We start from the raw sequence: 143,780 nt of genomic DNA on the forward strand, positions 1-143,780 counted from the left end.
GGAGAATAGGTTGACCCCCTCTTTTGGGGGCAGCCCCTGAGATATTGGCAATAGTGACAAGTGTGAGAACCAGCTGGAAGTCACTGTTTCCAATCCCATGGAAGTTTGAACGGTCACTAAACGAATGCTTGTAATTGAAGGACTGCCTATATCATTAAAAAGGTGTCAGGGTTCCAAGTAACCTACCCGTAGCAAACAAAACTCCGTGGCAAGTATATTCCTCAAAGAATAAGTTTATTGGCTATGTCATATTGGCACAGTTCTGGTGAAAACCGACACTGAATATTCCCACGGTTTTCACCTAATTAAAAGTTTTTCGCTTTCTCAAAACAATCAGTCACATGGTCCAATCAGGGAGTTGTCCAGTTGCTAGGTGATGCCAGTCCCCTCCTTCCGAGCGCCTGCAGGAATGTCCTTGGTTCCCAAGAGAAAGTATTTTGTTTTGGCTAGAACACCCAAACTACAGTATCTTTATTTGCAACAGCACGTAGACTTATATAGTGCTTCACAGTGCTTTTACAGCCCCTCTCTAAGCGGTTTAGAGTCAGCCTCTTGCCCCCAACAATCTGGGTCATTTCATCCACCTTGGAAGGATGGAAGGCTGAGTCTAACCTTGATTGGTCAGGATCAAACTCCTAACAGTGGGCAGAGTTAGCCTTCAATAGCAATAGCACATACACTTATATACCGCTTCACAGTGCTTTAAAGCCCCTGTCTAAGCAGTTCACAGAGTCAGCCTCTTGCCCCAACAATCTGGGTCATTTCATCCACCTTGGAAGGATGGAAGGCTGAGTCTAACCTTGATTGGTCAGGATCAAACTCCTAACAGTGGGCAGAGTTAGCCTTCAATAGCAATAGCACATACACTTATATACCGCTTCACAGTGCTTTACAGCCCCTGTCTAAGCAGTTTACAGAGTCAGCCTCTTGCCCCAACAATCTGGGTCCTCCTTTTACCAACCTCGGAGGGATGGAAGGCCAAGTCAACCTTGAGCCTGGTCGGATTTGAACTCCCGAATTGCAGACAGCCTGCAGTCCTGCACTCTAACCACTGCTCCTATTCCCCTCTCCCTGACCCTCTTCTTCAGTGTATCAGCCCCGAAGTTTCAATCAGGGTTGACAAAATGATTGATGGATAAGATACTTTTGCAATGCGGTGTGAGCTCAGGAAATATTTCCAGTTCTTTGCTGGAGTCCAGTCATCCAGCCAGCTTGCTTTCCCCCCGCCCGCCCCCCCCGGCACCAGGGGTTACAAAACACACCAGAAAATGTCCTGACGTGAACCAAGGATAGGTTACAACCCTCCCTGTGGATTTGTGCTGCACCTATGGGAAGTAAGAGCCTTCGGACCGGTCTGGCAACTACCCAGGGATTGTGTAGGATCAACAGGCGATTCAAAACACCCCACCCTGGGGCTGTTTGCAAGTTTCTCCTGCTTTTCTCTCCCCCCCTCCTTGTGGGTTTTACAAGCTGCAGCTTCCTGGGGGCAGGTGAGCACAGGTGTGCAGGCCATGATATTCTGCAGCTTTCACCTGGAGGCGTGGCTGACGTGGCCCCCGTTGCTGGAGGGTGAAAGGAAATATTCCCACCCTTATTTGGGAAGGTTTTGGTGCCGCTCAACCAGGGGTGAAATCCAGCAGGTTCTGACCGGTTCTGGAGAACCAGTAGCGGAAACGTTGAGTAGTTTGGAGAACCGGTAAATACCACCTCTGGCTGGCCCCAGAGTGGGGTGGGAATGGGGATTTTGCAGTATCCTTCCCCTGCCATGCCCACCAAGCCACGCCCACAGACCCGGTAGTAAAAAAAATTGGATTTCCCCGCCGCGCTCAAATCCTGCTCTTTGGCAAGGATATGCAAAATGCGGACTGCTGAATCAAGGTTGAGGGGGAGGATGTGGCTCCATACTGTGAAGGTCGTTAGTTCCGGATGCTTTTTCCCCCCATAATTAAAGAAATGCAATTCCAGAGGTATATCTATATCTCTACTCCAGGGAAATCCAAACCTGGCCAAGTTAAGACTGTATACCGCTACAAAATGTAATGCTTTATAACTACAATGTATATGTAAATCTTAGAAGTTGAAAGACTATGATGATGTATATCTAAACAGTATTACTATTGTTACTAGTATTTTGTATAAAGTAAATTAAGCCAGACAATGTACTGTTCGCTAAATACTTATATATGTTGAAAGAAGAAAAAAACTGGCTTAGGAATTCTGGGAGTTGAAGTCCACACATCTTAAAGTGGCCAAGTTTGGAAATTTCTCTAACAAAGAGAAGAACTAGGAGTGATACGATAGCAGTATTTGAGGGGCTGCCACAAAGAAAGTGGGGGGGGGCGGTCAACCTATTCTCCAAAGTACATGAAGGCAGGACAAGAAACAATGGATGGAAACCGATCAAGGACAGAAACAACCTAGAATGAAGGAGAAACTTCCTGACAGTGAGAACAATTAACCAGTGGAACGACTTGCCTCCAGAAGTTGTGGGTGTTTCGTCATGTGGAATTCATGGCTTAAAAGTGGTGGGGAGATCAATGTCACTCAACCTCAACCATGGAAAGTAGTATGGACTAAAACAGGGATCCCCAAGCCCGATTGTGTACAGCCACTTGATGGGTCTCCTGCTTGAGCAGGGGGTAGGACTAGAAGACCTCCAAGGTCCCTCCCAGTTCTATTCAGACTGAAGCAGAAGCAGAAGCTTGGAGTGGAAGACCTCCAGAGTCACTTCTGATCAGTTACTCTGTTGGTTCTGGTACTTCTTCTTTTAGATAAGGGGTGTGTGTGAAATATGTCTGTTCGATCCCGTCCAACTCTTGTTATTCTGTTACTTAATCAGTGGAACGGCTTGCCTTCAGAGGCTTTCAAAAAGAGACTGGACAGCCATTTCTCTGGGATGGTTTGGGCTAGGGTCTCCTGCTTGAGCAGGGGGTTGGACTAGAAGACCTGCAAGGTCCTTTCCAACTTCGTTATTCTGCTAATGTGGAAAGTTAACATAACATAACAACAGAGTTGGAAGGGACCTCGGAGGCCTTCTAGTCCAACCCCCTACCCAGGCAGGAAACCCTACACCATCTCAGTCAGATGGTTATCCAACATTTTCTTAAAAATTTCCAATGTTGGGGCATTTACAACTTCTGCAGGCAAGTCGTTCCACTTATTAATTGTTCTAACTGTCAGGAAATTTCTCCTTAGTTCTAAGTTGCTTCTTTCTTTGATCAGTTTCCACCCATTGCTTCTTGTTCTACCCTTAGGTGCTTTGGAGAACAGCCCGACTCCCTCTTCTTTGTGGCAACCCCTGAAATATTGGAACACAGCTATCATGTCTCCCCTAGTCCTTTTCATTAAACTAGGCATACCCAGTTCCTGCAACCGTTCTTCATGTTTTAGCCTCCAGTCCCCTAATCATCTTTGTTGCTCTTCTCTGCACTCTTTCTAGAGCCTCAACATCTTATTTACATCGTGGCGACCAAAACTGAATGCAGGATTCCAAGTGTGGCCTTACCAAGGCATTATAAAGTGGTACTAGCACTTCACGTGATCTTGATTCTATCCCTCTGTTTATGCAGCCCAGAACTGTGTTGGCTTTTTTAACAGCTGCTGCACACTGCTGGCTCATATCTAAATGGTTATCCACTAGGACTCCAAGATCCCTCTCACAGGTAAGTCTTGCCTTCAGAAGTTGTGGATGCTCATCACTGGAGGCTTTCAAGAAGAGATTGGACAGCCAATTTTTCTGAAATGGTAGTCTCCAACTTGAGCAGGGGGTTGGATTAGAAGACCTCCAAGGTCCTTTCCAACTCTCGTTATTCTCTACTCTGCATTCTGAATTAACTCAGCCAAGGAGATGGATCTCCACCTCAAGAGGAAAGAAGAACGAAGGGGGTCAACCAGGTTTTCTGGGATTTAATGTCCACGCATCTTGAAGTTGTTGAGCTTGAAAAACGCTGGTCTAGAGAATTGCACAGTATGTGCTTATTGTGTGGATGTGTCATACAAGCCCAGAAAATGAGTTAGGGAAGTAATCATTATTACAATTAGCCCAATAAGCATTCATGCAAATGCAACCTCAGACAGTTAAGTCAGCAGTCAACCAGACGTTCCTGGTCTTAGTTAGATTTCCATCTTCCCAACCCAAAACATCTTAAGAGAAGATCTCCCTCAGATGGATTAGATGCCCTGGACCAGAAGAACCAAACTTCTAACTTGACAGCAAGATGTTTGCTAGATCCAGATTTGTTCTCCTGCCTTGTCCTCCGGCCAAAGTGGCTTCTTGCTACCTTCTTTTGACTCCCCCATCTCATCATCTTGACTACTTCCTGCTGGTGACTCATTGTGGGCCTTGAATACTGTAGAGCTGTTCACCAAATGCTCATTATATAACAAGCAGCCTTCCTGGTGATTGCGTAATTTGAGTTTTGTTCAATCATGTATGTAAAGCACAGGGCAGGGCCCACTGCTGGAGCAGGTGTGGGGGGGGAGGGGGGGATTATGTAAACCATGGCTGACTCTGGAAAGAGATACCTGAACCTGTCTGAGGGCCAAAAAGGGAGGCAGGAATGAATAGCAGTGCAGAGTCTACATGAATATCAGAATGGTGTCTACAGCAGAGGTCTTCAAACTTGGCAACTTTTAAGATTTGTGGACTTCAACTCCCAGAATTCTCCAGCCAGCAAAGCTGGCTGAGAATTCTGGTGGGTTGAAGTCCACAAATCTTAAAGTTGCCAAGTTTGGAGACCCAAGGTCTACAGCAATGTTTCTCAACTTTAGCTGTGTGGATTTCAACAGAGGCCGTGTGGACGTCAACACAAAGAACTGAAGTTGGGTGGACTCCAACTCCCAGAACGGAACCCCAACTCCCAATTGTGTAGACTTCAACTCCCAGAGTTGTGGTGGATTTCGACTCCCAGAAGCTGTGTGGACTTCAACATCCAGAATTAAAGCTGTGTGGACCAACGCTGAGTTGTGTGGACTTCAATTCCCAGAGGAAATTTGGTGGACTTCAGCTCCTAGAATTGAAGCTGTGTGGACTTCAAACACCCAAATTGAAGCTGTCTGGGGAATTCTGGAAGTTGAAATCCACAAGTCTTAAAAGCTGCCAGGTTTGGAGACCCTTGGTCTACAGCAATGTTTCTCAACTGTAGCTGTGTGGACTTCAACTTACAGAAGCTGTGTGGACTTCAACACAGAGAACTGAGGAATTCTGGGAGTTGAAGTCCACAAATCTTAAAGTTGCCAAGTTTGGAGACCCCTGGTCTTCAACACAGAGAATTGAAGTTGGGTGGACTTCAACTCCCAGAACTGAACCTGTGTGGACCAACTCCCAATTGTGTAGACTTCAACTCCCAGAGAAAATTTGGTGGACTTCAGCCAGGGGTGAAATGCTCCCGGATCGGAGGGGATCGCGCGATCTGGTAGCGATGGCAGCTGCTGGTTCGGAGGGCCGGTAGCAAAAATCCCTGTTCCCGCCCCCCTGCCTCTGCTGAGCCGCACCATCTGCAGAGGTGGTTTTTTTTTTACTTTTAAAAGCCGGTTTTGCTTCAGCCGAAACTGGTCTTTAAAAGTAAAAAACAGCAGAACCTTACTTGTACTCTTACTTGTAGAAAACATGTTTTCTACAAGTAAGAGTAGAGATTCTAAGGCACTTACCTGATTTCTGATGAATGCATGGCTCTCTTTGCAGCCGGAAAGCAGTTTCAGCCAGACAGATTCAATCAATTGCTTAGCTAATCTATTTCCTCGGTGATCAACTGGCTGGCTTTGCTGGCTGAGGAACTCTGGGATTTGAAGTCCACAATAAAATAAAATAAAATAAAATATTTGTGCAGCTTTCTGAGATTTGGTGTGTTTCTGTAGTGTTTCACTCTAACTACACACACACACACACAATCTCAGAAAGCTGTATTGTGTGTGTGTGTGTTAGTTGTGTGTGTGTAAAGTGTGAAAGTTGGTTTTTGAGCTTTTTCTGGCTGTGTGAAGTGTGAAGTGCAGCTGCTTTTACATTGTGTGTGAGTCAGTTGTGGTGTGTGTGTGTAAAGTGTGAAAGTTGGTTTTTGGTACCTCTTATTGTTTTTTTATACTTTATTATTTTTATTATTTATTGCTATTGGCCACGCCCACCAAGCCACGCCCACCAATTAAGCCACGCCCACAGAACCGGTAGGGAAAATTTTTTAGATTTCACCCCTGACTTCAGCTCCTAGAATTGAAGCTGTGTGGACTTTAACACCCAAATTAAAGCTGTCTGAGGAATTCTGGGATTTGAAGTCCACCCGTCTTGAAGTTGCTGAGATTGAGAAACAATGGCCTCCGGTGTTGCAGTTGGAGACCTGGCTATGGAGACTTCTCCAACCAACACACCTGAAAGATTGTGATGTTGAGCTCAGACCCATGGGTATCCTATTTATTTATTCCTAGAAAACCCACGAGCCCTTGGGTCATCGTTTCAGAGGTATTTCCTTAACAGATTCTCCATGGGCCCCTTTTGTCAAAACCTAAAAATGTGGGGTTTGAGCAAAACCATCATAAAACATGGTCGCGGAACTGCAAGAGACAGAACAGCCATAAATGGCGGCTGCCAGGAGATTCCTGTTCTCAGCCCTCACCAGATTTCACTCAAGCCTTGCTTCTTGCATCCAATCCTCCTCCAACATTTCAGAGTTGGCTGAGATGGCAAAACTGACCACTTGGCTCAAAGAAAAGAACATAAGTACTTTCGTCTCCACGTGGAAACCGCTGCTGGACTTCCTGCTTGATGTGGAAAAGAATCAAACTCTTGATTCTGGGTTTTAAAGATTAGACTGATAGATTCTTGTAGAAATGACTGGTTTATACGATTATGGTAAAACAAAAAGCTGTTAATTGATAATTAAAATTGTTGTTAATGACCTATCCTACTGTAACAGATAAGAATCGGAAGTCAATGCTTCTCTTTCTTTTTCTTTCCTTACCCTTCCTCGCTTTTCTTTGCCCCTTCCCCTTCACTCTCCCTGTCCTCTTATTTGCTTCCAGTATTTTGTATTTTATAACCCTTTATAACCTAATAAAACCTATTCTGGAAAAAAACCCGAAATCAATCCCGCTCTCTTTCCTCTTCTACAGTAATGGCCAAAATTCTGGAAAACCTTTTGGGGAAAGTGTATTTTTGAGGTTTGATGGCTAATAACACCACTTTTTTTTTTTTTTGAGTTTCAAGATAATCCTATTCCACTGCTGAAATGGCCTGGGAATAGCCCAGACCTTAACCGAGGGGTGAAGTGCTCCCAGTTCGGACCGGATTGCCCGATCCGGTAGCGATGGCGGTGGGTGGTTCAGAGAACTGGTAGCAAAAATCCCTGCCCCCCCCCCATGCCCAGCTGAGCTGCGCGATCATCAGTTGTTGTTTTTTTAACTTTTAAAAGCATTTTTTCTTCGGCTTTTAAAAGTGAAAAAAAAAGAAAATCTATGGAGCCGACTAAAGACACTTGTTAGTCAGAAGTGACCCAGCAATAAAACCCAGTTAATAGAAGCCATCATTCATTGTAACAGCTACAGAACTAAAAGACTTGGTTCACTCCATAGGAAGACGCTGTTAGGCCGTAATTCATGCTAAAGGTTACCCAGCTAAGGATTAACTGACATGGTGAAGATTTTGGTATATCTCCTTTTTTCTACCCGTTTCACTTTTCTTCTTTATACTGTAACTGCTATTCTAATAGCAAATCTTTCATAAAAGTGATTGCATTACATTCTTCGATTAAATTATCTTTCCGTTGATATATAATTTTATGGTACTACTCCTCCCAAAAAGTGGTGTTATTAGCTGGTTTTACAAAATACACTTTTCCCAAAAGGTTTCCACAATTTGGCCACTACTGTAATCTTTATTTCCTTTCCAGCAAGGGAGAGGAAGCGAAGCGATGCTTGATTTGAATAGAATAAAATAACAAGAGTTGGAAAGGACCTTGGAGGTCTTCTAGTCCAGGGGTCTCTTGGCAACTTTAAACCTGATGGACTTCAACTCCCAGAATCCCCCAGCAAAGCTGGCTGGGGAGTTCTGGGAGTTGAAGTCCACCAGGCTTAAAGTTGCCAAGGTTGGAGACTCCTGTTCTAGTCCATTTGATTTCAACTCAATGAACGAAGAGACGTTTTCCAAGGTTTCTTTAACCAGAAGGCAAAAAGATTGAATAAAGTCCTTTATCAGGCTCATCTGAATTGAATGCATCTTTTTGGAAGGAGACTAGAGTGGAATGAGCTTTCAATCACAATGTAATAAAGAAAATCTATGGAGCCGACTAAAGACACTTGTTAGGCAGAAGTGACCCAGCAATAAAACCCAGTTAATAGAAGCAATCATTCATTGTAACAGCTACAGAACTAAAAGACTTGGTTCACTCCATAGGAAGACGTTGTAAGGCCGTAATTCATGCTAAAGGTTATCCAGCTAAGGATTAACTGACATGGTGAAGATTTTTGTATATCTCCTTTTTTCTACCCATTTCACTTTTCTTCTTTATACTGTAACTGCTATTCTAATAGCAAATCCTTCATAAAAGTGATTGCATTACATTCTTTGATTAAATTATCTTTCCGTTGATATATAATTTTATGGTACTACTCCTCCCAAAAAGTGGTGTTATTAACTGGTTTTACAAAATACACTTTTCCCAAAAGGTTTCCACAATTTGGCCACTACTGTAATCTTTATTTCCTTTCCAGCAAGGGAGAGGAAGCGAAGCGATGCTTGATTTGAATAGAATAAAATAACAAGAGTTGGAAAGGACCTTGGAGGTCTTCTAGTCCAGGGGTCTCCAACCTTGGCAACTTTAAACCTGATGGACTTCAACTCCCAGAATCCCCCAGCCAGCAAAGCTGGCTGGGGGATTCTGGGAGTTGAAGTCCACCAGGCTTAAAGTTGCCAAGGTTGGAGACTCCTGTTCTAGTCCATTTGATTTCAACTCAATGAACGAAGAGACATTTTCCAAGGTTTCTTTAACCAGAAGGCAAAAAGATTGAATAAAGTCCTTTATCAGGCTCATCTGAATTGAATGCATCTTTTTGGAAGGAGACTAGAGTGGAATGAGCTTTCAATCACAATGTAATAAAAAAAAATCTAGGAAAAAAATCTAAAGGAAAAAAAATAGAGTTACGGGTGAGACGAACCCCACCCTCAACATTTTCAAATCCAAGGAGGACTCCAGGTGGCAAAGCTGGCTGAGGGACTCTGGGATTTGAAGTCCACAAGTCTTAAAGGGACCAAGGTTGGAGACCCCTGTTCTAGATGGACCATTTCTCTGTCCGAGCTTCCAACGTTTTGACCAGGCCTTCCCCCAAGATCTTGAAGTCTTCCAAAATAGCCTCCACGTTTGGAACGACGGTTGGCTGAGAACCTGCTCTGGATATCATCCGTCCTTTTATGTTTGATACCTGGTGGAATGGAGAGAAGTACATTAAATGATTGCCAATAACCAATCTGTTGTGTCTGCGCCCCCCAAGCCGGGCCTCCTGCCAGAAAGTGACTTGGAAAGTGAGGGGGAAGGGCCGTCAGGACTTATCTCGGGAGCACCGGCTTCCCTGGCTCAGCTCCAGGAGCCAGAGGCAGGCCAGGTGGAGGAGATAACGAGGCCTCCGTCCCCTGACTCTTTCCCCACCCCCCAGGCCATGCCTCCAGACCCAGCTGATGGCAATCAGGCTTAGTTGGACCCTAGGTTTCGTAGGCAGGAGTGGCGGGAACAACAGAAGCAGGGGTGGGGCAGGCCTAGGAAGTGCTGAGTCATGGAGCCACACCCCACAGGATATAAAGGCAGCAAAAGCTGCTGGGCCTCTTCATAGCAGGCAAATTAACTACTTAACTAAGAGCTGAAGTTTGTTCCTGGGTGACTCATCGGTGTCGAGGGAGATAACAGAGACACTTGGCAGACGCTTGCTAGTTTGCTGCCAGAGCTGATAGTGCCGGCTAATTAAGCCATCGCTCAGACGGAGGCAAAGGGGGACAGAACACAATCAATTTACACATGGGTTACATCCTTGGTGCTTGATTTTTGTCATCACCAGCATTTTTCATGGCATTTTGGTTATAGAAACTAAGAATCTGCTTATCCATAGGGTTTATCCGCATAGACAGAGAGCCCTCGACTTACAAAAAATTCATTGAGCTTGAAGTTACAGCGGCACTGATAAAAGTGACAGGACCGCTTTTCGCAGTTACAAGCTTTGCGGCCTCCCCCTGGTCACACAGGATCCAAATATGGATGCCTGGCTCATATTTACGACGGTTGCAGTGTCCCCGGGGTCACGCGATCCCCTTTTGCGACCTTCTGACAAGCCAAGTCAAAGGGGGAAGCCGGATTCACTTAACAACGGTGTTGCTAACTTAACAGCTGCAAGTGATTCACTTAACAGCGGTGGCAGGGAAGGTCGTAAAAATGGGGTAAAATCCAATGAACAAATGTCTCACTTAGCAACAGAAATGTCGCGCTCATCTGCAGTCGTATACAGGAGATAAGCATACTTTAAAAATTACCGTATATATACTGTACTTGCAGATAAGCCTATCCACAGATGTAGCCAATTTTGGAGGTATCTTTTTAGCACCTAAAATTCTTGGCTTATCTTCGAGAATAGAATAGAATAAAATAGAAGGAATAGAATAGAATAGAATAGAATAGAATAGAATAGAATAGAATAGAATAGAATAGATGGAAGGAATAGAATAGAATAGAATAGAATAGAATAGAATAGAATAGAATAGAATAGAATAGAATAGAATAGAATAGAATAGAATAGAATTCTTTTTTGGCCAAGTGTGAATGGACACACAAGGAATTTATCTTGGTGCATAAGCTCTCAGTGTACATAAAAGAAAAGATACCTTCATCAAGAATTCTAAGATGCAACACTTAATGATAGTCATAGGTTACAAATAAGCAATCAGGAAATAATCAATATCAATATAAATCGTAAGGATACAAGGAGCAAAGTTACAGTCATACGGTCATAAGTGGAAGGAGATGGGTGATGGGAACAATGAGAAGAGTAATAATAGTGCAGACTGAATTGTGGAAACCTTTTGGAAAAGTGTATTTTCTAAAACTAGCTAATACCAACACTTTTTGGGGGGAGTAGTACCATAAAAATTACATATCACTGGAAAGATAATTTAATCAAAGAATGTAATGCAATAACTTTTATGAAGGATTTGCTATTAGAATAGCAGTTACAGTATAAAGAAAAGTGAAACAGGTAGAAAAAATGAGATATACAAAAATGATCACCATAGAAAAAACGAGATATACAAAAATGATCACCATGTCAGTTAATCCTTAGTTTGATAACCTTTAGCATGAATTACGGCTTTACATCTTCCCATGGAGTGAACCAAGTCTTTTAGTTCTGCAGCTGTTATCATGTGAAACCAAGATTGAATGATGGCTTCTATTAACTGGGTTTTAATTGCTGGGTCCATTCTGACGAACAAGTTTCTTTAGTTGGCTCCATAGATTTTCACTTGGGTGAAGGTCTGGGCTATTCCCAGGCCATTCCAGCAGTGGAATAGGATTATCTCGAAATTCCAAAAAAAAAAAGTGATGTTATTAGCCATCAAACCTCAAAAATACACTTTTCCCAAAAGGTTTCCACAATTTTGGCCACTGCTGTATGAAGTAGCTATTTAACATAGGTACACAACAATTTCTCTTTTTTTTCTACAAAATGAGGAAGAACACCAAACTTCCCCAAGAGTTAGTTAAAGTTAAAAAGTTGTTTGCCAACAGTAGAAACTGGGGACAATGAGTCAAATCGCAAGAGTTGAGGGCTCACCTTGAAGGGCTGGGGCTCGAAGGCCGAGGGCTTCCAGAGGACCCCAATAACTTCTCCTCCAAATTTGTCGTAGAAGAACAGGGCAAAGTCACTGAAGGCTTCCTGCAACGAGAAAGGGTCCATTAAAGGGAAACGCCAACATCTGCAAGTCTACTCAATCTTCATGATTCCAAGCTCGCAACTGCCATCTTGACTTTACACACACACATACACACACACACACACACACAGGGTGACCCTGGCTGGAATTGTTTCAGCTTGCAACAGGGACAACTGAAGTCTACCTTAAGTTGGAGGTGTCTCTTTTAACTCCTAGAACGGAAGCGATTGGCCATGGCTTTCTTCTAGAGCCTTTGACGCTAAAGGTCAACTCTTTCCTTGCTGCAGATGTTTTATGAACCAGCTGGGGAACATCATCAGGACTAGAAGGAAGTGGGGTTGGTTCTGTTTACATACAGTGGCTTGCCCTATGAGCGACGGTGAAAGTTGGTAGGAAGATGGTAGGAGCTTGGGAGTTCCTTAATTAGGCTGTGGGATGGATAAATGGATGGATGAAAGGAAGAAGAAGAAGAAGAGGAGGAGGAGGAGGAGGAGGAGGAGGAGGAGGAGGAGGAGGAGGAGGAGGAAAATATTTGGAGTCAGGGTTGAACTGCCTGCTCCTTAATGCTCCCTGAGCTTGGTGGTTTTCTTGCAGATGTTTCATGACCCAACTAGGTAACATCATCAGTGCTAGAAGGGAGGGGGGTTTGGAGGTAGGAGGAGGAGGAGGAAGAGGAGGAGGAGGAGGACTGGGACTGTGGGGTCCTTGGTGTTGTCTTAAGCTTTTTCTTGCAGACATTTCATGACCCAACTAGGTAACATCATCAGTGCTAGAAAGGAGGAGAGTTGGTTATCTATTTATCTACAGTGGTTTGGGTCTGTTTTTTTCTATCTGGGTGGTTCTAGGAATTCTGGATCTTGATGTCCACCTGTCTTAAATTTGCCAAGGTTGAGAAACGCAAAAGGGAGACCACCAGGAAACCTACAAGCTGTTACCTGAAATGGGAAACTGATCTCTCTACTCACGAGGCGCTAAGTTCAGCCCCAGGGGCACTTGTGGTACTCAGAAGAAAGCCATAAATCAGGGTTGAAGAGTTTTTTCAGCAACCAGCTGAAGCAAGTATCTTACTAACTGGGTTTAGCTGGGATATGTTGGGTTCACTCCTGGTTATTTCTGAGGGCATTAAAAACAACAACCAGGCAGGGCTGCCATCTTGACATGGAATGAACATACCACGGATAGGTAATCCTCGATTTACAGCCGTTCCTTTAGTGACTGTTCGAAGTTACAATGGCACTAAAGTAAGTGACTTATGACCGCTTTTCACATTTACGACCGTTCCAGGACTGCTGTGGTCGCATGATCAAAATTCAGAGGCTTGGCAACTGGCATGTACTTATGACGGTTTCAGTGTCCCGTGGCTACGTTTTGCGACCTTCTGACCAGCAAAGTCCAGGGGGAAGCCGGCTTAGTTTTTTAGATTTTAAATTTAGAGGGGTTTTTAAATTGATTTTAATATCTATATTTTTTACTTTTAATTAATTGGGCAGTAGAATAAGTTTTTTAATGATTGTTTTAATTTGTATATTGATGTTTTTATATGCCTGTGAACCGCCCTGAGTCCTTTGGGAGATAGGGCGGTATATAAATTCAAACAATAAATAAATAAATAAATAAATAAAAATAAATTCGCTTTAACAACTGAAGTGATTTGCTTAACAGCGATGGTTGTTAAATGGGGCGAAATTCACTTAACAAACTGTCCGGCTTAGCAAGGGAAATTTGTGGTCGTAAGTTGAGAATTGCCTCCTTCTTATAAGCTTCTTGTTTTTAGGATATTTTTTTGACTTTTCCTACAAGATTCGATGTATGTTTTACCAATCATGGGGAACTCCTCGGGCGAAGGAGTCCTGTCGGGGCACACCCATCCAACCTGGGTGGTATCTTTTGTCAATTCTTTTAAAATGATTAAAAAAGAAAATGAAGATCCTGAAAGCATTCGGCGAGAAGCGTTCACGCCTAGCCAACATCACTGGAGGGCAACCATCAATGCCATGGATGAAACATGCTCGATTCGGCAGCTGAATTAACCCCGTTTTGGGATTAACTGTCCAAGGGGCATGGTTTTGGCACGAAAAGCGAAAACGGTTTCCACTAGCCTAGATCTGTTTTTGAGAGTTGCTGATCAGGAAAGAAAATATCTATCTATCTATCTATCTATCTATCTATCTATCTATCTATCTATCTATCTATCTATCTATCATAGTTCCCATCACCCATCTCTTTCCACTTATGACTGTATGACTGTAACTTTGTTGCTGGCAATCCTTATGATTTATATTGATATATTGACCATCAATTGTGTTGTAAATGTTGTACCTTGATGAACGTATCTTTTCTTTTATGTACACTGAGAGCATCTGCACCAAGACAAATTCCTTGTGTGTCCAATCACACTTGGCCAATAAAAAATTCTATTCTATTCTATTCTATTCTATTCTTTACACTGAGAGCATATGCACCAAGACAAATTCCTTGTGTGTCCAATCACACTTGGCCAATAAAATTCTATTCTATTCTATTCTATTCTATTCTATCTATCTAATAATAATAATAACAACAACAACAACAACAACAACAGAGTTGGAAGGGACCTTGGAGGCCTTCTAGTCCAACCCCCTGCCGAGGCAGGAAACCCTACACCATTTCAGACAAATGGTTATCCAACATTTTCTTAAAAATTTCCAGTGTTGGAGCATTTACAACTTCTGGAGGCAAGCTGTTCCACTGATTAATTGTTCTAACTGTCAGGAAATTTCTCCTTTTTTCTAGGTTGCTTCTCTCCTTGATTAGTTTCCACCCATTGCTTCTTGTTCTTCCCTCAGGTGCTTTGGAGAATAGTTTGACTCCCTCTTCTTTGTGGCAACCCCTGAGATATTGGAACACTGCTATCTATCTATCTATCTATCTATCTATCTATCTATCTATCTATCTATCTATCTATCTATCCATCCATCCATCCCATCTGTATTATTTTTATTTTTAGAAATAAGGCAGCAAACATATTAAGAAAGAAAATCTCCAAACTAATAATCTACCATTATCTATCCATCCGTCCATCCATCCATTTATCCCACCTTTATTATTTTTACAAATAAGGCAGCAATCATATCCAACACATATCCTCCTCCTATTTTCCCCATAACAACCCAGTGAGGTGGGATGGGGCTGAGAAAGAGCGTGATTGGCCTCAAATCACACAGCTGGCTTTCGTGCCTAAGACAGGACTAGAACTCACCATCTCCTGGTGATTGGTCCAAAGTCACCCCAGCTAGCTTTCATGGCCAAGGCAGGACTAGAACTCACCGTCTCTCCTGGAGATTGGCCCAAAATTGCCCAGTGGGCTTTCATGCCTAAGGGGGAACTATGAAAATTGACTGGGTAACTTCCTTTCAGTTCCTTTCTTTCAGCTCAATCCACCTCGCAGGGTTGGTTTTTGTAGGGAAAACCGGGGAGAAAATTGAAGTATGTTTGCTGCCTTGAGTTATTCATACAAATAACGAAGGCAGGTTGTAGATAAATATAAATATCGGGACACCTAAATGAAAAAACGGAGTGCGTGTGTCTCAATCTCCCCGCCTGTCAAAAATGATTTGTATTTTTTTTTTAAAAAAATCATCTATTTTTTTTTTGTTTATGGAGAGTCCAACCCAGGGAGAAAGTTCCTTTGGTGTCAAAATGTGTTTGAGTGAGTTGTAGGTTGCTCAATCCAAACCACACACACACACACAATTGCCTCAGAGACGTTGCCATCACAAACCCAGGCGCAAGGGATTGATTAAGGCCCGAGAAGCCAGTGACATGCAAAAGGGTTGTTGCGTCTCTCTTACAAAAGATGGAGAAGTCTGCAAGAACGGGATAAAACAGGTTCGATCCCGATCTGTTTCCTTCTCGGGAGGAGAGTTTCTCGCGCATGGCTTTCCCGCATTTCTTCAAACCTTCTGCACTGGGTTGCCTCAATAGCTTCTGAATCACCCAGTGGCTTTCATGAGGGTGATTAAGAAAGTGTCATCGGACTAGGTGCAGAGCACAGCAAACAAACCAACAAACCAACCACCTTTAGGAAAATGTGGGTTATTTCGCAAGGCTGTGAAAAGGCTGGGGAGAAAACGGACTTTCATCCTGAGATGGAGGTAAAATGGCAAAAATGTTGCTTGCGCTTACAATGTCTACGCCGGGGATGTCAAACTCAAGGCCCGCGGGCCAGATCCGGCGCCTGGGGGGGGGTGCTTAAATCGGCCGGTGATGGGTTTCAGATTATAACTGGTTTGCCCCCCGCGCACACCATTCGCTTCATGCACGTGGGTTCGGTTCGTGTGCGCACCTGCCTTCTGCACATGCGCTTGATTGGCCCCTCGCATAAGGCTTAAAACAGACCAGCAATGGCGTTTGGGCTTTGCCAGAAAACAACATTGAAGGCCCGGATGAGGGCTCTGCATCGGAGGCAGAGTTGGGGCCGTGCCATGTGCGGACTCTGGAGCATCTAGATGCTGATAGTAGTGAGGCAGAGGAACAGGAGGAGCCTGTTCCTAATGCACGCATGAGAAGAGCTGCCAGAAAACAAGAGCAGCTAAAACAAAGAGGACGACTCAGGAGTAAGGCCAAGAGATGATTGGCCCCTCCCATAAGGCTTAAAAGACCAGCAACGGCATTTGGGCTCTTTGCCGGAAAACAACATTGATAGCTTCGTCTTGTTGCATTTATTTTTGTATCGGTGTCTTCTGAACGTTTGCCAAGAAAGGCCTTTGGCAGTTTGCCTAATTGGACCAAGGTTTGCGACAGGACTGAGGAATCTGTGTTGGGAGGAATTTGCTTTAATTTGAGTTGAACGACGCTGGGAATGAAGTAATTCTCAGCTGTTCGAATAAAGTTTGTTTGTTTTTTCATGGACTGAGTTTCCTACTACCCACTTGGGCCTGGGTCACAACAGAATGGTCACTAAATGAAACTGTTGTAAGCCGAGGCCCTCCTTTATTGTTTTTTAACTTTATATACTGCCCATCTCGCTATCCAGAGCGTTGTTAAGATGGCTTAACAACGCAATCATAGATTGCTGAATAAACCACAATTGGAAGGGTGCGTGCAGCACACTAAGTATAAAATGGAGGGGGGGGGGAAACTCACTTAACAACTGTCTCGCTTAGTGAGAGAAATTGTGGGCTCAATTGCGGTCATAAGCCGAGGACTACCTATACAATGTTAGGATTGCAGCTGAACTACCCCAGCTGAGCGGTCAGGTGTCCGCCAGCAAGAGACTTACTCGGAGCTCCTGCAGGTAGCACTGCACGGGGTCGTAATCCACCACTGGGAAAGAAATGGTTTTTGTAGTACCGCTGCTCTTCAACATCCCCCGGTAGTACGACATGATGGGCCGGTCCACGGCTTCCAGCTGCCTGGGAACCTGCTTTGGGTTCAAGTGGATGAGGACATCATAGAGGTCCAAGGGAGGCCGGAAGGCCATCTGCAAGAGAGAAGCCACGGTTTTATGGTCAGCAGATAAGAATCACACAGCTGGGAGGAACCTCAGAGGTCTTCCAGCCCAACCCCCCCGCCCACTGGAGTACTGTTTGCTTCTTGATTGTGGGCCTGATGAGTCATCTTGGTGTTAAATCTCTGTTTCTCTGGGTTTTGACTGCTGGTGCTGGTCTTTTCTAAGTGACCATCCTGGGCCAAGCCAAGTTGGGCCTCTGTGGCTCAGGCTGCTAATGCAGTCTGTTATTAACAGCAGCTGCCTGCAATTACTGCAGGTTCTAGTCCCACCAGGCCCAAGGTTGACTCAGCCTTCCATCCTTTATAAGGTAGGTAAAATGAGGACCCAGATTGTTGGGGGCAATAAGTTGACTCTGTATATAAATATACAAATAGAATGAAGACTATTGCTAACATAGTGTAAGCCGCCCTGAGTCTTTGGAGAAGGGCGGGATATAAATGCAAATTAAAAAAATGTTTAAAAAAAGTTCAAAACTGCTAGAGAATTCCTGGAAGCCCGGCACTCCGAGAAATGGGCCATCAACAGACCCACAGACATAAACAACATCTACATGCTGTGCAAGAGAGACAATCAACAAGCCAAAAAGGTAACAGGCATATTTATTTATTTATTTATTTATTCATATTTTTATACCTCCCTTCTCCGAAGACTCAGGGCGGTGTACAGCCAATAAAACGACAAGAATCCTAACAAATTAAAATACAATATCAAGTTTAAAAAACTGATTCAATCGCTGTAACTTAAAATATTAGCTAAAATTTATCAAAACTAAAACCTTGGTAAAATCCTATTTAAAACCCACTAAAACCCCCATACTAAAATCAATCAGGCCAGCCCCGCTTGGTGAAAAAAGAAAGTCTTGAGCTCGCGCTTAAAGGTCCGGAGATCAGGGAGGAGACGGAGTCCCACCGGCAGCTCATTCCATAAAGCCGGGGCCCCCACAGAGAACGCCCTTCCCCTGGGGGCCGCCAGCCGACATTGGCTAGCCGACGGCACCCTAAGAAGACCCTCCCTGTGGGCGCGCACTGGACGTACCGGACAATGGGAGGTAACTGTCGGCAGCAGGCGGTCCCGTAAATATCCCGGTCCAATGCCATGGAGCGGTTTAAAGGTGATAACCAACACCTTGAAGCGCACCCGGAAGACCACCGGCAACCAATGCAGCCTGCGCAGGAGAGGAGCTCCCTCAATCCCCCGCGCGGCCGCATTCTGCACCCGTTGGAGCCTCCGGGTGCTCCTCAAGGGGAGCCCCATGTAGAGAGCATTGCAGTAATCCAGGCGGGAAGTGACGAGGGCATGAGTGACCGTGCATAACGCGTCCCGGTCCAGGAAAGGGTGCAATTGGCGAATCAGGCGAACCTGATGAAAAGCTCCCCTGGCGACGGCTGTCAAATATACCCCCAATCAAGGAACTGCCAAAGAAGCTAGAAGTAAACAGCCCAAACGAAGACCCTCCAAGACCACACCCGCCAACACTGACAGAGCGAGTATAAATTGAGTGCAAACCCTCACTCCCTACTAATACTGATGATGTTACCTAGTTAGGTCATGAAACGTCTGCAAGAAAACAACCAAGCTCAGAGACCAACAAGGACCCCACAGTTCAACCCTGAGCTACATAGATTCTCCTTTATATGAACATCCTAAGATTGCAGTGACAACAGCCAGATATATAACTATGGCTATTAAAAAAGAAAAGACTTTTAGGAACAAATCAACGTGTTGTGGTTTTAATGCAGGTTGTCTTCAGCTTATGACTGCAATGGAGACCAGAGCAAGACAGTTATTAAGTGAGTTTTGCTCTATTGTTAACGGTTGTTAAGCGAATCACTGCAGTTCTTAAGGTAGTCACACACGGTTGTTAAGTGAATCTGGTTTCCCCCTAGACTTTGCTCATCAGAAGGTCACAAAAGCGGATTTTTATTTATTTATTTATTTATTCAAATTTTTATACCGCCCTATCTCCCGAAGGACTCAGGGCGGTTTACAGCCCGATAAAAATACAAATATAATACAAGATAAAACACTAAATTAAAAAACTTATTTAAATAGGCCAAAATTTAAAATTACAATTAAAATGATAAAAACCCCATTAAAATTAAATTTAAAATTAAAATTCTAGTCCAGTCCTGCACAGATAAATAGATGTGTTTTAAGCTCGCGGCGTGGGTCACGTGCCCCCAGGCGCTGCGACCGTCATAAATATGAGTATGTGTGCCAAGGCTCTGAATTTTGATTATGTGACCAAGGGGATGCCACGATGGCCCTAAGGGTGAAAAACGGTCGCAAGTCACATTTTTCAAGGCTGTGGTAACTGTGAATGGTCACTAAATGAAACTGTTGTAAGTCGAGGAATATATATATAGAGAGAGAGAGAGAGAAAGAGAGAGAGAGAGAAATGCTAAATTTCACGTGTGGTTTTAAAGGGCCTGAATACTTATGCCGAACGTGATATTTCCAGTTTTTTCTTTTTAATAAATTCACAGACATTTCTAACGTTCTGTTTTTGCTGTGTCGTTAAGGAGTACGGAATGTAGATTAATGAGAGATGGGGGAAAAAAATGAAAGATAAACAACTGTTGAAATAAGGCTCCAAGTTACAAATCCGCCCGTATTTCCAACATTCACGGTCACAGACTTTTAACCACGAGCTGCTCTTTTTCTCGTGCCAAATTCAACTCTGGCCGTTGATGGATTTCGGAGGAACAAGCCATAAGAACACAACGCAAGGAAAACAACGTCATGCGCCAGCCTTTAACAACAATGAGATTAAAGATTGCAAGGGGGGGTTATCAAAAGGACCAGATCTGAAAAGCTTAAGGCCTTAAATAAACATACATTTACCCTGGTGCGGACAGCCCTTTCCGACAGCCACTGACTGGCAAACACCTCCTCTCTTGGGGATATGCCACCATGCTCGGGGTCATCACACACAAAAAATTATCATCGTGGAACCATATGGCTGGAAGGGACCTTGGAGGTCTTCTAGTCCAACCCCCTGCTCAGGTAGGCAACCCTATACCCGTGCTGGCGAACCTATGGCAAGCGTGCGCGCCCCAGCTGGTGTTCGGGCCTCCGGTGCGCATGAGCGCAATTCAGGAGACCCAGTTGGTCTTCGGAGCAGATGGTGCGATTGTATGCACGGCGCACGGGGGGGGGAGCCGCGCAAAAAGCTGCGCGCATGAGCAGATTGAGTGATTGCACATGCAGCGCACGGCGGGCACACAGGCATGTGAAAGTTGTGCACATGCGCAGGTGGTGTGGTTGTGCGTGCAGTGCACGGGGGAGGAGCCGCATGTTTGTGCAGATAGCACACGGGCGCGAAGTACATAGCTGTTCAGCACTCAATGGTTTAAGGGTTCGCCACCGCTGCCCTGTACCAGGGGTCTCCAACCTTGGTCCCTTTAAGACTTGTGGACTTCAACTCCCAGAGTCCCCCAGCTGGCTGAGGGACTCTGGGAGTTGAAGTCCACAAGTCTTAAAGGGACCAAGGTTGCAGACCCCTGCCCTATACTATATCGCACAAATGGTTGTCCAATCTCTTCTTCAAAACTTCCAGTGTTGGAGCGAGCATTTACACCTTCTGGAGGCAAGTAGTTCCACTGGTTAATTGTCCTCACTGTCCGGAAATTTCTCCTTAGTTCTAAGTTGCTTCTCTCCTTGATTACTTTCCATCCGTTGCTTCTTGTCCGGCCTTGGAGAATAAGTGGACCCCACTCTTTTTTGTGGCAGCCCCTCATATATTGAAAGACTGCTGTCATACCACCCCTAGGTCCTTCTATTCGTTAAATTAGACATAACCAATTCCTGCAACCGTTCTTCATATGACTTGTCCTCCTAAACTCTGCAGACACCACTCCCTTCTAGCACTGATGGGATTTCCTAGACTGGTCATGAAACATCTGTAAGAAAATAACCCAGCTCAGAGAGTACAAGGACTCCACATTTCAACCCCGAGAACGAAGGCTCCCTTCAACCCCGAGAACGAAGGCTCCCTTCTATCCAAACCACTCGTATGTGAACAGAGAATAAACCACGCTTCCTTCAAGTACTGATGAAATTAGCTAGCTGGGTCATGAAACGTCTGCAAGAAGACAACCAAGCTCAGAGAGCACCAAGGATCTCATAATTCAACACCGCCCCGCTACAAAATGTTCTTTTCTTACTATACATCTGGAAATTCAAGATTGGCCACCTCCAGTTCAGAGTAACCACAATTTACAGCTTGAATGCTGCAGTCGCCCAAGGCACAAGGGAGAATCAAAAGCTGCCCATGATACAACTTTTATCAAAGTCCCGAGCCCCGTAAAAGTTGTCATCAAATTGTGATTTGTAACACGCCAGAAAGCAAAAAAAAAAATGATTACACAAATAATAGGCGAGATGAAAGAATTAGACCTAATAATAATTTCACCCCGCTTTAATCAGGCTTAATTTTTGTTTTAACACCTCCACATGCACACACAGACACAAAAATAGGCTACGTACATCCGATTTCTCCCAAAAAGAACATCACACAAGATGCTGAACTCACTGAATGTGGGCAGAAGGGTAGTAGTACCTGTGAGAGGGATCTTGGAGTCCTAGTGGACAACCATTTAGATATGAGCCAGCCGTGTGCAGCTGCTGCTAAAAAAGCCAACACAGTTCTGGGCTGCATAAACAGAGGGATAGAATCAAGATCACGTGAAGTGTTAATACCACTTTATAAGGCCTTGGTAAGGCCACACTTGGAATACTGCATCCAGTTTTGGTCGCCACGATATAAAAAGGATGTTGAGACTCTAGAAAGAGTGCAGAGAAGAGCAACAAAGATGATGAAGGGACTGGAGGCTAAAACATATGAAGAACGGTTGCAGGAACTGGTAGGTCTAGTTTGATGAAAAGAAGGACTAGGGGAGACATGATAGCAGTCTTCCAATATCTCAGGGGTTGCCACAAAGAAGAGGGAGTCAAACTATTCTCCAAAGTACCTGAGGGCAGGACAAGAAGCAATGGGTGGAAACTGATCAAGGAAAGAAGCAACTTAGAACTAAGGAGAAATTTCCTGACAGTTAGAACTATTAACCAGTGGAACGACTTTCCTGCAGAAGTTGTGAATGCTCCAACACTGGAAAAGGGGAGAGGAACCTTTTGCCGTGGGCAAACTTCAGATCCAACCGAAGAGAGTATCTGCAGCTCAGGATTGAACGTGGAGTCCTTGGTGCTCTCTGTGTTTGGTTGTTTCCTTGCATACGTTTCATGACCCAACTAGGTAACATCATCAGTGCAACGAAGGGTGCTTAGATAGAGTAGCTTTTGGTGGAGGCAAGTTCTTCTCCTTCATAATTCCTTGATCAGGGTGCTGTGTTCTGCCTGATTGTTTTCCTGGTATCGATCCCAGAGAAGATCTGGGATTTGAAATGATGGGTCCTTGGTACTCCCTGAGCTTGGTTGTTTTCTTGACAGACGTTTCATGGCCCAACTAGGGAATATCATCAGTTTAGAAGGGAGAGGGGTTTATTGAGAGGAGGAGGAGGATTATTGTGGGGTCTTTGCTGTTCTCTGAGCCTTGGTGTTTTCTTGCAGACATTTCATGACCCAGCTAGGGAACATCATCAGTGCTAGGAGGAAGTGGGGTTTGTGGAAAAGGAGGAGGAGGAGAATGACTGTAGGGTCCTTGGTGCTCTCTAAGTTTCCTTGTTTATTTGCAGACGTTTCATGACCCAGCTAAGGAACATCATCAGTTCTAGAAGGGCGTGGAGATTCACTCTAACCCTAAACCTTCCAGCACTGATGACGTTCCCTAGTTTGGTAACGAAACTTCTGCAAGGAAATTATCAAGCTCAGCGAGCACCAAGGACCCCACAGTCCTCCTCCTCCTCCTCTCCACAAACCCAGCTCCCTTCTAGCACTGATGACGTTCCCTAGTTTGATAATGAAACATCTGCAAGAAAACTACCAGGCTCAGAAAGCATTAAGAACCCCACATTATTCTTCCTTCTCCTCCGCCTTTCCACAAACCCAACTCCCTTCTAGCATTGATGACGTTCCCTAGTTGGGTAATGAAAAGTCTGGGGAAAAAACAACAACACACCAACCAAACTCAGACAGCACCCGGGGCCCCACAGTCTTCCTCCTCTTCTTCTTCCTCTCCACAAACCCTTCTAACATTGATGGCGTTCCCTAGTTGGGTAATTAAAGGTCTGCTAAAAAAAAACCAACCAAGCTCAGAGAGTACCAAGGACTCCCGAACTTGAGAGCAATACAAAAACCAGCCAGGTTCCCTCTGCTTTTTTTTTTTAATTATACAAAAAAAAATTATTTTTTATCCATCTGATAAAATGTGGATAAAATGTCTTATTTCCTTAGGTTTCAAAATTTGGAAGAAGTGGACCAAGAAGACTTGAGAGATGTTGTGACTAAATTGTTGGGAGAATTTCTTGGGAGAGGTGTTGATTTCATGAATTGGGATGTGGATCGAGTTTATAGAGTTAATTCGCAATATGCACGCACGCATGCAGTTCCTAGAGAGGTTCATGTCAAATTTGTGAGAAGAGAGACGAGAGATGAAATTCTTAGAAAACATAGGAGTGGGGCACTGATTTACAGGGGCAGGGAGATAGCCATTCTGAGGCAGATTCCCAGACAGGTACGTGAAAAAAGAAAGAAATATTATTTTTTGTCAAGCAAATTGTACCAGAAGGGAGTGGGCTTCAGATGGCTGATGCCAGAGGGATTGATGATTTTCCGGGAGGGCATTACGAAAAAAATCAGTACAATTGCGGAGGCTACGGCCTATGTGGAGGAACACAAAGCCCTCCTGGAATCAGATGACCCAGGAATTGAAGAAGGGGAGGTTATAGATCATGGGGAGGAAGCGGCTGCCGCTGTTGCGGCCCTGGAGTTGGGTCAGGCTGAACCCAGAGTTCTGAGATCTAAAACTAGGAAGTGATAAAGATATTTGGGATTGTGTTGGTTTTCCTTACTCTCCTTTGTACGATATTCTGTTTATTCTTGACTCTTCTTTATTACGTATTTAAAATTTGTAAACTTAGCTACTTCGTGTCACCTGCTTGCCATATGGCTGTTGTATGTGTTAAAAAATTTGAGTAAAATTCTTATTTTAGATAAGAAAAATGAAAATTTACCATACCTGAAATGTATTTGTATAAACCTTTTTTGACTAATAAAAACTTTTTGAATATAAAAAAAAAAAAAAAAAAAATTATTTTTTTTTAAGACAAAACACATAAACATGAAAACATTTTCAATCCCAATATTGTGTTATCAGCGGAGTGATTACAAATCTCTTGTGCCTTCACAATTTACAAATATCCTTAATTTATCTAAATTTGTATCGTCACCATCTTGTATCCAGAACTTTAAATTAACCAATGGCTATAACCTTTATTTTTCTCATTCCATATGCTTAGCCGCTAATGAATATTTTATCTGGTAAACATCATTAATTCTATCGTTCTACACCATTCATTTTAATATTTCAATTAATAGTATTCTTTCTCCAATCTTTACTAACATACCTTACCTTCTAGCCATTGATAAAATATATCCCATGTCTTATAATATTGCTTTTCTTCCTGTTCTCTTATTTCAAATGTCAATTTACTCATTTCAGCATGATGGGGCTGGCAATTTCCCCTCAAACACCCCCCCCCACAAGCTTTTAAGGATTAATTTTGCTTAATCGACATCGGGCAGAAGAAAAAAAAACAACCCAACCCCTCCCAATCGCTATTAAGCAATTCTCCTGGGAAACAAAGAAAAAAAAAATCAAATATGAGACCAGCTCATCAATGACCACAAATCGCATCTGCACACAAACTCAAAGGCTGAGTCACACACACACACGGCTGGGTGTTCAGCAAGTTCAGACATGGCCCCCCTCGCCCCCCCCCCGGAGCGACCCGCTGCGTAATTTTCTCGGGCTCCCGATTCAGCTGCAAAGAGTTTGGGGGGAAAAAGAAGGGTGCGAAAGATTTCCTGGTGAAGAACAGAAAGAGGAAGCAGCTGTCGGGTTTAATCCGGCTTTAAATAAAATTAAGCCTGGCTCAAAAGATTTAAAAAAAAATATATCACAAAAATCACACAATTTTATTGATTATTTTATATTATTTTAAATGTTATATTATTTCATATTTATTTTGCATTTTAGATTATTTCGTATTTTATATTTATTTTACGTTTTACGTTTTATATTATGTTACATTATTTCATATTCCATATTTTACATTTTACATTATATATTTTATATTTATTTTACATTTTATATTTTATATTATTTTGTATTATTTCATGTTTTATATTTATTTCATATTTATATTATTTATAAATTATATTGATATAAAATATTTTATATAAATTACTTATAGTAGTAGTATTTTATATTATTTTATATTTGATTTTATTATGCTACTGATTCCTGACTATCTGAAATGAGTATTGCGCACCGAGCAAATTCAATGCAGGTAGTCCTCGACTTACGGCGGTTCGCTTAGTGACCGTTTGAAGTTACAATGGCACTGAAAAAGGTGACTTAGGGCTGTTTTTCACAGCTACCTTTGCAGCATCCCCGCAGTCACGTGATCAAAATTCAGATGCTTGGCGACTGACTCCTACTTATGACGGTTGCTGCGTCCCAGGGTCACGTGATCCCCTTTTGCGACCTTCTGGCAAGCAAAGTCAATGGGGGAGCCGGATTTGCTTAACAACCGGGTTGCCAACTCCCAGAGCATCACTTGAAAGAGCCAAGTTTGCAGACCCCTGACATAGGCTATCTTTGGTTTGTGTGGCACCTGGAGGGGGGGGGGTGTCTTTGTGTGTGTGTGTTTTTGTGTAAATGTTCCCCAAACAGAAGGGCTGGAACGCAAAAAGCAAACACACAGCAATGGCAAACCAGCCTTGATTTGATTTAATTTAAAGTTAATTAAAGTCAGATTACATGATGACGGTGTTTTATTTATTTTTCCGCTGACATATGAAATAGTAATCTGGGATTGATGCTTTTTATAGATTCTCTTCTGGAAACCCAAACTCTACCTTCTTGCCATGCCAACCCGCCAGTGATACTAACCATAATCCCTGCTTGCCATCTCGGTTAAGGTGGCTATTTTTCGTGGCTTAATTTCCTGACAGTTAGAACAATTAATCAGTGGAACGACTTGCCTTCAGAAGTTGTGAATGCTCCAACACTGGAAATTTTTAAGAAAATGTTGGATAACCATCTGACTGAGATGGTGTAGGGTTTCCTGCCTGGGCAGGGGGTTGGACTAGAAGGCCTCCAAGGTCCCTTCCAACTCTGTTGTTATATTATATTAATTACATCTCGGAAGGGGCTGTTTTTCTTTCCTATTGTACAGTAAGTCCGTCTCAGGTGTTGGCATAAAGATTTAGGATCGGAATCTGGAAGGCACCTTGGAGGTCTTCTAGTCCAACCCCCTGCTCGAGCAGGAGACCCATATACCGTTTGAGACAAGTGGTTGTTGGTGTCTCTTCTCAAAAATTTTAAATCCCGGGGACCACTAATATGATCTACATAATGACCATCTGGGTGGCCATGGCTAGGTGGTCATGTGACTGGGTGGGTGTGGCCAACTCAGTGTCACTCACATCGACGGGCACCTCACCAGCTTCTACTCACCCCTCTCTTCCCAGCCACTCCTCGCCTTCTCACCCGGGCTCCTTAGGGCCCCAGCAAGAAGCCGTTATTGGAGCTAAGCAGCCACCATGAGAAAGAGTTGGCAAAACAGCTCAGTTCAAATTGGATCTGACCGAGAAGAAGGCTCAGCAGAAGCACCTCACTGAGGACTAGGAGCATAGGCTTTCCAAGCAGAGGGAAAACCTGCGAGAGTACAAGGCCAGGTACCAGCGCCTGGAGGCTCCGTGGGCTGAGATGGTCAGCCAGTTCCAGGCCATGATGCAGTCCCACTGGAATGAGGCCCTCCGGTTCTTCGCCACCAGTGACACTTCCCTCCAGCCTTGGCCCAAAGCCCCACACCAGGAGGCTGAAGGAGACCTCAAGTCAGAATTTCTGCCCCCCTCCGACCCACACAAATAGACCCCAAAGGGGGAAGACTCTCTGCAGCAACACAAACATTCATTGCACGTATCTGTCCCAGGGTCCGTAGTTTGAGGACCCCTGATTTAATACAATATAAAAAAATGCAAATAATTTTTCTGCGGTCCACCAAAATTTTCTCACGGACCACCAGTGGTCCACAGACTACCAGTCGGGGACCACTGATCATGAGGATCGTGCCTTGGTCATAAGTGTGAAAAACGGTCGTAAGTCATTTTTTTGTCGGTTGTAACTTTGAACCATCACTAAACAAACTGTTCTAATTCAAGGGCTACCTGCAGGATTTTTGGGCAGCTGCAGCACTGCTATCTCGTATTTAAGTGATTGTGATCTAAGCTATCTAATAAAACGGAATTCACTAGTGAAAAAAGTAAGTACCATCTATTTGGTTTTTCTGGCCTAAGTGTAGAACCTTGCTTTTTTTCACCAATAAACCGCATTTTATTCGATTATTCAGCCCAATGCTCAGGCCTGTCAAAAACCTTTTGAGTCTTGAGTCGATCTTCTGAAGGATCTCCCCCAGGTCTAGGACAATTTGCCAACTCCCCATGGCCAACAGACGTGGACAACCTGACACGGCCAACTCACTGCAGGACAAGAATTACACTAATATCCGTGAAACGGTGGAACAGAATCATTAAAGAACAGAGGCAAAAGGAGGGAAAGAATGAAAGGTGAATGACAAAAATGAAAAAATGATTTTTTGTTTATTTTAAATAATTAAATTGAATTCTTCAATTGTCCTGTGGGGAGTTGGCTGTGGGGAGTTGGCCATGGTGAATTGGCCTTGGTGAGTTGGCTGTGGAGAGTTGGCCATGGGGAGTTGACCGTGGGGAGTTGATTGTGGGGAGTTGACCAGGGTGAGTTGACTGTGGAGAGTTGACCTTGGTGAATTGGCTATCGTGAGTTGGCCATGGGGAGTTAACTATGGGTAGTTGACTATGGGGAGTTGACCTTGGTGAATTGGCTATGGTGAGTTGACCTTGGTGAATTGGCTATGGTGAGTTGACCATGGTGAGTTGACCATGGTGAGTTGACCTTGGTGAGTTGGCCTTGGTGAGTTGACTGTGGTGAGTTGACCATGGGGAGTTGACCTTGGTGAATTGGCTATGGTGAGTTGGCCTTGGTGAGTTGACTGTGGTGAGTTGACCACGGGGAGTTGACCTTGGTGAACTGGTTATGGTGAGTTGGCCATGGGGAGTTGACCATGGGAAATTGGCCGTGGGGAGTTGACCATGGGGAGTTGACCGTGGTGAATTGACCATGGGGAGTTGACCATGGTGAACTGACCATGGTGAGCTGGCTGTTGTGAGTTGGCCATGGCGAGTTGCCCCATTCCAGTTTCCCCCAGCTTGAATGATAAGAATGGAATTCAAAGTAGGACATGACCACCTTGGGGTGGGCCACCTCTGGTGGAAAGGACCTCTGGTCTTCTCTTGAAGAACTCACCTTCACATCCTGGGTTCCCAGAGGGTCCATCAGCTGCTTGTCCAACACCTGAAGGGCCTCTTGAGCCAGTACAAGGAGGCGCTGAAGGATCTGAGGAAGGGAAGAGGAAGAGCTCTTAAGGAGAGGTCAACCAGGCAGGGCGAGTAGAAACTCCTCCACAAAATCCTCTCCCTTCTAGCACTGAGGATGTTACCTAGTTGGGTCATGAAAGGTCTACAAAAAAACCCACCCAGTTGAGAGACCACCAAGGATCCCACAAGGCTGAGTGGGCAATGAGTTCACCAGTTCTCTTGCAAACAAGTGAGAACAACAGACTTGCCCGACAGACTTTGGCCGCATGAAGGACTGGCCTTCAAACTGGACCTTTCGTTCATCAGTGCCAACAGAAATGTCCAGCAGCTCATTCCGCAATGAGAAGTAGAGAAGGGAAGACACTGCTCAGGTAAGGTGGTGTTGTGACCCAGGCCCAAGGAGGCAGTAGTAAACTCAGTCAGTTCAAAAACAGACTTTATTAGAACAGCTGAGAATTAACTCATTCTCAGCGTCATCCAAACTAAATCAAAGCAAATTCTTCATAACACAATTCTTCAGTCTTATCACCAACCTCAGCCTAATTAGGCAAACTGACAAAGGCTTTTCTTGGCAAAAGTTCAAAAACAGAAGATGCTGACAAGAAATAAATGCAGTAAGACAAGGAGAAAGTCTATCAACGTTGTTTTCCGGCAAAGAGCCCAAATGCCATTGCTGGTCTTTTAAGCCTTATGGGAGGGACCAATCATCTCTCGGCCTTACTCTCGAGTCATCCTCTTTGCTTTAGCTGCTCTTGCCTTCTGGCAGCTCTTCTCATGCGTGCATTAGGAACAGGTTCCTCCTGTTCCTCTGCCTCACTACTATCAGCCTCTGGAGGCTCTGGAGTCCACACCTCACTCCCAGATGGCCCTGGCCCCACTTCAGCCTTTGACGCAGAGCCCTCATCTGGGCCTTCCCCCCCTCCAGGACTGGCCCATGTTCTTCCTCAGCCTCATCGCTGTCCGACTCCGTTGCCAGCTCCGCAGGCTGCTGGCAGACCACAACAGGTGGTCAAAGCTGAACTTACCTGTTCTGTCCTCCTTCGCCTCTGTTCGAGTGATGGCTTAATTAGCCGGCATTATCAGCTCTGGCAGCAAACTAGCGAGCGTCTGCCAAGTGTCTCTGTTATCTCCCTCTACGCAGATGAGTCACCCAGGAACGAACAATACTTTTCAGCTCTTAGTTAAGCAGTTAATTTGCCTGCTACGAAGAGGCACAGCAGCTCTTGCTGCCTTTATATCCTGTTGGATGTGACTCCATGAGGCACACTTCCTAGGCCTGCCCCACCCCTACTTCTGTTGTTCCCTCCTCTCCTGCCTACGAAACCTAGGGTCCAGCCAGGCCTGATTGTCATCAGCTGGGTCTGGAGGCGTGGCCTTGGGGGGAACGAGTCAGGGGACGGAGGCCTCGTTATCTCTTCTACCTGGCCTGCTTCTGGCTCCTGGAGCTGAGCCAGTGAAGCCGGTGCTCCCGAGGTTAAGTCCTGACGGCCCTTCCCCCTCACTTTCCAAGTCACTTTCTGGCAGGAGGCCCGGCTCGGGGGGCGCAGACACAACAGTACCTGAGGTGATGGCTTCTCTCTGGTCCACAGTGATAATTTCTGGTCTTTCGGGGTAGCGATGAACATGGCCGGGAGATGAGGCCGAGCTTCCATGAAGTGGTTTCTGATGGCTACATAATCTGCCTCTGGATGAAAAAAACCCAAAATGTCACCATGTCAGAAGATAGTTGCCCATTCCTGAATTGCTTTTGTATTGAAACATTTATTCACAATCATACATTTAGGAAAATTCAAAGGGAGAGAGAGACCATTTGGTTTAGTGCAGGGGTGTCAAACTTGCATTGTCACGTGACGTATCGGGACTTTCCCCCCCCTTGCCAAACCAGGGGTGGGTGGGGCCAGCATGTGACGCATTCGGCCCGCGGGCCATGAGTTTAACACCCCTGGTCTAGTGGTTAAGGCACCAAGCTAGAAAGAGGGAGGTGGTGAGTTCTAGTCCTGTCTTAGGCACGAAAGTTGGCTGGGTGACTTTGGACCAATCACCAGGAGACAGTGAATTCTAGTCCCACCTTAGGCACAAAAGAGGGCTGGGTGACTTTGGGCCAATCACCAGGAGACGGTGAGTTCTAGTCCCGTCTTAGGTACGAAAGATGGCTGGATGACTTTGGGCCAATCACCAGGAGACGGTGAATTCTAGTTCCACCTTAGCTATGAAAGATGGTTGGGTGACTTTGGGCCAATCACCAGGAGGCGGTGAGTTCTAGTCCCACCTTAGCTATGAAAGACGGTTGGGTGACTTTGGGCCAATCACCAGGAGACGGTGAATTCTAGTTCCACCTTAGCTATGAAAGACGGTTGGGTGACTTTGGGCCAATCACCAGGAGACGTTGAGTTCTAGTCCCACCTTAGCTATGAAAGACGGTTGGGTGACTTTGGGCCAATCACCAGGAGACGGTGAATTCTAGTCCCGCCTTAGCTATGAAAGACGGTTGGGTGACTTTGGGCCAATCACCAGGAGATGGTGAATTCTAGTCCCGCCTTACCTATGAAAGACGGTTGGGTGACTTTGGGCCAATCACCAGGAGACGGTGAGTTCTCGTCCCGTCTTAGGCATGAAAGACAGTTGGGTGACTTTGGGCCAATCACCAGGAGACAGTGAATTCTAGTCCCGCCTTAGCTATGAAAGACGGTTGGGTGACTTTGGGCCAATCACCAGGAGACAGTGAATTCTAGTCCCACCTTAGGCACGAAAGCCGGCTGGGTGACTTTGGGCCAATCACCAGGAGACGGTGAATTCTAGTCCCGCCTTAGCTATGAAAGACGGTTGGGTGACTTTGGGCCAATCACCAGGAGACGTTGAGTTCTAGTCCCACTTTAGCTATGAAAGACGGTTGGGTGACTTTGGGCCAATCACACTGCTGCCGCCTCGTCTATGTTTGTCTGTTACAATATACTACACTAATTAAAAACAGAAAATGAGAAGGCAAACGTGTTGGGCGGGGAAAATCCCCCTCCAAAGGATAGAAAGGAAGGATAGAAAGGAAACAGGTTTTTCTGGCATAAATTTTGCATTTCAAGGCAGCAAAACGTACTGGGGCGATTTAATCAAAGGGCCTGCATTTTGTTAAGAGCCGAGCTGACCCAGCCTAGATCTGGCTTTGATGTATCCCTCACGTAGACGCATCAGGAAGATTTTCATACATCCGTCTAGGAGGGCAGCTTTTCTTAACTTGACTGCTCGGGTTCCAAAACTGATTATCACATTTAGCTGAGTTTTAATCAGGCCTCCTGACTGAGCCTCTGGGCTCTCTGGGCCCCGAGAAATAATGCCAAGGAGGCGGAATCATCATGAGAGAGATCTTTGGCAAGGGGCACAAGGCGGGCTGCTTTTGTTACGGATTACTCATTTATAACAATAGAGGAGAATATTTGTAGCTCAGGGTTGAACGGTGGGGTCCTTGGTGCCCTGTGAGCTGGGTGGTTTTGTTGCAGACGTTTCATGACCCAACTAGGAAACATCATCAGTGCTAGAAAGGAGTGAGGTTGGAGGAAGGGGGCGGGGGGGAGAAAAGGACGGTGAGGTAATGAACTTATATACAAGTTGCTTGCCCTGTCAATGTTACTGTGAATGTTCTTGGTGGTTCTTTAGTTTTTGACCTTCCGACCTAGCATTAATTTAGATAGGTAGGTAGGTAGGTAGGTAGGTAGGTAGATAGATAAATAGATAGATAGATAATGGATGGATGGACATATGGACAGATAGACAGATAATGGATGGATGGATAGATAGATAGATAGATAATGGATGGATGGATATATGGACAGATAAACAGATGATGGATGGATGGATGGATGGATGGATGGATGGATAGGCAGACAGATAATGGATGGATGGATGGATGGATAGATAGATAATGGATGGATGGACATATGGACAGATAGACAGACAGATAATGGATGGATGGATGGATGGATAGATAGATAATGGATGGATGGACATATGGACAGATAGACAGACAGATAATGGATGGATGGATAGAGATAGATAGATACATAGAGATAGATAGATAGATAGATAGATAGATAGATAGATAGATAGATAGATAGATAGATAATGGATGGATGGACATATGGACAGATAGACAGACAGATAATAGATAGATAGATAGATAGATAGATAGATAGATAGATAGATAGATAGATAGATAATGGATGGATATATGGACAGATAGACAGACAGATAATGGAAGGATGGATAGATCGATAGATCGATAGATAGATAGATAGATAGATAGATAGATAGATAGATAGATAGATAGATAGATAGATAATGGATGGATGGATGGACATATGGACAGATAATGGATGGATGGATAGATAGACAGACAGACAGATGATAAGAGATAGATGAGAGAGAGAGAGAGAGAGAGAGAGATAGGTGATAGATAGATAGATGATAGATAGATAGACAGACAGACAGACAGACAGACAGACAGAGATAGGTGCTAGATAGACAGACAGAGACAGACAAATAGATGATAAACAGACAGACAGACACCAAAGAGAAGAATATTTGTACTGCAGGGTTGAAATATGAAGTCCTTGGTGTTCTCTGAGTTTGCTTGTTTTCTTACAGACGTTTCATGACCCCACTAACTAACGTCATCAGCACTAGAAGAGAGTGGGCTTTGCCCATGCTAAACCCAACATTTCTAGCACTGAAGATGCTACGCAATGGGATAACAAAAATACCCGAGCTCAGAGGATACCAAAGACCCCACCGTCCTCCTCCTCTTCCATTCTACAATCCCCCCTTCCTTCTAGAACTGATGATGTTCCTTCTGAAAGGAAAACAACCAAGCCCAGAGACCCTTAGCTACAAATATTCTCCTTTATTTGTACTGTATTTTGCACCAGCTGAAGCCCCTGAAACAGTCTCCAAGGGCAGCCCCCGCGTGGACCTCTTCAAAATGTCCTAATTTTGATATAATCTCCTGGTCAGAAGATAACCCGCTTGGGTTGGGGGTCCCTTAGCCCATTAACCTTCTTTTCTTCCAGCGTAAAATCCTGTTTTTCACATGATTTGATACTGCAAAGAAAGCTGTTTAAGCTCGAAATTGAATCTGGTTAAATTTTCTCGGCCAAGATTTATTTTCTTTGTCCTGCAAAGCAAGTGGCCAAACAGGATTTTGAGCAGAGGTGGGCATCACATACTGTAACAACCGGTTTGCCCAGCACCGGAAAATGTGACACGTGTGTAGCATCAAAAAAAACACGGCAATTTGCTCGCGCGCACCGTCCACACATGCATGCGGCATCAAAAAGACAGCGATATAGGGCGGGATTGCGCCGGGTGGGCGGGGCCATCCCACCAGCCGGTTGCAACTACCGGTTTGCCCAAATCGGTCCAAGCCAGCAACAGCTCATCACCACTCAAAATCAGTGCCCATCAAAAGGAAATGGGGGAGGGGGGGGGAAACTCTCTTAGTCAAAAGTATACAACTAGGATGGAGTTGCCAGAAATGGCAAAACTGAGTGCTTTTAATGAGAGAAAGAAGAAATGGAGGTAGTGACAGATTTTATTTTCCTGGGCTCCAAAATACCGCAGATGGGGACTGCAGCCAAGAAATTAAAAGACGCTTGCTCCTGGGGAGGAAAGCTATGGCAAATCTGGACAGCGTACTAAAAAGCAGAGACATCACTCTGCCAACCAAAGTGAGTATAGTCAAAGCTATGGTTTTCCCAGTTGCAATGGATGGCTGTGAAAGTTGGACCATATAAGGAAGGCTGAGCGCCAAAGAATTGAGGCCTTTGAACTCTGGTGCTGGAGAAGACTCCTGCGAGTCCCTTGGACTGCAAGGCGAACAAACAAGTCAGTTCTAGAGGAGATCAACCCTGACTGCTCTTTAGAAGGCCAGATCCTGAAGGAGAAACTCAAATACTTTGGCCACCTAATGAGAAAGAAGGACTCACTGGAGAAGAGCCGAATGCTGGGAAAGATTGAGGGCAAAAGAAGAAGGGGACGGCAGAGAACGAGGTGGCTGGATGGAGTCACTGAAGCAGTCGGCGTGAGCTTCAATGGACTCCAGAGGATGGTAGAGGACAGGAAGGCCTGGAGGAACGTTGTCCATGGGGTCGCAATGGGTCAGACACGACTTTGCAACTAACAACAACAATGAGAGAAAAGAAGAGATCCGGTTTTGTTTCAGCTTCTGCTCGTCTCCAGAAACAGGAAAAAAAATAAACGAACTTTTTGAGTTGTTGTTTTTTATTTGCATTTATATCCCGCCCTTCTCTGAAGACTCAGGGAGGCTTACACTGTGTCAAGCAATAGTCTTCATCCACTTGTATATTATATACAAAGTCAACTTTATTGCCCCCCAACAATCTGGGTCCTCATTTTACCTACCTTATAAAGGATGGAAGGCTGAGTCAACCTTGGGCCTGGTGGGACTTGAACCTGCAGTAACTGCAAGCAGCTGCTGTTAATAAGACTGTCTTAGCAGTCTGAGCCACCAGAGGCCCAGAGTCTTGGTTTGATCGCTTCGCCAAAAGGTAGTCCTTGACTTACGACCACAACTGAGCGCAAAATTTCCGTTGCCGAGCCAAGACAGTTGTTAAGTGAATTTTGTCCCATTTTACGACCTTTCTTGGCGCAGTTGTTAAGTGAATCACTGCAGTGGTTAAAACGAGTCACATGGTTGTTCAGGAAATCTGCCTTCCCTTGTTGACTTTGCAGGTTGGAAGGTCGCAAAAGGGGATCAAAAGTGATCCCGGGACGCTACAACCGTCATAAATACGAGTCAGCTGCCACACATCTGAATTTTGTAGGGACGCTACAACGGACATAGTATGAAAAATGGTCATAAGTCACTTTTTTCAGTGCTGTCATAACTTTGGACAGTCACTAAATGAATGGTGGTAAGTCAAGGACTACCTATAATTTCTTCAGGCAGTCTACATCAGACGCAGGCAAAAGTCCTTGAATACGGAATGTTGTTATGACTAACTTTCTACCGCTCCAACAACAACCCCCTCCCAACTTCTCCAAGCTAAAATATGTGGCATTTAAGAAGAAAAAAGAAAATTGCCTTCCAAAACTGAACAATGTGATTACTAAGCGTGTAAAAGAAAAAAAAAAGTCAAGGTTGTAATTTTATTCTGTATTTTGCTGCACTGAAATCTATTTTTAATTTACTTTTTTAATCGTTCCACCTTTATCCTATATTTCTCTTCCTTTCTTATCCTTTCCAATTTGCCCTACTCTTTTTTACTTAGCTTTTGTATATATTACATTATTATAATTTCAATGAAATTTATTTTAAAGACAAAATACACTTCTTGCAGACGTTTCTTGACCCAACTAGGTAACAACCTCAGTGCCAGAAGGGAGGGGAAACTCTCTTAGTCAAAAGTATACAACTAGGATGGAGTTGCCAGAAATGGCAAAACTGAGTGCTTTTAATGAGAGAAAGAAGAAATGGAGGTAGTGACAGATTTTATTTTCCTGGGCTCCAAGATCACCGCAGATGGGGACTGCAGCCAAGAAATTAAAAGACGCTTGCTCCTGGGGAGGAAAGCTATGGCAAATCTGGACAGCGTACTAAAAAGCAGAGACATCACCCTGCCCAACAAAAGTGCGTATAGTCAAAGCTATGGTTTTCCCAGTTGCAATGTATGGCTGTGAAGGTTGGACCATAAGAAAGGCTGAGCGCCAAAGAATGGAGGCCTTTGAACTCTGGTGCTGGAGAAGACTCCTGCAAGTCCCTTGGACTGCAAGGCGAACAAACAAGTCAGTTCTAGAGGAGATCAACCCTGACTGCTCTTTAGAAGGCCAGATCCTGAAGGAGAAACTCAAATCCTTTGGCCACCTAATGAGAAGGAAGGACTCCCTGGAGAAGAGCCGAATGCTGGGAAAGATTGAGGGCAAAAGAAGAAGGGGACGGCAGAGAAGGAGGTGGCTGGATGGAGTCACTGAAGCAGTCGGCGTGAGCTTCAATGGACTCCAGAGGATAGTAGAGGATAGGAAGGCCTGGAGGAATGTTGTCCATGGGGTCGCAATGGGTCAGACACGACTTTGCAACTAACAACAACAATGAGAGAAAAGAAGAGATCCGGTTTTGTTTCAGCTTCTGCTCGTCTCCAGAAACAGGAAAAAAAATAAATGAACTTTTTGAGTTGTTTTTTTTAATTTGCATTTATATCCCGCCCTTCTCTGAAGACTCAGGGAGGCTTACACTGTGTCAAGCAATAGTCTTCATCCATTTTGTATATTATATACAAAGTCAACTTATTGCCCCCAACAATCTGGGTCCTCATTTTACCTACCTTATAAAGGATGGAAGGCTGAGTCAACCTTGGGCCTGGTGGGACTTGAACCTGCAGTAACTGCAAGCAGCTGCTGTTAATAACAGACTGTCTTAGCAGTCTGAGCCACCAGAGGCCCAGAGTCTTGGTTTGATCGCTGTGGCCGAAGCGACCACAACTGAGCGCAAAATTTCCGTTGCTGAGCCACGACAGTTGTTAAGTGAATTTTGTCCCATTTTACGACCTTTCTTGGCGCAGTTGTTAAGTGAATCACTGCAGTGGTTAAAACGAGTCACATGGTTGTTCAGGAAATCTGCCTTCCCTTGTTGACTTTGCAGGTTGGAAGGTCGCAAAAGGGGATCAAAAGTGATCCCGGGACGCTACAACCGTCATAAATACGAGTCAGCTGCCACACATCCGAATTTTGTAGGGACGCTACAACGGACATAGTATGAAAAATGGTCATAAGTCACTTTTTTCAGTGCTGTCATAACTTTGGACAGTCACTAAATGAATGGTGGTAAGTCAAGGACTACCTATAATTTCTTCAGGCAGTCTACATCAGACGCAGGCAAAAGTCCTTGAATACGGAATGTTGTTATGACTAACTTTCTACCGCTCCAACAACAATCCCCTCCCAACTTCTCCAAGCTAAAATATGTGGCAGTTAAGAAGAAAAAAGAAAATTGCCTTCCAAAACTGAACAATGTGATTACTAAGCGTGTAAAAGAAAAGAAAAAAGTCAAGGTTGTAATTTTATTCTGTATTTTGCTGCACTGAAATCTATTTTTAATCTACTTTTTTAATCGTTCCACCTTTATCCTATATTTCTCTTCCTTTCTTATCCTTTCCAATTGCCCTACTCTTTTTTACTTTGCTTTTGTATATATTACATTATTATAATTTCAATGAAATTTATTTTAAAGACAAAATACACTTCTTGCAGACGTTTCCTGACCCAACTAGGTAACAACCTCAGCGCCAGAAGGGAGTGGGATTTGGGGAGAGGAGGAGGAGGATGGGGAGGACTGTGGGGTCATTGAGGGTCTCTGATCTTGGTGACTTTCTTGAAAACATTTCATTACCAAACTAGGTAACAGCATCAGTGCAAGAAGAGAGAGAGATGAGGAGGAGGAGGAGGAGGAAGAGGAGGAGGGAGGAAGGAAGGAAGGAAGGAAGGAAGGAAGGAAGGAAGGAAGGAAGGAAGGAAGGAAGGAAGGAAGGAAGGACTGTGGAGTCCTTGATGCTTTCTGAGCTTGGTTGTTTTGCTGCAGACATTTCACAACCAAACTACTTAACATCCTCAGTGCTGGAAGGTAGTGGGGTTTGTGGAGAGGAGGAGGAGGAGGAGGAGGAAGAAGAGAATGGGTCCTTAGTGCTCTCTGTGCTTGGTTTTTTCCTTAAAGACATTTCAGGACCCAACTAGGTAACATCCTCAGTGCTACAATGGAGTGAGATTTTTCTCCCTATTTATGTACAAGTAGCTTGCCCTTGCATATAACAGATAAAAAGCAACAACAACAGAAGGACAAAGACAAGGAAATTTATATGCCACCTTACCCATTTGGAGACATGTCCTCCTAGCCATAACCTAGAAAATGCTTCGGTGTTTAATTTTGACATGCGTCTTAGGAAATTAACGCAGGAGTTCCCTTGAAAAAGGCTTACAGCTGCCACCTAGTGCACTATACTGAACTAGGCGCTAATTTCAATTCTAGCATTAATTATCTCCAGGCTGGATATTCTAAAGCAGGGGTCCCCAACCTTGGTAACTTTAAGCCTGGAGGACTTCAACTCCCAGAATACCCCAGCCAGAATAATACTATAATAATACCCCATTATAATAATTATACCCCATTATAATAATACTATAATAATACCCCATTATTCTTATTCTTATTATTCTTATTATTCTTATTATTCTTATTATTCTGGGGTATAATAATACCCCAGAATAATTCCAGCCAGGAATTCTGGGAGTTGAAGTCCACCAGGCTTAAAAGTTGCCAAGGTTCGGGATCCCTGTTCTAAAGAGCTAAAAACATCGTACTCCAAAAACTAAGAAGGAGGTCAATAAAACAGCACTTTTTAAAAAGACGATTCTTTTAATTATTTTAGTTCTATCGATAGTTACTTCCAGCTTGTACAGGCAGCCTTTTGACTTATGGTCAGTTTGTTTAGTGACCGTTCAAAGTTACAAGGGCTCTGAAAAAAAGCGACTTGCAACCACCGTTTCTCACACCAACGACCGCTGCAGTATCGCCCACGGTGACGTGATCAAAATTCAGACGCTTGGCAACCGACTGACTCGTATTTATGACGGCTGCAGTGTCCCGCAGGGACCTTCTGACGAGCAAAGCCAAGGGGGAAGCCAGATTCACTTAACAGCCGGGTGACTAGATTAACTGCAGCAATTCACTTAACAACGGTGGCAAGGAAGGCCGTAAAATGGGACAAAACTCACTGAAGAAATGTCTCAGCTAATAATGTAAATGTTGAGCTCCTTTGTCGACGTTAGCCGTCAAGTGGAATTCGTTTATGTGTCGTTGTGCGTGAGTTGCCAAGAGCCCAAACTTTGATCACGTGGCTGCGAGAATGCTGCAACGGTCGTAAGTGCGAGAACCGGACATACCTCACTTTTTTCAGTCCCATTGTTAACTCTGAAGGGCCGTTAAAGAATGGTTGTTAAAGTCGGCGACTATCTTTATATGACTGGAAACACACAATGCCTCGCCTGACCTCAGAGAAGGGTGAGAAAGGAAGGGGGAAATAGGGTGGGGTGGGGGGGAAACCCCATCATTTTGAAACCTCTTCAGGTTACACCCCGGTCAGGTAAACAGGTCTACGCAGAAATACCCAGGCGCCTGTTCAGGTGTGGCATGTCAAGGTGTTTGTTTGACAAGTGTGGAAAAGAACTGAGCAGGTCCCACCCCATCTGCAGTCTTTCTCCCCGGCGCTTCAAAACCATTTAATAAAAAAAAAACCAAACTTCAGCAGCAAAGACAGGCCGTCCTCGACTTACGACAGAGACTTCTGTTGCTAAACGTGGCAGTCTTCTAGTTCAACTCCTCTTGCTCAAGCAGGAGACCTTGTACTTATTTATTTATTTATAATTTAATTTCTATACCGCCGTTCTCCCGAAGGACTCAGGGCGGCTTACAGCCATATTTAAAAGCACAAAATGCAAACAGCAAGTTTAAAACAGAATTAAAAACAAATATTTAATAGGCCGAATCAAACTAAAACGGTCATTGACCGACATAAAACCCATTTAAAATTGCAATTTAAAATTACGCTTAGGCCAGTCCCGCACGATGAAATAATAAAGTCTTCAGTTCACGTTTGAAGGTCCGGAGGTCGGGGAGTTGGCGCAACCCCGGAGGCAGCTCATTCCAAAGGGCCGGTGCCGCCACAGAGAAGGCTCTCCCCCTGGGGGCGCCAACCGACATTGTTTGGTCGAGGGCACCCTGAGAAGGCCCACTCTGTGGGAGCGAACAGGTCGTTGTGAGGCTATCGGTGGCAGAAGGAGATCTCGTAAATAGCCCGGTCCTAAGTACCATTTCAGATAAACGGTTGTCCAATCTCTTCTTGAAAACCTCCAGTGCTGGGAGCACCCGCAACTACAGAAGGCAAGCAGTTCCACTCCTTGATTAACAGAATAACAGAATTGGAAGGGACCTTGGAGGCCTCCTAGTCCACCCTCCACCCTGCTGTGGGTTGGCTGTGGCGAATTGTCATAGACCCTTGGGCAGGGGGGTGGACTAGGAGGCCTCTAATGTCCCTTCCAACTCTGTTATTCCGTTAAAACGTTACAACGGCACTAAAAAAGTGACTTATCACCATTTTTCACTCTTAGACTTAGAAGACTTAAGAATAGTTTTATTATCAATTTGAATGTCCACTAATCGGCACACATTAAAACGAAATTACAGCTTTCAAAGGGTCTCCACCTCTAACATAAATATAAACATGACAAAATAGAGAGAGAGAGAGAGAGAGAGAGAGAAAGAAGGAAGGAAGGAAGGAAGGAAGGAAGGAAGGAAGGAAGGAAGGAAGGAAGGAAGGAAGGAAGGAAGGAAAGAAAGAAAGAAAGAAAGAAAGAAAGAAAGAAAGAAAGAAAGAAAGAAAGAAAGAAAGAAAGAAAGAAAGAAAGAAAGAAAGAAAGAAAGAAAGAACACAACACAACACAACACAACACAGTCTAGTTTGGATGTTTACACGTACATGGCAAGAGAAATGAATCTTGCAAGATTACGAGACAGATGGCCTAGGGAACAAAGCTGTTACAGAATTTGGAAGTCTTGCTAGAAATACTTCGAAACCCCCTCCCAGAGGGGAGCAACAGAAACAGACCGGGGAGTGGGTGTGTGAGTGTCTTTAACAAGGGTTCGAGCTCTAAGCGCATAGCGCTTATAAGCAGCATCCTGAATAACGGGAAGCGTGCTTCCTATAATCTTCTCCGCTGTCCTCACCACTCTCTATAGGGACTTTCTATTTGAGGCACTGCGGCCACCAAACCAAACAGGGATGCTGTTTGTTAAAACGCTCTCAATCTGTGCCTCTGTAAAAAGTGGCCCGGACAGAAGGAGAAGGATGTGCTCTCCTCATCCAACGCAGGAAATGAAGACGCTGGTTTGCACGCCTCACTAACGATAACATGTGGAGAGACCAGTTCAGATTAATACTGTGGATCACCGCTACAGCTGCATCCTTGATACGGAGTGGAGTATGACCATGTCGGCTCTTTCTAAAATCTACAACGATCTCCTTTGTTTTATTAACATTTAGGACCAGGTGATTTTTATTGTACCAGTCCACCTCTTCCCTATAAGGATCTTCATTGTCATCCCGAATAAGAGCCACCGCTGCCGTGTCACTCGCATACTTCACAATATGATTTGTAGCAGGTTTGGCCCAGCAGTCGTCGGTCATCCAGGTGGACTGTAGCGGACTCAAGGCACAGCCCTGTACTCAAGGCTCTCTTTAACGACCGTTGCATCCAGCATCCTCCTGGTCACGTGATCGAAATTCGTGGGATCGTGCGATCCCCTTTGTTGGCTTCTGATAAGCCAAGTCAACAGGGAAGCCAAATTCACCTCACAACCGCGTCAGTAACTTTAACAAGTGCCAGCGATTTCACTTAACAACGGCAGCAAGGGACGTCGTAAAAAGGAGCAACGTTCACTTAGGAAACGCCTCGCTTAGCAACAGAACTGTGGACCTCTATTGTGGTCGTACGTTGAGGATGTGCCTGTACAAATAACCGCACTACACAACCTAGAGGAGTTGGAAGATCCATCTACCTCAGGACATCCACCCAACCTGGCTGGAAAATTCCAGAAACGCTGGGCTGACAATTGTTGGAAACAACAACGACAACAACAAAAAAACCCCAGCAAGCCTAAACTTATATTCAACAATGTGAACGTTGCCTTAAGTAAATTTATACGGGGGGGTTGGTTTTGGTTTTTGTTTGTTTTTTTTGGACGGTGGGGCGAAACAAAAAGTACAGGATGGTCTTTAAGCTGCCGTGTCAACTGGATTACAACCACCTGCCCTGCGGCCCAGATCAGATGACAACATCCCTTTACAACAAGGTGTAAAGAAAGCAGGGATGAGTAATCCGTGTGTTTGCAGTGTCGCGTTCCATCTTTTGTGTCTTCGGAGACACCCCTGGGCCAGGCAAATTCAGGATGTGGGGGGGGGGAAGGATTTTTCACCTCCATCCAACCGCCTCTTGAGCCGTTGATCTACCCTCCCAAAAAATTAAGAAGAATGGAAATTTCATCCCCTCCGCTGCTCACCTTTGAGGTCGCCGTTGAGGTTCACCAACAGAGGGTTGTTCTTCCAGTCGAAGGTGGCAAGCAGGTGAAGGAAGCGAAGGAAACCCACCTGGGGAGAGCTGGGGGTGGAGGAAAACAATCGGAAGCAGGTGAGAAGTATTATATCTCAACACCAGGTTGAAACAAAAGCCACTAATAACGGACGACGGAGAAAAAGCTTTGGGCTGCAGGTAGAAAAGCAGACACCACAAATCACAAGTCCTCCCTCCAGGATAGAGCCGGAAGGGACCTTGGAGGTCGTCTAGTCCAACCCCCTGCTCAAAGCAGGAAACCTGGAAACATTTCAGATAGGCGGCTGTCCAGTCTTTTCTTAAAAACTTCCTTAAACACCCACAACTTCTGGTGGCAAGCTGTCCCACTGGTTAATCGTTCTCACTGTTAGGAAATTTTTTCCTTAGTTTTAAGGTTGTCTTGCCTTCTGGTGCTTTGAAAAATAAGCTGCGCCCCCTCTCCTTTGCCCCTCAAATACAGGAATATTGCTATCGCGGCGGCGGCATCCCCTACTCCTCCTTTTCTCTAGACTAGCCAAACCAAATCCCGCAACTGTTCTTCATACGTTTTAGTCTCCAGGCCTTTAATCGTCTTAGTTGCTCTTCTCTGCACCTTTTTTTCCCACAAGAGAAAACTTGATTTATTGAGAAGTTAAGTGGAGTTGGGTTCTACTGTATCATGAAATTGCAATTGTTCCTTGGAAAAGAATCCAAAAAGGAGCTAGTAGCCACTTCTCCTGCTAACAAATTTTATACAGATAGTCCTCAATTTACGATCACAATTGAGCCCAAAATTTAGGTTGCTAAGTGAGCCTAAGAATAGAATAGAATAGAATATAATTTTTATTGGCCAAGTGTGATTGGACACACAAGGAATTTGTCTTGGTGCATATGCTCTCAGTGTACATAAAAAAAGAAAAGATATGTTCATCAAGGTACAACATTTACAACACAATTGATGGTCAATATATCAATATAAAGCATAAGGATTGCCAGCAACAAGTTATAGTCATACAGTCATAAGTGGAAAGAGATTGGTGATGGGAACTATGAGAAGATTAATAGTAGTGCAGATTCAGTAAATAGTCTGACAGTGTTGAGGGAATTATTTGTTTAGCAGAGTGATGGCCTTCGGGAAAAAACTGTCCTTGTGTCTAGTTGTTCTGGTGTGCAGTGCTCTATAGCGTCGTTTTGAGGGTAGGAGTTGAAACAGTTTATGTCCAGGATGCGAGGGGTCTGTAAATATTTTCACGGCCCTCTTCTTGATTCGTGCAGTATACAGGTCCTCAATGGAAGGCAGATTGGTAGCCATTGTTTTTTCTGCAGTTCTAATGATCCTCTGAAGTCTGTGTGTGTCTTGTTGGGTTGCAGAACCGAACCAGACAGTTATAGAGGTGCAAATGACAGACTCAATAATTCCTCTGTAGCACTGAGAACTCTGTAGAACTAAGAAATATTTTATTGTAATTTTAAACGGGTTTTAAATCGGTTTTAGACTGTTTAATTAATTTGGCCATTAATATATTTGGTTTTAATTTGTGTTTAAATATTGTTATTTATATTTGTATTGTAATATGGCTGTAAACCGTCCCTGAGTCCTTCGGGAGAAGGGTGGTATAGAAATTAAATTATAAATAAAATAAATAAATAAATAAATTTGTTCAGTGAGCCTTGCCCCATTTTATGATCTTTCTTGCCACATTTGTTAAGTGAATCATTGCCGTTGTTAAATTAGTCACACACAGTTGTTAAGCAAATCTGGCTTCCCCATTGACTTAGTCTGTTAAGACAGTCGTAAAAGGGGGTGTAGGTTCACATGACCCCTGTGACGCTACCACTGTCATAAATGTGAGTCAGTTGTCCAGCATCTGAATGCAAATCACATGACCATGATCACCTGACCGCAGGGACGCTGCAACGGCCATAGTATGAAAAATGGTCATAAATCCCTTTTTTCAGGGCTGTTGTAACTTTAGACAGTCACTAAATGAATGGTCGTAAGTCAAGGACTACCTATAATTTGCTATTATAGAAATGGCTATGGGCTTACTAAGCGTGTAAAAGAAAAAAAAAGTCAAGGTTGTAAAATTTTATTCTGTATTGCATCCAGTTTTGGTTGCCACGATGTAAAAAAGATGTTGAGACTCTAGAAAGAGTGCAGAGAAGAGCAACAAAGATGATTAGGGGACTGGAAGCTAAAACCTATAAAGAACGGTTGCAGGAACTGGGTATGTCTAGTTTAACAAAAAGAAGGACTAGGAGAGACATGATAGCAGTCTTCCAATATCTCAGAGGTGGCCACAAAGAAGTGGGAGTCTGGCTGTTCTCCAAAGCACCTGAGGGTAGGACAAGAAGCAATGGGTGGAAACTCATCAAGGAGAGAAGCAACTTAGAACTAAGGAGAAATTTCCTGACAGTTAGAACAATTAATAAGTGGAACGACTTGCCTGCAGAAGTTGTGAATGCTCCAACACTGGAAATTTTTAAGAAAATGTTGGATAACCATCTGACTGAGATGGTGTAGGGTTTCCTGCCTGGGCAGGGGGTTGGACTAGAAGGCCTCCAAGGTCCCTTCCAACTCTGATGTTATGTTATATTATGTTATGTTATGTATTTTGCTGCACTGAAATCTATTTTTAATCTACTTTTTTAATCTTTCCACCTTTATCTTATATTTCTCTTCCTTTCTTATCCTTTCCAATTGCCCTACTCTTTTTACTTTGCTTTTGTATATATTACATTATTATAATTTCAATGAAATTTGTTTTAAAGGGCCTCTGTGGCTCAGACTGCTAAGACAGTCTGTTATTAACACCAGCAGCCTGCAATTACTGCAGGTTCAAGCCCCACCAGGCCCAAGGTTGACTCAGCCTTCCATCCTTTATAAGGTAGGTAAAATGAGGACCCAGATTGTTGGGGGCAATAAGTTGACTTTGTATATAAATATACAAATAGGATGAAGACTATTGCTAACATAGTGTAAGCCGCCCTGAGTCTTCGGAGAAGGGCGGGCTATAAATGCAAATAAAATAAAAAATAAAGACAACATGCAATTCTTGCAGACGTTTCCTGACCCAACTAGGTAACAACCTCAGTGCCAGAAGGGAGTGGGGTTTGGGGAGAGGAGGAGGAGGAGGAAGAGAATAGGTCTTCAGTGCTCTCTTGCCTGGTTGTTTCCTTGCAGACATTTCACAACCCAACAACTTAACAACCTCAGGGCCAGAAGAGAGTGCGGTTTGCGGAGAGGAGAAGGAAGAGGAGGTCTACAACCGTCATAAACGTGAGTCAGTTGTCCAGCATATCTGAATCTAAATCACATGACCACGGAGGCGCTGCAGCGGTCATAAGTATAAAAAATGGTCCTAAGTAATTTTTTTCCCCGTGCCGCTGTAACTTTGAATGGTCACTAAGTGAACTGTTGTTAAGTCGAGGACTACCGGCAAAAAGGCCTAAGCTCGTGAGGCTGTGCCTTTTAATCAAATTTGTTTGCTGAAAAGGCTTAGCTACCAGTTTCCTAAGGATTTTTAGCCACTCTAAGTAATTCTCAATTTATAATCATTTATTTAGTGCAGGGGTCTCCAACCTTGGCAACTTTTAAGACTTGTGGACTTCAACTCCCAGAATTCCTCAGCCAGAGTTGAATTCTGGGAGTTGAAGTCCACAAGTCTTAAAGTTGCCAATGCTGGAGAACCCCTGATCTAGTGACTGTTTGAGATTACAACAGCACCGAAAAATGTGACTTACGACCGTTTTTCACACCTATGACCATTGCAGCATCCCCATGGTCACGTGATTTACATCGGATACTCGGAAACCGGTTCATACTTACGACGGATGCAGAGTCCTGGGGTCACGTGATCTCCTTTTGCGACCTTCTGACAAGCCAAGCCAATAGGGAAGCCAGATTCACTTAATAACTGTGTTACTAATTTGACCAACTGCTGTGGTTCACTTAACAACGGTGGCAAGAAAGGTCGCAAAATGGGGCAAAGTTCACTTAACAAATGTCTCACTTAGCCACATAAATTTTAGGGGTCAACTGTGGTGGTAAGTAAGTCTAGGACTACCTGTAATAAAATTTATCAGGAGAAAAGAGGGCTACCTATTTCCTAAGGATTTTTAGCTACTATAGGTTAATTAACACAGTTCTCCTGCTATGCTGATTAATTGCATCGGTCGATTACGGAAAAGCACCGAAGAGATTCTCTGCAGAATACAGGCAGTCCTCGACTTATGACCACAATTGAGCCCAACATTTCTGTCGTTAAGTGAGACATTGGTGAAGTAAGCTTTGCCCCTTTTAAACACCTTTATTTTTAACCTCAGAATTAAATACTTTTTAAAAAAAAAAAAACAAGACATAACAAACACTAATATAAAACATATACTCCTCCTTTACATCAGCTTCGTATCGGTAATCCTCTATTATTTACATTTTCCCCTCTCGTTTTCTTTAATTATACTTATCTTTTTGTCCCATTATCCCTTATTTTTATATATATATTCCATCATACCTGCCATTATAACAATACATTTTCTTTCATGAACTACCTCTATTTTTGTGTGACCTTTTTCCCTTTTTTGTCATTTCCCATTTCTACCCAAATTATACAATTTATTCCATACTATATAATATTCCGTATCTTCCTTTTCTTTTATCTCCTTTGTTAATTTATCCATCTCAGCACAGTCCAGAATTTTCCTTATCACTTCCTCCTCCGATGGTATGTTCTCATTTTTCCAGTTCTGTGCGTAAGATATTCTTGCGGCTGTTATTATGTGCAAAATTAGATACCTTATTTCTATACTATATTTCCTATATTTCCTTTCTCTGGTTTCGAGTCTGTGGGTTGGTCAGTTATTTCTTCAAGCCATTTTCTGATTTTGGCCCAATATTTTTCTGCAGATGGAGATGTCCACCATAAATGGTAATACGTTCCATATACTTTTTTGGACTTCTAGCATACTGGAGAACTGTTCGGGTACATCTTAGCAAGCTTTCCCGGTGGGAGATGCCATCTGTAAAATATCTTCAACTGGTTTTCCTTAAATGCCGCAGACATAGTCACTTTTATATTTGTTTGTCACATTTTTTCAGTTGTATATTGTAGCCAAATTTTTTTGCCCATTTGATCATTGTTTCTTTAACCACCTTTCTTGCCCCAGTGGCTAAGCGAATCACTGCAGTTGACACGTTAGTAACCCGGTTGTTAAGTGAACCTGGCTTCCCCAAGGATTTTGCTCATCAGAAGGCCGCAAAAGTGGATCAGCTGACCTTGGGGACACAGCAACGGTCGTAAGTATGAGTCAGTTGGCAAGCCTCTGAATTTTGATCCCGTGATCACGGGGCAGCTCCAAAGGCTGCGAGGGTGACAGATAGTCCAAAATTATTATTTTTTCAGTGTCTTTCTAACTTTGAACGGTCAAAGTTCAAAGGGCCTCTTGTGGCTCAACAGGCTAATGCAGTCTGTTATTAACACACAGCTGCCTGCAATTACAATTACTGCAGGTTCGAGTCCCACCAGGCCCAAGGTTGACTCAGCCTTCCATCCTTTATAAGGTAGGTAAAATGAGGACCCAGATTGTTGGGGGGGGCAATACAAGTTGACTTTGTATATAATATACAAATGGATGAGACTATTGCCTAATACAATGTAAGCCGCCCTGAGTCTTCGGAGAAGGGCGGGATATAAATTCAAATTTAAAAAAAATAAAAAAAATAAAGGAGTTGTTTTAAGTCGGGGACTACCTGAGATGCTAATTTTGTCAGTGGTGGAAAGGTTTACCCAAGAGCAGTTGTTAAGGATTAACAATTTACCCGTCTGCTTGCATCATCCCCTTCTAGACATACTATGTACGACTCCAAGAATTTTGTAATTGCAGACAGATCAAACAAACAGGATGGGAAAAAAAATATTTTGTTTTGCACACTGTTCACCTGCTTGTGAGACAGACTTGCTATATCCAGATGGGATCAAAAGGAATCGTAAATCCCAAGATTTATTGAAAAATCCCAAAGGGGCTTTTTTCAAGAGGCAACAGGACTTTCTTGTTTTTTCTTTGAAGACGTTTGGCTTCTCATCCAAGAAGCTTCTTCAGCTCTGACTGGATGGTGGGGAAGGGAAAGATTCTGACCTGTCAGAGCTGAAGAAGCTTCTTGGATGAAAAGCGAAACATCTTCAAAGAAAAAACAAGAAAGTCCAGTTTTTTCAAGGATTCGTGGAACTGAAACTGGACAATACTTAGACAAATATTCAAATGAGGACAACCATGACCTGGATGACTGAGAATCTCCATTGAGATTTAGCTATGACAGAGTTGAAGAAGCTTCTTGGATGAGAAGAGAAACATCTTCAAAAGAAAAAAAAACCCAGAAAGTCCAGTTGCCTCGTGAAAAAGCACCTTTGGGACAACCATGACCTGAATGGCTGAGAATCTCCGTAGACAAAGACCAGAGGACAATTAGTAAGGGAAGGATTTGCTTGCGATTGGTTTAATTGTTACAGAATTTTTCAAATTTTGGTTTAAAATTTTTTGGTTCCATAGGAAATAAATCTGAACGGGGCGCTAATTTATGTTCCGGAGATGGACCACTTGATTTCTAAAGCAGGGGTCTCCAACCTTGGCAACTTTAAGACTTGTGGACTTCAACTCCCAGAATTCCTCAGCTAGCTTTGCAAAGCTTTGCAAAGTTGCCAAGGTTGAAGACCCCTGTTCTAAAGTATATAAAATGTTACTCAAGATGAATCTAGAAGATGAATGCGTTGAAGAGTATATGGTAAAACGGGCAAAAATTTTTTAGGTGTAATATAATGCTGGATAAATAGGAGAAGGTATGGACAAATGGACTAAAACTTACATTACAATCAATATCAATATAAATCGTAAGGATTACCAGTAACTTTGTATCATTAAGTGTTAAATTGCAACCTATGACCATCATTTGTGTTGTAAATGTTGTACCTTGATGAAGGTATCTTTTCTTTTATGTACAATGAGAGCGTATGCACCAAAACAAACTCCTTGTGTGTCCAATCACACTTGGCCAATAAAAAAATCTATTCTATTCTATTCTATTCTATTCTATTCTATTCTATTCTATTCTATTCTATTCTATTCTATTCTAATTATTTAGAATAGAATAGAATTTTATTGGCCAAGTGTGATTGGACACACAAGGAATTTGTCTTGGTGCATATGCTCTCAGTGTACATAAAAGAAAAGATACCTTCATCAAGGTACAACATTTACAACACAATTGATGGTCAATATATCAATATAAATCGTAAGGATTGCCAGCAACAAGTTATAGTCATACAGTCATAAGTGGAAAGAGATTGGTGATGGGAACTATGAGAAGATTAATAGTAGTGCAGATTCAGTAAATAGTCTGACAGTGTTGAGGGGATTATTTGTTTAGCAGAGTGATGGCCTTCGGGAAAAAACTGTTCTTGTGTCTAGTTGTTCTGGTGTGCAGTGCTCTATAGCATCGTTTTGAGGGTAGGAGTTGAAACAGTTTATGTCCAGGATGCGAGGGATCTGCAAATATTTTCACGGCCCTCTTCTTGATTCGTGCAGTATACAGGTCCTCAATGGAAGGCAGGTTGGTAGCAATTATTTTTTCTGCAGTTCTAATTATCCTCTGAAGTCTGTGTTTTTCTTGTTGGGTTGCAGAACCGAACCAGACAGTTATAGAGGTGCAAATGATTTACACTAAGAGCGTATGCACCAAAACAAACTCCTTGTGTGTCCAATCACACTTGGCCAATAAAAAAATCTATTCTATTCTATTCTATTCTATTCTATTCTATTCTATTCTATTCTATTCTATTCTATTCTATTCTATTCTATTCTATTCTAATTATTTAGAATAGAATAGAATTTTATTGGCCAAGTGTGATTGGACACACAAGGAATTTGTCTTGGTGCATATGCTCTCAGTGTACATAAAAGAAAAGATACCTTCATCAAGGTACAACATTTACAACACAATTGATGGTCAATATATCAATATAAATCATAAGGATTGCCAGCAACAAGTTATAGTCATACAGTCATAAGTGGAAAGAGATTGGTGATGGGAACTATGAGAAGATTAATAGTAGTGCAGATTCAGTAAATAGTCTGACAGTGTTGAGGGGATTATTTGTTTAGCAGAGTGATGGCCTTCGGGAAAAAACTGTTCTTGTGTCTAGTTGTTCTGGTGTGCAGTGCTCTATAGCATCGTTTTGAGGGTAGGAGTTGAAACAGTTTATGTCCAGGATGCGAGGGATCTGCAAATATTTTCACGGCCCTCTTCTTGATTCGTGCAGTATAGAGGTCCTCAATGGAAGGCAGGTTGGTAGCAATTATTTTTTCTGCAGTTCTAATTATCCTCTGAAGTCTGTGTTTTTCTTGTTGGGTTGCAGAACCGAACCAGACAGTTATAGAGGTGCAAATGATTTACACTAAGAGCGTATGCACCAAGACAAACTCCTTGTGTGTCCAATCACACTTGGCCAATAAAAAATTCTATTCTATTCTATTCTATTCTACATTATAGTTTGAAAGAAAACTTTTGTAAAATGATGTATCGCTGGTACTTGACCCCGGACAGACTAGCAAAATGGTATGAAGGGATTTCTAACAAGTGCTGAAAATGTCATCGAAATCCAGGTTCATTTTTATCCTGTGTGGTCTTGCAAATGTGTGAAAACCTGTTGGATAAACATGAACAATGACAGCCTGTAGAGATTCTCCGTCATCCAGGTCATGGTTGTCCCAAAGGGGTTTTTTCAGAAGGCAACTGGACTTGCTTGGTTTTTTCTTTTCTTTTGAAGACGTTTCACTTCTCATCCAAGAAGCTTCTTCAGCTCTGACTGGATGGTGGGGAAGGGAAGGATTTCTACTCCTTGCAGACAGCTGGTCATTTTGCGTCCTTTTAGAGGGTCCTTGAGGCCACTTGGAGGTTTATCTGTGTCCTCAGGGTCTCCTGAGTGGTGCAAATGGTTCCTGTAGCCTGCAATTTTTCCCTCTGGAAATCCGTTCCTACTCCCACACCATTCAACGGGTCTTCATCCCAAATTCTATAGCTAAAAGTCAGTAGAGATTCTCAGTCATCCAGGTCACGGTTGTTCCAAAAGTGCTTTTTTAAAAATACTTCCCTTTCCCACCATTCAGTCAGAGCTGAAGAAGCTTCTTGGATGAGAAAGTCCAGTTTCCTCCTGAAAAAGCACCTTTGGGACAACCATGACCTGGAGGACTGAGAATCTCTACAGATTTTTAGCTATACAATTTGGGTTGAAGACCCTTGGAATGGTGTGGGAGTAGGGATGGATTTCCAGACGAAAGAAATTGCAGAATACAGGAACTATTTACACCATTCAGGTGACCCTGAGGACACAGACAAACCTCCAAGTGGCCTCTATGATCCTCTAAAAGGATGCAAATGACCAGCTATCTGCAAGGAGCATAAATCCTTCCATTCCCCACCATCCAGTCAGAGCTGAAGAAGCTTCTTGGATGAGAAGCGAAACATCTTCAAAAGAAAAAACCAAGAAAGTCCAGTTGCCTCCTGAAAAAGCATCTTTGGGACAACCATGACCTGAATATTAATGAAACCTGAGTCTCTACAGATTTTTAGCTATACAATTTGGGTTGAAGACCCTTGGAATGGTGTGGGAGTAGGGATGGATTTCCAGACGAAAGAATTTTGCAGAATACAGGAACTATTTACACCATTCAGGTGACCCTGAGGACACAGACAAACCTCCAAGTGGCCTCTATGATCCTCTAAAAGGATGCAAATGACCAGCTATCTGCAAGGAGCATAAATCCTTCCATTCCCCACCATCCAGTCAGAGCTGAAGAAGCTTCTTGGATGAGAAGCGAAACATCTTCAAAAGAAAAAACCAAGAAAGTCCAGTTGCCTCCTGAAAAAGCATCTTTGGGACAACCATGACCTGGAGGACTGAGAATCTCTACAGATTTTTAGCTATACAATTTGGGTTGAAGACCCTTGGAATGGTGTGGGAGTAGGGATGGATTTCCAGACGAAAGAAACTGCAGAATACAGGAACTATTTACATCATTCAGGTGACCCTGAGGACACAGACAAACCTCCAAGTGGCCTCTATGATCCTCTAAAAGGATGCAATTGACCAGCTGTCTGCAAGGAGCATAAATCCTTCCATTCCCCACCATCCAGTCAGAGCTAAGGAAGCTCCTTGGATGAGAAATGAAACGTCTTCAAAAGAAAAAACCAAGAAAGTCCAGTTGCCTCCTGAAAAAGCATCTTTGGGACAACCATGACCTGGAGGACTGAGAATCTCTACAGATTTTTAGCTATACAATTTGGGTTGAAGACCCTTGGAATGGTGTGGGAGTAGGGATGGATTTCCAGACGAAAGAATTTTGCAGAATACAGGAACTATTTACACCATTCAGGTGACCCTGAGGACACAGACAAACCTCCAAGTGGCCTCAAGGACCCTCTAAAAGGATGCAAATGACCAGCTGTCTGCAAGGAGCATAAATCCTTCCATTCCCCACCATCCAGTCAGAGCTAAGGAAGCTCCTTGGATGAGAAATGAAACGTCTTCAAAAGAAAAAAACAGAAAATCCAGTTACTTCCTGAAAAAGTACCTTTGAGACGTGAACAATGACAATGCAAAAAATATTTTTATGAATATTAATGAAACCTGAAGCTTTTTTTTTCCTTTTAAGTGTGATGGACAAGTCAATTGAGAAACAATTTGGGTTGTGACGGCTGCGAAGACTGTACTTGCCAAACACTGGAAAAGAAAAACAGTTGCCGGCTGTCGGAAGAATGGATTTTGAAATTGACTAAATTAGCAGAGGTGGTGAAATTAACTGCTTTGTTTAGAGATAATGGGCTAGACAGCTTTATAAGAGACTGGAAACTGTTTGTGGACTTTCTACGCGCCAAAAGAATAACAGTTGCTTAACAGAGGGATTTGAAGATTAGCATAATGTTTTAACTTAAAACTGTTGACTGCTTTTTCTTCTTTCTTCATATGTGTGTGTGTGTGTGTGTGTGTGTGTGTGTGTATTAGACTAGAATAGAATAGAAAATAAAATAGAATAGAAAATGAAGAGAATGAGAATAAGAAAGAGAAGAGAAGAGAAGAGAAGTGAAGTTATGGTAGGGAACGGAAGGGAAGGAGGAAGGAGGCAAGGCGAGGCGAGGAAAGGAGAGGAGAGGCGAGGAAAAGAGAGGAGAGGAGAGGAGAGAGAGGCCCAACCAGTTGGCTCCTCACCTGGGTGCCGTGAAGGGAGCTGGAGAGAGGAAAAGGAAGGCCGCTAATAAATCCACGGCCTCCTCCGTGAGGCTGTCGCTGAGCAACTGAGCGTTGATCCATCGCTTGGCGAGACGGCAGCTGCCGCTAAAAGCTGGATATTGTTGCTGCAGCCTGTTTGGGAAGAAAAGTGACGGAATCAGGACTAGGATCTTTTGAGGATCAAAGATCCTAAGAGGACAGAACGGCCAATGAGTTCTTGCTGGAAGAGATTTTGCTCTCTAGACAGAGGAGATGATAAGAAGGGGGTCTCAAAATGGATGATGAGTAGTCCTCAACATATAGCAGTTCATTTAGTGACAGTTCGAAGTTACAGCGGCACTAACAAAAGTGACACAACTGTGTTTCACACTTATAACCGTTGGCAGCATGCCCGCGGTCAAAATTCAGCTGTTCGGCAACCGACTCATATTTATGACGGTTGCAGTATCCCGGGGTCATGTGATCCCCTTTTGCAACCTTCTTGACAAGTGGGGGAAAGCCAAATTCACTTAACAACCATGTTACTAACTTAAGAACCGCAGGGATTCACATGGCAAGAAAAGTCGTAAAATGGGGTGAAACTAACAAGCGTCTCACTTAGCCAGAGAAATTTTGAGCTCTATCGTGGTTGTAAGTTGAGGGCTACCTGCACTCCAACCCTCCACAACTATGGAAATGCAAAGGCCGAAGCGGGAAGTAGATGGACCTCAGGAGCGGAATCTTAACCGGGGGTCAGCTGCCCTGGAAAAGGAAGAGGTTGTCGTGTCCCACTCCTCCGCTGACGGCCGGGTCAGGGAAATCCGAATCAGGCGTGCCTCTGCAGCTCTGCCAAAGTCCTAGCAAAGTTCTCAGGGCAGGCAGGAGACCAGGAAGTGACTTCAGTAAGATATGTTTAGACTTTGCCTGACTCAGAGAATGCCAGAAAGCAGATCCTTTATATAGGCCATGGGGTGTGGCTCCATGACTCAGCACTTATCCAGGCCTGCCCCTCCCTTCCTTCTGACGCCGCCGCCTATCAATTCTTCTGACGCAAGGGTCACTCCAGTCTGCAGCTGTTGGCAATTGACCTTCCTCAGGCTCACATGCTGTGGGGGAGGGGGAGGGGTCTAGTTGCTCCGTTTGCCTGGGCATGGAGCCAGAGCTGGGGGCTGGAGGTACTTCTTCCTCCTCAGCCTGTCTGGGCATGGAGCCAGGGCTGGGGCCGGGAGGCATATTAGGACATTCCTCAGCGTTCGGAAGCAGATAAGAAGGCCCTGGCTGCGGTGAAAGCAGGCGAGACACAACAGAGATTGATGGCTGACGCTCCATCAAGGATAGGAGAAGGACACAGCTCTTTTAACTCCTGAAGTTGGCAATCACACCAAAGGGTTGACTCACGGAGAACTTGGAAGTCCTCGGAGACTTGGGGCCTACAAAGACTTGTTGGGCTGAAAAAAATGGAGGACTTCTCTTGGTGTTCACAAAGAATCTTCTCTACCACAACTGCATGGGAGAGGAGACACCAAATATTGGATAGAAGAGAATGTTTATAGCTCAGGGTTGAACGATTGGGGTCCCCTCTGAGCTGGGTGGTTTTCTTGCAGATGTTTCATGACCCAACTAGGGAACATCATCAGTGCGAGGAAGAGGAGGTGGGGAGGAGGAGGACAATGACAACTATGGGGTCCTTGGTGCCTCTGAGCTTCGTGGTTTTCTTGCAGACGTTTCATGACCCAACTAGATAACATTTTCTGGGCTAAAGGGAGTGGGGTTTTCATAGAGGAGGAGGAAGAGGAGAAAGAAAAGGACTATGGGGTCCTTAGTGCCCCCCGGGCACTGGTGGTTTTCTTGCAGACGTTTCATGACCGAACTAGGGAACATCATCAAAGTGAGAAGGAGGAAAAGGAGGGCTGTGATGTCCTTGATGCTCTGAGCTTCGTGGTTCTCTGGCAGACGTTTCATGACCCAACTAGGGAATATCATCAGTGCTAGTTGGGTAATGAAACGTAAGAAAGCCACCAAGCTTAGATAGCACCCAGACCAAATACCCCCTTCTTCCTTCATTCCCCCTAAAAAGAACGTGCAGGTAGTCCTCGACCTATGACCACAATCGAGCCTAAAATTTCTGTTGGTAAGTGAAGACATGTGTTAAGCGAGGTTTGCCCCATTTTACAACCTTTCCTGCCACAGCCGTTAAGTGAATCTGGCTTCCCTCTTGACTTTGCCAGGTCGCAAAAGGGGGATCGCATGACCTCAGGACGCGGCAACGGTCGTATGTACGAACCAGGTGCCGAGCGTCTTGAATTTTGATCACGCCGTCATGGGGATGCTGCAAAGATCAGAAATGTGAAAAACGGTCCTAAATCCCCTTTTTCAGCGCCGTTGTAACTTTGAACAGTCACTACGTGAACCACTGTAAGTTGAGGACGACCTGTATATCCAGAGGTCGGTTTCGCATAATTTTGCCACCGGTTCGCGCACTGAAAACGTGAGCACGCACGCTTGCTTTGTGCACACGCCTTCCACACATGTGCTTTGTTTGCGTGTGCGGCCTCCACGCAGGCGCGAAGCTTATAAAACGTAGCTAAGTAGGATCACATAGCGCTGGGGCGGGTCCACCCACAGATAGTCACTATCAGTTCGCCCGAACCGGTTTGAACCGTCTGAATACCACTTCTGTGTATATTTCCCGAAAGAGCATAAGAGAACTGGATCCGAGCAGAGAGGGCTCTTTCCTCTTACCCATGGAGCGAACTAGTCAAGAAAGGCAGGTGTAAGGTCTCAAGTTCCAGCTGCTGAGATTCTGGGGTGTCCTGGTACTTCAGCATCCCTTCCGGGGTGACCAACTCCTTCAGGATCTGGGGCTCCCGATGGTAGGCCACTTGAAGGCGGAAGACGTAGCCATCCTACAGAAATACACGAAAACAGAAATTACAACCAGGTGTTGTGGTCCGCCAGCAGCCTACGGAGCTGGCAACAGAGTCAGACAGCGAGGAGGCTGAGGTGAGGCCAGGGCCATCGGGAAGTGAGGTGCGGACTCCAGAGCCTCCAGAGACTGATAGTAGTGAGGCAGAGGAATAGGAGGAGCCTGTTCCTAATGCACGCATGAGAAGGGCTGCCAAAAGGCAAGAGCAGCTCAAGCAGAGAGGACGACTCGGGAGTAGAGCCAAGAGATGATTGACCCCTCCCATAAGGCTTAAAAGACCAGCAACGGCCTTTGGGCTTTGCTGGAAAACAACATTGGTAGCTTTGTCTTCTGCTTCATCTACGTCTTGCATTTGTTTCGTATTGGTGTCTTCTGAACGTTTGCCAAGAAAGGCCTTTGGCAGTTTGCCTAATTGGACCAAGGTTGGAGATAGGACTGAGGAATTTGTGTTGGGAGGAACTTGTTTTAATTTAGTTGAACGATGCTGGGAATGAAGTAATTCTCAGCTGTTCGAATAAAGTTTGTTTGTTTTGTTTTCACGGACTGAGTTTCCTACTACCTACTTGGGCCTGGGTCACAACACCAGGTCTGACTCAGATCCTTCCCTGCTTCTCCATCCCAACTTTGCTGGGAAGCCTCTACATCCGCGTTTCTTAAGACGGGTAGTCCTCGATTTACGACCACAATTGAGCCTAACATTTCCGCTGCTAAGCAAGGCAGTTGAGTTCTGCCCCATTGCAGGACTTCTCTTACGACAGGGGTTGTTAAGCCAATCACTGCAATTTCACTGCGTAATCCGGTTGTAAAATGAATCTGTCTTCCCCTTTTGACTTTTGCTCGTCAGAAGGTTGCAGGAGGAGGTCACGTGACCCTGAGATGCTGAAACAGACATAAGTACATGCCAGTTGCCAAGCATCTGAATTTTGATCCTGTGGCAAGGGGGGGAACGTCAGTGTGGAAAACGGTGCTCGGTCTCTTTTTTCATTGCAGCTGTAATTTCAAAGGGTCACTAAATGAATGGATGTTAAGTCAAAGACTGTCTATATTTTCTCTAGGGCTGGAAAGGAGAAAAGAGATGGGTAGAAAGAGGGAGAGAATGAGAAAGGGAGGAAGGGAGGGAGGGAGGATGGATGGATGGAAAGAAGGAAGAGAGGGAGGGAGGATGGGTGGAAGGAAGGAAAGGAAGGAAGGAAGGATGGAAAGAAGAAAGGAAGGAAGAGGGGCCTCTGGTGGCTCAACGGACTAAGTCTGTCTGTTATTAACACAGCTGCTTGCAATGACTGCAGGTTCAAGCCCCACCAGGCCCAAGGTTGACTCAGCCTTCCATCCTTTATAAGGTAGGTAAAATGAGGACCCAGATTGTTGGGGGGGCAATTAAGTTGACTTTGTATATAATATACAAATGGATGAAGACTATTGCTTAACACATTGTAAGCCACCCTGAGTCTTCGGAGAAGGGCGGGATATAAATGCAAATAAAAAAGAAAAAAGAAAGAGGGAGGGAGGGAGAGGAGGGATGGATGGATGGAAGGAAGATAATAGAGAACGAAGGAAGATAGTAGAGAAGGGAGGGAGATAATATAGATGGAAGGAAATAAGAAAAGAGAGGGAGGGAGGGAGGGAGGGAGGAAGGAAGGATGGATGGAAAGAAGGGAAGGGAAGGAGGATGGGTGGAAGGAAGGAAGGAAAGATGGAAAGAAGAAAGAAAGGAAAGAGGGAGGAAAGAAGGAAGAGAGGATGGATGGAAGGAAGATAATTGAGAACGAAGGAAGATAGTAGAGAAGGGAGGGAGGGAGATAATATAGATGGAAGGAAATAAGAAAAGAGAGGGAGGAAGGAAAGGGAGAGGGAGAGAAGAAGGATGGATGGAAGATAATAAGAGAAGGAAGGGACGGAAGGAGAGAGGAAGGAAGATAATAAAGGTAGTTAGGTGGATGGATAAGTGGAAGGAAGGGAGGGAGGAAGGAAGGAAGGAAGGAGATAATAGAGATAGATGGAAGGAGAGGAGAGGAGAGGAGGAAGGAGATAATAGAGATAGATGGAAGGAGAGAGGAGGGAGGAAGGAAGGGAGGAAGGAAGGAAGGAAGGAAGGAAGGGAGGAAGGGAGGAAGGAAGGAAGGAAGGAAGGAAGGAAGGAAGGAAGGAAGGAAGGAAGGAGATAATAAGAGATAGATGGAAGGGAGGGAGGGAGGGAGGGAAGTGCCCCAGGAGATACATAACTATCACCTTATGTATATCGGTGTAGGTGGCGGTTGGCCGGCACAGCAGATCGTGTTGCTGGTTCAGGACTTCCGCCAGCTGCATCTGGAAAGCGGCTTTGATGCGCTGAATGGCCTCCTTGTTCCGAGGCCACTGACCGCTTCCCTCCATCTGGCAAATCACTGGAACGAGAGAAGGAACCTCAGCAAGAGAGCAATGGTCAACCCAAGGAGCCACAGAGGGACCATCCATGAGCCCTGCTGAAGAAGCATCAGGCCAAGGGCCCAGGCTTCTCCTCCACCTGGGAGACAGCTGGGCGAGCTGCCTTTGGAAGGTTAGCACCTCTAGGAACACTAGCCGGAGTTACCAGGGTTACAGATATGGTCCTTGGGACTGGCAGTTTTTAATGGCCTTCTCCTCCCATGTGCAGGTTGTCCTCAGGTTATGACTGTAACGGAGCTGGCCATCCCAGCAGTAACTCAGGATGGCCATAAAACACGTCGATTACACGGCTGATCGGATGTTATGACCTTTGTTGCAGTGATTGTTAACTGGAACTTAAATGAATCCATGCTCCTTAAGCAAATCCGTGGTTAAGTAAACCAATGGATTCTATTCTATTCTATTCTATTCTATTCTATTCTATTCTATTCTATTCTATTCTATTCTATTCTATTCTATTCTGCTATTCTATTTTCTTTTCCATTCCATTCCATTCCATCCCCTCCATATATTCTATTCTATTCTATTCTATTCTGTTCTGTTCTGTTCTACATTTCTTATTCTATTCTATTCTATTCTATTCTGCTATTCTATTCTATTTTCTTTTCCATTCCATTCCATTCCATTCCATTCCCTCCATATATTCTATTCTATTCTATTCTATTCTATTCTATTCTATTCTATTCTATTCTATTCTATTCTATTCTATTCTATTCTGTTCTGTTCTACATTTCTTATTCTATTCTATTCTATTCTGCTATTCTATTTTCTTTTCCATTCCATTCCATTCCCTCCATATATTCTATTCTATTCTATTCTATTCTATTCTATTCTATTCTATTCTGTTCTGTTCTGTTCTGTTCTGTTCTGTTCTGTTCTGTTCTGTTCTGTTCTATTCTGTCCTGTTCTATATTTCTTATTCTATTCTATTCTATTCTATTCTATTCTATTCTATATTTCTTATTCTATTCTATTCTATTCTATTCTATTCTATTCTATTCTATTCTATTCTATTCTATTCTATTCTATTCTATTCTACTATTCTATTTTCTTTTCCATTCCATTCCATTCCCTCCATATATTCTATTCTATTCTATTCTGTTCTGTTCTATATTTCTTATTCTATTCTATTCTATTTTCTTTTCCATTCCATTCCATTCCCTCCATATATTCTATTCTATTCTATTCTGTTCTGTTCTATATTTCTTATTCTATTTCTATTCTATTCTTATTTCTTATTTCTTATTCTATTCTTATTCTTATCCCATTCCATTCCATTCTAAATTCCTTATTCATATTCATGTTCTGTTCTGTTCCAATTCTACTCCATTTTTCAACATCAGCACAGAAACACACCCAGGAACAGTGTCTACTCAAGTGTCAAAGTGTCTACTCAAGTGAAAAAACTGCGCTAGGTGTCTTCTTATCAAACCTACAGAGTTAGAAGAGGCCTCAAAGTCCAATTCTCTGTTAAACACAGGAATCCGAATCAAAGCAACTCAAATCAATCCACCCAGCTATACCACACAGTCTCTCTAGATAAGAGGTGTTGGGCGTCAAACCGTCCTTATCTTTAGATAATTTTTCTAAGGTTCAACTTGAATCCGTGTTCCCGTAACGTGGGATTATTAACCCATGCGCTGAAAACTAGGATCAAGGAAAACAGATGTGGTCTTTCTGAACCTCTGATCCCAAAGTCTACATGGCCACCTTCAATCATCTCCTTTGCTTCCAGGATTTTCAAAACCAGAAGTCATCCATATTCAAAACTTACTGGAACTCGACCCAAGAAAGACCCTCATTTCCTTCCCACCCATCCTGGTGACAAATCCTTGCCTTTTATTGGGGCCACGTAAACAGGGCACGGCTTTTCCACCACGGGGAGAAAGGATGCTCTGTCTTTGATCTTGCCGTGGAAGGAATAATCTGGTTTCACAGGGACTGGAGGAAAAGTCTAGGAAAGAATCAGAAAAAAACAACAACAATGTATATGCTAAAACAAGAATGAATGAGTAGAGAAAATTCCCTAAAAATCAAAAATTGATAGCACTTTCCACGTTATAGAATAGAATAACAGAGTTGGAAGGGACCTTGGAGGTCTTCTAGTCCAACCCCCTGCTCAGGCAGGAAACCCTACACCACTTCAGACAAATGGTTATCCAACGTCTTCTTAAAACCTCCAATGTTGCAGCATTCACAACTTCTGGAGGCAAGTTGTTCCACTGGTTAATTGTTCGCACTATCAGGATATTTCTCCTTAAGTTCTAGGTTGCTTCTCTCCTTAGTTAGTTTCCATCTTTTGCTTTTTGTCCTGCCCTCAGGTGCTCTGGAACAGGGGTCTCCAACCTTAGTAACTTTAAGGTTTGTGGACTTCAACTCCCAGAGTACCCAGAGTAACTCCCAGAGAACTCTGGGAGCTGAAGTCCACAAGCCTGAAAGTTATTAAGGTTGGAGACCCCTGCTCTGGAAAATAGCTTGACTCCCACTTCTTTGTGGCAGCCCCTGAGATATTGGAAGACTGCTATCATGTTACTCCTAGTCCTTCTTTTCATCAAGCTAAACATACCCAATTGCTTCAACTATTCTTTATATGTTTTAACCTCCAGTCCCCTAATCCTCTTGGTTGCTCTCCTCTGCACTCTTTCTAGAGTCTCCACATCTTTTTTACATCGTGGCGACCAAAACTGGATGCAGGATTCCAAGTGTGGCCTTACCAAGGCATGATAAAGCGGTATTAACACTTCACGTGATCTTGATTCAATCCTTCTGTTAATGCAGCCTAGAACACATTTAAGGTAGGTTCTCCAGAACATTGTGACTCCTAGAATCATAAGGCTGGAAAGGACTTTGGAGGTCTTCTGCTCCAACCCTCTGCTCACTTTTCTTGAAAACTTCCCGTGATGGAATATCTACAACCATGGGAGTTGCTGTATTAGTTAATTCCTCCTTATTTCTAGCTTGGATCGCCTCTAAGGGGCTTCCATCCATTGCTTCTTGTCCTGTCCTCGGGTGCTTTGGAGAATAGCTTGACTCCCTCTTCTTTGGGGCAGCCCCTCAAATATTGGAAGACTGCTCCCATGTCTCGTTTAAGCCTTCTCTTCATTAGGCTACATATACCGAGCTCCAATGGCGGTTCATCATAGGATGTAGGGCATCATAGGGCTACCTGTGGCCTTTCGGGTGCACTTTAAGGTTTTGGTCACTACCTTCAAAGCGCTCCATGGCTTAGGGCCTGGGTACTTACGGGACCGCCTGCTGTTACCTCATGCCTCCCACCGACCCGTACGCTCACACAGAGAAGGTCTTCTCAGGGTGCCGTCCGCCAAGCAATGTCGGTTGGCGGCCCCCAGGGGAAGATCCTTCTCTGTGAGGGCTCCCACTCTCTGGAACGAACTTCCCCCGGGTTTACGCCAAATACCTGACCTTTGGACCTTTCGCCGCGAATTGAAAACATATCTATTTATTCGCGCGGGGCTGGCTTAAATTTTATTGGTTTTAAATTTCTATTATTAATTTTAAGGGGTTTTTAATTTTATATATTTTAAAAGTTTTTAGGTCAATTTTATAATAAGTTTTTTAATTCGTATTTTAATTGTATATTGTATTGTTCTGTTTTTACCTTGGCTGTACACCGCCCTGAGTCCTTTGGGAGAAGGGCAGTATAAAAATTGAATAAATAATAATAATAAATAATAATAGCCTCCAGGCCTCTGATCATCTTGGTTGCTCTTCTCTGCACATTCTCAGATTTTCAATCAACCAAGAGTGTTGGGGTTGGTATACCTACAGGAAAGCTCTGCCGGCATTTTGTTCACCCCAAAAACAGTGACACCCCAAATGAACTAGGTAGGACAGTCTACATGAGGCTATGAGAAGAAACAGGCTTGAGAACTTCAGCCCGGGCAGAATGTAGCTGTTTGATGGCTTCAGGGGTCCCGAGACCCCTTCCTTCCGTTTCCCCCCACCCGCCCCCGCAGTGCCCAGTATACAGGCAATCCTCAACTTACAACAGCTCATTTAGTGACCGCTGAAAGTTACAACGGCCCTGAAAGTGAATTATGGCCGTTTTTCACACTTATGACCGCTGCGGTATCCCCAGGGTCACGTGATCAAAATTCAGACACCACTGGATATGAAATAGTTAATAAGGTCAAATATTTAGGAGTATATATCACAGCATCAAATGTGAAATTATATAAAAATAATTATGAAGTATTGTGGCAGAAAGTACAGAGGGAGATGGAACATTGGAAGAACTTACAATTATCCTTACTGGGAAGGATAGCAGTAATAAAAATGAATGTTCTGCCTAGGTTTTTATTTTTGTTTCAGATGATACCAGTACTTAAAAAGGATGCAAATTTGCAAGAATGGCAAAAAGGGATTAGTAACTTTATCTGGATGGGTAAAAAACTGAGAATAAAATTAAAGATAATGCAAGATATACGTGAAAGAGGGGGTCTAAAAATGCCGAATTTGAAATTGTATTATGACGCAGTTGTTCTTTCATTGATTAGTGACTGGTTTAACTCAACAGAGGAAAGAACTTTGAATATAGAAGGTTATGATTTGTTGTATGGATGGCATGCCTATTTATTCTATGACAAGAAAGTGGGTAAGATTTTTAAAAGTCATATTCTTAGAAATGCTTTGTTAAGGGTGTGAAAGAAATATCAATACAAGCTAGATTATAAAATACCAATATGGATAATTCCTAGACATACAATAGAGAACATAAATATAGAACAAAAACAAGAGGTGGTTACTTATAAAGAACTTCTTTTTGTAGAAAAGGGTAAGTTACAACTAAAATCTTTAAACAAACTTAGAGATGAAGGCATGAATTATACTTGGTTTCAGTATGGACAGTTGCAAGCTAGATGGAGATTAGATGAGAAAATTGGTATTATGCAAAATGAGGAAAATTTGGTAAAACAAATTAGAGATCAAGGTCAAATGCATATTAAGAGGTTGTACAATGTATTGATAGAAAGAGACTCAGAAACAGAATTAGTTAAGGAGTGTATGATAAAATGGGCATAAAATATTCAACAACCTATAATGTTGGAAACATGGGAAAAAATATGGGAAAGAAATGTCAAATTTACACAAGCACAAAATTTAAGAGAGAATTTTTATAAAATGTTTTCTGGATGGCATCTAGACCCTAAAAAATTGCCATGTATATATCCGAATATGCAAGCCAAATGTTGGCGATGTGAATGTGCGGATGCTACTTATTTTCATATATGGTGGACTTGTAAAAAAAATCAAAGCATTTTGGATTAAAATATAGTGGATTATGCAGAATATTCTGAAAAAGAAGATAAAATTTACTCCACAGTTGTTTTTATTGGCTATAATTACAGATTGTACAGTTATACAGACTAAGTTGATTCTAAACTTAATAACAGCAGCGAGACTTTTGGTTGCACAATACTGGAAGAGAGAAGATTTACCTACGATTGAAGAATGGACACTTAAAGTATCAAATTTAGCGGAAATGGCAAATATTTCTGCGTATTTGAAAGAACATTCACAAGAAAAATATGTATTGGAGTGGAGAAGGTGGATTGATTATGTTCAAAACAAGTATCGGACTAAAAAGTACCAAATAGTCTATGAATAATGTTACGAATGGTATATATTAATGTGTATGTTTAAATGGGAAAGGGGAGTTAAGGGGGTATTGGGAGAGCGTGTATATGAGTTAAGATTTTTGTGGTATTTTAGCTTATGATTGATAAATGTTATACCCTGCATTTTGTTCTGGGAAGTCTCGGGGGGGGGGGGGTTGGGGGGGGAGAAGGAGTGGGGGAGGGGGGAAGTGGGCGGGAACGATGGTTTAAAAATTTGTTCTTTGTAAAACTTTTTCAATTAAAAAAAAAAATCGAACGCCACTGGCTCATATTCATGACGGCCGCAGGGTCCCTGGATTATGTGATGCACACGCACCCATTTTGCAACCTTTTGACAAGCCAAGATTCACTTGACAGCCAGGTTACTAACTTTAACAACTGCAGCAATTGACTTAACAACAGCGGCAAGAAAAATGACAACGTCTACAGCATATAAAGAGAATTTGTATAAGATGTTTTACAGGTGGCATTTACGCCCGACAAGAATTGCCAGAATGTTCCAAGGATAAATCTGAAAAATGCTGGAAGTGTCATCAGATACCTGGATCATATTACCATATGTGGTGGACATGCGCTGAAGCGAAAAGATATTGGACTAAAATACACACGTGGTTGGAGAAAATGATTAAAAAACACATACGATTTTAAGCCAGAAGTCTTTCTGTTGGGAATTATACCTGAGATATATACTAGAGATGTTAAATATCTGATTGTGAATATTATTACAGCGGCTAGGATTGTGTTTGCTAAAAATTGGAGAAATGAGAAATTACCTTTGCAAGACGAAATAATTAGGAAGGTGATGGAATGTGCAGAGATGAGTAAATTGACATTCGACATTAGAGAACAAGAAGATAAGCAATATTAATAGATATCAGATTAAGAAATTTCAATTGCCTTTGAATGAAGGATGTTGTTTCTGATTTTAATGGAAGAAGTCAGGGTATGTGAGAGAGAAGGATTATAATTGTGTTAGATTTTAAAAATTTAATGTATGACTGTTTGTTTAATGAACTATACCTTGTGTTTGCTCTGGAAAGTCGGGAGGGGGAGGGGGGTTTTGGAGGGAGGGGGGAAGGAGGGGGAGGGGGAGGGGGGAGGGGAGGGGAGGGGAAAAATTTAATTGTTGTAAAACTTTTTCAATAAAAAAAAAGAAGATAAGCAATATTATAAAATATGGGGTTTATTTTATCATTGGCTAGAAGGAAAGGTATCTTAGAAAAGATAACATAAGATATATGTATGAAAGAGATGTTTATTTTGTGATTGCACAAGAAGATACGTAAACACCCCTTCAGCACATTGTAACTGTTTGATAAGTTTTCTCTTTGTTGTGGAAAACAAAATAAAAACTTTAAAAAAAAAACAGTGGCAAGAAAGGTCGTAAAATGGAAAAAACTCACAGCACCATTGTCTCTGTTAGCAACAGAAATTTGGGGCTCAATTGGGGTTGTACGCTGAGGACTACCTGCATCTCCCACAGATTTCTTTCCCGGGTTGCCAACCCCTCCCAGCATCTTCCGTTCATCGCACTTAACTCACGTCTGTGTAGCGAAGGGCAGGGTGAGCGCCTTGCACCGCCGTCACCGTTAAGGGCATCCCCTCCAGGTGCCACAGTTTGCGGCTCAGGTCGTCGTAGGAACGGATCAGGCTGACCATGTCTTCCTCGCCAGTCCCTGCCGGCTGCAGAGAGAGACCCCAAAAGTGGCTCAGTGGGCCAAGAAGGATTAACAGCACAAAATCATTTTGGTCAATGCTTCAATCCATTTTTTTCAAATTCAGGAGGAAAAAGGAATAGCAAAGGAAAAGGGGCTTTTGATGAAGGGGAGGTGGGTGGGGGGCTGAGAAGTTGATACGCCCCTTTTAAGTGCTAAACCACAATGATGCCGCATCATAAATAGAAATTTAATCAATAGTAAACATAAAAAACGTTGCTCTCTTGATCTTGGTTGTTCCCTTGTAGACGTTTCGCCACCCAACCAGGTAACAAAATCAGTGCGAGAAGGGAGTGGGGTTTGTGGACAGGAGGAGGGGAGGGGAGAAAGAGGAGGGGGGAGGGAAGGAGGGAGAGGAGGGGGGAGGAGGAGGAGGAAGACAGTTGGATCCTTGATGGTCTCTGAGCTTGGTGGACATTTCATTACCCAACTAGGGAACATTATCAGTGTTAGAAGGGAGGGGGGTTTGTGGAGAGGAGGAGGAGGAGGAGGAGGAAGAGGAGGTGGAGGAGGAGGAGGAGGAGGAGGAGGAGGAGGAGGAGGAGGAGGAGGAGGAGGAGGAAGAGGAGGTGGAGGAAGACTGTTGGGTCCTTGGTGCTCTCTGACCTTGGTTGTTTTCTTGCAGATATTTCATGACCCAAAAAGATAACATCTTCAGTATGAAAAAGGTTTTTTCTTCTTCACACCGTTTATATACAAGTAGCTTGTCCTTGTAAACAGCAGAAAGAAAACAATACTCCCACTAACACAGAGCAAGCCATGTGTATTTAAACAGAGTACTCCACCTCCCTTCCAGCACCGATGATGTTACCAAGTTAGGTAATGAAACATCTGCAAGAAAACTGCCAAGCTCAGAGAGCACCAAGGACCACCTAGTTGAACCCTGATCTACAAATATTCTATCTAAACCACTTGTCTATAAAACAGAGCAAACCCCCTCCCTTTAGCACTGATGATGTTATCTAGTTAGGTAATGTAACATCTGGATGAAAACCACCAAGCTCAGAATGCACCAGAAACCTCACAGTCTCTCCTCTTCCTCCTCCTCCTGTTGGATAATCTGAAGTGGTGTAGCGTTTTCCGCCTGGGCAGGGGGTTGGACTAGAAGACCTCCAAGGTCCCTTCCAACTCTCTTATTCTAATTCTAATTCCCGCTTCTCCTCTTCACAAACCCCACTCCCTTCTAGCACTGATTTTGTTACCTGGTTGGGTGGTGAAACGTCTACAAGGGAACAACCAAGCTCAGAGAGCATCAGGGATCCCAGAGTAGCTTCAGCACTAAAATTCTGTCATTCTGTCTTTCTTGGACTGCTTTGTCTAAAGGTGGAGCCCCCACCCCACCCCCAATTTTGGAACCCCCCCAAAAAATGCTCTTTCAAAGAGTGTTTTTGGAGGGGCTCTTGAAATGCATGGGGCTGGGGGTGAAGGGAAGATTAGCGTTTCCTTCTTGGATCTTGATTTAGAGCAGGGGTAGTCAACCTTTTTATACCTACCGCCCACTTTGGTATCTCTATCTCTATTACTATTAGTAGTAAAATTTTCTAACCGCCCACCGGTTCCACAGTAATGCGCCGTGTATTGTCGTCTGCGCATGCCTCTCACGCATCGTGGATTGGGTTTGGGGGGGACGGACGCCGGCTACCAGTTCTGCTTGTCTGTTACAGCTGGATGGTGTAGGGGGGAGATGCGCGAGCTATTCTGGGACGAGGCTCTTTGGTTTGCGGTCGCACTATAGCGCCATTTAGTTTTACTTACGCAACGTGAACTAAACTTATGCGCGGGCGATACAAAGAGTATATTTTCAGAAATTTAAATTGTCACAGGGAATTTTATGAAAACCTAATGAAAATGTTTTTAAATAATGCTATGAAAGTTTTTTAAAAAGTCGATTAAATTTTAAACAAAACCCCTACCGCCCACCATGAAAGCTGGAACGCCCACTAGTGGGCGGTAGGGACCAGGTTGACTACCACTGATTTAGAGAGTTGTTTTGTGGGGTTATTTTTCTTCCCAGACCATCTCAGTGTGGAAAGGACAAGAGAATCTCCTTGGGCAAATATCTCAAGGGACATTCAGGGATGGGAAAGAAGAAGACAAGGGAAAAAGTGGGAAGGGACCTCACCTCACGCCCTGGTTTAATTAGGGGCTCCAACAGGGCCCCCACGTACGAGATGGAAGTCTCTGGAATGTCCAGGTGCCTGGAAAGAAGAGAAAACAAAGAAGATAAACCAGCATTATAAACATCTCTTCTTCTTCTTCAAAGTCAGTTTGCCTTCTTCCTGTCTCCTAAACCAGGGGTCCCCAACCTTTCGGACCTCAGGGACCACTAACTTAACAATTTTAAATCCCGCGGACCACTAATCTGATCTGCCTAATGACCGGCTGGGTGGGCGTGGCTAGGTGGTCATGTGACTGGGTGGGTGTGGCCAACTTGATGTCACTCACGTGGGGGGTGCCTCGCCGGCCTCTACTCGCCCCTCCCCTCCCAGCCACTCCTCACCTGCCTGCCCGGGTTCCTTAGGGTCCCAACAGGAAGCAGTTGTTGGAGCTAAGCAGCCGCCCCAAGAAAGAGTTGGCAAAACAGCTCAGTTCAAATTGGATCTGGCCGAGAAGGAGGCTCAGCAGAAGCACCTCACTCAGGACTAGGAGCATAGGCTTTCCAAGCAGAGGGAAGACCTGCGGGAGTGCAAGGCCAGGTACCGGCGCCTGGAGGCTCAGGGGGCTGAGATGGTCAGCCAATTCCAGGCCATGATGCAGTCCCACTGGAACAAGGCCCTCCGGCTCTTCGCCACCAGCAGCGCTTCCCTCCAGCCTTCGCCCAAAGCCCCACACCAGGAGGCCGAAGCAGACCCCAAGTCGGAATTTCTGCCCCCCTCTGACCCACACAAAAAGACCCCAACGGGGGAGACTCTCTGCAGCAACACAAACGTTCATTCCATGTATTTTGCCCAGGGGCCAGGGTCTGAGGACCCCTGATTTAGTGCAATATAAAAAATGCAAATAACTTTTCTGCGGACCACCAAAATTTTCTTGCGGACCATCAGTGGTCCATGGACCACCAGTTGGTGACCGCTGTCCTAAACAACTTCTGAAGCTGCCAAGGATTAGGGTTGCATTCAGGCATCCCCCTAAACCGAGATGTCACTGGCTGAAGGCCAGCTTGGTGCAACGTCTAAAACCAGCCAAGTTGGCTTGTAAACCAAGGTTTACAGCTGCGCGCAATGATCATTGTTGCTTTTTCAGTAAACAGGGGTGAAAAGGAGCCATGGTTTAGTACAATGGGTGAATAGAGGAGATAAGAGAGGTCTGTAGGATGTTTGGCCCCTCTTGAGCTTCGTTGTGTAATGATGACATTGCCTAGTTGGGTCATGAAACGTCTACAAGGAAACCACCAAGCTCAAAAAACACCAAGGACCTTACAGTCCTCCTCCTCGCCTTTTCATCCCCACACACTCCACTCCCTTTTACCGGTGATGATGTTACCTAGTTGGGTCACGAAACATTTGCAAGGAAACAACCAAACTCCAACCAGCGCTCCATGGCATAGGGCCGGGCTATTTACGGGACCGCCTACTGCTACCGAATACCTCCCACCGACCCGTGCGCTCTCACAGAGAGGGACTCCTCAGGGTGCCGTCGGCGCGACAGTGTCGTCTGGCGACGCCCAGGGGAAGGGCCTTCTCTGTGGGGGCTCCGCCTCTGAACGAACTCCCGACTCCGTCAACTTCCGGACCTCCGAACCTTTCGTCGCGAGCTTAAAACTCACTTATTCATCTGCGCAGGACTGGGTTAGTTTTTTAAATTTATGGGTTTTAATGGGTTTTTATTATTTATCCTAAATTTTTAATCTCGGCCAATTGAATAAGTTTTTTATTGTATTTTAATTGTATTTATATTGTAATATTATTGTGTATTTTTATCTGGCTGTGAACCGCCCTGAGTCCTTCGGGAGAAGGGCGGTATAGAAATTTAAATAATAAATAATAAATAAATAAATAAACTCAGAGAGTACCAAGGACTATATACAGCCCAACCTGGAGCTATAAATATTCTCTTCTAACCAAACCTGTTGTACTGAAACAGAATCAAACCCCGCTCTCTTCTAGCACTGATGAAGTTCCCTAGTTGGGCCATGAAACGCCTGCAAGGAAACAATCAAGCTCGGAGAGCACCAAGAACCTTATTATTCAAGCCTGAGCTACAAATATTCTCTATTTTTAAAAAAGGTCTTACAACCTGCATTCCACCTCAAGCCTCTGTTTCTGTAAAACCGATTTGATTGTGGGATTTTACTCACTCCTACATTATCCAGTTAGGGTTCTATTCATATTTCCAAATAAAAGAAAATATAAGTAGCTCAGGAGGGCTCCTTGGTGCTCTCTTAGCTTGCTTTTCTTGCAGATGTTTTGTTGTGGTCCGCAGCAGCCTGCGGAGCTGGCAACAGAGTCAGACAGCGATGAGGCTGAGGTGGGGCCAGGGCCGTCGGGGAGTGAGGTGCGGACTCCAGAGCCTCCAGAGACTGATAGTAGTGAGGCAGAGGAACAGGAGGAGCCTGTTCCTAATACACGCATGAGAAGAGCTGCCAGAAGGCAAGAGCAGCTCAAGCAAAAAGGACAACTCGGGAGTAGGGCCAAGAGATGATTGGCCCCTCCCATAAGGTTTAAAAGACCAGCAACGGCATTTGAGCTCTTTGCCGGAAAACAACGTTGATAGCTTCGTCTTCTTGCATTTATTTTGTATCGGTGTCTTCTGAACGTTTGCCAAGAAAGGCCTTTGGCAGTTTGCCTAATTGGACCAAGGTTTGCGATAGGACTGAGGAATTTGCGTTGGGAGGAATTTGTTTTAATTTGAGTTGAACGACGCTGGGAATGAAGTGATTCTCAGCTGTTCGAATAAAGTTTGTTTGTTTTGTTTTCACGGACTGAGTTTCCTACTACCTGCTTGGGCCTGGGTCACAACACGTTTCACTACCTAATTAAGTAACATCATCAGCACTTGTGATGTTACACAATTAGAATAATGAAACATCTGCAAGAAAACAAGCCAAGCTAAGAGAGCACCAAATGCCCAGAATTAAAAATCAAGGTATTCCCGACAAGATAGGTCTCCCATTCCATCTTCGTGTTCTCTTACACGGAACGATGATCTTAACTCGACTCACAGTTTCAAAATATGACGTATTATTTGCTCCGGAATAAGACGTTTCTGGCACAGATTTGCAGCGTCCCACAAAACAGCCTCGCAGATGACGCCATCTTGGAAGCGCCTCAGCTCTGACCGCTCTCCCCAAAATTGCCGAAACTCCACGGCCTACAGGAACAGACATAAGAGAGGTATTTTTCCAGCCCTTTTCGGCGTAAAATCCTTCAACAACTATAAGGCAATTCAAGTATTTTAATCATTAGGGATTCCATGGGGACTGTAGCAGAATAACAGAGTTGGAAGGGACCTTAGACGTTTTCTACTCCTCCTTCTAGTGCTCAAGCAGAAAACTCTATATCCGTTATGGCGAACCTATAGCACACATGCCACAGGTGGCACATGGAACCATCTCTGCGGGCATGCAAGGCGTTGCCCTAGCTCAGCTCCACCCCGCAGGCACGTGCGCCAGCCAGCTGATTTTTGGCTGGCCCCGGACACGCTGCCCCTCCCCTCCCAGGAGTCTCCACACAGCCCGTTTTGGATGCCAGCTTGCATGGAGGCTCTGGGAGGGAGAAAAATGGGCCTCCCAGAAATCCGGAAACGGGCCGTTTCTGGCCTCTGGAGGGCTGGGGGAGGCTGTTTTCGCCCTCCAGGAAAGCCTCCAGAGCCTGGGGAGGTCAAAACATGGGCCTACCAAGCTTACCAAAAGTCTGGAAATGACCCATTTCCAGACTCTGGAGACTTCATGGAGGCCCGCTAGGCCCAAAACGGGCGCGGGGGGGGGCACGCATGTGCAGAGGGAGCGGGGGAGCACAGGCAGGGGTCGCGCACACATTCGCTGGGGGGCTGGGCAGCGCAGGGTGGTCGTGCGTGCATGAGCAGGGGCAGGGCACACAGGGGGGCATTGCATTATGGGTGTGGGCATGCGCGCACACGCTATCGCATACGTACACACACTTTCGGCACCTGAGGGAAAAAACGGTTAGCCATCACTGCTACATTCTATTCTATGCTATTCTATTCTATTACTATATTCTATTCCTATTCCTATTCTATTCTATTCTATTCAACACATGCTGTCCAATAAACTGTTGTGGTCCGCCAGCACCCTGCGGAGCTGGCAGCAGAGTTGGAAAGTGAGGAGGCTGGGGAGGAACATGGGCCAGTCCTGGAGTCTGGGGAAGGCCCGGATGAGGGCTCTACGTCGGAGGCAGAGATGGGGCCAGGGCCATCTGGGAGCAATGCACGGACTCTGGAGCCTCCAGAGACTGATAGTAGTGAGGCAGAGGAACAGGAGGAGCCTGTTCCTAGTGCACACATGGGAAGAGCTGCTAGAAGGCAAGAGCAGCTAAAGCAAAGAGGATGACTCGGGAGTAAGGAGATGATTGGCCCCTCCCATAGGGCTTAAAAGAAAAGAAAAGGCACTTGGGCCCTTTGCAGGAAAGCAATGTTGTTAACTCCGTTTCAAGTCGGCATCTCTGTGTGATTCTAGACGCCGTGTGGCTTTGCCAAGTAAAGTCTTTGGCAGCGCGTCAAAGGTTGATGATTATCCCAAAGGACTTGTTTTGGAACTAATTGGGACTCAGCTGGGAATGAACGTAATTCTCAGCGGTTGCAACAAAAGAGGCTTTTGGGACTATTCGTCTGTTTTAATAATGACTCAGGAAGCCTAGATCACAACATAAAACATTCCAGTAAGCCATGATTATTTGCTTTGGGTCCTGCATTTGATTTCACAACATATTCTGAATTAGATATCTGTCCAGTGGGTTGGGCACCTGTTGTGACTCGTCCTCCCTCCTCTCCTCAGCTGGGCCCCTCCTGTCTCCAACCGGGCCTTTTATCAGACTCCGAGTCTGATAATGAAGATGAATGGCCTGTCATGACTCCAGCCCCTGGCCCTGGCCCCATGCCCAGAGAGGATTCAAGGAGTGAAAGGACAAGCTCGATAAACCTCACTCATACAGCGTGTGTTCCTTTGGCTCAGCCGTCAGAGCAGGAAGCCAGCCAGGTGCTGGAATTACTCGGCCCTACTTCCTCTGACCCCTCCCTTTCCCAGACAGCAGATCCAGCTGAAGACAATTCAAAATGGGAGGATCCTCGCTTCCGGAGATCTGAGAGGCGACGCCAGCAGAAGGAAGGGAGGGGCAGTCCTGGATAAATGCTGAGTCATGAAGCCACACCCCACAGCCTATATAAAGGACCTGCTTTTGGCATTCCAACCTTGAGTCAAGCAAAGTCTTCTCGAGTTTGCTGATACCGGACCCTATCGCTGAAGTCACAACTTGGACTCCTGCCTGCCTGATAAACCTCGAAGGAACTTGGCAAGCTGCAGAGGCTTCGTTGCCAAGTTTGCCACGGACTTCCTTGACTCGTTCGTCGGAGTGGGGGGTGGGATACGACAGCACCAATTGTCTTCTTCACGAGGTGTCCTCTAACGTTAGTGGGCTATGACAACCAAAATTCTTGTGGTCAAATCTTGCACTGGCTGAAGATTTTGATCCCGAGAGAAGAGACGGAAAATCAACAGCCTAAACAGGTTCTCACCTCATCTTGATCTGCTTCTGGTCCTCGCTCCAAAACACTGTTTGCGAAGTCAAGATTTAGCAACAGTCCGAAAGATAAGGAACCGACGTCTTTGTGCTTCGGGGGTTCTACGTGAATCGGCCACTGGAAGAAAATACAGCAGGAAATAAATGAGTGAAGCCAGCTAGGAAAAAGCCAACCACCACCTGCCAATCTTTAGACCGGAGGCTAAAACATACGATGAACGGTTGCAGGAACTGGGTACATCTAGTTTAATGAAAAGAAGGACCAGGGGAGACATGATAGCATCTTCCAATATCTCAGGGGTTGCCACAAAGAAGAGGGAGTCAAGCTATTCTCCAAAGCACCTGAGGGTAGAACAAGAAGCAATGGGTGGAAACTAATCAAGGAGAGAAGCAACTTAGAACTAAGGAGAAATTTCCTGACAGTGAGAACAATTAATCAGTGGAACAACTTGCCTCCAGAAGTTGTGGGTGCTCCAATACTGGAAGTTTTCAAGAAGAGATTGGGCAACCATTTATCTGAAATGGCGTAGGGTTTCCTGCCTAAGCAGGGGGTTGGACTAGAAGACCTCCAAGGTCCCTTCCAACTCTCTTATTCTAATTCTAATACCCAAGGATTACTTGTGACCCAGATTTGAAATTCTGAGAGGCGTTTCTTCCTCAGCGATCAATACCATCATATCTTGGTCAATCAACGAAGATGATTAGGGGACTGGAGGCTAAAACATATGAAGAATGGCTGCAGGAACTGGGTATGCCTAGTTTAATGAAAAGAAGGACAAGGGGAGACATGATAGCAGTGTTCCAATATCTCAGGGGTTGCCACAAAGAAGAGGGAGACAAGCTATTCTCCAAAGCACCTGAGGGTAGAACAAGAAGCAATGGGTGGAAACTAATCAAGGAGAGAAGCAACCTAGAAAAAAGGAGAAATTTCCTGACAGTTAGAACAATTAATCAGTGGAACAGCTTGCCTCCAGAAGTTGTAAATGCTCCAACACTGGAAATTTTTAAGAAAATGTTGGATAGCCATTTGTCTGAAATGGTGTAGGGTTTCCTGCCTGGGCAGGGGGTTGGACTAGAAGACCTCCAAGGTCCCTTCCAACTCTGATATTATTATTATTATTACTATTGGTCACTTGGCAATCAGCCTACATTTATGGCAGTTTGAAGTCCCCATCAGGGTTGGGTAACTATGGCCTCTTTATGACCTGTGAACTTCAACTCCCAGAATTCCTGAGGGCTGGAGAATTCTGGGAGTTGAATCCACAGCTCTTAAAAGTTGCCAAGGTTGGACAATTCTGCCTTATGCCATTCTGGACATTGGCTGTGTCCAGTTTCTTCTTGAAAACTTCCACAGCTTCTGGAATTAAAGGGTCCCACTGGGACCTCACTCTTTGGAGTCGGACGGAATGTCCTGTTAACACAACACAAAAATCTTTTCCAAAGCAACACACGGCAGAACAAGGATGGAAACTAATCAAGGAGAGAAGCAACATGGAATTAAGGAGAAACTTCCTAACGGTGAGGATAATTAACCAGTGGAACAGCTTGCCACCAGAAGTTGTTGCTTCCTCCGACACTGGAAGTTTTGAAGAGAAGAGACTGGACAACCATTTGTCTGAAATGGTATACGGTTTCCTGCCTGAGCAGGGGGTTGGACTACATGACCTCCAAGGTGCCTTCCAACTCTTGTTATTCTGTTTTATTCCATCTTAGGTGGCCCTCAAATAAGACATTTTGGGGACTGTGCCGTCATCTTCAGACTCTGGATATGGAGACTGATTGCAATTTTAGATAACTTGCAAAGTGCTATAGAGCACTGCACACCAGAACAACTAGACACAAGAACAGTTTTTTCCCGAAGGCCATCACTCTGCTAAACAAATAATTCCCTCAACACTGTCAGACTATTTACTGAATCTGCACTACTATTAATCTTCTCATAGTTCCCATCACCAATCTCTTTCCACTTATGACTGTATGACTGTAACTTGTTGCTGGCAATCCTTATGATTTATATTGATATATTGACCATCAATTGTGTTGTACGTATCTTTTCTTTTATGTACACTGAGAGCATATGCACCAAGACAAATTCCTTGTGTGTCCAATCACACTTGGCCAATAAAATTCTATTCTATTCTATTCTATTCTATTCTAAAGTATAATACTCTGAACCTTTAGAAGCCAGGAGTTTCGGGGTTAAGTGAAATCTGGCTTCCTCATTGCCTTTTGTTGTCAGAAAGCCACAAAAGGACACCACCTGAAGCCAGGACACTGCGGCCGTCATAAATACAGGTAGTCCTCGACTTACGACCCCAATCGAGCCCAGAATGTATGTTGTTAAGTGAGAAATTTGTTCGGTTCCTGTTCGTTTGCCCCAGTTTAGCATTTTTCTTGCCACCGTTGCTGAGTGAATCGCTACAGCTGTGAAACGAGCAACACGGCCATTAAGTGAATCCGGCTTCCCGCTTTGACTTTGCTTGCCAGACGGTCGCAAAAGGGGATCATGTGACCTCAGGGACATAGCATCCGCCTGTCAATCACGTGACAGTGGGGATGCTGCAATGGTCGTAAGGGTGAAAAACAGTTGTCGGTTACTTCTTCCAGTGCTGTTGTAACTTTGAACGGTCACTAAACGAACTGTGGTAAGTTGAGGTCTACCTGTACGAACCTGTTGTGACTCCAGCCCCCGAACCTGGCCCCATGCCCGGAAGTGACTCCGAGAGTGAGGGGGAAGGGCTGGTAAGGCTTACCTCAGGAGCACCGATTCCTTTGGCCCGGCTCCAGGAGCCAGAACCAGGCCAGTCGGAGGACGTAATGAGGCCGTCATCCCCTGATTCCTCCCTTCCCCAGGCTACGCCTTCAGACCCAGCTGATAATAATAATAATCAAGCTTGGCTTGACCCGCGCTTCAGAAGATTAGAGAGGCGGCGTCATCAAAAGGAAGGGTGGGGCAGGAGCCCCACCCCACAGGATATATAAGGAGCTTTGGGACTGCTCTCACTCCACGGGAAGCAAAAGTTTAGCTGAACCGTTTCAAAAAGAGCTGAAAGTCTTGCTACGTGAGTCATTTGTTTGAACTTTGGCAGGCAGCTGCGATTTCTCTGCCAGGACTGATAAGAGCTGTGAATCCACTGGCTGAAGGCCAGCTCGTGGGTCTGAAGTGGGGAAGGAGACAGAACAGAACCACTTGCCAAGCATCTGAATTTTGATCAGGTGGTCATGAGGACAGAGCTGTCACAATTGTAAATCCGAAAACTACTCATAAATTTGTAAATATGAAGAAGCCAGTAAATGAATCGTCGTAACTCAAGGACCACATGTATCTCTGACCGTGTGACACTTTGGCCCTGAAAGATGGCCAATATCTGAACAGCCACAAATTGAGTATATCTGTTTTCCCGAAAATAAGACCTCGTCCAGTGATGAAATCCTACCGGTTCGTACCGGTTTCGGCAAACCAGTAGTGATAAAAGCTACCAGTTCGGGGAACCGGTAGTAAAAAAAAGCTACCAGTTCGTATTTCTGACGATCGATCAGTTCAGGGGTGAAATGCTGCCAGTTCTGGACCGGATTCCCTGATCCGGTAGCTATGGCAGCAGGTGGTTCGGAGAACTGGTAGCAAAAATCCCTGCCCCCCACTCCCCGCCCCAGCTGAGCCGCGCGATCATCAGAAGTCTGTGGGGGTTTTTTTTTTACTTTTAAAAGCATTTTTTCTTCAGCTGAAAAAAAGCTTTTAAACGTTTAAAAAAAAAACCTCTGATGATCACGCGGCTCAACTGGGATCGTCAGAACCCTTTAAAAGCATTTTTTCAGCCGAAGAGGTTGTTAAAAAAAAAAAAAAGCTTTGAAAAGACTCCTCCGGCGATCCCAGCTGAGTTGCCTGATAGCCAAAACCTTTTAAAAGCATTTTTTTACCTCTTTGACCAAAGAGGTTGTAAAAAAAAATGCTTTTAAAAGTTTCTGGCAATCAGGCAACTCATCTGGGACCATCAGAACCCTTAAAAAGTATTTTTTCCCTCTGGCAATCCCAGCTGAGTTGCCTGATCATCACAGGCTTTTAAAAGCATTTTTTTACAACCTCTTTGGCAGAAGAGGCTGTAGAAAAAATGCTTTTAAAAGTAAAAAAAAAAAGTTGGCCATGCCCACCCAGTCACATTACACCCCCCCCCCACCAAGCCACACCCACAGAACCAGTAATAACAAATTTTACATTTCACCCCTGGATCAGCTGTGCCGTATGATTTATATTCGCTAGAAAGGAGGAAATCCTGCTTTCTACCGAATCTAAATCAGGTGGTCCCCCCCCACTTGCTGTTCTATTTACCTTGTTAAATGTCCTTTTTCCGTGCGAAGTGCGCGTTTGGCATACACTGCGCATGCAAACAGCGTGCATTTGGCACGCACTGCGCATGTGCGCAGGGCACATTTGGCGTACAACATGCATGCCCGGGCAGCAAACTGGTGGCAAAGCGCGGAGGATTTCACCACTAATCTAGTCTTATATTTTTGGGGGCCCCCAAAATAAGCACAAGGGCTTATTTTTGGGGAAATAACGATTTCAGGGTGATCACCCCAGCGCGCACATAACAGTCAGCAAGTGCGCAGGAACCGACAGTATCCGGCAGCAGCTGCAGCCTTCTGGGCCCTTCGTCAGCACACTCTGGGGCTGCGCAACCTGCACAGCGCAGGTGAGTTGATTACTTGTCCAAGCAGCAGACAAGAGGCAGAGGCACAGAGGGGACCGGGAGGCCGGAGATCCAGATGCATCTCCGGGGCCGCGGAAAAGCCAAGAGACGTAAAGATGAGCCTCCCGTGGCCAGCTGCCCGCTCCGGCCCACCAACACTTGGCTTTCCCGTGGCGCATCCGGATCGCCTGCCTTCCCCTCTCCTGCCTCTGCCTCAAATTCAGCCACCACACAAAAGACAAAGGACGCAGTCATCCACAGCTCCACTCCAACCACTTGTTGTGACTCGTCCTCCCTCCTCTCCTCAGCCGGGCCCCTCCCGTCTCCACCCGGGCCTGTTATCAGACTCAAGTCTGATAATGAAGATGAACGGCCTGTCATGCCTCCAGCCCCCGGCCCTGGCCCCATGCCCGAAAGTGACTCCAAGAGTGAGGGGGAAGGGCCGGTAAGGCTTACCTCAGGAGCACCGATTCCTTTGGCCCGGCTCCAGGAGCCAGAACCAGACCAGTCGGAGGACGTAATGAGGCCGTCATCCCCTGATTCCTCCCTTCCCCAGGCTACGCCTTCAGACCCAGCTGATAATAATAATCAAGCTTGGCTTGACCCGCGCTTCAGAAGATTAAAGAGGCGGCGTCATCAAAAGGAAGGGTGGGGCAGGAGCCCTACCCCACAGGATATATAAGGAGCTTTGGGACTGCTCTCACTCCATGGGAAGCAAAAGTTTAGCTGAACCGTTTCAAAAAGAGCTGAAAGTCTTGCTACGTGAGTCGTTTGTTTGAACTTTGGCAGGCAGCTGCGATTTCTCTGCCAGGACTGATAAGAGCTGTGAAGCCGCTGGCTGAAGGCCAGCTCATGGGTCTGAAGTGGGGAAGGAGACAGAACAGAACCACTTGCCAAGCATCTGAATTTTGATCAGGTGGTCATGAGGACAGAGCTGTCACAATTGTAAATCCTACCGGTTCGCACTGTTTCGCAAACCAGTAGTGATAAAAGCTACCAGTTCGGGGAACCAGTAGTAAAAAAAAGCTACCAGTTCGTATTTCTGACGATCGATCAGTTCAGGGGTGAAATGCTGCCGGTTCTGGACCGGATTCCCTGATCCGGTAGCTATGGCAGCAGGTGGTTCGGAGAACTGGTAGCAAAAATCCCTGCCCCCCACTCCCCGCCCCAGCTGAGCCGCGCGATCATCAGAGGTCTGTGGGGATTTTTTTTTACTTTTAAAAGCATTTTTTCTTCAGCTGAAAAAAAGCTTTTAAACGTTAAAAAAAAAGCCTCTGATGATCACGCGGCTCAACTGGGATCGTCAGAACCCTTTAAAAGTATTTTTTCAGCCGAAGAGGTTGTTAAAAAAAAAAAGCTTTGAAAAGACTCCTCTGGCGATCCCAGCTGAGTTGCCTTATAGCCAGAACCTTTTAAAAGCATTTTTTTACAACCTCTTTGGCCAAAGAGGTTGTAAAAAAAAATGCTTTTAAAAGTTTCTGGCAATCAGGCAACTCAGCTGGGATCATCAGAACCCTTAAAAAGTATTTTTTCCTCTGGCGATCCCAGTTGAGTTGCCTGATCATCAAAGGCTTTTAAAAGCATTTTTTTACAACCTCTTTGGCAGAAGAGGCTGTAGAAAAAATGCTTTTAAAAGTTAAAAAAAAAAAAGTTGGCCATGCCCACCCAGTCACATTACACCCCCCCCCACCAAGCCACACCCACAGAACCAGTAATAACAAATTTTACATTTCACCCCTGGATCAGCTGTGCCGTATGATTTATATTCGCTAGAAAGGAGGAAATCCTGCTTTCTACCGAATCTAAATCAGGTGGTCCCCCCCCCCACTTGCTGTTCTATTTACCTTGTTAAATGTCCTTTTCTGTCGGGCGCTTGGTATACACTGCGCATGCAAACAGCGTGCATTTGGCACGACTCGCGCATGTGCGAGGGCACATTTACGACAACATGCATGCCCGGGCAGCAAACTGGTGGCAAAGCGCGGAGGATTTCACCACTAATCTAGTCTTATATTTTTGGGGGCCCCCAAAATAAGCACAAGGGCTTATTTTCGGGGAAATAACGATTTCAGGGTGATCACCCCAGCGCGCACATAACAGTCAGCAAGTGCGCAGGAACCGACAGTATCCGGCAGCAGCTGCAGCCTTCTGGGCCCTTCGTCAGCACACTCTGGGGCTGCGCAACCTGCACAGCGCAGGTGAGTTGATTACTTGTCCAAGCAGCAGACAAGAGGCAGAGGCACAGGGGGGACCGGGAGGCCGGAGATCCAGATGCATCTCCCGGGCCGCGGAAAAGCCAAGAGACGTAAAGATGAACCTCCCGTGGCCAGCTGCCCGCTCCGGCCCACCAACGCTTGGCTTTCCCGCGGCGCATCCGGATCGCCTGCCTTCCCCTCTCCTGCCTCTGCCTCAAATTCAGCCACCACACAAAAGACAAAGGATGCAGTCGTCCACAGCTCCAACCACTTGTTGTGACTCGTCCTCCCTCCTCTCCTCAGCCGGGCCCCTCCCATCTCCACCCGGGCCTGTTATCAGACTCGAGTCTGATAATGAAAATGAACGGCCTGTCATGCCTCCAGCCCTGGCCCCATGCCCGGAGACGATTCCAGGAGTGAAAGGAGTAGCCCGATAAACCTCACTCATACAGCGTGTGTTCCTTTGGCTCAGCCGTCAGAGCAGGAAGCCAGCCAGGTATTGGAATTACTCGGGCCTACTCCTTCTGACCCCTCCTTTTCCCAGACAGCAGATCCAGCTGAAGACAATTCAAAGTGGGAGGATCCTCGCTTCCGGAGATCTGAGAGGCGACGCCAGCAGAAGGAAGGGAGGGGCAGGCCTGGATAAATGCTGAGTCATGGAGCCACACCCCACAGCCTATATAAAGGACCTGCTTGTGACATTCCAACCTTGAGTCAAGCAAAGTCTCACCTAGTTTGCTGCTATCGGACTCTGTCGCTGAAGTCACACCTTGGACTCCTGCCTGCCCTGAAAAACTTCAAAGGAATTTGGCAAAGCTGCAGAGGCTTCGTTGCCACGTTTGATACGGACTTCCTTGACCCGGTCGTTGGAGGGGGACTGGGACACGACACCACTCTTAGTTTTTCTGCAGCCTGCATGACGCGTCCAGCTCACGTGCCTCCCCTCCCCCACCTGCTGCTTGGACAGGCAATCAACTCACCTGTGCTGTGTGGGCTAGGACTCCTGCCGGACGCCGCCTCCTGTGCCCACCTCCCCTTCGCTAGGGCTTATTTTTGGGGTAGGGCTTATATTAGGCACACACTTAAAACCAGTTTAAGGTTTATTTTTGGGGTAGGTCTTATTTTGGGGAAAACCCAGTATTTTGAAAGGACCACGACAGTTCAATTCTGAACACTGGATTCTTCCAGCAAGTAAAGAAAATAAGCTTTTGGCGAAGTTACCGGCTGAGTCTGAGGCAACTGATGAGCCAGGAGCACCAACCGCCGGGCCAGTCCACGCTCCAGCAAGCCGAGGAAGAATGGGAGAACGGCGGCCACATAATTCCCGCCGCGGTCCATCAAGGCGTTGAGCAGCTGCATCTTCTTGCAAGCCGTCTGGAGTTTGGAGACGTGACGGAGGCTGAAGGAGGAGGAGGAGACACGTGAGCGATACACCGGAAGCTTCTCAGAGGGGAAACAGACGGGCGGCTTTGAGGCAAGAGGGCTCACAAGCAAGGAGATTAAACGTTTGTGTTAAGGAAATTATTTTTATGGATCCATAGATATACCTTTCTATCTGTAGACCTTTCATCTAATAGAACAGGGGTCTCCAATCTTGACAACTTAAAGTTTGGAGGATTTCAACTTTGCTGGCTGGGGAATTCTGGGAGTTAAAGTCCTCCAGACTTCAAATTGTCAAGGTTGGAGACCCCTGTTCTAGAAGACTTAAGACTTCAACTCCCAGAATCCCCAGGTAGCGTGAGTTTTTATCACACAAAAAGAAGCCATTTTTTTCTTTCTCTATCATTTATTTTCACTTATCTATTTGCCTACCTATCTATCTACTCATCTATCTCTATCTAGCTATCTTTCATCTCACTATCTTCCTATCAATCTACCTACCTCTTTCATCTTTCTGTCTCTATATTCATCCATCCATCTCTAACTTCCTACCTGTATATCGTTCATCCATCCATCCATCCATCCATCCATCCATCCATCCATCCATCTATCCACTTATCTAATCTACCTATATCTATCTCACTTTCTCTACCTGCCTACCTACCTGATAGGTAATCTTCTCTCTCTCTCTCTCTCTCTCCTTTCTCTCTCTATCTATGCATCTAACTCTATCTACCTAGCTATTATTCATCTCTCTATCTTCCTATCAAGTGTTGTGGTCCGTCAGCAGCCTACGGAGCTGGCAACGGAGTCGGACAGCAATGAGGCTGAGGTGAGGCCAGGGCCATCGGGAAGTGAGGTGCGACTCCAGAGACTGATAGTAGTGAGGCAGAGGAACAGGATGAGCCCGTTCCTAATGCACGCATGAGAAGAGCTGCCAGAAGGCAAGAGCAGGTCAAGTAGAGAGGACAACTCAGGAGTAAGGCCAAGAGATGATTGGCCCCTCCCATAAGGCTTAAAATAGACCAGCACTGGCGTTTGGGCTTTGCCGGAAAACAACATTGTAGCTGCGTCTTCTGCTTTGTCTATGTCTTTGTTTTTGTGGCTTCTAGACATTTGCCAGGAAGGGCCTTTGGCAGTTTGCCTAATTGGACCAAGGTTGGTGATAGGACTGAAGAATTTGTGTTGGGAGGCATTTGTTTTGAGTTGAATGACGCTGGGAATGAAGTGATTCTCAGCTGTTCAAATAAAGTTAGTTTGTTTTTTCACGGACTGAGTTTATTACCTACTTGGGCCTGGGTCACAACATCAATCTACCTCTTTCATCTTTCTCTCTATATATTCATCTATCCATCTCTAACTTCCTACCTATATATCGTTCATCCATCCATCCATCCATCCATCCATCTACCTATGTAATCTACCTATATCTATCTCGCTCTATCTGCCTACCTACCTGTCTACCTATCTTCCCTCTATCCTCTACATATATATCGCTCATCCATCCATCTATCCACTTATCTAATCTACCTATATCTATCTCACTTTCTCTACCTGCCTACCTACCTCTTTCATCTCACTATCTTCCTATCAATCTACCTACCTCTTTCATCTTTCTGTCTCTATATTCATCCATCCATCTCTAACTTCCTACCTGTATATCCGTTCATCCATCCATCCATCCATCTATCCACTTATCTAATCTACCTATATCTATCTCACTTTCTCTACCTGCCTACCTACCTGATAGGTAATCTTCTCTATCTCTCTCTCTCTCCTTTCTCTCTCTCTCTATGCATCTAACTCTATCTACCTAGCTATTATTCATCTATCTATCTTCCTATCAAGTGTTGTGGTCCGTCAGCAGCCTACGGAGCTGGCAACGGAGTCGGACAGCAATGAGGCTGAGGTGTGGCCAGGGCCATCGGGACGTGAGGTGCGACTCAGAGACTGATAGTAGTGAGGCAGAGGAACAGGATGAGCCTGCCCTAATGCACGATGAGAAGAGCTGCCAGAAGGCAAGAGCAGCTCAAGCAGAAAGGACAACTCAGGAGTAAGGCCAAGAGATGATTGGCCCCTCCCATAAGGCTTAAAACAGACCAGCAATGGCATTTGGGCTTTGCCGGAAAACAACGTTGTAGCTGCGTCTTCTGCTTTGTCTATGTCTTTGTTTTTGTGGCTTCTAGACATTTGCCAGGAAGGGCCTTTGGCAGTTTGCCTAATTGGACCAAGGTTGGTGATAGGACTGAAGAATTTGTGTTGGGAGGCATTTGTTTTGAGTTGAACGACGCTGGGAATGAAGTAATTCCCAGCTGTTCGATTAAAGTTAGTTTGTTTTTTCACGGACTGAGTTTATTACTACCTGCTTGGGCCTGGGTCACAACATCAATCTACCTCTTTCATCTTTCTCTCTATATATTCATCTATCCATCTCTAACTTCCTACCTATATATCGTTCATCCATCCATCCATCCATCCATCCATCCATCCATCCACCTATGTAATCTACCTATATCTATCTCACTCTATCTGCCTACCTACCTGTCTACCTATCTTCCCTCTATCCTCTACCTATATATATCTCTCTCTATCCTCTCTCTCTCTCTATCTACACATCTATCTCTATCTACCTAGCTATCTTTCCTCTATCTTCCTATCAATCTACCTACCTACCTCTTTCATCTTTCTCTATATATTCATCCATCCTACCTATATACCGTTCATCCATCCATCCGTCTAATCTATCCTCTACCTATATCTCGCTATCTCTCTAGCTGCCTACCAACCTGTCTACCTATTTTCTCTCTATTCTCCCTCTCTCTCTCTCTCTCTCTATCTACCTAGCTATCTTTCTCTATCTACCTAGCTATCTACCTACCTACCTCTTTCATCTTTCTCTCTATATATTCATCCATCCATCTCTAACTTCCTACCTATATACCGTTCATCCATCCATCCGTCTAATCTATCCTCTACCTATATCTCGCTATCTCTCTAGCTGCCTACCAACCTGTCTACCTATTTTCTCTCTATCCTCTCTCTCTCTCTCTCTCTCTCTCATCTATCATTCAATTACTCTATGCTTTCCTTCCCTGCCTTTCAAACCCTGCCAGCCCTTCAAAAACATTTCTCCCAACAGTATGGACTAGAAACTTAGGGTTTTGTTTTCTGTAAGTGGTGGGAGGATAAGAGGCAAAACTCTTTTTTAAGCCCACTCCTGGCCTTGATAACAACCAAAAGCCCTCCCTCCAGGACAACCCTCCCTCCTTTTGAAAGCAACCACCTACTGAAAGACGTGATCAAAGGTGCGGAGCAGAGGCTTCTGGGTCATGAAGAGTAGCTGAAACCCATCCACGGTTTTGTCATCCAGAATCTCCATCGACTGCCTGGCTTCAAACTGGACCTAAGGAAGAACAGAACCACCTAAGTATTAGCGAGTACAGGAATCGGGTTTCCTTAGTTTTTTAAACTAAGGTAAGGTGAGGAAGAAAGGAAGGAGGCAGGGAAAGGGGAAGGGAAAGAGGAGGGAAGGAAGGAAGGAAGGAAGATCACAAGACGACGGAGGGAAGGAAAAAAGACAGGAAGAGGAGGGAGGGAGGAAAGAAGGAACATCACAAGTGGACGGAGGGAAGGAAAAAAGGCAGAAAGGGGAAGGAAGGAAGGAGGGAGGGAGGGAAGGAAGGAAGGACAGACACAGGTCAGAGGAAGGAAGGGAGGAATAATAATAGAAAGGAGGGAGGGAGGGATGGGTAAGAGAAGAGAGGAAGGAAGGAAGGAGGGAAAGAAGGAAGGACGGACACAAGTCAGAGGAAGGAAGGTAGGAATATTAGGATGGTTGGGAGAAGAGAGGGAGGGAGGGACGGAGGGAAGAAAGGAAGGAAGGGAGGGAGGAAGGGAGGGAGGGAGGGAGGAAGGAAGGAAGGAAGGAAAAGAAAACAGAGAAGGGATTTTTTTTTTCTCTGAAGGCATCTAAAGGTCATTGCAGCCATCATTTTAGACCAGATTAGCTAGGCTGCCATCATTTCATTTCATTTCATTTTCATTTATTAGATTTTTATACCGCCCTTCTCCCAAAGGACTCAGGGCGGTTCACAGCCAAATAAAACAATAAAAAGTGCACAACAAAACAATAGTATAATAATAGTCCCTTATGAAATTGTACAAGTATTCCTTGACTTACAACAGTTCATTTAGTGACCATTCGTGTTACAACAGCACTGAAAAAGGGGACTTATATCCATTTTTCCCACTTAGGACCGTTGCAGCCTCCTTACGGTCACGTGATCAAAATCCAGATGCTTGGCAACTGACTCATATTTATGACGGTCGCAGTGTCCCGGGGTCACGTGATCCCCTTTTGAGACCTTCTGACAAGCCAAGTCCGGGGAGAAGCCAGATTCATTAAACAGCCGTGTTACTAACTCAACAATTGCAGCGATTCACTTAACAACGGTGGCAAGAAAGGTCGTAAAATGGGGGGGGAGGGGAAACTGTCGCGCTCAGCAACAGAAATTCTGGACTCAGCTATGGTCGTTAAGTCGAGGACTACCTGTGGACTATCTAGTTCAGCTTGTACTGGGATCTAGCCTCGGAATCTGGATAGATTGCGGAATCTTTCAAACTCTCCTTTTTAGATCAGGGGTCTCCAACCTTGGTCCCTTTAAGACTTGTGGACCTCGACTCCCAGAGTTGAACTCTGAGAGTTGTTTTTTTTTTTTTGTTTACATTTATATCCCGCCCTTCTCCGAAGACTCAGGGCGGCTTACAGTGTGTAAGGCAATAGTCTCATTCTATTTGTATATTTTACAAAGTCAACTTATTGCCACCCCCCAACAATCTGGGTCCTCATTTTACCTACCTTATAAAGGATGGAAGGCTGAGTCAACCTTGGGCCTGGTGGGACTAGAACTTGCAGTAATTGCAGGCAGCTGTGTTTTAATAACAGGCTTCTTACAGCCTGAGCCACACCGTGGCCCTTGAGGTCCACAAGTCTTAAAGGGACCCAGGTTGGAGACCCCTGTTCTAGATAGCAGTTGCTACCTCCTCCTGGTAACCTACTCCAGGAGCAACTTCACTCCTCTCCTCTTTACCTGCTTGTACGTGTTGGCAGTCATATCCGCACACAGGTTCACCAGTCCAGAAGAATCTACAAACACCACTTGGAATGCCTGCTGGAAGTCCGTCAGGGAAGGCTAAGAAGAAAATCAAGATTGCAAAGACGGCGTCGATTAAAACGTGAGTAGCAGCTTCCAGGGAACCAAGCTAGCGACCAAGAGAAGCTACATCTCGCGCTCACACTAAAACAGAGGCGGAGCGACAAAAGGCTGCCCTCCAAGTAATATCTTCATTTTGAATTTCACTGGTGCAGTTGTTTTTTTTTTTTAATTTACATTTATACCCCGCCCTTCTCCGAAGACTCAGGGCGGCTTACAGTGTAAGTAAGGCAATATTCTCATTCTATTTGTATATTTTACAAAGTCAACTTATTGCCCCCCCCCAACAATCTGGGTCCTCATTTTACGTACCTTATAAAGGATGGAAGGCTGAGTCAACCTTGGGCCTGGTGGGACTAGAACCTGCAGTAATTGCAGGCAGCTGTGTTTTAATAACAGGCTTCTTACAGCCTGAGCCACACCGCGGCCCTTGAGGTCCACAAGTCTTAAAGGGACCAAGGTTGGAGACCCCTGTTCTAGATAGCAGCTGCTACCTCCTCCTGGTAACCTACTCCAGGAGCAACTTCACTCCTCTCCTCTTTACCTGCTTGTACGTGTTGGCAGTCATATCCGCACACAGGTTCACCAGTCCAGAAGAATCTACAAACACCACTTGGAATGCCTGCTGGAAGTCCGTCAGGGAAGGCTAAGAAGAAAATCAAGATTGCAAAGACGGCGTCGATTAAAACGTGAGTAGCAGCTTCCAGGGAACCAAGCTAGCGACCAAGAGAAGCTACATCTCGCGCTCACACTAAAACAGAGGCGGAGCGACAAAAGGCTGCCCTCCAAGTAATATCTTCATTTTGAATTTCACTGGTGCAGTTGTTGTTTTTTTTTAAATCAGATCAAGATTCAATCTCTGAATTCGAGAGCAAGCGTGCAATCGTATTTCCAATTTTAGCCAACAGCAGCCAGGCCTAACAGAGTCTTCCTAGCCAAAGTCATTCAAGATGCTTCCAAGATGACAGAAAAACTTGATTTTTTTTCCATTCCCGTAACGTATTTTAACTACAATACCGTTAGGTCTCCCATATCAAATTGCTCCCTATTCAATAGTGAGATGAAGAGAAGAGAAGAGAAGAGAAGCAGGGAAGAGAAGGGAAGGGAAGGGAGGAAGATATAAGGAAGAAGAGAAGAGAAGAGAAGAGAAGAGAAGAGAAGAGAAGAGAAGAGAAGAATGGTAGGGAAGGGAAGGGAAAGAAGGAAGATATTAGGAAGAAGAGGAGAAGAGAAGAGAAAAGAAGAGAAGAATGGTAGGGAAGGGAAGGGAAGGAAAGGAAGAAGAGGAGAGGAGAGGAGAGGAGAGAAGAGAGGAGAGGAGAGGAGAGGAGAGGAGAGGAGAGGAGAGGAGAGGAGAGGAGAGGAGAGGAGAGGAGAGGAGAGGAGAAGAGAAGAGAAGAGAAGAGAAGAGAAGAGACGAGACGAGAAGAGATGAGAAGAGACGAGAAGAGACGAGACCTTGGAGATCTTCTAACCCAACCCCCTGCTGAGGTAGGATACCCTATACCATTTCAGACAAATGGTTATACAATCTCTTCTTGAAAGCTTCCAGGGATGAAGCTCCCACAACTTCTGAACGCAACTTCTGTTCCATTGGTTGATTGCTCTCACTGTCTCCTTATTTCTAGGTTGAATCTCTCCTTGATCAGTTTCCATCCATTATTCCTTGTCTGGCCTTCAGGTGCTTTGGAAAATAGCTTGACCCCCTTCCTCCTCTCTGTTGGCAGCCCCTCAAATATTGGAAGATGCTCTCCTGTCTCCCCTGGTCCTTCTCTTCATTAAACTAGACATACCCAGTTCCTGCAACCGTTCATCATATGTTTTAGCCTCCAGTCCCTTAATCATCCTGGTTGCTCTTCTCTGCAGTCTTTCTAGAGTCTCAGCATCTTTTTTTACATAATCAACATTTTACATGTTTACATAATAAGCTCAAAATGTGATCTTCCCTCTCCGTCTTTATCGATCAGTAAATAGTTCAAACGCCTCTCTTACCAGATTGGGTTCTCTGTGTTTTGAGAGGCTGATTCCAGATGTTGTCAGGTCTGTAGTAGCTGGGAAGGAAGAGGGGGGAAAAAAAGAATGAATCACTTTGGACAGAGACCCCCCTCTTATATCCTTATACAGGTAGTTCTCCACTTACGCCCACAACTGAGGCTGAATCCAAAAGTTAAAGGACGGACTAAAAAGAGTAGGCAGTTACAGGTAGTACTTGACTTATGACAAATGTCTGTTGCTAAGCGAGGCGTGCGTTCAGTGAACTCTGTCCCATTTTACGACTTTTCTTGCCGCAGTTGCTAAGTGAATCACTTCCGTTGTTACTTTAGTCACAGGGTTGTTAAGTGAACCCAGCTGAAAGGGGAAGGGAAAGAGGAGGGAGGGAGGGAGGGAGGAAGGAAGGAAGGCAGGAAGGAAGGAAGGAAGGAAGGAAGGAAGGAAGGAAGGAAGGAAGGAAGGAAGGAAGGAAGGCAGGCAGGCAGGCAGGCAGGCAGGCAGGAAGGAAGGAAGGAAGGAAGGAAGGAAGGAAGGAAAAGACATTACAAGAGGATGGAGGGAAGGAAAAAAGGCAGGAAGGGATCAGAGAAGGGAAGGAGGGAGAGAGGGAAGGGAAGGGAAGAAAGGAAGGAAGGAAGGAAGATAAGAAATCAGAGAAGGAAGGAAAAAGGCAGGAAGGAAGGAGGAAGGAAATCAGAGTGGGAGGAGGGAGGAAAGAAGAAGGAAGGAAGGAAGGAAAGACATCACAAGAGGACGGAGGAAGGAAAAAGCAGGAAGGAAGGGATCAGAGATGGAGGAGGGAGGAAGGAAGGAAGGCAGGAAGGAAGGAAGGAAGGAAGGAAGGAAGGAAGGAAGGAAGGAAGGAAGGAAGGAAGGAAGGAAGGAAAAGACATTACAAGAGGATGGAGGGAAGGAAAAAAGGCAGGAAGGGATCAGAGAAGGGAAGGAGGGAGAGAGGGAAGGGAAGGGAAGAAAGGAAGGAAGATAAGAAATCAGAGAAGGGAAGGAAAAAAGGCGGGAAGGGAAGGAGGAAGGAAATCAGAGCGGGAGGGAGGGAGGGAAAGAAGGAAGGAAGGAAAAGACATCACAAGAGGACAGAGGGAAGGAAAAAAAGCAGGAAGGGAAGGGATCAGAGATGGGAGGGAGGGAGGGAGGAAGGAAGGAAGGAAGGAAGGAAGGAAGGAAGGAAGGAAGGAAGGAAGGAAGGAAGGAAGGAAGGAAGGAAAAGAAATCAGAAGAGGGAGGAAAGCAAAAAAGGCGGGGAGGGGAGGGGAGGGGAGGGAAAGGGACCCCAAGTCCTCTGAACTGTATTATTATATTATATTACCTCCTTGCTGCCGCCATCTTACATCTAGAACTTGAAGCCTTTCAGACAAATGCCCTGCTCCCTTTTCCTTCCCAGAGGGAATTCCTCAGATGGGAAAACAATCAAAACAAAATCCCATCCCTCCCTCCCTCGCACACAGATCCCATCTGAAGTTCGGCCCGATGGCCGCCAATCAGACCCAAAGCCCCCAGAAGGCGCCACGTAGCATCAGGAAGGCGGCCTGATCTGAACCCAGCCCCCTTGCCCGGCTGAACCTCAAGGTTTTGTGCGACGTACCCAAGAAGTGGAGGGCGTTCCGCAGCACCTGGTACGCGCTCATCATTTTGCTGATCTTGTGCGTGGCCAGGAGGTAGCCCACCAGCATGGAGGCCACGAAGCCGTTGAAACATCCTAGCCCCTGGGAAATGGGGACGGAAGTGAGAAGTTAACACAAACACACAAACACACATACACACACCCCTTCCCTCCACAGGATCTGGCCTGTGGACCTTGAGTTTGACACCTCATTCAAAAGCAACACCTCCCACCCAGGGGTGAAATCCAGCAGGTTCTGACAGGTTCTGGAGAACCGGTAACGGGAATTTTAAGCAGTTCGGAGAACCGGCAAATACCACCTCTGGCTGGCCCCAGAGTGGGGAGGGAATGAGGATTTTGCAATATCCTTCCCCCAGGAGTGGGGAGGGAATGAGGATTTTGCAGTATCCTTCCCCCTGGAATGGGGAGGGAATGGGGATTTTGAAGTAACCTTCCCCCTGGAGTGGGGAGGGAATGGGGATTTTGCAGTATCCTTCCCTAGAGTGGGGAGGGAATGGGGATTTTGCAGTATCCTTCCCTGGAGTGGGGAGGGAATGAGGATTTTGCAGTATCCTTCCCCCTGGAATGGGGATTTTGAAGTAGCCTTCCCCTGGAGTGGGGAGGGAATGGGGATTTTGCAGTAGCCTTCTCTTGAGAGTGGGGAGGGAATGGGGATTTTGCAGTAGCCTTCCCTGGAGTGGGGAGGGAATGGGGATTTTGCAGTATCCTTCCGCTGGAGTGGAGAGGGAATGGGGATTTTGCAGTATCCTTCCCTGGAGTGGGAGGAATGGGATTTTGCATCCTTCCCTGAGTGGGAGGGAATTGGGATTTTGCAGTATCCTTCCCTGGAGTGGGGAGGGAATGGGGATTTTGCAGTAGCCTTCTCTTGAGAGTGCGGAGGGAATGGGGATTTTGCAGTATCCTTCCCTGGAGTGGGGAGGGAATGGGGATTTTGCAGTATCCTTCCCCCTGGAGTGGGGAGGGAATGGGGATTTTGCAGTATCCTTCCCCAAGGAGTGGGGAGAAAATGGAGGTTTTGCAGTATCCTCCCGCTGCCACGTCCACCAAGCCACGCCCACAGAACCAGTAGTAAAAAAAAAATGGACTTCACCACTGCTCCCACCCTCCCAGTCTAATGGCAAGTTGACACGAAGAGACACGTAGCTGCCAAAGTGTCATCCATGACCGAGACCACAAAAGAGCTTCTGCGCTTTGACCAATTCCAACCAGTCAACCGGTTCTCACCTGATAAAGCTCTCGCTGGCGGAGCCAAACTTTGAGGAGGGCCACGCCGTCTTGGAAGCCCCGGAAGGCGCTGGCTGCCTCGGAGAGGTAGAGCAGGTTGGTCTCTAACACCAGGTCCCACAAAATGGAGTTGTTGTAATGGGGGGTGGGGGGCTCAGAGACTCCTAGAAGGAAGCAAAGAGGGATGGGATGTATAACATAAACATAACATAACATAACACAGTGGTTCTCAACCTTTATAGTGCTGTGACCCCTTTAATACAATTCCCCATGTATGCACTTTAATACAATTCCCCACGATGTGGTGACCTTTAATACAATTCCCCATTGTGGCTGCACTTTAATACAATTCCCCACGATGTGGTGACCCCAACCGTAAAATTATTTTCGCTTTGAATTTATCGCCTGAAGTCAGACATTGGCTAGCGATCTGAACTGCTAGCGATTGCCTTGAGGACGGAGGCATTAAAGCGGAGACTCCTCCCTTATTAAGTTTATGGCGCCTGAAGCCAGATTAGGCTAGCGACTGGGAGTGATTGCAGCTGGCTTGAGAGGGAGACATCAGAGCAAAGATTTCTCTCTTTTTTAATTCATCGCGCCTGAAGCCGAATTCGGCTAGCGATTTGAAGAGCCTGCAGCTGGCTTGTGAATTCAACCATTGGAGCGCGATTCTTCGACTCGCAAGTATACTTCCCATATTTCCGATGGTCTTAGGCGACCCCTGGCAAATCGTCATTCGACCCCCAACAGGGTCCCGACCCACAGGTTGAGAACCGCTGACATAACATAACATAACAACAGAGTTGGAAGGGACCTTGGAGGTCTTCTAGTCCAACCCCCTGGTCAGGCAGGAAACCCTATCCCATTTCAGACAAATGTCTGTCCAATCCCTTCTTAAAAACCTCCAGTGTTGGAGCATTCACAACTTCTGCAGGCAAGTTGTTCCACTTATTAATTGTTCTCACTGTCAGGAAATTTCTCCTTATTTCTAAGTTGCTTCTCTTCTTGACTAGTTTCCACCCATTGCTTCTTGTCCTGCCTTCAGGTGCTTTGGAGAATAGTTTGACTCCCTCTTCTTTGGGGCAGCCCCTGAGATATTGGAAGACTGCTATCATGTCTCCCCTAATCCTTCTTTTCACTAAACTAGACATACCCAGTTCCTGCAACTGTTCTTCATATGTTTTAGCTTTAGTTTAGGATCATGTCACCTGGATGCTGACAAAAGATACTTTGGACCAACTTCCTGTCTAGCTGGAGCAACAAGCAAGAGCAGGCAAACCAACCACTCATCAATTGAGTAAGAGCAAGCTGGATCCGATGGAAAAAATTTCCTGACGGTGAAAACAATTAACCAGTGGAACAGCTTGCCACCAGATGTTGTGGGTGCTCGGTCACTGGAAGTTTTGAAGAAGAGATTGGAGAACCGCTTGTCTGCAATGGTATATAGGGCTTCCCGCCTTTCAACTCTGTTCTTCTGCTCTATTCTATCTTAGGGTGTTGTGACTCCAGCCCCCGAACCTGGCCCCATGCCCAAAAGTGACTCCGAGAGCGAGCGGGAAGGACTGGTAAGGCTTACCTCAGGAGTACCGATTCCTTTGGCCCGGCTCCAGGAGCCAGAACCAGGCCAGTCGGAGGACGTAATGAGGCCATCATCCCCTGATTCCTCCCTTCCCCAGGCTACGCCTTCAGACCCAGCTGATAATAATAATAATCAAGCTTGGCTTGACCCGCGCTTCAGAAGATTAGAGAGGCGGCGTCATCAAAAGGAAGCTGAATATATAAGGAGCTTTGGGACTGCTCTCACTCCACGGGAAGCAAAAGTTTAGCTGAACCGTTTCAAAAAGAGCTGAAAGTCTTGCTCCGTGAGTCATTTGTTTGAACTTTGGCAGGCAGCTGCGATTTCTCTGCCAGGACTGATAGGAGCCATGAATCCATTGGTTGAAGGCCAGCTCGTGGGTTTGAAGTGGGGAAGGAGACAGAACATAGGGGGCCCTCAAATAAGACATTTTGAGGACTGCATCAGTGGTGAAATCCAATTTTTTTTACTCACCGGTTCTGTGGGCGTGGCTTGGTGGGCGTGGTGGGGCTTGGTGGGCGCGGCAGAAGGATCCCGCAAAATCTCCATTCCCACCCCACTCTGGGGCCAGCCAGAGGTGGTATTTTCCAGTTCTCTGAACTGGTCAAAATTTCCATCACCGGTTCTTCAGAACCTGTTAGAACCTGCTGGATTTCACCCCTGGACTGCGCTGTCATCTTCACATTCTAGACATGGAGACTGACTGCAATTTTAGATAACTTGCAAAAGTATAATACTCTGAATCTTTAGAAGCCCGGAGTTTCGGTGTTAAGTGAAATCTGGCTTCCTCATTGACTTTTGCTTGTCAGGTCACAAAAGGACACCACCTGAACCCAGGGCACTGCGGCCATCATAAATACAGTAGTCCTCAACTTACGACCACAATTGAGCCTAATGTGTTCTATCTCCTTCCCCACTTCAGACCCACGAGCTGGCCTTCATCCAGTGGATTCACGACTCTTATCAGTCCTGACAAGAGAAATCGCAGCTGCCTGCCAAGTTCAAACAAATAACTCACGTAGCAAGACTTTCAGCTCTTTTTCAAACGGATCAGCTAAATTTTGCTTCCCGTGGAACTGAGAGCAGTCCCAAAGCTCCTTCTATATTCCTTTCGATGACGCCGCCTCTCTAATCTTCTAAAGCGCGGGTCAAGCCAAGCTTGATTATTATTATTATCAGCGGGGCCTGAAGGCGTAGCCTGGGGAAGGGAGGAATCAGGGGATGACGGCCTCATTACATCCTCCAACTGGTCTGGTTCTGGCCCCTGGAGCCGGGCCGAAGGAATCGGTGCTCCCAAGGTAAGCCTTACCGGCCCTTCCCCCTCACTTTCGGAGTCACTTATGGGCATGGGGACAGGTTCGAGGGCTGGAGTCAGAACATAATGGCTTATATCGTTGACATTTGCTCAGTGAGTTTTACCTCATTTTACGACTCTTCTTGCCGCGTTTGTCAAGCGAATCCCTGCACTTGTTAAATTAATAACATGGTCGTTAAGCGAACCTGGCTTCCCTCATTGACTTTGCTCTGTCAGAAAGTCGCAAAAGGGGATCGCGTGACCCCCGGGACACTGCGACTGTCGTAAACGTGAGTCAGTTGTCAAGCATCCAAACGACCGTGGGGATGCTACAATGGTCGTAAGTGTGAAAAAACACTCGTAAGATATTTTTTTCAGTGATGTTGTAACTTTGAACGGTCACTAAATGAACTGTTGTAAGTCGAGGATTAACTGTAAAGATGAGATACACAGTCCTTAACTTACAACAATTCGTTTAGTGACTGTTCGAGATTAGAACGGCACCGTGATTTATGATTGTTTTTCACACTTACGACCGTTGCAGCATCCCCGTGAGTCACGCGATCAAACTGTTGGACACTTGGCAACTGACTCGTATTTATGACGGTTGCGGTGCCCCGCGATCCCCTTTTGCGACCTTCTAAACCGCCAAAGTCAATCAGGAAGCCGGATTCCCTGAATAACCGTGTCACTAACTTAACAACGGTGGCAAGAAAGGTCGTAAAATGTGGAAAAACTCAAGTTAACAACTCCCTTGCCTAGCCACGGAAATTTTGGGCTCAATCGTGGTCGTAAGTCGAGGATTCCCTGCATCAGATTCATGCAGGTATTCCAAAGAACTGAAGACCCCCAGCGTGGCTTTAAAGCCAGTTTAATAACTTTACCTCAGGGGTCTCCAACCTTGGCCAATTTAAGACTTGTGGACTTCAATTCCCAGAATTCCTCAGCCAACAAAGCTTTGCTGACTGAGGAACTCTGGGAGTTGAAGTCCGAAAGTCTTAAAGCTTTGCTGGCTGAGGAACTCTGGGAGTTGAAGTCCAAAAGTCTTAAAGCTTTGCTGACTGAGGAACTCTGGGAGTTGAAGTCCAAAAGTCTTAAAGCTTTGCTGGCTGAGGAACTCTGGGAGTTGAAGTCCGAAAGTCTTAAAGCTTTGCTGGCTGAGGAACTCTGGGAGTTGAAGTCCGAAAGTCTTAAAGCTTTGCTGACTGAGGAACTCTGGGAGTTGAAGTCCGAAAGTCTTAAAGCTTTGCTGGCTGAGGAACTCTGGGAGTTGAAGTCCGAAAGTCTTAAAGCTTTGCTGGCTGAGGAACTCTGGGAGGGAGTTGAAGTCCAAAAGTCTTAAAGCTTTGCTGGCTGAGGAACTCTGGGAGTTGAAGTCCGAAAGTCTTAAAGCTTTGCTGGCTGAGGAACTCTGGGAGTTGAAGTCCGAAAGTCTTAAAGCTTTGCTGGCTGAGGAACTCTGGGAGTTGAAGTCCGAAAGTCTTAAAGCTTTGCTGGCTGAGGAACTCTGGGAGTTGAAGTCCGAAAGTCTTAAAGCTTTGCTGACTGAGGAACTCTGGGAGTTGAAGTCCGAAAGTCTTAAAGCTTTGCTGGCTGAGGAACTCTGGGAGTTGAAGTCCGAAAGTCTTAAAGCTTTGCTGGCTGAGGAACTCTGGGAGTTGAAGTCCGAAAGTCTTAAAGCTTTGCTGGCTGAGGAACTCTGGGAGTTGAAAGCTTTGCTGGCTGAGGAACTCTGGGAGTTGAAGTCCGAAAGTCTTAAAGCTTTGCTGGCTGAGGAACTCTGGGAGTTGAAGTCCGAAAGTCTTAAAGCTTTGCTGGCTGAGGAACTCTGGGAGTTGAAGTCCGGAAGTCTTAAAGCTTTGCTGGCTGAGGAACTCTGGGAGTTGAAGTCCACAAGTCTCAAAGTGACCAAGGTTGGAGACCCCTGCCTTACCTCACCATTTCTCAACGACGACAACTTTTAAGATGTGTGGACTTCAATTCCCAGAATTCCTCAGGCAGAATTCTGGGAGTTGAAGTCCATTCGTCTTAAAAGTGGCCACGTTTGGGAAACGCCCCCTAAACTTCTTCTGAAGTTTACCTGTCCCGGACGAGTCCTTCTCCGTGAACCAAGCAGTCCGGATGTTGTTTTTGCTGGGGTGCAAACGGAGGGGCCGGAAGACCCCCGGGGCTGGGCAGGCGTGGAGGCGGATTGTCACCGTCTTCGCTTCCTTCCCTGCAACAACACACAAACACACACACCCAGGAAGATGGGGAAGAAAAGAAGGGAGAAGAGAATAAAAAGGGAGAAATTAGCAATGTGGACGTTGTTCAAAACGTTGTTACACACAAACGTAGAGAGGGAGGGAGGGAGGGAGGGGTCAAGGACGGAGGGAGGGAGGAAACAAGGAAGGAAGGGATAAAGGGAAGGAGGGAGGGAAGGAGGAAGGAGTCAAGGACGGAGAGAGGGAGGAAGGAAGGAACAGAGGAGGGAGGGAGGAAACAAGGAAGGAGGAGGGAGGAAGTTAAAGGAAGGAAGGAGTCAAGGACGGAGAGAGGGAAGGAGGAAAGAGGAAGGACGGAGGGAGGGTGGGAGGAAAGGAGGAATGACAGAGGGAGGGAGGAAAGAAGGAAGGACAGAGGGAGGGAGGGAGGAGTCAAGGACGGAGGGAGGGAGGGAGGAAACAAGGAAGGAACAGAGGGAGGGAAGGAGGAAAGAAGGGAGGACGAAGGGAGGGAAGGAGGAAAGAAGGAAGGACGGAGGGAGGGAAGGAGGAAAGAAGGAAGGACGGAGGGAGGGAAGGAGGAAAGAAGGAAGGATGGAGGGAGGGAGGGAGGAATGACAGAAGGAGGGAGGAAAGAAGGAAAGGACAGAGGGAGGAAAGGAGGAAAGACATAGCGAGGGAGGGAGGGAGGGAGGGAGGGAGGGAGGAAACAAGGAAGGAACAGAGGGAGGGAAGGAGGAAGGACGGAGGGAGGGAAGGAGGAAAGAAGGAAGGACGGAGGGAGGGAAGGAGGAAAGAAGGAAGGACAGAGGGAGGGAAGGAGGAAAGAAGGAAGGACAGAGGGAGGGAAGGAGGAAAGAAGGAAGGACGGAGGGAGGGAAGGAGGAAAGACAGAGGAGATGGAGGGAGGGAGGAAACAAGGAAGGAAGGGATAAAGGGAAGGAGGGAGGGAAGGAGGAAGGAGTCAAGGAACGAAGGGACGAAGGGAAGAAACAAGGAAGGGAGGGACAAAGGAAGGGAGGGAGGGAGGAAATTAAAGGAAGGAAGGAGTCAAGGACGGAGAGAGGGAAGGAGGAAAGAGGAAGGAGGGAGGAGGAGGGAGGAAACAAGGAAGGAACGGAGGGAGGAAGAAGGAAGGAGGAAGGATGGAGGAGGAAGGAGGAAAGACAGAGGGAGGGGTGGAGGAGTCAAGGACGGAGGAGGAGGGAGGAAAGGAGGAATGACAGAGGAGGGAGGAAAGAAGGAAGGACAGAGGAAGGAAGGAGGAAAGACAGAGGAGGGAGGAGGAGTCAAGGATGGAGGAGGAGGAGGAAACAAGGAAGGAACGGAGGAGGGAGGGAGGAAGGAAGGAAGGAGGGACAAAGGAAGGAGGAGAGGAAGGAGGAAAGAGGAAGGAGAGGGAGGAGGAGGGAGGAAAGGAGGAAGGACAGGAGGGAGGAGGAGAAGGAAGGACAGAGGAGGGAGGAAGACATAGGAGGTGGGAGGAGTCAAGGACAGGAGGGAGGGAGGAAAGAAGGAAGGACGGAGGGAGGAAGAAGGAAGGAGGAAGGATGGAGGGAGGGAAGGAGGAAAGAAGGAAGGACAGAGGGAGGGAGGGAGGAAAGGAGGAAGGATGGAGGGAGGGAAGGAGGAAAGAAGGAAGGACGGAGGGAGGGAGGGAGGAAAGAAGGAAGGACAGAGGGAGGAAAGAAGGAACAGAGGAGGGAGGGAGGAAAGAAGGAAGGACGGAGAGAGGGAAGGAAGGACAGAGAGGGAGGAAGGAGGAAGACAGAGGGAGGAGGAGGGAGGAGGAGGAGGAGGGAGGAGGAGGAGGAAGAAGGAAGGAACAGAGGAGGAAAGAAGGAAGGACGGAGGGAGGGAAGGAGGAAAGAAGGAAGGACGGAGGGAGGGAAGGAGGAAAGAAGGAAGGACGGAGGGAGGGAAGGAGGAAAGAAGGAAGGACGGAGGGAGGGAAGGAGGAAAGAAGGAAGGACAGAGGGAGGAAAGGAGGAAAGACAGAGGGAGGGAGGGAGGAGTCAAGGACGGAGGGAGGGAGGGAGGAAAGAAGGAAGGAAGGACAAAGGAAGGAGGAGGGAGGAAGAAGGAAGGAGGAAGGAGAGGGAGGAGGAAAGAGGAAGGAAGGAGGAGGGAGGGAGGAAAGGAGGAATGACAGAGGGAGGCAGGAAAGAAGGAGGGACAGAGGGAGGAAAGGAGGAAAGACATAGGGAGGGTGGGGGGAGACAAGGACAGGGGGAGGGAGGGAGGAAACAAGGAAGGAACGGAGGGAGGGAAGAAGGAAAGGAGGAAGGATGGAGGGAGGGAAGGAGGAAAGAAGGAAGGACGAAGGGAGGGAGGGAGGAAAGGAGGAAGGATGGAGGGAGGGAGGAATGACAGAAGGAGGGAGGAAAGAAGGAAGGACAGAGGGAGGAAAGGAGGAAAGACAGAGGGAGGGTGGGAGGAGTCAAGGACGGAGGGAGGGAGGGAGGAAAGAAGGAAGGAACAGAGGGAGGGAAGGAGGAAAGAAGGAAGGATGGAGGGAGGGAAGGAGGAAAGAAGGAAGGAGGAAGGGAGGGAGGGAGGAAAGGAGGAAGGATGGAGGGAGGGAGGGAGGGAGGAATGACAGAGGGAGGGAGGAAAGAAGGAAGGACAGAGGGAGGAAAGGAGGAAAGACAGAGGGAAGGAGGAAAGAGGAAGGACGGAGGGAGGGAGGGAGGAAACAAGGAAGGAACGGAGGGAGGGAAGAAGGAAAGGAGGAAGGATGGAGGAGGAAGGAAGGAGGTGGGAGGAAAGGAGGAGGGAGGAGGGCGGAAAGGAGGAATGACAGAGGGAGGGAGGAAAGAAGGAAGGACAGAGGAAGGAAAGGAGGAAAGACAGAGGGAGGGAGGGAGGAGTCAAGGATGGAGGGAGGGAGGGAGGAAACAAGGAAGGAATGGAGGAAGGGAGGGAGGAAGGAAGGAAGGAAGGAGACAAGAAGGAAGAGAGAGTCCGAAGAGGAGGGGAGAAAGGAAGGAAGGAAGGAAGTCAAAACAAGTCCTGGAAGATGACAGCAAACCTCTCCTCTAAGTCAGCCAAGAACGCTTCCTGCTTCCTCCACTCCACAGTTCTTTGACTTCCTCACTTCTAGCAACCAGTGTGCAAAACCTTCCGCTTCCCCCCCCCCTCCACGCTCACCTTGTGGCTGGAGGAGCACAACGGGCTTCAGATGGTTGCCGTTCAGGTAGGCGAAGGCCACGCTCCCGAAGCGGTTCGTCTCGGCCAGGTGTTGGGCCAGGTGGGCCAGGTAGAGGGCCCTCTTGCGGTGGTAGCGCTGGTTGAGGTTATCCTTCTCTTGGAAAACTTCCTAACAAGACAAAAGCCATTTTCAGGGTAGTCCTCGACTTACGACCTCAACTGAGCCCCGAATTTATGTTGCTAAGCGAGACATTGGTTAAACGGAGTTTTGCAGAAGCCTGGCCAAGGAAACAGAACATCGATGAGCATGGAATATCTCTTTATGTGCTGAGCATCTTGCCAATGTTGTTATCCGTCTTACTGTCCATTTGGTCTAATGGTGAAGGCACCAAGTTAGAAACCAGGAGACCGTGACTTCTAGTACCCACTTTGGCCTCAAAGGCAGTTGAGTGATTTTAGGCCAATCACCAGGGGACAGCGAGTTTTGGTCCTGCTTTAGGCATGAAAGCCAGCTGGGGAATGCTGGGCCAATCACCAGGAGATGGTGAGTTCTAGTTCCATCTTAGGCACGAAAACCGGCTGGGTGACTTTGGGCCAATCACAGGAGATGGTGAGTTCTAATCCTGTTTTAGGCATGAAAGCCACCTAGGGGACTTTGGCCCAATCACCAGGAGATGGTGAGTTCTAGTTCCATTTTAGGCATAAAAGCCACCTAGGGGATTTTGGCCCAATCACCAGGAGACGGTGAGTTCTAGTTCCATTTTAGGCATAAAAGCCACCTAGGGGATTTTGGCCCAATCACCAGGAGACGGTGAGTTCTAGTTCCATTTTAGGCATAAAAGCCACCTAGGAGAGTTTGAGCCAATCACCAGGAGACGGTGAGTTCTAGTTCCATTTTAGGCATAAAAACCACCGAGGGGACTTTTAGGCCAATCATCAGGAGACGGTGAGTTCTAGCTCCATTTTAGGCATAAAAGCCACCTAGGGGATTTTAGCCCAATCACCAGGAGACGGTGAGTTCTAGTTCCATTTTAGGCATAAAAGCCACCTAGGAGAGTTTGAGCCAATTACCAGGAGACGGTGAGTTCTAGTTCCATTTTAGGCATAAAAGCCACCTAGGAGAGTTTGAGCCAATCACCAGGAGACGGTGAGTTCTAGTTCCATTTTAGGCTTAAAAGCCACCTAGGGGATTTTAGCCCAATCACCAGGAGACGGTGAGTTCTAGTTCCATTTTAGGCATAAAAGCCACCGAGGGGACTTTTAGGCCAATCATCAGGAGACGGTGAGTTCTAATCCTGTTTTAGGCATGAAAGCCACCTAGGGGACTTTTAAGCCAATCACCAGGAGACGGTGAGGCACAAAAGCTGGCTGGGTGACTTTGAGTCAGCCCCTCTCTCAGCCCAGCCCACCCCGCAAGATTGTTGTTGTGGGGGAAAATAGGTGGAACAAGGAGAATTGGTATGTTTGCCCCCTCGAGTTCTTTACAACAAATAATAAAGACGGAGTCAAAACGAATGAATAGATAAAATAATAAAAGGGCCACCCACCTTGGGCATGATCACTGCCACATCTACATTCACCTCCGGCTTGATGCAGGTGCCCAGCAGGTAACTCCCCACCACCTTCACCTCTGCTGGGGGCAGAAAATGGAACTTGCCCTTCACCTTGAAAGGACTCTGCAGGATAGGGACCTTCACTCCCGTGGGGAGCCAGGACTGGTCAGTGATCTGGAAAACAAAAAGTGGGATCTACCCTTTTATCCCTGAATCAAGATCCAGCTGAGGTGCAGTGAGGGAGATCCCAGGTCAGGGGTCTGCAAACTTGGCTCTTTTAAGACTTGCGGACTTCAACTCCCAGAGTTCCTCAGCCAGCAAGCATCACTCTAGGACAGGGGTCTGCAAACTTGGCTCTTTTAAGACTTGCAGACTTCAACTCCCAGAGTTCCTCAGCCAGCAAGCATCACTCTAGGACAGGGGGCTGCAAACTTGGCTCTTTTAAGACTTGCGGACTTCAACTCCCAGAGTTCCTCAGCCAGCAAGCATCACTCTAGGACAGGGGTCTGCAAACTTGGCTCTTTTAAGACTTGTGGACTTCAACTCCCAGAGTTCCTCAGCCAGCAAGCATCACTCTAGGACAGGGGTCTGCAAACTTGGCTCTTTTAAGACTTGCGGACTTCAACTCCCAGAGTTCCTCAGCCAGCAAGCATCACTCTAGGACAGGGGTCTGCAAACTTGGCTCTTTTAAGACTTGCGGACTTCAACTCCCAGAATTCATCAGCCAGCAAGCATCGCTCTAGGACAGGGGTCTGCAAACTTGGCTCTTTTAAGACTTGCGGACTTCAACTCCCAGAGTTCCTCAGCCAGCAAGCATCACTCTAGGACAGGGGTCTGCAAACTTGGCTCTTTTAAGACTTGCGGACTTCAACTCCCAGAGTTCCTCAGCCAGCAAGCATCACTCTAGGACAGGGGGCTGCAAACTTGGCTCTTTTAAGACTTATGGACTTCAACTCCCAGAGTTCCTCAGCCAGCAAGCATCACTCTAGGACAGGGTCTGCAAACTTGGCTCTTTAAGACTTGTGGACTTCAACTCCCAGAGTTCCTCAGCCAGCAAGCATCACTCTAGGACAGGGGCTGCAACTTGGTTTTTAAGACTTGCGGACTTCAACTCCCAGAGTTCCTCAGCCAGCAAGCATCACTCTAGGACAGGGGTCTGCAAACTTGGCTCTTTTAAGACTTGCGGACTTCAACTCCCAGAATTCATCAGCCAGCAAGCACCACTCTAGGACAGGGGTCTGCAAACTTGGCTCTTTTAAGACTTGCGGACTTCAACTCCCAGAGTTCCTCAGCCAGCAAGCATCACTCTAGGACAGGGGGCTGCAAACTTGGCTCTTTTAAGACTTGCGGACTTCAACTCCCAGAGTTCCTCAGCCAGCAAGCATCACTCTAGGACAGGGGTCTGCAAACTTGGCTCTTTTAAGACTTGTGGACTTCAACTCCCAGAGTTCCTCAGCCAGCAAGCATCACTCTAGGACAGGGGGCTGCAAACTTGGCTCTTTTAAGACTTGCGGACTTCAACTCCCAGAGTTCCTCAGCCAGCAAGCATCACTCTAGGACAGGGGGCTGCAAACTTGGCTCTTTTAAGACTTGCGGACTTCAACTCCCAGAGTTCCTCAGCCAGCAAGCATCACTCTAGGACAGGGGGCTGCAAACTTGGCTCTTTTAAGACTTGCGGACTTCAACTCCCAGAGTTCCTCAGCCAGCAAGCATCACTCTAGGACAGGGGTCTGCAAACTTGGCTCTTTTAAGACTTGTGGACTTCAACTCCCAGAGTTCCTCAGCCAGCATCACTCTAGGACAGGGGCTGCAACTTGGTTTTAAGACTTGGACTTCAACTCCCAGAGTTCCTCAGCCAGCAAGCATCACTAGGACAGGGGTCTGCAACTTGGTTTTAAGACTTATGGACTTCAACTCCAGAGTTCCTCAGCCAGCTTTGCTGGCTGAGGGACTCTGGGAGTTGAAGTCCACAAGTCTTAAAAGAGCCAAGTTTGCAGACCCCTGTCCCAGGTGGTCCAAATGGAAGAATCCCAGAAAATCGGAAAATACAGGTAGTCCTCGACTTACGACCACAAATGAGCCCAAAATTTCTATTACGAAGCAAGGCAGTGGTTGGATTTTATCCTATTTTTACGCCCTTCCTTGCCCCAGCTGTTAAGTGAAGCGGCTGCAGTTGTTAAGTGAGGAACACGGGTTGTTAAACGAATCAATGGCTTCCCCATTTGGCTTTGTTGGGTCAGAAGGTCGCCAAAGAGGATCACAGGATCCGGTGTGAACTGCGACCGTCATAAATATGAGACGGTTGCCGGCTGTCTGAATTTTGATCACTGGGGGGGGGGCGCGCAACGGTCATTAAGCGTGAAGAAACAGCCGCAAGTCACATGTTTCAGTGCTACCACAACTTTTGATCACTCAGTGAACCGTTGCAGAGCAGTGCTTCACCATCAGGAGGCTGTGAGTTCGATCCTAGGTAGAGGCAGATATTTTTCTCTCCGGGCACAAGGAGAATATATCTGCTGAACAAAACTCCGCATTGGCGACAGGAAGGGCATCCGGCCAGTAACATTCGGTTGCCCAAACTCCACCACGCAAGGGATGATGGGGGTCATTAAAAGAGGAGGAGGATGACAAAATGAACTGTTGTAAGTTGAGGACTACCTGTGCTGGTTTTGGAATCCTTCCTTCGATTCCAAAAGAGGAGGGGGCCATGCTAAGGGAAAAGAAGCTATATTCCTGTTCAGACGTTCAAAATTCAATGTATTATTGCAACGAAATTGAAGTTTCTTTCCAAATTCGGGGGGCCTCTTTCCCCAACGGAACCAGGAAGCCCTTAATGTGGGGTGCCCTGCATCTCACCTGTCTAAATTAGCATAAAAGGTTCCTGAAGGTGCACAACCCTCTTTAACATATAACAGCAAGCCAAGCTCCATTATTCTGACCGAAAGACTGGGGGGGTGGGGAGGAGAGCACCCTGCCCCTCTTCAATCTCAGATTTAAGGAGACGCTGTAGGGAGGGGCGTCTGTCAGGAACAAACACTGAATTGGGAGAGTTTGGTGTGCCGGGACAGACATTTGGAGTCTGCAGGACTGCTTGCTTCTTCCTGACTTTATGGACACAGAGCCTTGTTCCTGTTTGGCTGTGTGTGCGTGCGAGAGAGAGAGAGGGAGGGAGGAAGAGAGAGGGAGGGGGAGAGAAAGAGGGAGAGAAGAGGGAGGGAGGGAGAAAGAGGGAGAGGAAAGAGAGAGGGACGGAGGGAAAGAGAGAAGGAGAGAGAGGAGGGAGAGGAGGAGAGGGAGGAGGAGGAGGGAGAGAGAGGGGGGAATGAGAGGAAGAGGGAGAGGAAAAGAGGGAGGGAAAGAGAAGGAGAGAGAGAGAGGGAGGAAGGGAGAGAGAAAGGGGGGAGGAGAGAGAGGAGGAGAGAGAGGAGGAAAGAGAGAGAGAGAGGAGGAAGGAGGAGAGAGGAGGGAGGGAGGGAGAGGAGGGAGAGAGAGAGAGGGAGAGAGAGGAGGAGGGAGAGAAGAGGAAAGAGGGAGGAAAGAGAAGGAGAGAGAGAGAGGAGGAGGGAGAGAAAGAGGGGGAAGGAGGGAGAGAGGAGGAGAGAGAGAGAGGGGGAGAGAGGGAGGGAGAGGGAGGAAGGAGGGAGAGAGAGGAGGGAGAGAGGGAGGAGGAGGAAGAGAGAGGGGGAGAGAGAGGGAGGAGGGAGAGGAGGGAGAGAGGAGGGAGAGAGGGAGGGAGAGAGGAAGAGAGAGAGAAAGGGAGGGAAAGAGAGAGAGAGAGAGGGATGGAGATAGAGAGAGGGAGGAGGAGGGAGAGGAGAGAGGAGAGAGAGGAGGGAAGGAGGAGAGAGGGAGGAGGAGAGAGAAAGAGGGAGGGAGGAGAGAAGGAGAGAGAGGAGGAGAGAGGAAAGAGGAGGAGAGAGAGAGGAGAGAGAGAGAGGGAGGAGAGAAAGAGAGAGAGAGAGAGAGAGAGGAGGGAGGGAGAGAGAGAGGGGAATGAGAGGAAGTGGGAGAGGAAAGAGGGAGGGAAAGAGAGAAGGAGAGAGAGAGGAGGGAGGAAAGAGAGAAGGGAGGAAGGGAGAGAGAGAGAAAGAGGGAGGGAAGGGAGGGAGAGAGAGAGGAGGAGAGAGAGGGGGAGGGAGGGAAAGAGAGAAGGAGAGAGAAAGAGGGAGGGGAGGGAGGGAGAGAGAGGAGGAGAGAGAGGGGGAGGGAGGGAAGGGAGAGAGAGAGGGGGGAAGGAGAGGAAGTGGGGGAGGAAAAGAGGGAGGGAAAGAGAGAAGGAGAGAGAGAGGGAGGGAGGGAGGGAAAGAGAGAAGGAGAGAGAAAGAGGGAGGAAGGGAGAGAGAGAGAGAAAGAGGGAGGGAAGGGAGGGAGAGAGAGGGGGAATGAGAGGAAGAGGGAGAGGAAAAGAGGGAGAGAGGGAGGGAGAGGAAAAGAGGGAGGGAGGGAAAGAGAGAAGGAGAGAGAGGGAGGGAGAGAGACAGAGGGAGGGAGAGGGGGGGAGAGCATGCTTGCCAAGAACGTGGGAATGTTTGGGGGGGACATTTGGAGCATTAAAGGGGAGTCTGAACGCTCGGCTGGCTGCGTGACCTCTGGGCCTTGTCCTGGGTCATCACAGCAGGGTCGCCTGGGAGAAGTTCAGAGATGGTTTTGCTTTCCTCTGTCCTGGAATGATGTACTCCATAAAGAGTTGCTTTGGGGGATTTTAAAAAGATGCCTGCTTTTATGGGGCCTGTTAGCCGGACGGTTGACACCCTCGGCCGTGCAGGGAAGTGATCTCAAGGGATCCCAAATCTGGAAATACGCAAACTACCAAGGAACGAGAGCTGACAAAGGCCGTGACATTAAACCCATTTCCTAGAAAGGAAGACCCATGAGGTACAGCGGCTTCCTTGGAAACATGTCTCAAGATGTCCCAAAGGTGCTTTTTCCAAAATAGCAACTAGACTTGCTTGGGTTGTGTTTTTTTTTCCCCTTGAAAACATTTCGCTTCTCATCCAAGAAGCTTCCTCAGCTCTGACCGAAGAGCTCAGACATTTGGATGAGAATCCCAAAGGTGCTTTTTTTCCAAGAGGCAACTGGACTTTCTGGTTTTTCTTTGGAGACGTTTCGCTTCTCATCCAAGGAGCTTCTTCAGCTCTAACTAGATGGTGGAGAATGGAAGCATTATGTTCCTTGATAGTTCCAGATACATGATGTCGTATCCTTCCCCCTGTTGTGGCTCCCGCCCCCGAACCTGGCCCCATGCCCGAAAGTGCTTTGGAGCCGGGCCTGCTGCCAGAAAGTGACTTGGACAGTGAGGGGGAAGGGCCGTCAGGACTTACCTCGGGAGCACCGGCTTCCCTGCCTCAGCTCCAGGAGCCAGAAACAGGCCAGGTGAAAGAGATAACGAGGCCTCCGTCCCCTGACTCTTCCCCCCCCCAGGCCACACCTTCAGACCCAGCTGATGGCACTCAGGCCTGGCTGGACCCTAGGTTTCGTAGGCAGGAGAGGAGGGAACAACAGAAGCAGAGGTGGGGCAGGCCTAGGAAGTGCTGAGTCATGGAGCCACACCCCACAGGATATAAAGGCAGCAAGAGCTGCTGTGTCTCTTCGTAACAGGCAAATCCACGGATTGACTAGAGTTGAAGGTTGTGACTCACCAGCGTCTTGGCAGCTATCGAGGGCTCTTGGCAGACGCTGATTCTTTTGCTGCCAGAGCTGATAAGAGCCGGCTAATAAAGCCATCGTTCGGACGGAGGTGAGGAGGACATAAAACCCCCTCTGTTGAAAGAGGGCTGTTCAATTTGGACCTAAATGGCCTCTTCGACCCCGCGGACCACCAGTTTGACACCCCTGAAAGCGGCCGTCTAGGTCCAAATTGAACAGCCCTCTTTCAACAGAAGGGGAAGGATACGATATCATCTATCACCAATCTACCAAAACTGTCCTTTCAACAGTTCCAAGAAGGCTCCACGTCCATTTGTACCACTCAGGTGACCCTGAGGACACAGATAAATCTCCAAGTGGCCTCAACAGCTTTCTAAAAGGATGCAAATGACCAGCCGTCTGCAAGGAGTAGAAATCCTTCCCTTCCCCACCATTCGGTCAGAGCTGAAGAAGCTTCTTGGGTGAGAAGCAAAACGTCTTCAAAAGAAAAACCCAAGAAAGTCCAGTTGCCTCTTGAAAAAAAGCACCTTTGGGACAACCATGACAAAGAAACCTCCAGAGACGTATCTCAAGATGCTATCAACCGCACGGATCCGAAGCATACATCTCTCGCGGGAACATCCGGGACGTCGTTGAGCATGGCGCTGATTTCGTGAAGGAAGGCGTCGATCCTCTGCTTCCTCTTCTCCTTGAGGGTCACCTCTTTCAACAGCTCCTCGATCTGCAGGAGGGGAAAAAATGCAATACAGAGGGGTCTTCCACAGGGTGGAATTCAAAACATTCTGGATCTGCCTTTTGTGATAGGAATCGCCCTTCCGGTTCCCCCTGCCAAATCTGCTCAAACCGCCAAGCTGCCAAGCGCAAGCAACACAAGAGTTACTCATAACTATGAAGGACGTTGTTTTTGATTTTAATGGAAGAAGTCAGGTTATGTGAGAGAGAAGGATTATAATTGTGTTAAGATTTTAAAAATTTAATGTATGACTGTTTGTTTATTGAAACTTGTGTTTGCTCCGGGAAGTCGGGGGGGGGGAAGGGGGTTTTGGAGGGAGGGGGGAAGGAGGGGAGGGAAGGGGAAAAATTTAATTCTTTTTGTAAAACTTTTTCAATAAAAAAAAAAAGTTACTCATAACTAACTACAGTAAGCAACTTTGTTGTCCTCTTCCTAGGCAGGTGGCCCTCGACAGTAAGCAACTTTGTTGTCCTCTTCCTAGGCAGGTGGCCCTCGACTTACAACAGTCTGTTTAGCGACCGTTTGAAGTTACAAGGCATTGGAAAAACATGACTTGGGGGCATTTTTGAGGCTAACAACCACTAAAGCATCAACAGAGTCGCGTGATTTAAATTTAGAGGCTTGTTTTATAGGTGGCATCTACCTCCGGCGAGATTGGCCAAGATGTTTCCCCAAAAAAAACCACCGCATTGTTGGAAATGTAACCATCAACAAAGGACATACTATCATATATGGTGGACATGTCCCAAAACAAGAGACTATTGGCTAAAAATTAAAAAAAATGGTTAGAGGAACTGACAGGGGGAAAAAATTGATATGAAACCTGAACTATTTCTTTTGGGGATTATCAAAGAAAAAAATGAGTAAAGAAATTCAATATCTCATATTCCACATAATTATGGCCACCAGAATTTCATTTGCCCAAAATTGGAAACAACAACATGCTCCATCAAACACGAGGATTATAAAAAAAGTGTTAGAGTGTACAGGATCAGATAAATTAACAATGGAACTTAAAAGAGAGAGGAAATGATTGACTATGAAACATGGAACAGATGGTATAATTGGCTGGAAAAGAAATCTAAAATTAATGTATAATGTATAAGAGAAGGTATTATAGTGAAATGCAATATTTAATGTGTAGTAGGTACATCTATAACGTAGTGATTTTATGAATAAGTAAGTAACAAACAAAATGTATATGTATGTAGTTGGTCGAAAGATAAAATGGATATTACTAAAGATGCCGGTATCGGAAAGCTGTAAAAATGTAACAAAGATTTTAAAGATGTAAATGTTGAATAAAAATAATTTTAAAAAATAAAATAAAATTGGAGGCTTGGCAGGATCTTTAGTGTCAGGATCTTTTTATCACATGTGGTGGTTATGTAAGAAAGCCAGGGAATTTTGGCACCAGATTAAAATATGGTTGGAGGAGATATTGGACCAAAACATAGACCTGAAGCCAGAATTATTCCTCAGCTTTCATGGTGGGCAGTAGGGGTTTGGCCGATACTGAAGCACTTTCCTTTTTTTTAATTTAATTGATTTTTTTTAAAAAAATTCATAGCATTATTTAAAAACATTTTAATTAGGTTTCCATAAAATTCCCTGTGACAATTTAAATTTCTGAAAATATACTATTTGTATCGCCCCGCGCATAAATTTAGTTCATGTTATGTAAGTGAAACTAAATGGCGCTATAGTGCGACCGCAAACAAAAGAGCCTCGTCCCAGAATAGCTCGCATATCTCCCCCCACACCACCCAGCTGTAACAGACAAGCAGAGCTGGTAGCCGGCGCCCCCCCCATGCAATCTACGATGTGCGAGAGGTATGCGCAGACGATACACAGTGCATTACTATGGAACTGGTGGGCGGTTAGAAAATTTTACTACTAACAGAGATACCAAAGTGGGCGGTAGGTATAAAAAGATTGACTATCCCTGAGCTAAAGCAAAGAGGATGACTCGGAAGTAGGGCCAAGAGATGATTGGCCCCTTCCATAAGGTTTAAAAGACCAGCAAAGGCTCTTGGGGTCTGTCGGAAAACAACGTTGATAGCCTTGCTCCTTGTCTTGCTGCATTTATTTCTTGTCGGCATCTTCTGCTTTTAAACTTTTGCCAAGAAAAGCCTTTGGCAGTTTGCCTAATTAGACCGGTCGGTGATAAGACTGAAGAAGTCTTGTGTTATGAAGAATTTGCTTTGATTTAGTTTAGACGACACTGAGAATGAGTTAATTCTCAAGCTGTTCTAATAAAGTCTGTTTGTTTTTGAACTGATTTTGTCTACTACTACCTACCTGGGCCTGGGTCACAACAGGAATCACAAGAGAGAAATATAGCAAAGAATTGATATACTTAATGCTGCATGTTATAACAACAGCAAGACTGGTTTATGCGCAATACTGGAAAAAGGAAGAAACTCCCCCAGAAGAAGAAATAATAAAGAAAAACTCGACTTGTTCAGAAATGGACAAGCTAACACTAGAACTCAAAAACAAGGAGACAAAATACTATAAAATTTGGAACAAAGCGTACCAATGGTTGGAAAGAGGAAAGGAGTTGGAACAAAAAAGAATTAGGGTTTGTGAAATGGATGCTGGATAATATTTAGAGAAATATGTAAATGAGGACAAGGGATATGTATATAAGAACAAAATAATAATGTATGTTATAATAATTATATTTGTTACGTTAAAAATATGTATAGATATGATAAGACCAGGATGGTCACACTATGTCCAATGTTTTTAATGTTCGTTTCATAAAAATTAAAACAAAAATTTGGAGGCTTGGCAACTGACTCGTATTTATGACGGTTGCAGTGTCCCGGGCTTATGTGATCCCCATTTGCGACTTTCTGATCAGCAAAGTTGAGGGGGGAAATGCTGGATTCACTTAAGAACCGTGTGACTAATGTAACGACTGCAGCGTTTCACTTAACAGCGGTGGCGAGAAAGATCGTAAAATGAGGAAAAATTCCCTTCATAATGGTCTGGCTGAACCACAGAAATTTGGGGCTTTGATTTATTCATTTATTGAGCATACGGCAAGAATGTTAAAAAGCCCCTCACTATGACCTTCTCAATGAGTAGAATCAGAATAGAGTTGGAAGGGACCTTGGAGGTCTTCTAGTCCAACCATCTTCTTCAAGCACCATTTGAGACAAGGGATTGCCCAATCTCTTCTTGAAAACCTCCCATAATGGGAGCAACACCCACAACTTCTGGTGGCAAGTTGTTCCACTGGCTAATTGTCCTCAATGACAGGAAGTTCCCCCTTAATCCCAGGTTGCTTCTCTCCTTGATTAGTTTCCCTCCATTGTTTCTTGTCCTGCCCTCTGGTGCTTTGGAAAATTATTTGTTCTATTTACGAATTCAAAAGGTAGAGTATTCTACATGATTGTGGCAAGAAAGGCCGTAAAATGGGGCAAGGCTCACTTCACAACTGTCCCACTTAGCAACGGGCTCTATCGTGGTCGTAAGTCGAGGACTACCTGTGTTACAAGAATCTCCCTTGACTGCTTTCCTTCTACTGAGAACGCCCAGATAAGGCTTCAGGGATCTTTGGAGGCGTCAAGTTTATGCCGCTTGCAGCTATGCAAGGATTCCAAGCTAGGTCCCAGCTTGACTCCTCCTTCCAATTTCCCAACCCGAACTGACCTGCAGGCGCAGAAGGTTGGAATGGAACAGGTTTTCGGTCTCCTTGAGGTGGCTCAGCTCTTCGTTGGTGGGCACCTTGTACAGCTCACTTTTGCCCAATTTCACCGGCTGCAAAAGGCCTTCGGAAGAAGCCGCCCGTTTCTTTCCCCTTCGTTTCTCTTCCTTAGAGACGCCATTTTGTTTCTCTTCCTTCTCCGGACCTTTCGTTCCCTCGTCACTTTCAGGTAACATCTGCAGGTAACAACACACAAAAAGAAGAAGATGGTTTTAGAATTAGAATAGAATTTATTGGCCAAGTGTGATTGGGCACACAAGGAATTTGTTTTGGTGCATATGCTCTCAGTGTACATAAAAGAAAAAGAAAAAAAATACCTTCATCAAAGATACATTTACAACATAAATGATGGTCATAGGTTGCAATTTAACCCTTAATGATAGCAACAAAAAGTTACAGTCATACAGTCATAAGTGGAAAGAGATTGTGATGGGAACTATGAAAAGATTAATAGTAGTGCAGATTCAGTAAATAGTTTGACAGTGTTGAGGGAATTATTTGTTTAGCAGAGTGATGGCCTTCGGGGGAAAAACTGTTCTTGTGTCTAGTTGTTCTGGTGTGCAGTGCTCTATAGTGTCGTTTTGAGGGTAGGAGTTGAAACAGTTTATGTCCAGGATGCGAGTGATCTGCAAATATTTTCACGGCCCTCTTCTTGATTCGTGTAGTATACAGGTCCTCAATGGAAGGCAGGTTGGTAGCAATTATTTTTTCTGCAGTTCTAATGATCCTCTGAAGTCTGTGTCTTTCTTGTTGGGTTGCAGAACCAAAGAAGGGGATTATTCACCCAAATAAAGATGCTGATTTTGTCTTTAAAGACTCGTGCTACCTGGTTTGTTTTAACACCGTGGTCACAAAAGAGGCAAGTCCCCTCCTGCTTTTCCTACCTGTTCTAGATCCATTTTTTCCACCTTGGGTTAGTGTTTTTATTTTCCCAACCTTAGCAACTTTTAAGAGGTGTGGACTTCAACTCCCAGAATTCCCCAGCCAGCCAGTGCCTCTCTGAAGCCCAAGAACAGAATTAAGTCAACTAATTCTCCTCCTTCACAAACTTTTAAACTGCATTTATTATTTATTCCACTTTCATGAGCTTTTAAACTTTATTTATTTCTTGTTTCTCCTTCTTCATCAGCTTTAAAGCTGTTCTTCATTGGTAAGATTTATATCTTACCTGTACAATTAGCACAGGGGCCCCCCAAGGCTGTGTGCTCTCCCCACTTCTCTTCTCTCTGTATACCAATGACTGCATCTCCAGTGATCCATCTGTTAAGCTACTGAAGTTCGCAGATGACACAACAGTGATTGGTCTCATTCGAGACAATGACGAATCCGCATAGAGACGAGAGGTCGAACGACTAGCCTTGTGGTGCAACCAAAACAATCTGGAACTGAACACACTCAAAACCGTAGAAATGGTGGTAGACTTTAGGAAAAACCCTTCCATACTTCCACCTCTCACAATACTTGACAACACAGTATCAACAGTAGAAACCTTCAAATTTCTGGGTTCTATCATATCGCAAGATCTCAAATGGACAGCTAACATCAAAACATCATTAAAAAGGACAACAAAGAATGTTCTTTCTGCGCCAACTCAGTAAGCTCAAACTGCCCAAGGAGCTGCTGATCCAGTTCTACAGAGGAATTATTGAGTCTGTCATTTGCACCTCTATAACTGTCTGGTTCGGTTCTGCAACCCAACAAGAAAAACACAGACTTCAGAGGATAATTAGAACTGCAGAAAAAATAATTGCTACCAACCTGCCTTCCATTGAGGACCTGTATACTGCACGAATCAAGAAGAGGGCCGTGAAAATATTTACAGACCCCTCGCATCCTGGACATAAACTGTTTCAACTCCTACCCTCAAAACGACGCTATAGAGCACTGCACACCAGAACAACTAGACACAAGAACAGTTTTTTCCCAAAGGCCATCACTCTGCTAAACAAATAATTCCCTCAACACTGTCAGACTATTTACTGAATCTGCACTACTATTAATCGTTTCATAGTTCCCATCACCAATCTCTTTCCACTTATGACTGTATGACTATAACTTGTTGCTGGCAATTCTTATGATTTATATTGATATATTGACCATCATTTGTGTTGTAAATGTTGTACCTTGATGAACGTATCTTTTCTTTTATGTACACTGAGAGCATATGCACCAAGACAAATTCCTTGTGTGTCCAATCACACTTGGCCAATAAAATTCTATTCTATTCTATTCTATATAGTTATTCATGTTTCAAAATTACGCTGGTCAACAATTATACAGGCAGCCCTTAACTTACAGCCTTTCGTTTAATGACTATTCAGACTTCCGAGGGCCCTGGAAAAAAGGAATTATGACTGTTTTTCAAGTTTAAGACTCTTGCAACGTCCCCAATAACGGTCACGTGAGCAAAATTCAGCTGCTTGGCCACTGACTCGTATTTATGACGGTGGCAGTGTCCAGGGGTCATTTGACCCCCTTTTGCGACCTTCTGACAAGCAAAGTCAAGGGGGGGGGGGGAAAGCCGGATTCGCTTAAGAACCGTGTTACTAACTGCAATGATTCACTTAACAGCCGCGGCTGCACTACCTGAGCTGCTGCAAGAAACGGAAGGCAGCATCAATCACATATATTTTGCAGGAAATATATTGGTTGGGGGGGGGGGGCTGGAGGGGAGGGCAAGGACAAAAGTTCCTTTCCCCTCCCCACCCCACTTTCCCAAAATTAACTACACCGCAAAGACGAGATGCTGAGGTGCATCAAAAAAAAAAAATCCAAACCAAACCCCAGAAGAACGAAAGGGACCTTCGAGGTCTTCTAGTCCAACCCTACAAGTTCAACATGGGCCAGGCTACGGTTGTCTTCCACACACGGCCCTCCACAACCCCCCCCCACCCCCAAACCCTGAAACAAAAGCCAGGGAAGAGAGACTGCGGGCAGCCCCGGACTACAACTCCCATCGTCCTTGGACACCCCCCTCCCCCGGCCGTGGATGATGGGGGTTGTAGTCCGAGGAGGAGACGGGGGAAGCTCCCCGGGGGGGGGGTCCTTACGGCACTGCTTCTCCCCGATCTTTCCCCACCACCCACCACCCACCGCGCTCCGTTCAGCCGCAAGCCCACCTTCCGCCGGGCAGCCATGTGGGTGGAACTCGGCAGCAATCAAACCACGTGGAGCCGACAGCGGTGCCCGGGCCTCTTCCGTCTTCCGGCTAACTCCGATAGGTTAGCGTCGTTCAGCCCCGCCCCCTTTTTAGCAAGTTTGGTGGAGAGCGCAAAGGAAGCTTAGGTGATCGCGGTGTACTCTAGACGTAGGAAAACGAAGAGGGGCCCAACCTCGCTCTCGCTTTCGGGAAAAGGGACTTCCGGGCTCAGTTGGGCCACTTCGCTGGTTTGCAGGTAGTCCTCGACTTACTGCTTGCGATTCGTTTAGTGACCCTTCGAAGTTACAACGGCGCTGGAAGAAAATAACTTAGGACCGTTTTTCACACGGCATCACTGCACATCCCCATGGGTCACATCACGTGATCAAAATTCAGAGGGTTGGCAGCTGACTCATATTTATGACGGTTGCAGTGGCCCGGGGGTCACGCGATCCTCTTTTGCGACCTTGTGACAAGCAAAGTCAACGGGGGAAGCCAGATTCGCTTAACAACCACGTGACTAACTTAAGAACTGCAATGATTCACTTAACAGCTATGGCAAGAAAGGTTGTAAAAGGGAGCAAAAAACTCACTTAACAAATGTCTCGTTTAGCAACAGAGATTTGGGGCTCAATGGGGGCCGTGACTCGAGGACGACCTGGGTATTTTCAAAAGAGGGACGACCATTTATGGGGCTTGGGGTTTTGATGTACATCAGTGCATGCAAAAATCACAGAAAAAAATGTGAAGGTTGCAAGGGAAATCTTATTTTTTTCCCCCCAAAAGGGATATTTGGCAAAACCTTACTGGCAATCGAAACAGATTGTCCTGTCTCGTGATCCAATCAAGCGAGTAGTTCTCAATCTTGGTGACTTTAAAATGGGTGATGGGCTGTCAAAGAGAGGAGGGGGCCACGTATTTTCCCAAGCACCCAAAGGGTCAGACAAGGCACAATGGATGGAAACTGTTCAAGGAGACATTTCACCAGTTCTAGTTCCACTTCAGGCGTGAGCCTTGGCTGGCTGACTTTCAACCAATCACCAGGAGCCAGTGAGTTCTAGTTCCACTTTAGGCATAAATATTGGCTGGCTGTCTTTGGACCAATCACCAGGAGCCAGTGAGTTCTAGTTCCACTTTAGGCAAAAACATTGGCTGGCTGTCTTTGGGCCAATCACCAGGAGCCAGTGAGTTCTAGTTCCACTTTAGGCATAAATATTGGCTGGCTGTCTTTGGGCCAATCACCAGGAGACGTGAGTTCTAGTTCCACTTTAGGCATAAATATTGGCTGGCTGTCTTTGGGCCAATCACCAGGAGACGTGAGTTCTAGTTCCACTTTAGGCATAAATATTGGCTGGCTGTCTTTGGGCCAATCACCAGGAGCCAGTGAGTTCTAGTTCCGCCTTAGGCATAAATATTGGATGACTGTCTTTGGGACACTCACCAGGAGCCAGTGAGTTCTAGTTCCACCTTAGGCGTAAATATTGGCTGGCTGTCTTTGGGCCAATCACCAGGAGCCAGTGAGTTCTAGTTCCGCCTTAGGCATAAATATTGGATGACTGTCTTTGGACCAATCACCAGGAGCCAGTGAGTTCTAGTTCCACCTTAGGCCTAAATATTGGCTGGCTGTCTTTGGGCCAATCACCAGGAGCCAGTGAGTTCTAGTTCCGCCTTAGGCATAAATATTGGATGGCTGTCTTTGGGACACTCACCAGGAGCCAGTGAGTTCTAGTTCCACCTTAGGCATAAATATTGGATGGCTGTCTTTGGGTCAATCACCAGGAGACGTGAGTTCTAGTTCCACCTTAGGCAAGAAAATAGGTGAGCGACATTGGGTCAGTCCCTGTTTCTAAACCCAACACACCTAACAGGGTTGTTGTTGCTCAAATGAAATTAACAGGAGGAAGGAATATTATGTCTATTCACTGCCTTGAATTACTCATAAAGGAATCAAGGAATCAAAGAATTAAATCTTTCAGCTTTGTGGCGTTCCATTGTGTAAGGAAGGGGATGGGCTGTTGAGAAATACGAAATATTAATAAATTGTAGAACTTGATTTCCATTCCAGAAAACCGCATCAACCCCTTTTGATGGTCTTCCTAGTAAATACCAGTTTCTCTGTTGTCCAGCAGATGGCGCCCTTGGTTTTGCTTTAAGAAGAAGAGTTGTTTGCAAGTGTCCCACAAGTGTGCAATGGCAGCCACGCCCCTTTTCACACCCAAGATTTTATCACAAGAATGGTGTGACATTTATCACGCTATCCCACAAGTGCCCGAATCTCCTGTCTCCCTCCATCCATGGCTCTCTTTGAGGGATTCATTAATTACAAGAAGCTAGTTTCTTTCACTGTCATTTATTGGATAAGCCACAGTTATAAGAAGCCATCGTTTGTTTAGTTGCAGTTTATTGGATAAATCAGTTTGCAAGAAGCCTCTTTGTTTGTTTCGCTGTAGTTTTTGTATAAACCACAATTGGATCAATCACAATTTGCAAGAAGACATCTTTTGTTTATAGTAGCTGTCGTTTATTGGATAAGCCACAATTCTAAGAAGCCACAGTTTAGTTGCAGTTTATTGGCTAAATCAAAGTTTGCAAGAAGCCGTATTTTCTTTAGCTGTAATTTATTGGATAAATCACAATTTACAAGGAGCCATAGTTTTGCTTCACTGTCATTTATTGGATAAGCCATAATTATAAGAAGCCGTAGTTTGTTGAGTTGCAGCTTATCGGATAAATCACAATTTACAAAAAGCCATAGTTCGTTTAGCCGTAGTTTTTGGATAAACTACAATGTACAAGGAAACCATGGTTTCTTTAACTGTAGTTTACTAGATAAACTACTATCCTGAGCCAACCCAAAGAATATTCCTATGATCAGGGAGCACAGTATGTCAACCAAGTCTCTTACTCAATCTGTCCCAAACTACTGTATAGGTCAAGGGTCTCCAACTTGGCAACTTTAAGCCTGGAGGATTTCAATTCCCAGCAAAGGTAGCTGGAGAATTCTGGGAGTTGAAGTCCTCCAGGCTTAAAGTTGCCAAGGTTGGAGACCCCAGGTATAGATAGTCCTTAACTTACAACAGTTCATTTAGTGATGGTCAAAGTTACGGCACTTGTGACTTGTGTGACCCGTGACTTGTGACCGTTTTTCACACTTACGACCAGAGTTGGTATATAGTAGGTTTGGACCGGTTTACGCGAACCAGTAGCGGAAATTGCAGTTGGGCCTAAGGCTCTATGGCATCCTATTTAGGCAGTCTTTTGAGGCAGGGCGCACGCGTGGAAGGCACACACAGAAACAAAGCACATGCACAGAATGCCATGTGCGTGTGTGGAAGGCAGGCGCGGGCACAAACGGCACGTGTGAACCATGAAGCGAGTGTGGCGAACCAGTGATGGGGAAACCTACTGCTGCTTACAACATTGCAGCATCCGTCATGGTCACGTGATCAAAATTTGGATGTACATGTACACACACACACACACACACATATATGTGTAGCTCTTGGCATATTCGGGTCTTTTCCCATGTAAGGTTGAGAGTATCTTGGCGACGTTTCGACGAGGTCTCACTCGTCATCTTCAGGCTGGTGCTTTCGACTTCGTGCTTGTGCGAGCAAAGCGTGGTCGGAGCTGCCGTCTCTGTATAAATACTGGTGGGGAGGTGGGGAGTGTTGCTGTAAGCGGTTTGGTTGGCTGTGTGGTACAGCAACACTCCCTACCTCCCCACCAGTATTTATAGAGAGATGGCAGCTCCGACCACGCTTTGCTCACACAAGCATGAAGCCGAAAGCACCAGCCTGAAGATGACGAGTGAGACCTCCTCGAAACGTCGCCAAGATACTCTCAACCTTACACGGGAAAAGACCTGAAAATGCCAAGAGCTACATACCTATATATATATACATATATATACACAGACACACACATATATATATATATATATATAAACACACACACAGATACATACATATATACTGTATACACACAGATAAACATACATACACACGATCCTTTCCCTACATTTTATTGCACCTTTCATGGCAATTAATTTCCTTGCAAAGGATTTTGGAAGTAACGTCTAATAAATCAGCACTGAAGAAATGTCCTTTTTCATTGAAAATAGCATTTCGGACAATTCCACCATCACCCCCTTTCCAAAGTCTTAATGGTTCCGTCCATTTAAGAGCAGCTAAAGACCGCCCCACCTCCAAAGAGCTTGGACAACAGAGCCGGCAACCAGCCAATCCTTGAAGAAGCCCGAGTGCCTTTTTAACAACCAGCGGCCAATGGCCGGACGCTCCATTGCCTTTAGGGCGGGACCGAGGAGAATTAAGCTTTGAAGGCAACCAATGAAAGAACGGTAGAGGGCGGGACTAGGCTAAAGATAGGAGGAGAGAGAGGGGAAAGAGAGAGGCTCCCTTCCCTTTAGGGCGTGACCCGTAAGAGTTAAGCTTAGGAGGCAACCAATGATATAACGGTTAGGGGGCGTGGTTAGGAGGGGAAAGACGGAGAGAATCAGAGCGCTGGTGAAACCTCCCCAATAAAGCCGCCTCTGACGTGAACTGGGGGGGAGGGAAGGCGTTGCCAAGGCCCCCTCTGACGTCACCGGGGAGGATGGCGTGGCGAGCCCCGCCCTGCGCGTGCGCGTAGAGGCAGGCAGGCGGCCGGCCGGCCTTGCGCCTCCCTGCCGAGGCAGGAAGGCGGAAGCGGCGGAAGCGGAAGCGGCGGGCAGGAAGGAAGGAAGGAAAGAGGGCGGGGCCTGCCGGGCGGAGCGGGCGCGTTCCCGTCAGCGGGAACGACCGAGCGACCGAGCGGCGCCGTCACAAAAGGAAGCGTCGTCGTCGTCGTCGTCGAGGGGGCCCCGCGGCTGCCTCGCTCGGTGGTGGAGGCCGCGCTCGTCCGCCTTTGCCCCCCCCTTCCCCTCCCCCCCCCCGCCGCCTCGGGCGCGGCGCCGGCGGGCTCCCTCAGGGCCGCCCCTCCCCCCCCCGCACGGAGCAGGAGGATCGCGGCGGCGGCGGGCGGGCCGGGCGGCCTGGCCCGGCCTGGCCCGCCGCGGCCAGGCCCTGCCCGGCCTGAGCGGCTCCCGTCTCGCCTTCCTCCTCCTCGTCGTCCGCTTCGTCGTCCGCCATGGCGCAGCAGCAGGTGAGCAGCTCCCAGAAGGCGCTGATGCTGGAGCTGAAGGGGCTGCAGGAGGAGCCCGTGGAAGGTTTCCGCATCACCCTGGTCGACGAGTCCGACCTCTACAACTGGGAGGTGGCCATCTTCGGCCCGCCCAACACGCTCTACGAGGGCGGCTACTTCAAGGTGAGGCCACGCCCCCTCCCCTCCCCCCACACCCACACAGCCCCGCCCCCCCAAACCCCCACCCCCACCCCCTCTGGGAAGTTGAGCGGGGGAGGGGGCTGCTCTGCGCCCCGCTTTTCATGGGGGGGCCTTCAAAGGTTTGCCCCCCCCAGTTTCCGAGGGGAGGGGGGGTCTCTCTCCGCCTTTGCACCCCGCTTTTTCCTGAGGGTTCTCCCCGCTTTTGAAGGAGGGTCTCCCCGCGTTTGAAACAGGGGGGGGCTCTGGTTTTCCACCCCGCTTTTCATGGGGGGGGCTTCAAGGGTTTGGTTCCCCCAGTTTTCAAAGGGAATGGGGTCTCTCCCTGCCTTTGCACCCCGCTTTTGAAGGAGGGTTCTCCCCGCTTTTGAAGGAGGGAGGGGTCTCTGGTTTTGCACCCCGCTTTTCATGGGGGCTTCAAGGGTTTGGTTCCCCCAGTTTTCATGGGGAGGGGGTCTCTCCCTGCCTTTGCACCCTGTTTTTTCCTGAGGGTTCTCCTCACTTTTGAATGAGGGGGGTTCTCTGGTTTTGCACCCCGCTTTTCCTGGGGGCCTTCAAGGTTTGCCCCTCCCAGTTTTCAAAGGAAGGGTCTCCTGCCTTTGCACCCTGTTTTTTCCTGAGGGTCCTCCTCACTTTTGAATGAGGGGGGTTCTCTGGTTTTGCACCCCGCTTTTCATGGGGGGCCTTCAAGGGTTTGCCCCCCTCCCCAGTTTTCAAAGGGAAGGGGTCTCTCCCTGCCTTTGCGCCCCACTTTTTCCTGAGGGTTCTCCTCATTTTTGAAACAGGGGGGTCTCTGGTTTTGCACCCCGCTTTTCATGGGGGGAGGGCTTCAAGGGTTTGGCCCCCCCAGTTTTCAAGGGGAGGGGGTCTCTCCCTGCCTTTGCACCCCGCTTTTTCCTGAGGGTTCTCCCCGCTTTTGAAGGAGGGTCTCCTCACTTTTGAAGGAGGGGGGCTCTCTGGTTTTGCACCCTGCTTTTCAGGGGGGGGGGCTTCAAGGGTTTGGCACCCCGCCTTTGAAGGAGGCTGTCTCCCTGCTTTTCATGTGTGTGGGGGTGTCTGCCCGCCTTTGCACTCCCAGTTTTCCTGAGGGTTCAGCCCATTTTTTCCATGAGGGTCTTTCTGGTTTTGCACCCCATTTTTCATGGTGGTCTTGCTGTGCCAGCCCTCTTTTTCATGAGGGTCTCCCCATTTTTCCGGGTTTCCACCCCCCCCCTTTGGAAACCTCCCTGAGTTTGCACCCCCTTTTTAAATGAGGATTTCCCTGCTTTTCATGAGGGTCTTCTTGAGTTTGCTCCCCACTTTTCACAGCAGTCTCCCACTTTGCCACACACACACATCCTTAATATGAAGGTCTCCCCATTTTTCATAAGGGACTCCCCGGGTTTGCACCCCGCCTTCTAATGAGGGTCTCCCCGCTTTTAGTGATGGGGGTGTCTCTGCCTTGACACCCTACTTTTCATGGCAGTCTCCCCACTTTGGCACCTTGTTTTTAATGAGGAACTCTCCTTTTTACATGAGGATCTCCCTGCTTTTGGCGCCCCACTTTTCATGGGGTTCTTCCCGCTTTGACCCCCCAGTTTTCATGGGAGATTCTCTGCTTCCATATGAGGGCCTCCCTGCTTTTGCACCCCACGTTTCATGTCTGTTTCTCTGCTTTCCCGTCCCTTTTAATGAGGGTCTCCCCACATTTGGGGGCACCTTCTTGCTTTGTTTCTCTGAGACTCACTTCTCCCCCCCCCATTTCAAGGAGAGAGGAGGGGTTGTATCTGGTCCTCTTAGCTTCCCCACCTCCCAATTTCCCCCCTTTCTGCTGAGGCCACCTGGGGAAAACCCGGCATCTGGGAAGGGTGGGGTCCCAGCCCCTCAGAGCCCCCCCCCCCAAATCAGGGCCATCCCTTTGCTTTTCTCCCCCTGCATTTTGAAGGCTGGCAAAGGTTCTTTTCCCACATTTTAATTAATTTAATCTTCCGTATTATCTTCTTTTTTTTTTTTACCTTTTTATCGATGTGTGATCCTCCCAGAGCCGCTCGGACAGATGGGCAGCATATAAATTCAATAAATAAATAAAAATAAAATCAGCTCCTCTCCTCCTCCCATCACCCGCACCCCCCAGGGAGACAAAAGAATTGGGATCCATTGCCAGTGCCTTCGGTTGAAAGGTTAAAGGTTGGCCAGATCAGATCCAAAACCGATTTACATGTAAGGCTGCCTAGAGTCGCTTTATACGCGAGAGAAAGTTTATCTCGTCTATTGCCTAACGCATTTTTATGTGAGATGAGCTGCATATAAATGTAATAAAAAATAAATTGTAAAAAAAAAACCCAGAATGCTGTTGGGAAGACTGGCAGAATGCACTCTTCTCTCATGTAAAGAAGCAATAAGGTATTTCTCTTTGCGTTTACCTGGAAAGCGGGCAGGTATTTTTCTCTTTCCGTTTACCTGGAACATTTTGGACCTTGAAAAAGATTCTTCAAGGGGTGCGCTGGATCCCATGGACCACTCGCCGAATTTGTGTCTCCAGTAAATAATAATGAATATTTCTAAGCTGAGTTTGCATCGGAGGATGGACTGAATGCCTTGTGTTTTAGGAGTATACGTGAATGAGTTGTGGACTTCAATTCCCAGAATTCCTGAGGACAACAAGTATACCGGTAGCTGGCCCATGATGGCTCAGGAATTCTGGGAATTGAAGTCCACAAGTCATAAACGGCCACAGTTCTCCACTTCTGCTTAATTGATTGTTTTCATTGGAAAGACCTTACAAATCAGGAGCAACTTGTAGGAGGAGTCTGGAAAAAATGTTTAAAAGGGTAGCAGGGACCATGTGATCAGGGCCCTGCCCCAGTTTTTTTTGGGGGGGTCCCTCCTCATATTGTCTTTTTTTTTTTTTTTTAATCTCCGGATCTGTAGATTTCCTTGCTCCTAACTTTTGCCAGTCTGGGCAGCCTATCTTCTGGTACAGGGGTCTCCAATCTTGGCAACTTTAAGCCTGGCGGACTTCAACTCCCAGAACCCCCCAGCCAGCAAAGCTGGCTGGGGAATTCTGGGAGTTGAAGTCCGCCAGGCTTAAAGTTGCCAAGGTTGGAGACCCCTGTTCTGGTACACTGCCTGTATTTAAGGCAACTTCAGGTGTAAAATGTTTGGGAAATGTATGGGGTTTTTTTAATCCTAGGGTTTTAAAAGCGTAGATGCCAAGGAATTCTGCCATGTGTTGATTTCAGCTGGAGGGAGAAGGTGTTGAATGCAGTATTTGCAGTGAAATGATAAACAAATGAACTTTTAGAACGTGCTTTGCAAATTCTGGTAAAATACCTTGATCCCCTATTAAGCGAAACGTCCCTTTATTGGGTGAAAATTATTTTAAGTGTTTTATGCGTGCGCCTGTTCTCATATGCAAGATAATAGTTGTTTGTGTGGGATGATTGTAATGAATACTTTGGATGTTGCCTACTTAATTTGTGAGTATGTTTTAAGGCAGGAGTGTGTCCAACCTTGGGACTTGTGGACTTCAAGTCCCAGAATTCCCTAGCCAGCATGGGGAATCCTGGGAATCGAAGTCCGCAAGCCTTCAAGTTCCCAAGGTTGGACATTCCATTTCAAGCCCTTCCTTGGGAGGCTAGTGGCTGTTCTGAGTGCACAGGGGCCCCCAAACAGTTATTAAAATATATCTTGCAGTATCCTACCTTTACCTGCTATCCAGGTAGATACGTTTGAGACTGAAATGATAAGTGTGACACGTCTTCTTGTTGCTCAATTATACTTGCCTCATTTTAAGTGTAGCTATGCACTTGGCTGATAGCTGTACTCTTCAAAACTCAGTTGGGTTTAATTTTAGAGCCGTCCCTCGTGAATTGCAGAATTGATTGTAACTGATCATAGGACTTGCTGATTAATGTGAATTGTCAACTGACATCTGCCGTTTTTTCTCCTTATTCAAAGCACTTAAAAGTAAGTCAAGAAGATAATAAATCAAGGTTGACCTGGTCACGCCACACTAAAACAGCGGTCTCCAACTTTGCCAACTTTAAGACTTGTGGACTTCAAGTCTTAAAAGTTGCCAAGGTTGGAGACCCCTGCCCCAGAAGGCCAGGATTGGAAAAAAAGGACCAGGCAGGGTTTCCAAAGGGCTAAACATTCAAATGTAGGCTGCAGTATATTTGTAGCCTGTGACTTTTGGCTCCACGTCACAGCAGCTCAATGTCCGAGAAATTTCATGCAACCATAAACCTCTCGCGTATCTTTTCTGTCGAGAGGCCAGCTGGAAGTTTTCAACCCACAGGGGAACAGCAGTTATCCTAAAGCGGGTTGTAAACAGAAGACACTAAGGGATGCTGGAGGGAGAACCCATAAAAATGAAGAACAGTTGTTGTTTTTTAAAGCCAGCCTCCTGAGCCTTGTGTCCTGAATATGAAATTTCATGTCTTTGTAGACAGCAAACAGAACTAAAATACTCGGTCCAACTCATCACTGGTGTATTGTGGAAGGCAGATTAGAAACATAATGGTCCAGCGAGGCAGCTATCTTTCATCAACCGGCAGCTGAATGCACGCAATGGGAGGTGGGGTAATGACCTTGGTTGTTTTTCCAGTCCTTCTTTAAAAAAAACCATATATTCTGGAGACCACCATTGCAACTATTGGCCCTGATGCAAATAAAATACAGAGTGCACTAATTCACACAGTAATTGTAGCTGTCTAGGAAATTAGAGACTTGACTGAAATTTCCTGGAAGGTTTTAAAAAGATGGGTGATGTTACCCTGTGCTCTTATTCTGATCAATTTTTGACTAAGCCTAACCTGGTTAGGTTAGGTAACCGTGGCTCAGGGGCTAGGACGTTGAGCTTGTCGATCGAAAGGTTGGCAGCTCAGCGGTTCGAATCCCTAGTGCTGCCGTGTAACGGGGTGAGCTCCCGTTACTTGTCCCAGCTTCTGCCAACCTAGCAGTTTCGAAAGCACGTAAAAATGCAAGTAGAAAAAATAGGGACCACCTTTGGTGGGAAGGTCACAGTGTTCCGTGCGCCTTTGGTGTTGAGTCATGCCGGCCACATGACCACGGAGACGTCTTCGGACAGCGCTGGCTCTTCGGCTTTGAAACGGAGATGAGCACCGGCCCCGAGAGTCGGCAACGACTAGCACGTATGTGCGAGGGAAACCTTTACCTTTACCTTTTAACCTGGTTTCTCTAGTTCTAGGTTGCTTCTCTCCTGGATTGGATTGGAATGGAATGGAATGGAATGGAATGGAATGGAATGGAATGGAATGGAATGGAATGGAATGGAATAGAATAGAATAGAATAGAATAGAATAGAATAGAATAGAATAGAATAGAATAGAATAGAATAGAATAGAATAGAATAGAATAGAATTCTTTATTGGCCAAGTGTGACTGGACACACAAGAAATTTGTCTGGTGCATATGCTGTCAGTGTACATGAAAATATACATCATAAATCATGCTTCTTGTTGCTTCTTGTCCTGCCTTCAGGGGCTTTGGAGAATAGCTTGACTCCTTCTTTGTGGCAGCCCCTGAGATATCAGAACGCTGCTATCATGTATGCATAATTTTGTATTTATTTATCTTGTCATGTTTTATGTAGTGTATATTGAAGGTGGAGACCCTTTGAGAGCTGTATACAACGAAATTTCATTTTAATGTATGCCGGTTAGTGTACATTCAAAGCGACAATAAAGTTAGTCTTAAGTCTTCTAAATCATGTCACCCCTGGTCCTTCTTTTCATTAAACTAGACATACCCAATGCCAACAACCGTTGTTTAAAATCTAATTTAATGAAAAGAGATGACATGATAGCAGTGCTCTAATATCTCAGGGGCTGCCACAAAGAAGAGGGAGTCAAACTATTCTCCAAAGCACCTGAAGGCAGGACAAGAAGCAACGGGTGGAAACTAATCAAGGAGAGAAGCAACCTGGAACTAAGGAGAAATTTCCTAACAGTGAGAACAATCAATCAGTGGAACAACTTGCCTCTAGAAGTTGTGAATGCTCCAACACTGGAGGTTTTTAAGAAGAGATTGGAAAGACATTCGTCTGAAATGGGATTGGGCTTCCTGCCTGAGCAGGGGGTTGGACTAGAAGACCTCCAAGGTCCTTTCCAATTCCGTTATTTCACGTTCACTAACCTTAGGAATGGGCTACTGGAAAGAAGCCGATGAGAGAATTTAGAGTTCACCCTAGCGATAATTGTGGCTAGTCTTAAGAGCACCATCCCTATTCATCTTTGGCAACCTTGAAGGAAAAAGAGATGCTCAGAGGCTAAGAAGGGGATTTACCTGCCTTTTTCTCAAGCAGATCTGTTGATGGCCAGTACCAGCTGTATCATTTCCAAAGATTAACACGGTGCTACCCGGCTATTCTTTGGCACCAAGAATGCTCAGTGCACTCTCAGTGTAGCTCCTTGTGGCTCTTAAAAGGTGTTTTTTAAACTGTAATCTTGTTTTCTGTTGGCCTGCTGAGAAAATAGATAGCTCGGTCCGGTTATAGTGACATGACATACAGTACTGGCCAAAATTGTGGAAACCTTTTGGGAAAAGCGTATTTACTATACTAATAAGACCACTTTTTGGGGGGAGTAGTACCATAAAATTATATATCAATAGAAAGATAATTTAATCAAGAATGTAATGCAATAGCTTTTATGGAGGATTTGCTATTAGAATAGCAGTTATAACAAAGAAAAAAACGAGATATACAAAAATTATCACCATGTCAGTTAATGCTTCGTTGGGTAACCTTTCGCATGAATTACGGCCTTACACCGTCTTCCCATGGAGTGAACCAAACCTTTTAGTTCTGCAGCTGTTACTATGTGAAACCAAGATTGAATGATGGCTTCTATTAACTGGGTTTTATTGCTGGGGCATTTCTGACTAACAAGTTTTTTTTGTCGGCTCCCTAGATTTTCAATTGGGTGAAGGTCTGGGCTATTCCCAGGCCATTCCAGCAGTGGAATAGGATTCTCTTGAAACTCCAAAAAAAAAAAAAGTGTTATTAGCCATCAAACCTTCAAAATACACTTTTTTCTAAAAGGTTTCCACAATTTTGGCCACTACTGTAATGAACAATTTTCCTACCTTTCTTGGTCTTCCTGCCAAGTAGAAACCAAAGATTGTTGCAGCCTTCTAACGTTGATATAGGTAGTCCTCGGCTTATGACCACAATTGAGCCCCAAATTTCTGTTGCTATGCGAGACAGTTGTTTTGTCCCATTGCAGGGATCTCCAACCTTGGCAACTTTTAAGACTTGTGGACTTCAACTCCCAGAGTTGAAGTCTGGGAGTTGAAGTCCACAAGTCTTAAAGTTGCCAAGGTTGGAGACCCCTGCTCCATTGAATGACCTCTCTTGCCTCTGTCGTTAAGCGAATCACTGCAATTGTTAAGTTGTTAGGAAAACGGTTAAGCGAATCCATCTTCCACATTGACCGCATTTGTCAGGAGGTCGCAAAACAGATTACGTGATACCTCTACCCCCCTCCCCCCCCCCCGGGCCGATGCATCTGACATAAATACGAACCCGTTGCCAAGCATCCAAATTTTGAAAAACGGTCGTCATTCACTTTTCGTTGGCGTCGTAAGTTTGTAACGGTCCGGAAACAGACTGTGGTAAGTCAAGGGCTCCACCTGTAGTTGAAATTGAGCAGGTCTGTTTTAAACGGGATTGACGCCTGGATACCCAGGTATGTATTTACTCTGCAGTAATCAGTGAACCATAGAGTGGGATCTGCAGCACCGGCAGAGAAGGGACTTTGTTCCCGATATCAGTTGCCAAAAAGCCGTCATGGAAGCTCATTCGCTCTGGCCCCTCAACACGCTAGACGGAAAGTCGCCATGCGCAGCTGCCCTCCCAACCCTTGCCCGGATACCGGAAGAAATCCTTGCCAGCTGGTTGGGAGGGAAAAAATCTGAATTTCTTTAGGGCTTTGCCAACCAGTATTTTTTTCAATCAGTCAATCAGAACAGAGCTGGAAGGGACCTTGGAGGTCTTCTAGTCCAGTCTAGTCTAGCTCCAGCAGGAGACCCTACGTCATTTCAGACACGTGGCTGAAGTTTCTCTTCCTGCCTTCTGGCTGGTTCGGTTCTGCAACCCAACAAGAAAAACACAGACTTCAGAGGATAATTAGAACTGCAGAAAAAATAATTGCTACCAACCTGCCTTCCATTGAGGACCTGTATACTGCACGAATCAAGAAGAGGGCCGTGAAAATATTTGCAGATCCCTCACATCCTGGACATAAACTGTTTCAACTCCTACCCTCAAAACGATGCTATAGAGCACTGCACACCAGAACAATTAGACGCAAGAACAGTTTTTTCCCGAAGGCCATCACTCTGCTAAACAAATAATTCCATCAACACTGTCAAACTATTTACTGAATCTGCACTACTATTAATCTTCTCATAGTTCCCATCATCAATCTCTTTCTATTTATGACTGTATGACTATAACTTGTTGCTGGCAATCCTTATGATTTATATTGATATATTGACCATCAATTGTGTTGTAAATGTTGTACCTTGATGAAGGTATCTTTTCTTTTATGTACGCTGAGAGCATATGCACCAAGATAAATTCCTTGTGTGTCCAATCACACTTGGCCAATAAAAATTCTATTCTATTCTTCTATTCTATTCTATTCTTTGGAAAATAAGTTGACCCCCCCCCCTCGTCTTTGTAGGAGCCCCTCAAATACTGGAATACTCCTATCATGTCCCCTCCGGGTCCTTCTTTTCACCAGACTAGGCATACCGGATTCCTGCAACCGTTCTTCGTTCTTCAATCTTCAAATTTTTATTTTTTTAATTTGCATTTATATCCCGCCCTTCTCCGAAGACTTAGAGCGGCTTACACTATGTTAGCAATAGTCTTTATTCTATTTGTATATTTATATACAAAGTCAATTTATTGCCCCCAACAATCTGGGTCCTCATTTTACCTACCTTATAAAGGATGGAAGGCTGAGTCAACCTTGGGCCTGGTGGGACTTGAACTTGCAGTAATTGCAGGCAGCTGTTGACAGACTTAGTCTGTTGAGCCACCAGAGGCCCCTATATTGGAGGGCTGTTATATCGTGTCTGTCTGATGCTTTTTTCAAAGTCCTTCTTTGTGGCAACCCCTCAAATACTGGAAGCTGCTACTGGAATTAAGGAGAAACTTCCTGGCAGTGAGGACAGTTAACCAGTGGAACAGCTTGCCACCAGAAGTTGTGGGTGCCTCCATCGCTGGAGGTTTCCAAGAAAAGACTGGACAGCCACTTGTCTGAAATGGTAGAGGGCAGGGGGTGTCAAACTCAAGGCCCGCGGGCCAGATCCGGCCCATGGGGTGCTTCGATCTGGCCCGCAGGGCTGCCCTGGAAACTCTGAAGGACCGGCCCGCAGTGCCTCTGCCAGCAAAAACTAACTTCCGTTTTCAGCTGCGACGGTTTCCTGCAACTCTGCCAGCAAAAACGTAGCTCGGGAGGGCCGTGTGCCGTTTTCGCTGGCAGAGCGCTTGGGCCACCACAGGTGCCCCCCTACCCTATGCGAGTGAGGTCAAGCCGGCCATGCCCCCCTGCTCCCCCACCCCCGGTCAAACACAACCCTCAATGAAACTGAGTTTGACAGCCCTGGTATAGGGCCTCCTGCTTGAGCAGGGGTTGGACTAGACGACCTCCAAGGTCCCTTCCAGCTGTATCCTGACGGAAGGGTGGCCTTACCAGTGCAGTATAAAGCTTCCCGTGATCCTCTTTTGTTTTGTTACCCTGGTTCTTGATCTTGCACAAGAGAGCATTTTTTTTTTAATCCTCACAGCCCCTTTACTCAATAGATTCTCACTCCTTCTCCTGGTCCCCCGAGAGCTCTCCATTATCTAATTAGCTACTTGGGATTCTCTTTAGCAGCCCAGCCTGTCTCCTCTCTTGAGTGCTTCACAGCCCTGGCAGAGCCAACTCCTGCCCCCCCCCCATCCCTTTCCAGGGGATTACCAATTCAAATCGGCATTGATTTGATGGCTAGATCATCCGTTATCCTTATGCACCTTGTCAGGCTATTAGTTCCTGTTGCTCCAAATGACAACAGCAGCATTCAAAAGCCCTGGGTAGAGAAATCCTGCCCCCCCCCCCGTCCCTGCCGCCCCAGTCCTATTTTAATTGCAAATGATGTTAATTGGATCTGGAATCTTCTCTGCGCTGCTAAGCATGTCCTCTTTGTCTGAGCCACCCGTGTGCCCCCCCCCCCGCAAACTCCAGACCCCCAATGGGGGCGAGGGGCTTAGCAACGGACCAGTAGCGACTGGGGAAGACGGCTTTCAGTGCTTGCGGTCACTATGGGATGGACGGATGCACAGGATCATTCCTGGTCAGCAAAAGGAAAAGTACTTTGAAAAAGCATCGTACAGACACGATATAACATTTCGTGTCCAATATTTGAAGATTGAAGAACGAAGAACGGTTGCAGGAATTCGGTATGTCTAGTCTGGTGAAAAGAAGGACCGGGGGGGGGGGGGACATGATAGGAGTATTCCAGTATTTGAGGGGCTCCTACAAAGAGGAGGGGGTCAAATTATTCTCCAAAGCAGCAGAGGGCAGGACAAGAAACAACGGATGGAAACTCATCAAGGAGAGAAGCAACCTGGAACTAAGGAGAAACTTCCTGACAGTGAGGACAATTAACCAGTGGAACAGCTTGCCACCAGAAGTTGTGGGTGCTCCATCACTGGAGGTTTTTAAAATGAGACTGGACAGCCACATGTCTGAAATGGTATTTTTGTGCCTCGCCCACCCCCCTCTCCGCAGCCGGGCCTTTCCCACCTCCTGCTATCTCAGCCAGAGACTGATAATGAAGACGAATGGCCTGGCATGCCTCCAACCCCCAGTCTGGACTACCACCATGCCTGGACAAACCGAGCAAATAAACCCCTCCCCCCCACAGAGTGTGAGCATGATGAGCAAGAAGCCAGTCACGAGCTAGAATTACCGGCAGCTGGGCAGGCAGACGAAGGGTGGAGAGATCCCCGCTTCTGGAGAATGGAGAGGCGACGTCAGCAAAAGGAAGGGAGGAGCAGGCCTGGATAAGTGCTGAGTCATGGAGCCACACCCCATGGCCTATATAAAGGATCTGCTTTCTGGCATTCCTTGAGTCAGGCAAAGTCTCATCTGGTTGCTGAAGTCACACCTTGGATTCCTGCCTGTCCTGAGAACTCTTGACAGGACTTTGGCAAAGCTGCAGAGGCTTCGTAGCCACGCTTGATACAGACTTTACAGACCCGGCCGTCAGAGGAGGAGTGGGACACGACAGGTATATGGTCCCCTGCTTGAGCAGGGGGCTGGACTAGAAGACCTCCAAGGTGTCTTCCAGCTCTATTCTGTTCGACGTGAGAATGAAAAAAGCTTTAGAGGAGGAAAAGACCTCAGCGACCCTCTGCGTGTGTTTAGTGAGTCTTCAGTTAAACTTGATTTCTAAGAGATTTTGTGTTAGTCTTTACAATCTGCTAATCTAGATGTGACATGATAGCAGGATTCCAGTATTTGAGGAGCAGCCCCAAAGAAGAGGAAGTCAAGCTATTCTCCAAAGCACCAGAAGGTAGAACAAGAAACGATGGATGGAAACTAATCAAGGAGAGAAGCAACTTAGAATTAAGGAGAAACTTCCTAACAGTGAGGACAATCAGTGGAACAGCTTGCCGCCAGAAGTTGTAAATGCTCCAACACTGGAAGACTGGGCAGCCACTTGTCCAGCCACTTGTATAGGTTGTCCTGCTTGAGCAGGGGGTTGGACTAGAAGACCTCCAAGGTGCCTTCCAGTTGTGTCATTCTGCTATTCCATTATGTTTAAAAAAAACAGTCCTATTACAGGGAATGCATAAGATCTGAGCCACAGCTATGAGTCTTAATTTATTGTGGACAAAGCAGAATCTCAAAAGGGGTTGGACTGAGAATTCTCAAAGAAATAACCATTGGAAAAAAGTAGCTGGTTCTGCCTAGAAGCGATAGCTCCAGAAACGTAAGCAAATAATCTCCCTGTATTTTCTGCGTACCCAAAAAACGTAAGATTTCCACAGCCCTTCCAAGGTCCATAACTTACAGTCTGCGGAGGTTTTATCCAAATGTGCTCTAGCTACTTTTGAAAATAAGGCTGCCTCTCCCCCCAAAAAAATGTTGAAGAGCTCATACCATAAAATTCCTGAGATATGAATTTTTTTTTCTCTCCCCCAAACATTTGACACGCTCTTTGCCATATTAGGAAAATCAGGGCTGCTGGGAGCCTGGACTTGGGTCAAGCTTGTGTATGGGGTGGTTGTGTGTGTGTGTGTGTTGCACAAATGGCAGCAACCACACACACACACACACACACACACGTTTCGTTTTGGTTTTTCAGTGCTCGCAATGGTCAGCTATTTTTATTATCTTTATTTATATATAAAATACAAATCAAAAGTAGAAATGTTAGGGGGAGGAAGAGAAAGGGGAAGAAAACGTGAGGTACAAGGGAGGAAAAAAAAAAAAGAAAAAGGCATCACATTTACTAGATTAAAAACGTTCCGGCCTCAACTTTTTGCATAACAAAGTCAAAGTTTCATAATTTTTTTCCCCTCCATCACAAGCACAAAATCCAGAAGTGATATCCAAGTGAAACACGTACTTAAATATATTCTCCTCTTCCATCCCTGGAGGTTTTAAGAAGAAACTTGACAGCTCTTAATCTGATATCTGTTTTGTAAATAATCAATCCATTTTTTCCCCATTCAATTAAATATCAGAGTGCCTTTGAATAATTAGGAAGTCTTATTTTATGTAATGGGGGGGGGGGTTGGGAAATGAAAAGATTTGGATGAGGTTAATTGGATTAGAAGGGAAAATTTTACTCTATGTTTGGTTTATGTATAACAATACCTTGTGATTGACCTGGGAAGCGGGGGGGGGGGTTTGTGGGGGGGGGGGAAGGGGGAAAAACGTTTTTGTTTGTTAAAACTTTTTCAATAAAAAAAGAAAGAAAGTTGACAGCCACTTATCTGAAATGGTATATATAGGTTCTCCTGCTCAAGCAGGGGGCTGGACTAGAGGACCTCCAAGGTCCCTTCCAGCTCATTCTATTCTATCTCCATTCCTACTTTTACCTCCCTTGCTAGGGAAATAGTATGTATTTCTGTTTGCACCTAATTACCTTCATGAACTATTGCCATTTTTATTAACAAGGTTCACTGTATTCTTACAGATTCTTACAGGAAAAAATGCTCCCCCCCCCCACTTTCTAAAACGCTCAAAGCCATTCTTTAAACACGTTTCTAAAATCAAAACTTTCTAGTAGAATCTTTTTCTTTCACTTCTTAACATGCGGGCTTTGAACTTCAATATCAAATTTAGATTCCCTCCCTCCAAACCTACCCTTATAGAATAATTTTTTTTCCAATCTTTTACAAACATCCTTTTTAAAAACTCAATTTTTTTTTCTTTCAACCGGTACATCTTTAGTAAACCAGAGAGGGTCAACAAAGTGGGCCGGGCTTTTCTCTGTCCCAGAGGCAGCTTCATCTCGGTCAGCTTTGGAGAGAAAGCTGGTGAGATAGATAAAAAGGGGGAGCTTTACTCAAATACTCAGAATTTCCTCCAGTTTGTAATTCTTATCTCGGCTAGGCATGGAACTGCCTGAGTTTTGCACGGTAGATTCTTGCTGACGGAAATGTTTAATTATTCTGGGAATGGAAAAATGTGAGTTATACAGGAAAAATGTTGAGTTATTTTGCCCGTATAAGGCAGAATAATTGTCTTACGACCATTCGTTTAGTGACGGAAGTTAACAACAGCACTGAAAAAAAGCAACTTAGCACCATTTTACCACCCTTATGACCGTTGCGTCATCCCTGCGGTCACCCAATCAAAATTCAGACGCTTGGCAACTGGCATGTACTTACGACAGGTTTCAGTGTCCCTGGGTTCACGCGATCCCCTTTTGCGACCAGCCAAGTCAGAATAGAATAGAATAGAATAGAATAGAATAGAATAGAATAGAATAGAATAGAATAGAATAGAATTTTTATTGGCCAAGTGTGATTGGACACACAAGGAATTTGTCTTCGGTGCATAAGCTCTCAGTGTACATAAAAGAAAAGATACGTTCATCAAGATACAACATTTACAACACAATTGATGGTCAATATATCAATATAAATCATAAGGATTGCCAGCAACAAGTTATGATGGGAACGATGAGAAGATTAATAGTAGTGCAGATTCAGTAAATAGTCTGACAGTGTTGAGGGAATTATTTGTTTAGCAGAGTGATGGCTTTCGGGAAAAAACTGTTCTTGCGTCTAGTTGTTCTGGTGTGCAGTGCTCTATAGCGTCGTTTTGAGGGTAGGAGTTGAAACAGTTTCTGTCCTGGATGCGAGGAGTCTGTAAATATTTTCACGGCCCTCTTCTTGATTCGTGCAGTATACAGGTCCTCAAGGGAAGGCAGGTTGGTAGCCATTGTTTTTTCTGCAGTTCTAATGATCCTCTGAAGTCTGTGTCTGTCTTGTTGGGTTGCAGAACCAAACCAGACAGTTATAGAGGTGCAGATGACAGACTCAATAATTCCTCTGTAGAATTGTCAAGTGAGGGAAATCCAGATTTGCTTAACAACCATGTTCCTAACTGAACAACTGCAGGGATTCACTTAACAACCGTGGCAAGAAAAATCGTGACGTGGGGCGAAACTCCCTTAACAAATGTTTCACTTCGCCATGGAAAGTGGGGGCACAATTGCCGTAAATCGCGGAATACCTGCATTGATGAGAATGGTTTTATCCATGAGCCACGGTGGCTCAGTGGTTAGAATACAGGACTGCAAGCTATTTCTGCTGACTGCCGGCTGACTGCAATTTGGCAGTTCGAATCTCACCAGGCTCAAGGCTGACTCAGCCTTCCGTCCTTCCGAGGTGGGTAAAATGAGGCCCCAGATTGTTGGGGGGCAAGAGGCTGATCCCGTAAACCACTTAGAGAGGGCTGTAAACCCCTGCGAAGCGGCATATAAGTCTAAATGCTATTGCTATTCCTTCCTTTCCTCCTTTCTTCCTTTCCTCCTTCCTTGAGCCATGGTGGCACAGTGGTCAGAATGCAGTACTGCAAGCTACTTCAGCTGACTGCTGGCTGCCTGCAATTTGGCAGTTCGAATCTCATTAGGTTCAAGGGTGACTCAGCCTTCTGTCCTTCCGTGGTGGGTAAAATGAAGACCCAGATTGTTGGGGGCAATGGGCTGACTCTGTAAACCGCTTAGAGGGGGCTGTAAAGCACTGTGAAGCGGTATATAAGTCTAAATGCTATTGCTATTGCTAATACAAGGGCGGGGGGGAGGATCTTTTGCAGGGCGCCCCGAATAACAAACTATAACTTCCTAACAAACAGGAAGCAGCAGGTGAAGCTAAGCAAGATCACATCAAATACCTGTACAATTAGCACAGGGGCCCCCCAAGGCTGTGTGCTCTCCCCACTTCTCTTCTCTCTCTATACCAATGACTGCATCTCCAATGATCCATTTGTTAAGCTACTGAAGTTCGCAGATGACACAACAGTGATTGGTCTCATTCGAGACAATGACGAATCCGCATATAGACGAGAGGTCGAACGACTAGCCTTGTGGTGCAACCAAAACAATCTGGAACTGAACACACTCAAAACCGTAGAAATGGTGGTAGACTTTAGGAAAAACCCTTCCATACTTCCACCTCTCACAATACTTGACAACACAGTATCAACAGTAGAAACCTTCAAATTTCTGGGTTCTATCATATCGCAAGATCTCAAATGGACAGCTAACATCAAAAACATCATTAAAAAAGGACAACAAAGAATGTTCTTTCTGCGCCAACTCAGTAAGCTCAAACTGCCCAAGGAGCTGCTGATCCAATTCTACAGAGGAATTATTGAGTCTGTCATTTGCACCTCTATAACTGGCTGGTTCGGTTCTGCAACCCAACAAGAAAAACACAGACTTCAGAGGATAATTAGAACTGCAGAAAAAATAATTGCTACCAACTTGCCTTCCATTGAGGACCTGTATACTGCACGAATCAAGAAGAGGGCCGTGAAAATATTTGCAGATCCCTCGCATCCTGGACATAAACTGTTTCAACTCCTACCTCAAAACGACGCTATAGAGCACTGCACACCAGAACAACTAGACACAAGAACAGTTTTTTCCCGAAGGCCATCACTCTGCTAAACAAATAATTCCCTCAACACTGTCAGACTATTTACTGAATCTGCACTACTATTAATCGTTTCATAGTTCCCATCACCAATCTCTTTCCACTTATGACTGTATGACTATAACTTGTTGCTGGCAATCCTTATGATTTATATTGATATATTGATCATCAATTGTGTTGTAAATGTTGTACCTTGATGAACGTATCTTTTCTTTTATGTACACTGAGAGCATATGCACCAAGACAAATTCCTTGTGTGTCCAATCACACTTGGCCAATAAAATTCTATTCTATTCTATTCTATTCTATTCTATTCTATTCTATTCTATAAGAATAGCAAATGCCCACCTCATCTGAAGCCTCGGTTGGAAGTCACTTTGTTGGGGCTCATACAGAAGGCATTGTGATTTAATTCTGCCAGCAGCTGAATTGTGTTTTTGTTGGAATCTGTTGGAATTTTGCTGCTTAAAACAGGGGGTCTCCAAACTTGACCACTTTTAAGACTTGTGGACTTCAACTCCCAGAATTCCCTAGTTTGCTAGTCTTCAAGTGGCCAAGTTTGGTGAGCCCTGGTTTAGAGCAGTCTTTTTTTAATCCACATTTCAGAAAACGTTTTATTTCGAACGGAGCAGAAGGTGGATTTCAGTGAAACCAATGCACGGGCTCTTTTATTATTTACGACTTTCCCTCATTATTTTTGATTTATTCTCAGCGTCTCTTTCATTATTTACAAGTAGTGCTCAACTTATGGCCACAACGGACCCCCAGATTTATGCTGTTCAGTGGGAAATTTCTTCAGCGAGTTTTAAACGACTTTCCTCATTTGTTAAGCAAATCCCTGCAGATTTTTACATCGCGAGTCACTTTTTCCAGTACTGGTATAACTTCGAACGGTCACTCACTGAACTGTTGTAAGTCGAGGACTGCCTGTCTGAGGCTTGTTTTGGGACCTTCCTTCAAGAGCTCAAGAGAGCATCTGTAGCTGAAGAGGCCTCTGGTGGCTCAACGGACTAAGTCTGTTTTAACAGCAGCTGCCTGCAATTACTGCAGATTCTAGTCCCACCAGGCCCAAGGTTGACTCAGCCTTCCATCCTTTATAAGGTAGGTAAAATGAGGACCCAGATTGTTGGGGGCAATAAAAGTTGACTTTGTATATAATATACAAATGGATGAAGACTATTGCTTGACACACTGTAAGCCGCCCTGAGTCTTCGGAGAAGGGCGGGATATAAATTCAAATTTAAAAAAAAGAGGTCGAAGTGGGGTTGGACTAGATGACCTACAAGGTCCCTTCCAACCCTGTTAATCGGTTGTTGTTGTTTTAAAAAAAGGGCATGAGAGTGAGCAATTGGGTGGGAGTCACCCAGGGGGCTTCTGGGGTTACCGAGGGAGTGTGTGTGTGGCTTCCATCTGGCTCGCCATCTAGTACTTTAACCGCTGCATCACACTTGGCTCGCTGGTGTGTCGACGCCAATTTCTTTGCTTCAGATGATTGTGGTGTCATTAGCCTGAGCGGTGTCGTCCTCTTTATGCACAGCCATGGGGCTTTTTGGCACATCAGTGTCCTGTCTCATTGTTGTGAAATCAAACGCTTAACACTTCTGTTGTCTGCGATCGCTTACTTCGGAATGAAGTTGGCAGAATCTCATTCTTGCGACGAGTTCTTTAAGAGCAGCAGCAGGTAGACATCTATACTGCTTCACGGTTGCTTTAAAGCCCTCTCTGAGCAGTTTTCAGAGTCATCCTCTTGCCCCCCAACAATCTGGGTCCTCATTTTACCCACCACGGAAGGAAGGAAGGCTGAGTCAACCTTGAGCCCCATCAGGATCGAACTGCTGGCTGTGGGCAGAGTTTGCCCGCAATCCTGCATTCCAACCACTGCGCCTCCACCCCATGGCTCTTATCCCAGTAGTCTGCAGGTGAGCTGAGATTTTCCATTACTAAAGAAGGCAGTTGGAGTCGGTTTTGCCTCATTTTATGACCTTTTTGTCACCTTCCTAAGGGAATCGTGCGGTCCTTGAGTGAATCCCATTGACTTTGCTTGTCAGAAGCTGGGTGATATTACAAATATTGATCACGCGATTCCCGAAATGCCTGCCAGGTGACCTGTTTTTGGATCACAGGACGCTGCGGAGGTTGTCAAGTGTGAAAACCGGGTCACAAGCCACTTTTCTCCAGCGCCATTTCAACGTCATCCGGTCACTAAATGAATGGTTGTAAGCCGAGGACTAAAAAGCGTACTAAAAAGCAGAGACATCACCCTGCCAACAAAAGTGCGTATAGTCAAGGCCAGGGGTCTCCAACCTTGAGGGACTCTGGGAGTTGAAGTCCACAAGTCTTAAAGGGACCAAGGTTGGAGACCCCTGGTCAAGGCTGTGGTTTTCCCAGTTGCAATGGATTGCTGTGAAAGTTGGACCATAAGGAAGGCTGAGCACCAAAGAATGGAGGCCTTTGGTGCTGGAGAAGACTCCTGCGAGTCCCTTGGACTGCAAGGCGATCCAACCGGTCATGCTGTGTCTGCGTCCCCCGAGCCGGGCCTCCTGCCAGAAAGTGACTTGGAAAGTGAGGGGGAAGGGCCGTCAGGACTTACCTCGGGAGCAATGGCTTCCCTGGCTCAGTTCCAGGAGCCAGAAGCAGGCCAGGTGGAAGAGATAACGAGGCCTCCGTCGCCTGACTCTTCCCCCCCCCCCCGGCCACGCCTTCAGACCCAGCTGATGGCAATCAGGCTTGGTTGAACCCTAGGTTTCATAGGCAGGAGAGGAGGGAACAACAGAAGCAGGGGTGGGGCAGGCCCAGGAAGTGCTGAGTCATGGAGCCACACCCCACAGGATATAAAAGGCAGCAAGAGCTGCTGTGTCTCTTCGTAACAGGCAAATCCACTGATTAGCTAAGAGCTGAAGTTTGTTCCTGGATGACTCACCAGCATCATGGAAGATAACGGAGGGTCTTGGTAGACGCTGGCTATTCTGCTGCCAGAGCTGATAGTGCCGGCTAATTAAGCCATCACTCGGACGGAGGCGAAGGAGGACAGAACAGGTCAGTCCTAGAGGAGATCAACCCTGACTGCTCTTTAGAAGGCCAGATCCTGAAGATGAAACTGAAATACTTTGGCCACCTAATGAGGAGGAAGGACTCCCTGGAGAAGAATCTAATGCTGGGAACGATTGAGGGCAAAAGAAGAAGGAGGGGACGACAGAGAACGAGGTGGCTGGATGGAGTCACTGAAGCAGTAGGCATGAGTTTAAATGGACTCCAGAGGATGGTAGAGGACAGGAAGGCCTGGAGGAACGTTGTCCATGGGGTCGCGATGGGTCGGACACGACTTCACAACTAACAACAACAACAAAGCCAAGGACTAGCTGTATTGTAAAGGAGGGTCTTTCCTGAGTCAAGAGAGTCAACATGTCACAAATATTGCCGTGTTTGATGAAAACCTCTCTTCCTTGTGTTGGGTTTCCCTGGGCAACTGGCGGCCAATCTGACGGACAGACATGCACACCGCTGCTATGTGCGACTTCTGCTGTGTGCGATTACTACTGGGACACCCGTCATTTGCACAGTGAAGGCCAAGACAAGGGTGGTTGGGTTTGTTTGTGGTTTTTTTTGAAGAGCCCGAGTTGTTGAGTTTATTAAGGGCTTAACGTGCGAAGCGACCAATGATTGTAGTGAGCCCAGCCTTCCTTTTCCCTGCAGAATGATAATTTGGAGGAATCTTGTTGAGTTTTTCATTAGTTTCCATGACAATTGTGTGGCGAGCAAGGAGTCCTCGCTTTTTACCAACAACCAGATACTCGAGACACGCACAGGGCGGTCCAGGCCATAAAAGCAACAAAATGGCCATTGAGGGTTGATGGCTGCCTTATTGAGTAGGGGTGGATAACTCTGGCCCACTTTCCGACTTGTGGACTTCGACTCCCAGATTTCCTGAGCTTTTTACATCCTGTGGACTTCGACTCCCAGAATTCCTGAGCTTTTTACAACCCTAGTGGACTTCGACTCCCAGAATTCCTGAGCTTTTTACACCCTGTAGATTTTGACTCCCAGAATTCCTGATCTATTTACACCCTGTGGACTTTGACTCCCAGAAATCCTGAGGGTTTTTTAAAACAACAACAACAACAACCTGTGGACTTCGACTCCCAGAACTCCTGAGCCAGCATGGCTGGCTCAGGAATTCTGGGAGTCGAAGTCCACAGGGTGTAATGGAACCTGAGTTTCCCATCAGATTTTTAGTTTTGACCTGGAAGCTTCCAGTTTAAGTCGGTCCATGACCTCAGGAGGCCTAAATTGAGAAGGGAGTTATTGTCCTGTCTAAGCGACCCTGCCTCCCTATTAAATTCAGGTGTATTTTATAACAGATACAGTTTCTTGGGCTGCAGAATAGATCCATCTTGCAAGATGGATTTTGAAAAGATTTTTTCCGTGCACAGACGAGAACCAAGAAGCCCCAATACTGACCAGGCCTCCTTCGTTGCATGTGTCCCATTTTGGTCTACCTTGCTTTGGAAGGAGTGAGAAGCTGGGCCTGTCGCTTGGAAGACCCTGCGTCCCTCTGGGGAATTTTACGCACAACCGGGTGCAACAGGCCCTTTTGTGTTCTGCTTCGTTCAGTATGGCTAAGCTTTGTACGGTATTAAAAACGATAATAATCTGCCTGCTGTTAATATTGTGACTTGGAACCATTTCTGTCAACGGAATAAAGTTGTGGTGGATTAGGTTAGAGTTCCATTGCAGTAAGGCTGTCCTTCCTTTAGCCCAGGATCATTAGATTGGTTGGGACCACAACTCTCATAATCCCCAGCCAGGATTTTAACCAGCTAGTGGGATAACCTTCCTGATTCCATTCTTCCTCTCCTTCTCCTCTTCCTCCTCTTTTTTTCCTCTTCCTCTTCTGCTTCTTCTTCTGCTTCTTCTGCTTATTATTATTTTCCTATTCTTATTCTTCTTACTCTTATTACGATTTTCTTATTATTCTCCTCCTCCTCTCTTCCGCCCTCCTTCCCGTACCTCTCCCCTCTTCTTCCTCCTTCTCCCCCTCTTCTTTCCCTCCCTCTCCCCTCTTCTTCCTCCTCCTCCCCTTCTTCTTTCCCTCCCTCTCCCCTCCTTCTCCTCCTTGCTCCTCTTCCTGTCGTCCTCCTTTCAAAAATCCTGTTTCATTCCTTCTTCCTTCCAGTCTACCCGGCCCTTCCCCCAGCAGCCAACTCTCGTTTGCAATGATTGTGGCATATTCTCTCATGCTTTGTTGTTGTTCTCCCTGCCCCACCCCTATCTACAGTAACCTCCATCCCCAATTTTACAGCCAACATAACCTCACCCTGTTGCCTCCCTGCCTGGGAGAAACCTCCACTTAGAAAGAGTACTGTAAGAAACGGCTATTTATAAGTTCTCCCTTTGAGTCCTTCTCTGCAGCTGCACCCCACCCTCCTCCTCCTCCCCAGTTTGCAGGCAAGGAACAAATTGGCAGCTGCACCATCCTCCCCAGCAGCATTGGACCCGGGTGCCAACTCTGCAAAGGGCTCTTTTTATAGCCCAGGGGAGGCCTGATCAGCTGCAGCTATGGAGATGCACTGGAAGGGAAGCCTCTTATCCTGGAAGCTGCTGCCCGGAAGGCCTTCCTAGCCGAACCCGGGAGGTGGCTTTGGCGCCGCTTTGATCCTCTGTTGGCAAAAGAGGGAGACCCAGAGAGGCCATTTCTTTGCTAGAAACTTCTGGGAATGCTTGGCGGGAGGAAATGCTGAGCCTTGCAAGCTGGGGCTTTGGGGTTGCTGCAGAAGAGGGAGAACAGCGCTTTGGACGAGCTCCTGGCTGCTGTCGGTGACTCTAGAAAACGTGCCGAGAAGAGCAACAAAGATTATTAAGGGACCGGAGGCTAAAAAAGTACGAAGAATTGGTTGCTGGAACTGGGTATGTCTAGTCTAATGAAAAGAAGGACTAGGGGAGAGATGATAGCAGTCTTCCAATAGCTCAGGGGTTGCCACAAAGAAGAGGGAGTCAAACTATTCTCCAAAGCACCTGAAGGCAGGACAAGAAGCAACGGGTGGAAACTCATCAAGGAGAGAAGCAACCTAGAACTAAGGAGAATTTTCCTGACAGTGAGAACAATTGGTGAAACAGCAGAAGTTGTGAATGCTCCAACACTGGAGGTTTTTAAGAGGTGCTTGTT

The 143,780-nt window shown here is 45.8% G+C and overlaps 2 protein-coding genes across 3 annotated transcripts in view; one reads left to right on the forward strand and one right to left on the reverse strand.

Annotated features, from left to right (window-relative positions):
- Positions 1-8,260: 8,260 nt before the first annotated feature.
- On the reverse strand, positions 8,261-119,092 carry NOL6 (nucleolar protein 6). Its single transcript, XM_058171952.1, has 26 exons — positions 116,105-119,092; positions 112,931-113,161; positions 109,139-109,255; positions 102,883-103,062; positions 101,336-101,504; positions 98,062-98,196; positions 93,112-93,275; positions 91,849-91,969; positions 90,246-90,304; positions 88,798-88,899; positions 86,328-86,443; positions 82,882-83,059; positions 74,773-74,895; positions 72,245-72,393; positions 69,206-69,281; positions 66,911-67,051; positions 61,566-61,683; positions 59,535-59,689; positions 57,125-57,288; positions 54,383-54,535; positions 43,096-43,193; positions 30,545-30,669; positions 28,915-29,004; positions 17,157-17,357; positions 11,797-11,898; positions 8,261-9,405 (listed from the first exon to the last, which is right to left on the reverse strand). Exons 1-26 carry the CDS (start codon positions 116,120-116,122, stop codon positions 9,256-9,258), a joined length of 3,435 nt encoding a protein of 1,144 aa, XP_058027935.1. The 5' UTR covers positions 116,123-119,092; the 3' UTR covers positions 8,261-9,255.
- A 1,626-nt stretch (positions 119,093-120,718) lies between these two features.
- Positions 120,719-143,780, forward strand: part of UBE2R2 (ubiquitin conjugating enzyme E2 R2) — a 77,284-nt gene continuing 54,222 nt past the window's right edge. Inside the window, exon 1 of one of the 2 annotated variants that reach the window (XM_058171949.1) lies at positions 120,719-121,428. In XM_058171949.1, the coding sequence (XP_058027932.1) occupies positions 121,252-121,428 (177 nt within the window). In that variant the 5' untranslated portion in view covers positions 120,719-121,251. The remainder of the gene's footprint in view (positions 121,429-143,780) is intronic. The other variant, XM_058171948.1, reaches the window with a different exon arrangement.

The sequence above is a fragment of the Ahaetulla prasina genome, chromosome 2, assembly GCF_028640845.1.
Source record: "Ahaetulla prasina isolate Xishuangbanna chromosome 2, ASM2864084v1, whole genome shotgun sequence".
Classification (NCBI taxonomy): domain Eukaryota; kingdom Metazoa; phylum Chordata; class Lepidosauria; order Squamata; family Colubridae; genus Ahaetulla; species Ahaetulla prasina.

Coding starts and splice junctions, on each gene's coding strand:
- NOL6 (XM_058171952.1), bottom strand. Junction 59,690..61,565: donor TTACGTGGCCCCAATAAAAG/GCAAGGATTTGT, acceptor CTCTCGTTCCAG/TGATTTGCCAGATGGAGGGA. Junction 17,358..28,914: donor TGGGAACCCAGGATGTGAAG/GTGAGTTCTTCA, acceptor TCTCTCTTGCAG/ATGGCCTTCCGGCCTCCCTT.